Genomic DNA, 119243 nt, shown 5'->3' with positions numbered 1-119243 from the left:
ACGAACAAAAGTATCAACCACCACCCATTAATACGTTAAATCTCCGGCCACCAAGAGAATCCGAAATACATTGCTACCACTAAATCCACCAAATCCTTCCCCTTCAAAAACAATGACCCGGCTACAAATCAGCCCCACAGTGCCCACCATCATTGCTGTCAACACCAGTGGCTTGATCTTCTTTTCTTCTCCAATAACCGCTGCACCAAATACCATTACCAGCCCCAGCACAGCCCCTGACAGACCCAACATCAGCCACCACAACGCCCGTAGCCTCCTCCTCCTCCATAAAACACTGAAACCAAATAAATCAGTGGAAAACCACACTCATAGCCACCAGCCCGATCTTTTCTCAACAGAACTTTGATCTCCCCTCATCATAGACACAACTCACGATAACCTAGATTTTGCCCAGAACTAACTGCCACCACTGTCAACCTAGTCCACCAAATTCTCCAACAAAAACAATCTTCCCGTCAACAAGCACCCCCTTCCTCACGCTAGGATGAGAACCCAGCAACATTTGCCGGCAGTAGCCCACTGAAAAACCAGCCTAAGTTGTAGCAAATTTTCCCGTAAACAAAAGACCTAAACCCACCATTTTCCACACCAATAACCAAATCATAACAGTCTTGGTTTTAGGATAGAGATCACAGCCTCAGGCACATCATTTTTTTATGAGAAATTCACCAATAAATCACGATTAATTTTTGTCCGCTTCTAAGATTTGTGGGAGAAAGTTCTGCTGCTCTTTTTATCTGTGTTTGTGTTTGAGATTTTATATATGGCACGTGAGGACACGCTCCTTTCAAGCCATGATCTCCAAGGGTTGCCAACTGGCCGGTACCGCGTGTTTCCACAATTTTTTTTAACGTTCTTCAGCTAGCCGAAGGTCAATTTTGGTCCTGGTTGTTTTTACTTTTCTTTTATTGGCTTAATTGTTTTATTATAATCTTTGTAACAATGGACAATAAAAAAAAATATGAACGAGCATGTGGGGATTAAATTCACGCTTGATGCCAGGATCCCCCCAGGGATTTATAATCGCTGGGGAATTTTATGCGTCTAGAGTGACAAGGGAAATTCAATCCTCCTTGTTGGGATTGAAAATTAAAGGATTTCAATGTAATTTAGTTTTCTTAGATTTTATATGCATTTTGATTTGATTATTTGTATCTTGTTTTTTTAAATTTTATGATATTTTCCTTTTTTAATAAAAAATTGGTTTTTGGCTTTTTAAAAAAAAAATATGGGAGGAATTTTTGTGTTTTTTTCAAGATGCTTTGTTTCTTAAAAATAAACATAACAATAAAAATTAGTTTTCATAGGAAATATCTTCCTCCTTATTTTTCATATCTTATAGTGTATTAGTTACCGACAAAGTTATCCCATAAGTGACTATATTATTTTAAAATAAAAAATATATAAAACAAATTAATTTCCTTATTTTATTTATTTATCATCTATTACCTGACTTTAGGAATGAATTTTTATATGTAATATTAAAATTACTTATCTGTGATCTTTATTATTATTTTTATATTATATTATGAGTTGATTTGGGTACATATTAAGCTTTCAAACCATGCCCGATCCTCAAATTATTTTTTAAATAAAAAACCCATGTTAAATTTAAGCAAACAATTAGAAAGGCATGTTTTAAGGGATGAGTTTTTTTTTTAGTATAATTAGTTTTTTATCTAAGAATTTCTTTAAATGATAATTTATAATTTATAATAAACTGGTTAAATGGCTTAATTATAGACAAAAGAAATTGGCTTAATTAACCTGGACGACCTTGATCATAATTTATAATAAACTGGTTAAATGATACAGTGTTTATGTGCGGACTCAAGCAACTCCCATTTTCCCACCACGGGTTTGTCTTTTGAATACAAACAGGTAGGTTGAGAATCCAATTTCTAATTTCGTCAATTTTATTCATCCATGTTTCTTTTTCCTTTTTTTTTTAATATGAATATCCAGACATCTCAACTAATCCTCAAAAGACTCAAAACCCTCTTCCCGTGCGATATATTTTAACATGTGTAAAGGTGCAAGTTGCGTTCTGGGGGTTGAGGCAGCTAGAGGATAATCTCTCAAAGTCTGAAGCTTTCGTAAACGTGTTTCTCCCGGCAATTAATTACGAGGAGGGGGTGCTGTTTAGAATTGTGTTTTAAATGTTGTTTTTTAAAATATTATTTAAATTTTTTAGTATATTAATGTTAAAAATGAAAAAATATTTTAATATATTTTTAAATAAAAAATATTTTTAATAAAACTATTAACACCTTTCTAAACAAGATCATCTGAAAGGCTAGAATTGCAGATCTATCTAATGCGTGTTATCAAGAATCCATCAACAATCGAACCCTGTAATTTTTCATTAAATTTCAACCTCACATCACATTTTATTTAGTCGCTGCTTCGAGCAAGCACCAAGTCCAATTTCATATAGGTTGTTGATTTGATAGGTATAGCTTTAAAGGAAAATGTAGTGTTAAGAAGCAATCCCCATTTTTAGGGTATCTTTGCTTTTGGATTATAGTTAATCTTCGTTCCTATCAAGTAGTCTGGAAGGAACCTTTAAGTGAGTGCTTGATTTACGTAAAACTTGGTAGGAGAGATGCTAGTGACTACGCTCGATTTTGCACTGCTTATAACTTAAAACATTTTAATGTATGGTATAGTCACGAACGTGAAGCTGGGCTCTCTTTCTCCTCTTCATAGTCATTTTGAAGTCATTTTTTTTTTTTACTTCAGAAAACTAAATCTGCGTGCCACAAGATTTAATGAGCTATTATATATATTTCCTCGTGTGTGTGTGTGTGTGTGTTCAGCAACAATTATTATTAGTTAAGATTTTGCAAGCTAATCATAAACGAGAACAAAAACAAAAACTTAGCCTTTTTTCAACTGGTGTTATTTCTACTCCGCAGTCCGCACGACTAGTTTCCTAGCTACCTGCTCTTGCACTTTTTTATTATTATTATGAAAGTCAAACTTGTTTATATAGACATCATTCATCACATGATATATCCCATCACCCTATCGTTCTCGTGGTGGTTGTTTGTTATTGAGTTGATAAAATAAGTAATTAAATTAGGTTAAAAATAGACGTTTGATAATCCTTTTAAAATCATGATTATAAAAAGACTAGAATTTATTGTTTTTTAAAAGAAGAAGCCCTTTTTATTTTTATGTTTTAAAAATATTTCTAAAAAAATTTAATATTTTTTTATTTTTCTTTGCTTTAAATTAATATTTTTTTTTATTTTTTCAGATCATTTTAATGGGTTGATATCATAAATAATTTTTAAAAAATAAAAAAATATATTTTTTTGATATATTTTTGAATAAAAAATACTTTAAAAGATAGTAGTTCACATTTCTAAACACGTTATAATATACTAATTTTTTTAAAATCACGATTTTAGATACAAGCCATAGTCTTAAAAACACAATCTTGAACATTGCCTTAATTGAACGATATTTTAATATCGTTGTGATTCATGTGGACCTTTCCTGCATCTGTGTGTGTGATGTGTGGTTGTTATCACTCTATAAATTCGAATGATTAAAACAAGCAGAGTAATTCCCTGTGATATAGTATCTCCGTGCGATGTATTTAAGGCATTGTAAAGCATGGAAGTGTAATTAGATGAGACAAGTTCAGGGCCACAAGATGGGGAAAAAATATTCTAGAAATAATATGGAATCTAGATCTAATAAAAACTTAGGAAAATGCCTTTAATGTCCTTTCTAACCAACATATTAAACTTTATTGAAGAAGAATAGTATGAAATGTTTTTGAAAAATAAATCATGGAGTCCTTGAGTTTTTCTAGAAAAGAAAAGAAAAGGCTGATTTTACCAATAGAAACGGAATGCAATCAATGTATCAGTCAGGATATCACCCCCCCCCCCTCCCCAAAAAAAAAAAAAACTAAATATTTTAAAAAACAACTTATAAATATTGAATGGTAGATTTATGTTTTTGTAAATTATTCAATGAACTTATACAATACATGTAATGAGATGTATTTAGACAGGACTGTAAACTCATGTTGAACAAATTTTCAGATTTTATAAGTTTAAATTTTAAATTGTTATAACAAAGTTTAATAACAATACAAATAAAAATTATAATAAATGATATATTATAAACAAAATCTGGTTCATGTCGCAATGATAATTAGGATAATTACCAATCTTAAATGATGTAATTTAACTATTTAGCTTCTATATTTGTTATGTAGAAATTATCAATTTGAGTCTCACAAATCTCAAAACTACTAGAAATTTATAAAGTTATTAATTTCAGGGTTCGTAAAATTAATTAAGATACGTGTAAATTTATCCGGAAATATATATATGCTGTTTATCCCGGGAAAAGCTTACCGAATTCATTTAAAAAAAGGACTGCAAATGAGTCGATTTGGTCAGTCCCATGACCTCTAACCTGTATGTTGCGTGGTTGGAGAGATGCCATTTGTAGTGACGCCGAGTGCTCTATGACTACCACTAGTAGTTTCACGGGTGCCGTTCCTGTGGTAAAATCTTCAGGAGACCGAATCAACTTCGAGTGCACACGAGGACGTTTTGCTAGAAAGGACTGTGATGTGAAATGCCTTCGGGAACCACTTTCAACGAGAGACTAATAAATTGGATCGATACACGTCATCAAAAGGAAAAAACAGTATCCTGTTACTATATTTCGAATGACGAATGCCTGGTATCTTAAAAACAGCACTGAAAATCCTACCAATGTGATAATTAGACTAATACACTTCGAAAGGCAAAAACAGTGTCCTGTTACTATATTTCCAATGACGAATGACAAATTGCAAGATGCCTGTATCTTAAATACAGCACTAAATATCCTACCAATGTGACTAAGATACGATGGTTTTTAATATTAAAAATAATTTTTTAAAAATAAAAACTATTATTTTAATATATTTTTGAATGAAAAAAATTTTAAATTATAATCGCTACCACACCATCAAACACCCATAAATTAAACTAATACACTTCAAAAGGCAAAAACAGTGTCCTGTTGCTATATTTCCGATGACGAGTGACAAATTGCTAGATGCCTGTATCTTAAAAACAGCACTAAAAATCCTACCAATGTGACTAAGATCTAGTGATTCTTATTATAATGCCGTAGCTGTGGAGAGCCACTGCTTTCCCAGTAAAGTATCATCAAATGATTTTTGTTTATACCTTAAATAATGCAGGTAGCTAGCAAACCGATCAATAAACAGCCAGCTTGTTGAATGGTGGTAGACAAACATTACTCGAGTTCCTAAACTGGATTTTTCGGATCGCGTCCATCACATTCTGCAACAAATGACGGTGGAGTCTGCTGTGTCAATCAATTCCATCGATCTGGAAACATGAAACTGTTAGAGGGCAAAGATCACTGTTGACTGCTCGGTTAACGATGGATTATTTTCCCCACGCATACCCTATTCCTACCCAGAATTCATATTTTGTTATGCGTTGAAAGAGAATCTCCTTCTTGATTTGACCATTTGTTTTAAATTAGGCGAGGATAGACGTTGAATAACCAAGATTTGTAATTTTTAATATGTATTAAAAATAATGTTAATTTACTGAAAACTTGATAATCTAACTATAACCATGGACCCATCTATCATATGGCCGCTCTGAGCTGCCTGCGATGTTATTTGAGATAGCCTTGCCCGTAGTCATATCTGGGCCTTCGCCCCGTTACACTTGTACATCGCAGGTAAATCAACTCTTTATTCGTTTCTTTACTTCCTGTGGGTTAGCCTGCCGCCAGCTAAAATCCATGAAATCGCTATGAAGGGTTTGGAGCCCATGCCCTAGGCTGAAAATGGACATGCCCAATATAGCCAATTTTTTATGTCATAAAAAACAACTAATTAAGGAATGAATTGAAAAATATATGCATTAATAAATCATAAAAGGATTTATCAACGTTAATTAATTAAATAATAAAGTGAAAAGATAGTTTTTCTTATATTGAAGGTTAATTTTAGCTGTTAAATACATATAATTTTAATTCTTGTAAATATTTCATGCAAAGACAGCTTAATTGTCTATATTTTGATAAGAAAAAAAATCTAAAAAAATTACAATAATTTATTTGTGGTGCAGTGAAATTATATAAATAATTCAAGATATTATTTTCTATATAAAAACAGTTAAACTAGACAATTTTTAAAAGAGAGAGAAAGGTTGTTAATTTAAAATTAAAAAAACAAAATTAATTAAAATTAAAAAAAAAAGTCGAGCATTATTGAGCTGGCATTCCAGGGTAGCGAGTTGAAGCCTAAAAGAAAAGGGGATAGTCCTGTGTGCCTCACTTTTGTTTTTCTAACATAATGTACCATATATCTTTCTGCTTTTAAAAGTATGTTTGAGATTAGTGATTATTTTTTAAATAATTTTTTGTATTAAAATATATGTTAATAATATTTTTTGTATTTTTTAAAAATTATTTTTGATATTAATATATTAAAACAATTTAAAATATACAAATCATATTAAATTTTAATAAAAATAAAATAATTTTTTAAAAAAATATGATTTGCACTGTGTTTCCAAACAATTTTTAATAAGATGCGTTGAATACTAGAACATTTTTTATCACCTTTAATGATTGAAGAATAGGATCTGGCTTTTTTATATCAATGATTTCGTATGGGATGTTGAACTCAAAAATACCCTTAAATGACTACCAGGATAAAACATCAAAATGAATAAAAAAAACCTTTATTATACAAGATTTATACCTTTGTTATACAAGATTTATTTTTTTCAGCGCAGTGAAAGATCAGGAGTAACTCTATTGATTCATTTATTCAAGATGAATTAATGGACACCAACATTAGACTTTTGTGATTGGAATGTGGTCACTCATATTTTCCCTCTCTTCTATTTTTTACCATTTTTTTTTTTGCTAATTAGGGTCAAAACATGATGAAAATAAAAATTAGGGTCAAAACATGGAAACCTAAAAAACAAGGACCTTTTTTTTTTGGCCCTTTGTACAGTAAAAACAAATATGGCTTTTTAATTTGATGTCCGTATAATTTATGACACATTGGATGTGATTGAGTATGCAAATTGAAATAAATCCTCAACCATAAGAGAAAAATAAATAAAGTTCGATGTATTGTTTAATTTTTTCAAAGACAGGAAAAAAGAAAAAAGAGGTATTGTAACAATCCCATGCATGTATATTCTTATATAAAAAGAATCCATAGCATAGCAGTATAAATTGTAAAATTAGTCAAGATTGATGCCTCAGACCATCCATTTTTCTTCAACTTCCCCGTGCACGTCAAGCAAATATTTTCCAAGTCTATTCTCAGATAAAGCACCATGAAGAAACAAAATATTAAAACGCATCGTTCTTGTCTCCATTTGCCTCAAATGATGCCCGTTATTTTCGGTTTGATTTGATTTTTATTAAAAAAAATAATCAAACTAAATTTTTTTTTAAAAACCGAAACCGGATCAAACCGACCGGGTTTGGTTCGGTTTTTAGGGAAAAAACCGGTTCAAACCGGTTTGGCTTGGTTTTTCCAGTTGTGGCTCAGTTTTTTGCGGTTTCGGTTTGATTTGGTTTTTTCAATTTTTTGCTTATAAAACCGAACCGAACCAGCCAGTTTTTTCAAATTTTTAATCAGTTTTTTTTCGGTTATTTTTTTCTCAGTTTTCTCGGTTTAATCGGTTTTTCAGTTTTTTTCTCACCCTTACCATCAACATAACCATGTACCGGTTAAAAAAAATAAATAAATTAAGAAAATAAATAAAACCCAAACTAAGAAAAAAAATCAAATTAACTGATTATAAAACCCGAAAAAAATCTTATCCAGTTGAATTTTAATTTAAAAATTTAAAATTAATTCAATCAAAATTAAATCTACTAAAAAAAATATTAATATTAATATTTTTACGAACCCTAAATCAAACCCATGTTTCCACAGGCAGCCCCAAGAAAACTTTTATCCTTTATCTTTCGTCGATTTCTATTATAATCCTAAATCAAAGCCAAAAACATCCCGAAACTTTATCTTTCTTGTCTGTCTCTCAACTACTTGTATAGAAAAAGTTTGGCATGCTTATCCTGTTTTTAGCATGGATTATGCACAAACTCTGTCATCCTTCCCGTTTTGATGGGAAAAGTATGTGCATAACCTTAGTTGTTGTGGGTTTATAATACATGTAAAGACAGTGTCTTGAATTTTATTTTATTTTATTTTATTTTATTCTTTTGTTTCTTTGACATGGAGGATTGATCATAATTAGCAAGACAATGTCATGAGTTGTTCTTTTTTATCTTTTGTTTTTTTCCCAGGGATGCTATGAATCTGGAAGGCATGGAAAAAATTGTTCTAGTCTATTTCATGCTTCACCTTTCAGTTCCTATTTTTTTTTTAAATGGTTTTGTTATTTTTTCTTTAAGTGGAATCTGAGCAAAAAAATATTTCTTATTACTAAGAGTTTTTAGGGAAAACAATTTAGTTGTAAAACCGCAAGATATAAAAATCTAAGGTTGTTAGAGACCTCGCCCGAGAATTGACTTGAAAAAAAGAGCAAGAAGTGTTGCTTGGTCACCATGTTAATTATTTTTAATAAAAAATATTATTTTATTATTTGTTTTAAATTATTTGAAATTGATCTAGTGGTGTGTAGTCAAGCCATCGAAATTTCACAATATTAATGTCTCTTTCTTCAACTTAAAATCAACTTTTATAAATTTAATAGGTAAACTCTTTAAATTAGACCGAGTTAACAGGAAAAATCATGCTATTAATTAGAGGAACCACTAGATTAATTATTGACGCTACATTGTAAGTTTTCTTATATGAATTGCTTCAAAAGGTTTCTATGTAAAAACAAAAATTACTTCTTTATTCATGTATTTATTTTTTATATAAAAATATTTTTTTATTAATAGCGTGGTTTTTTTTTATAAATGCTTATCATGGCTTGAAAAACAAGTTCAAATAAAACAACAACAAAATTATGCTTTGATAATTTTATGCAAATGGATGAGAAAATAAATAATTAATTAATTTGAGAAACCATGAAGGGGAAGAAAAAACATTGTCTCCGCATCAATGCCACTCGATGCTCTTGAAAATTAAAAATCTGCATACAAAATCACAAATATTAATTCTTCCGTTATTGTGAATCTTGAATTTAACTTAAATTCTTCAAGGAAATCTACAATAACAATTAACTTCTTCAAGATATTTACCAAGGCGGCGAGCCTGGTTTAGAAAAATAAACTATCTTCAGCAAAGTTAGAAACCTTTTCCAGGTTATTCTCTTTAATACATCTCAAGATATAGATGGCAAGAAAAACAGTTAAAAAAACTTGTTATTACAGACGATGTGTCTGCGTAGCTAAAAGATACGTTTCTCTATGATACCTCCATTTTCTTAATACAATGACGTCCCACTTTTTCGTATAGTAATTCTAAATAAGTAAAAACTAGCCATTTAACCCGTATTACACTGATTTTCTTATACATATAAAAAAAAAAGGTACGTAGATTGTTTCAATGAATTTTTAACTTAAAAAAATTTAAGTATAAATTAAAAAGTCAATCTAAGCATCTAACTAAATAAATCAATAATCATTTATGTAAATAAATAAAAAAATAGTTGAAAATAACAAAAAAAATTAAAAAAATTATGAAATGAATGCAAATTAAGATATTCAATCACATAAAAGAGACATTCACTTAATTGTGTTTACTAAATTTGTTTACTTGAATCAATAAAAGATAAATATATATCTTAAAAAACACATAATCTAAAAGATAAATAAAATAAAAATGACGGAATAAACTCACGTCCTATAAAAATTGTGCGAGGTCGAACAAATCAAATCAGCAATGTTATTTAAAAATTAATATTTTTTATTTTGAAAAATAAACTTCATCTATATAAAAAAATAAATGAATTAGAATAATATTTGAAAAATAAAACACAAACAAAACAATTCTAAAAAAACCTTATGTTAAAAAATGGCATGCAAAGCTTGTGATATAGATCATAAAATCAGAATAAACTCTTAGAAAATAAATTGAAAATAATCACCAAACCAATATTTTTTAAAAAATAATAATTGCATAACGATAAGATCGTATGAAGCCGAATATTCCCCAATACATCAAATGTTCAAAAGATGAATTCATAAAAAAAAAACATCTAAAAAAACGAGGGAAAAAACAATGAGAGGGAAATAATAATTTTATTTGACTTGCGCTCCGCAACAGGTTATAATTTTTCTTTTAAAGAAAAACACCTGGGTACAAAAGCTATCTTGATATTTTTTTACATAAAAAAATTACAAGTGTAAATCAAAAGGTTTATCCAAACATCTAGTAATAATCTATGCAAATACATAAAAAAAATGTTATTAACAATAACTAAAAGAGAAAATGAAAAAATTAAAAGATGAATGTAGATCAAGATTATTCATTTATTTGTGTTAAGTGAACTTATTTATTAAAATCAATCAAAGATAATAGAAATAAAAACATATATAAAACCAAGTTAATAAAATAAAAGGAAAAAAATATGCATAGTCGAACATATTCAAAATATTATTTCAAAACAACCTTTTTCTTTGCAAAATGAAACCTATCTATGTATAATAAAATTAAAAGATAAATAAAAAAATCTACAAAAATTAATTACAAAACAACAAAAATTTTTTAAAAAAAAACATCATTCAAAAAAGACCTGTAAAACTCGTGGTTCGAGTAATCAAATCGAGACAAATTGATTAAATTAAAATTGAAGGTGACCACAAAATTATTTTTTTAAAAAAATAAATAATGTAAAATGATAAAATCATAATGTCAAAACTCAAGACTCGATAATTTAATATCGAATGATAAAATTAAAAAAAAAACCTTCAAAAAGACCGAGATTAAATCATACTAATTTTCAAGATCCGTGACTTGGGAGATAAGATTATAATTGCTTCATAAAAGGTAAACATGAAACAAAATTTCTAATTATCCATAATTAAAAAAATAACAATAACAATCAAAACAATAAAGACCAAATCTAATATAAAAATAAATGAAAAAAATATCAAGGGACTAAATTGAAAAATAAAATAAATAAAGAAAAGAATAAAAAATAACAATTAAAAAAATAAGAATCAAATTGGATACAAATATTTAAATGCGATCAAATACCAAAGGGTAAAGTTGAAAATAAATAAAAAATCAAAAAAAGAATTAAAAAAAACGGCAATCAAATTAACGAGAACCAAGTTGGATATTAAAATAAATGAGATAAAATATTGAAGGATGAAATTAAAAATAAAAATAAATCAATAAAATGATTAAAAAACAAAAAAATAGCAATCAGAAGAATAAGAACCAAAATCAATACAAATACAAACTAGTATGACACGTTTTGTTTTTTGAAGGGTTGATATGAAATTCGAGGTCAGGAGAGAGAGAGAGAAATCCACTGAAGCCCAACTGCTGCTCTACCGTGCACAAGTGCCTGATTAACGAGAAGAAGATGATGAGATGCTTCCAATGTTGTAGCGTAAGGCGACATTTGACCATTAAAAAGTATCGCACGTGCCACTTAAAAAGTGTGTATGCCTCCCACTCGCTGAAGTATGTGTAGCAAGCATCGCCAACTTTTATTCTTAACTATATCTATAATTGTTAATAGCCTAATTTTTCACTCGTTCATATAGTTGAAAACTAAAAAACCATACAAAAAAGCCATTGGATGTTAGTTTATTTATTTATTTTATTTTTAAGGATAATATAGTCATTTTACTGTACAATCAAAGAGTTGAGAGTCCAAAAAGCCCTTGAACCCCAATTTTATTTCGTTGTCTCATGGAGTATTTAAGTTATTTTACTGTGCATTTAAAATGTTTATATCTATATTTGTTAATAGCCTAAATTTTCACTTGTTTGTATAGTTGAAAACTAAAAAACCATACAAAAAAACCCTTGGACGTTAGTTTTTTTGTTTTACTTTTAGTGATAATATAGTCATTTCACTGTATAATCAAAGAGTTGAGAGTTTAAAAAGCCCTTGAACCCCAAATTTATTTATTTGCCTCTATAAGTATTTAAGTTATTTTATTGTACATTTAAAATGCAAGAAGAATATTTTTTTCCCGATCAATATGACAGTGACTTATGAATTATATAGAAAAATTTATCTTGCCCTCAATAGCAGATTAAATGATTTTGTTTGAAAATAATAAAACTGTCATATCATGATTCCGATCTATAGTAACATACTAGCCTTGGCTCCCGGGCTCCACCATGGTGCCGACTATTTTTTCGTGCAAAAAATGATGTTTAAGTATTAGAATGGGGTTAGAAAATGATATGAAAAACTGGCAATGATAAGTGTGTAATGACACTAATTAGAGTTAAGTCAATACAAAATAACAAATATTTAATTATTATTATTATTGTTATAATTACTGTTATTGTTATTACTATCAATGATATTATTGTTTTCATTATCACTGTTACTACAATCACTATTGCTATTTTCATAACTAGCATTGCTGCTATTATTATTTTTACTAATAGCATTTTTATTATTAATAATATTATTATCACTGTTACTATCATTACGATTATTATTACTATTACTGAAAAAATAAAAACCATGAACTTGATTTGAAGAACAAAATTGAAAACTATAAAAACCTTGACAACAAAACCAAGAAAAACAACAAGAAATCAAAATAAGAGAGACCAAACTACAACCACTATTATTATCATTGAAAAAAAAATATTATAGACTTGATTTGAAGGATAAGACTGAAAGCCATAAAAAATTCGTTAAAAGAGCAAAGCGGCAAAAATACAAAATTAAAAAAAAATGATCGAATCGAAAATTATTATATACAAATTAAAAATCATTAGTTAAATTGAAAACATATAAAACTTCAACAAAAGAGAAAGTGATGAAAATATAAAAATCAAAACTGAAATGACTGAATTTGAAATAGTAATAACACTAAGAACAATAATGTATTTATCGAGGTAGGAAAGAGAAATGAAGGGAAAAAAAGGAGTCACTGAAGATAGACCAAGAATATTTAGACCACACGCGTAGCCTATGATGAAAGAGGAGACGACAGAGAATCAGACTATATGATGAAATTTTATTTTTGACCACCGAAATGTTGCACACGCCGCTCAAAAAACGTGACATCTCCCACTTACTGGCACGTCACATGCCACTAACTTTTTATAATTAAAAATATTATTTCAATGGTAAATTGCGAAGCTACTCCAATGCAAACTAACAACTAACAAACAAAAAAAAAATTTGACCAAAAGATTCTAATACCCCCGACCCTAATGCATTAAATTTATTGGATTCAAGGATACATTTGTAACTCAAGTATATATAAAAAATAAAAAATACCTACATACCCCTACCTAGAACAATTGATTTTTTTTCACTCTCAAAAAATATTTTTGTTATTTTACTGTTTATAAAATACTATATAGATATAAATACCCACACACGAATCAATAATGATTAATGACCTTGTGAAAATATTAAAATACTCTTTAATCAAGGGTATTTTTTTTTATTTTCCAAGATCATAGACATCACTCAACTATTGTACTGAATAATGAAATGAGTACGTCTATGGTGATTCTCCAATGCATTTTAGTATATTTGTTAGGTCTAATATACAAAGAAATGCTGATCTCATTTAATTTTGTTTAATTTTTAATTTTCAATGCCATAAATAATTTTTTGTTAAAAAAATGCACCAATAAAAAAATATTTTTAAAATTTAAATTACAGTTTTTATATAAATATATTTTTCTTTTATAAAAGAAACCAAATAAAAATAGATTTCGAAAATTATTGAGGAAATAAATAATAATTATCTACGCACAAGGGCAGTCCCGCGAAACCACACTTTCGAGGTCTAAATTCTTTTTTTAATAAAGCTGCTTCTCCATGTGATCACTATTTTTCTCTGGTTCCTTCCCCTTTGAAAGAGAAAAGAAAAAGAACGAAAGCTGTCAAAAACTCCAAGGTCAGATCTCGCGATCAAACCCTAAACCCTAAAATTTTATTTTATAGACCTGCGATTTAATCAGGTACTCTTCGTTCTTAATGCTCATATAATCAGTGGTTATTAAACTTAATTATTTACCAGGATCAAATTGATGATTTTTCTCCAACTACTGGTTTAATTCTTGCATCCTTCATTAGAAGTGCTAGTTCTCAGATTATGCAAAAAAATTGATTGTCGGAGTATAAATTTTATTCTCTGTTTCTTACTAGCTTTGTTGATTTTTAGTTTATAATATTCTATTATTGACTAATTTAAGATCTGGCAAGTTGAAGCGCGTGAACTTGAGGTCATTACAAGTAATATGTGCAACAGTTCCTTTTTTTTTTCATTTTTGTTATGTGGTCAAGAATCTTTGGGTATAGTGTCTTCTAATGTTATCATATCCATGGAGTAGTTATTAATCGGGGATTCCTAAGTGCACATGACAATGCGCTTTAGACATGTGCAATGGACTCTGGAATTCACTTGAGCATGTCTATAAATTCATGTTTACATGTCTACCAATTCATGCATGGATGTGTAAGCTCTCATAGCACAATCATAGCACCTGCAAATGTGCTTAGTGTTTCTCTTATTAGTGTGCTGTCATGCTTATTTTCTCCAGCAATCTAAATTACATTGTTTGAACTTTGGAGCAAAGAGGCAGCATGCTTGACTTAGTGATTTTCATTCCCTTGGAAACAGATTTTTGAGCTCGCAAAAAAGAATGGTCTGGATTGACCATCTGTATCTTTTTAATGGAATTGTGAAGTTTTGATTGTTCCGGTAAGTATAGTGGGAAGCATGAACATTGTTAAGGGTGTGGCTGATCTCATTCGAAGGACATCCAGTGGTCAAACTGGGGAGTCCATCCAGGGGTCATCATCTGGGAGGTTTTCTCCTCCTTCTCCAAAGATCTGTTTCAGGTATGTGTGATTAGTCTGAATCTGCTTATCATGATTTGCATTTTTCTTTTCTTTGATAAGAGTTGAGGATTCTTATTAATGTGGAAAGAAAGCACTTCAAATTTACTGTTTGTGTGTTTGTTTTTAATTGTTAAAGCCTATAAATCAGTCATTGAAGGCACAGATGGAGTGCTGCAGATTTATGAGAAAGACTACCAGTCATCCTCATTTAATATACACATCATATAAACTAAATTCAGAACGAGCAATATGTAAAACTTAAGAATGCTTTGCTAGAGAAAACTCCCTACTTTCCCACAAGTATCCCGTAAATTGTTCAATGGTTTGAAAATGGATTCCTCCTCAAATATTTTTTTGTCTTGTCCTTTCCACAACACCAAAATATTGAGGTATGCAGTTCTGTGTCTTTGCAAAGCTTATGGTTGTTCTTGTATAAAGGCCTTTACCCTCAATTAAGCGTCAAGCTCTTGAACTGTTAAATCTGCCATGACCTTGTGGAAACGTGCAATCTGTACATCATCACCCATAAGCTTCTAATTTTTTATTATCTGCACATATATCATGTTATAATAATGACTTATTGTATCAAGTTGATGTGCTGAAGGAATGGTTTAAATCTATGATAAACTAGTTTCACAATAAGTTGAAGTTTTGGGAAAAAAAAGAAAGTAGAAGCATTGGAATGCCTGCTTCTTTGCCTGTAAAAATAGCAACAGAAGTTTGTTACAAAATACCGAATAAGGTATAGTAGGAGAAGAGAAGATTGCTTAACATGTGGCCATTGTTTGGAATTATTTATGTGATGGACTCTCCTCCTCCTGCCCCTTAATTTAACAGTGGATTAAAGTTATACTCCCCTATTCTGATCCTCATTTATTTGTCTGCCTCCTATTTCCTGGTAACAGACAACTTTTCAAATATACCAGTAGCTATTTTGATTAATGGCTTAAACTATTTTCAAGTGCAAGTGTCAACAATTTTTCTGTTATACTTAAGCTTTGTTACTCCATCTCTGGAGTGCAACGACATAGATTTTTTGTGCACCCTTTAGTTCTTACCCCTAGATTTTCCATTTCTCAAATAGCAACTGCTGGTTAATCTACTTGATATTCATACATTTTGGCCATCTTATCAGTGAAGTAGGTGACGAGGTGGTTTTACATACACTCTGGGAGAAATATGAGAATGCTGTTGACAAGGTATGACTGCTAGTATCATGGTCTTAAATTTTTTTCCAGTTAAACTGTTTGGTATCTTTCCAGCTTCTTATGCTGTATATTGTTTTGCTGAAAGTAACGTGTTATGCAAATTCATCTGTCATTTTTCTTCTGTCCTTGAAGCAAAAAGATTTTTTTAATCCATGCACAACTTGATTAATTTAGAGGAACTCTTTTATATCTATAGATGTGACTTAACATGGAATGAATCAATAATTTTGATATGCGTTTTGCAGAAACCATGTTTATTGTGTCTTTGGAGCTTTTCTATCCCCTAATTCTTCCATTGAAAAATGATGAAGGTTTTATATATTGATAGAGGCTGAGCTGGGACGTGTTGAAAGTAAACACTTGTGATGGTTCATACTAAAATTAATTTATTTATCAAAAGTAAAGCGTATATTCTAGCTTGTGTCTATATTGTATTCTTTATGGATGATCTATCACATAAAATAAGGCGATAATTTTATTGATAGGAGAGGTATAGAAATGCTTGGTCTGTGAATGAAATTTTATTTGCTCTAGCAGGGGAAGTCTGTGTTTTAACAAGTGAACTATTAAAAGGAAGTATGTTTCTTGAGCTGTTCTGTGTAGCAAGCTGCAGTCTATCACTCGTATACTTAATGTTTCAGTTTCAAAATAAAGATGACTTACACAATGTCATGAACAAATGTTTGCACTTTGTTGTATATGTCTTTTTTTGCCATCATTCTGTGAGTTGCCAGGTTTGTTGTAAATCCAAGAGTTAAGGGGGTTTAGGACTAGGTCATTTGGTGGAGAAGAATATGGCCCTTGTACAGAAATGGTTGTGGCCATTCCTTTAGAACCAAATTCTCGTGGTCCATAGTTGTTTGTGATTTTCATGGTGCCCATGCTAATGGCTGGGATGCCTAACTTGGATCATCTGTCTCAGATTTGAGCCCTTGGAAGCTCATTTCACAGGGAGGATTTTTGGTTAGGAGAAACTCCTCTTTCTATTGCTCTCTCACATCTTTGTCACCTCTCTGGTTTGCATAATGCTCCTATTTCTTATTTTTGTTCGATCGAGGGGGATAATGTAGATTGGAATTTTCATTTTTTTTTGGAATCTTAACTATAGAAAATCAGAGGATTTCATTAATTTACTTCCTATTCTTAGTTCTTTTCTCTTGACTAGGAAATCTGATAGAGTTTTGGCTTTGGAAGGGTCTGATGCATATCTTGCAAGTCTTTTCTTTTGCAAATTTCCCAGCACCCTTACCCTTTGTCTTTTTCTTTGCCTCATCGTATCTGGAAAGCCAAGGTACCCTCTAAAGTTGTGGCCTCTATCTAGATAATGGTGCCCAACATAATTAATAATTAATGATTTTTGCAAATAAGAAGGCTTCACAAGGCTTTATCTTCCAGTATCATTTGTCTAATGTGTCAAGAAAATGGCGAGTTTCATAGTCGCTTATCTTTACATTTCCTACTTGTGATGAATATGTGTTGTAGATTGTTTATTTGCGGTGGAGATTCTTGGGTATTAATACTAATGTGTCATGAAATAGCTTCTTCATTCTATGTTGTATCTTGTCATTGAGTAATGCTACAACTTTTAAGGACCAGTACACTTTGAGACAACTGTTGTGGGGCAGGGCTTCTTTGTGGTGTCATGGTTAGGTGCTTGCTTTCTTTTTCAGGGAGGATGACCTCGTCTCCATCAAGCTTCTGTAATTTCCTTTTGCCATCGACAAAATGTTCTCTTGTCTAAAAAAAAATGTTTTCTGATTCACTATTTTAGGCTGAAAAGAAGAAGCTATTTCATGTCTTCCTCAAGCAATTTTTAATGGTATTTGAGAAATGGGAACCCACTAATGCCAGCCAGTTGCCAGAGGCTGCATTGACAACTGTGCCTCCAGTGGAGTATCCATTGCGGGTTGATGATATAATTGTTGGCTGCTCTGCTGGACACCCTGCAGAAATCATTCTTGCATTGACTGAAGAGATCACACAGTTAACCTCTCTTGTTTCTGAATGTAAGATCCTGATTGCTGATGTTTTGTCTGTTTAGCTGTACAAGTTAGAAAATGAAATTCCAATTTGCTTGATGAAGATAATAATTTTTTTTTTTTATATTTGTCAATGATTGTAATGGACTTGATGTTTCTAGCAGTGGTGGTCTAAGATTGCTTCAGAACTAGTTTATGTTTGTCTCGCACTCAAGGGTGCTTCAGATCTTACAAACCAACAAGCTGAAGAAACTGGTCTAATATATAGTCATCGGAATTTGTTCTTTACTAATAGCTCCAATTTTTTTGATGACATGTCACTGTTATAATGACCCAAACCAACTCAATCCAGTTTGAAGAAATCAACTCACGACAAGATCTTGGTGGTCTTTTAGAACCTACAAGTTGCATCAATTGAAAATCATTCACTGTTCTCAGGATCATTTATTGCTTTCAGGAAAAAAAAAGAACGGCCTGTTCAGCACATCTCAGTACACCCTAGGAAGATATGACTATCCACTATCAAGCCTATAATACTATACAGCAGATGACAGCATGTTCTAAGCCTCACATGTAACATGTCATTGTATTAATTTATTAAGAACAACTGTTTAAATAAAACTGCTAACATAAGATTATACCATGATTTTCAAAATACAATTTATTGAGAAGAAATTCATGAAAAACTGTCATAAGATTGTCTTCAAAGACATTTCAATGAAAGTAATGCCAAATGGCAAAAACATTTTCTTTTCCTTTTCTTCTTCTTCTTCTTCTTCTTGAAGAATCTCAGAGCACAACATTACACAATATCTTGCTCTTTTACAGTTGTTTTAATTGCTAGAATTTATGCACAATGTGTAGTACACCAATTTTTTAATCATTATTGTTATTCTCACCTTAGTAAACTAGTTGATTTCCTCCTCTCATGGCATATTGTGGCAAAGCTTGCCTTTTCTCTTACTATTGTCATCATCATACAAGTTATTGGCAACGTGATACTTGTGCATCCTATTTTAAGTGTTTGCTGATATCTTAATTTTTAGGTTTAATAATGAACACCTTTGTGAAGGCAGTGCATGTTGCATGATTCTTACCTCCTTTCTTATTGACCTTTTCCATATTGATTAATTTTTTTCCATGTTAATAATTCTTTTTTCATTGTAAATCCAGTAAACACCAGGGTGGACTCACCAGGGAATTCGACAAGTTTGAGTATCACTTCTGAAGGGCTGCCCTTGTTGAATGCTTTAACAATAATCGTTCGTTCAATGCATAACTGCAGAGTTTTTGGATACTATGGCGGGATTCAAAAGCTAACTGCATTAATGAAAGGTACACATAATGTTTGCTTCTCTTGCTATTTTCTTTTATGTGGCGATGGATTCTTGGTTGTATTGACATCAGTTGTCAAAAACGCATTTTTGACATGGCACGGAAAATGCAAACTAAACTCGGATTGTAAAATCATAAGGAATTTTTTTTATATATATAGTTCAAACTTCAAACACCTTAAAATACATGGTTTAAATAAAAATTCATACATAGTTCAAGTATAGTTCAAGTATCTTAAAATACATTATTCAAATAAAAATTCATACCTAATTCAAGTATAAAATAAAAAAAATTAATTGCAGTCATAACAGAAAAATAGGGAAGAAAACACACGTTTTATTTTGGGCCACTTTTTTTTTTCCCTGGTTTAGATGCTTTGCGGTCAAATTCAGAATTTCAAATATGATCAGCAAGTTCAATATATGCCCTTGAAGATGTCAAGGAAGGAGTTCACTCTTTATGACAATTTGATCGAAGAGATAACCTGGAAACTACATAAAGAAACAACTAAAATGAAAAATAGCAATTGATAAGATCCATTTGTTATTTGTTTATTTATCAACCAGTTAAAAGAAATTAATAGGACGTGGAATATGAAAAGAAAAAAACAATAAACATGAAATTCTTGATTGCATTTTAATCACCTGCAGGTCAACCATAATCAATATAGAGGGAGAGACTACCTTTTTCCATTATAATATCCCAAATAGACAGGACAACAGTACGTAATTATTGACATGTCAGGATATACGAGTACAATTTTCAACATTGAACGGCTATATATTTTTGCAGATCTCGATATCAAAACAAAAGTGGCCTAAAATTTCTTCTTACGTTGAAATCATAAAATCGGTATTAAAATCGTGATTTTATCCGATTTTACCTGATTTCAACCCGATTTTATCTATTTTTGATTTTTTTCAAACGATTCAGCACGTAAAGCATGTTTTTTACGAGTCAAAACGCGATTTTAACAACCTTGATTGACATTTAATCACTGTAAGATACATTCTCACTTGGGTTCTTTCTTGGGTCCGAGGAGGGAGCTGCTGTCTCTAACTTGATGCCTATCATCAAAATTTCTTATCCACAACTTTGAATACTGTCCTTTTGTTTCTAGAGTAGTTACTGCCATAAAAGTCAGAATGTTGTGCCCATTTTTACTTTATTTTTGTTTTTAATTCTTTCTTTTCAGGGGCTGTTGTCCAACTAAAATCAATAACAAGTGAACTATCTGGCGACGAGAGTCTGTCTAGTATTTCTCTAGATAAGACCAGACTTTTGCAACAAATACTTTTATATGTGGTGTCCATAATATGTGGTTATATTGATTTAAATACAAATTTATATGAGAAAGCACAGTTGTTCAGTAGCCATGCAGAGTTTTTCACCCCCAGTTGGGGTGCATCTTCCAATGAATCTTCTAGTGGTGTGAAGGTTCCTACTGAAACGAGGCTATATTGGCATCAGAGGGCAGTTGTGTCAGTGATGGAAGCTGGTGTTCTTAACTGGTTAGTAGGTAAGGTAGGCACTTTTAAGATCTTTATACATATTGACTTGATAAAGCACAGTGAAAAGGATGCTTCTAAATTGGTTTAGTAATTATTGTCCCTCTACTGAAAAGAGGAAAAAAGCATAGATGTGTCATAAGGTTGCTCCTGTATGTATCTCTGAGGGCAATGATTTTATATATTCAAATACAATGAACACACCCACCCACTCACCCACCCTTGGTATTTCAATCCTCTCTTGTGTTGGGAAGGCTTTAGCTTCTAGTCATTTGCTGTGTTGGTCTTTCATGTGACTTCTTTTTATGAATGAATATTTCACACCTTTAGTTTTTCATGTGGCTTCTTTTCGTGAATGAATATTTCACTCCTTTAATTCTGAAATATTTAAACTCACATAATATGCTGCAGGGAAATTTCCACAACATTGAAATTTTTCTGGCCATATGCATGTAGAGAGAGTGTCATGGTTGATTATTTATAAGCTCTGGATTATGAATACATTTGGTCATTTTTTAGTTGGGCATTCTTGTGGGGCAGGGTATTGGATCTTTGAGCTTTGTGGTTGGGAAGGGAAAGGATTACAAGATTCTTTGGCAGTCCATGGATGGAGAATAGCTTGATAAATTTTGAGAACCAATTCCTGTCCAAGTAGTTATCATGGAATATAATAGTTCTCTTTAACCTTTTCATGTTTGTTCTACACCCGTGCTTCTAGCACATCATTGGCAGGATTAGGAAGCTCTTTTATAGATTTCCCCCATGGAGGATATCTTGTTGTATAGTTTTTTTTTTTTAGATTATCACCTATTCTTGCTTAATTAAATACTTTTCTTCTTATGAAAAAAAGAGCGAAAATCCTGATACTATCTTCTGGCATCCCCACTGAAGTCATCACTTAGTGTATGTGACTTGAGCTTAGAAGTTGCACCAATCAATCCTGATAGAAAATTCTTGTGTCATTTTTCTATGGTCCACAATTAAATTAGTACTCGCTGAAAATTTATTCTTATTTGCATTCAACATTCCATGTAGCCACTGCCCATGACTAGTTTGTGATTGAGGCTCAGTGTTGTTGTATTCAACATTCCACTCACTGAATTTGTTTGTGCTTCAGAGTTGCTGCGAGTCATCAGAAGGTTGAGCATGAAAGAACAAAGGACAGATTTGTCACTTCAATATTTGACTTTGTGGACTCTTCATCTAGCATTATCCAATAATCCACGTGGTCAAAATCATTTTAAAAGCATTGGAGGGCTTGAAGTTCTGCTGGATGGACAAGGACTTCCATCAATTAATGTGCTATTGTGGAGGAACGCCTCTCATGTTGGTGATGAAAGGTAATAATTTTCATGTTAGGATATCAAAATCTGATGGCAAACTTTGTTGAGAACTCTGATGATTGGCAAGCAACGTTTTTTTATCTAATGATTGCATTTGATTGTTATCGGAATCTCTTCGATGATGTCAGTTTTAAGATAAAATGAAATAGACACTCATGAGGAAATATGGTTCCAAGGTAAAATAGAAACTTTTCAACTTTTTTTTGGATAACTGGAATGTCCAAATGTAAAATACACTGTCCTTATCTTCCTAAAATCTAGTTAATGCTTTAATATCCTCATCCAGTTGATAATATTGGAAGCATGAGCAATGATGTATTGAATTGTCTTCCTTCCTTTTTTTAATACTAGAAAAAATAGAGAAAATGAAACGCAATGGAGAAGATAAGGCATCCTCAAGATTAGTACCAAGTTTTACTGAAAAAGGGTTTTCTGTATTTCCCATTTTTTTGGCAAATCATTTAAATTTGCTCTCCACTTCCCCTACACAATGCTGAAGCAGAACACCATGAAGAAGTTGAAGGCCATAAACTGATAAACTTAATCTTGCCTGAGTTAACTATTCTAGTGTGGTTAGGCTTGCTGAAATTTGCATCTGCCTGGAGAGAATGTTGGAGTGGAGATTATTGGAATTTCTATTGATCCTGTTATTGCTAGAGTGGATAAGATTTTTAGTTATTGCCTTGAGTCTCTGATTTTTCTGATCTCTAACTTCACTGCTCTTCTGCTCTTGCTGTGCTTGTGTGATCTGGTCTGCTGCATGAAAGTTCTGACATTAGTTAATTTCTCTTTTAAAGCATTTAATTTGCTGCTTGTGCTGGCATTATTTCACTTAGAAAATTATGGTTTCGAGACTGTTAGAAGTTTAGCAGTGTTGCTTTTGTTGTAATTTAGCAATGACAAGATATCAGATGCTGATTTAGTTCTTTTCTTTTCCATTTTGAAATATAATGTTATGTTTGTTTTGGTTTCTTTCATATGCTTTTGTTTCAAGTTGAACCTTTGTCTTAACTTTGTTGTGCTCTACATCTTGTCTTCTTAAAATATAAGGTTTGCATTCTATTGCAGAGGCGAGAATCCCTTGCTGAAAGTATTCCAGTTACATGTACTGTCTTTGACAGTTCTAAGAGAGGCTGTGTATCCTTCAAATCATGCATTTGCATAGATTTAATGTTCTACATTGCTCCATTTGATATCTTGCCTCGAAGTGAATCCAGATTATGTGTGTATAGTGCTTTCCAATTTTGTTTATGAAATGAAAAAGATAACTAGGCTTTAAGTTGATACTTCAATCATTAGGAAGTTTAGAATTCTGAATTGCATGGAGCGAAAGGTATCCTTTGATGAAGAAAAAAAAATCATGAAATCTTCTCTTTTTAAGGAAAATTGGACATTATATATCGTATCAGGGGCTAGGTTGGTAGGAGTTCTCTTAGTATCTGGCTCAGACTCCCCATTTATGTTTCTTGGTCCAAAAGGTGAAAAAGAAAGTTTTTTTTTTATTCCTCAATATTCTGCTGTTAATTATGTACCAACAATTATCAATGCCCTTAACAAATATTCAGCTTTGGTAATATGAACAACCTGCAGTTCCTATGTGAAAATGGAAGAATTCATAAATTTGCAAATAGCTTTTGTTCGCTTTCCTTCTTGCTTCAAGAGTGTGAGCGGAATACAAAGGATTTGTCTGTACAGGATGATTGCCAAATTCCTGTTTCTGACTTGGAAAATGAGAATCATGTAAAGATGGAACGATCTTTTCCCCTTCCAGCTGATGCTGCTTATTTTAAACTTTGGAATGAATATGTTGTCAAATTGAGTGGGGTGCTGTGTTCTTTCATTGTTGCTCCTGAAAATATTAAACCTCACCATGTCCAAACAAACACTGGTCGCATTGGAATGCCAATTTCTGCAGCATATGGTGAACTTTCAATTAAGTGGGTCATGGGGGTTCTTCTTACAGTCTTTCCATGCATCAAGGCTTGTTCAAATCAAAAGGAGTTGCCTAACCATTTAAGGTGATGACGCAGTGTGTTTTCTGTATTCTTTCCCTGTATTCTTGTTAGGAAATTCAGGGCACCAAATTTTGCTTACAGTGCATGTTTTTTTCCATGATTCCCTTGTTTTTCCTTTATTTGCTTGTTTATTTTGCAGGGTCTTTGCTAATGTCCTACAACACTCTGTACTTGATGCCTTTACGAAGGTTCTTGTTTCATCACCTGTATCACTTGAAATATTCAGGAAAGAGGGGATATGGGACCTTATCTTCTCTGAGAATTTTTTCCACTTCGGACCAGATTCAGAAGAAATGGCTGGAGAGTGTGGCAGTTACAATCAAGGGTTCCCAGGACAGCTTGACAGAAACTTGTCCTCTAGTAGCATTTCCAATCAAACAAAGATTAGTAGTTTTGAGATCCTTCAGATGGAAGTAATCTCCTTTGTGGAATTTGCTGCAACTTGCAATGGAACTGTGGATAACTTGGTAGGTTTTTGTTTCATTCACTTGATGATTCTCTTTTTGACTTAATGGTGAATAGTTCTTTAAGATTGATGTTTTGTTTCTTACATATTATCTGATAAGAAAGGAGATTGAATTTAGTCTGACTTGAATAAGCTGGTAAAACCTTATAAATTGTGTTTGCATGATGACATTTGTTTTTGAAGATATTGGGGAAATATCGAATCATTTGCAATCCCATGTCTTCTTTTAGATATGATCTATGCTTTTCTTAGTTTTTGGGATAAGCTGAGCAGCATCATCTTTAGTGGTTAAGCTTTGTGATCCATGTTGGAGGGGAAAAATAACATAACATGGCCATGTTCCTATCTTATTTTTTATGATGTCATTGTTTGGAGTGAAATAGCATTATCTCGAAAGGGTGAGGAAATCTTTTGACTTATCTGTGATTATAAATGTCACAAAATTGTTCTCATCTATTTCTTTTGGAGTTCATTGATGTTATCGATTTTAGCTTTTGTTGTTGTGACTTTTCTTTCATATAAGAGTCACATTGAAAGGATGCCCTCCATTTTTGGTCGTTCTCGGTATAAAGAAACTTGCTTACGAACTAAAAATATGAATGTTTGTTGAAGGGGAGAGATGCTATTTTGAGGCACTTTGTTATCTGGGTTTTGCAAAGGCCATAAATATCTCATTATTAGTTGATAAACTTGGTAGTGTTGCATTTGTCATGCTAGAATTTGTTTTTCTTTTTTGCAGCTTGAGGTTTCTGTTTTACTGGATGCCTTAGAACAATGTGCATGTCATCCTGACATCGCTGTTGTTCTTGCAAAGAGTCTACTGCATATATTGCAGCTTTTGCCAGAGAAAACGATTGCCTCCTTCAAGTCTCTAAGTGCAGTTTCTCGGGTCCTCAAAGTTGCATGTATTCAAGCCGAAGAGTGTAGAAGGTCTGGAAATATGAGCCCTTCTCTTGAGAGTAAAACACTACCACTTCATGGTGGTCAGAAACCTAATTCAGAAAAGATGGGCCAAAGTTGGTTTACATGCATGGATACATGCATGGAGCTCTTCACAAAATTTTTCTCAATTGCTGATGATGCAGGGAGTTTGGTTTTGTGTGACTGGACTTGCATTGATTGTTTGTTTGATTTATTTTGGGAAGAAGGCATGAGAAATCATGTGTTTGAGAGCATCCTTGACCTCATGAAGGTACTTCACTGTACTCAATGTTTGCTTGACAGTTGTTGTTGTTGTTGTTGTCACTGTCAAGGCAACTGAACTTAACCTTTTTCCATGTCATCAGTTAGTTCCATCATCTCTAGAAGATCAGAAGGCAAAGTTGCATTTATGTTCAAAGTATTTAGAGACTTTCACTCAAATAAAGGAAAGGGAGAAAAGTTTTGCAGAGCTGTCTATCAATCTATTGGTTGGAATGAGAGAGATGCTCATGACCGATCCTGCGGTATGTTGTCCTCAAAAGTCATATTGATTTCAGAGACCTTATTATGGCTGCTATTATTATTTTCCTATGAGTGGGGTTGTGGGGGTTATATATGATGAGAACCTTGCTCTTGGGTAGTTTTGATTTCTTAATAGTTATTTGTTCTTTCAGTACTACCAAGCCTTGTTTCGTGATGGCGAATGCTTTTTACATGTTGTCTCATTACTAAATGGTAATCTTGATGAGGTGTATGGAGAGAAGTTGGTTCTAAATGTCCTTCAAACTCTGACCTGCCTCCTAGAAAATAATGATGACTCAAAGGTAATCCCTTTTTCCTGCTTTTGTTTTGTGTGTTTTGTTTTCCTCTAATCTTCCTTCATGGTGCTCTTGTATATTCTCACCTTTGGATTCTATGAATAATTAACTTCAATTGAAAGGCTGATGTTTCTAATGGAGAATTATTTACAAAGTAACGATTTGACATATATGTTTCAACATATATGTTTCTTGTCCATTTGGTAATTACAAATATTAATGCTATTGGTACTTGCAATAATTGAGAATATGTGCATGCATGTGTGTCTGTGTATGGATGTCCTTCATAGTTAGGAATTAGTGGATGAATGGGCTTGGTGGTGAATTACATGCCTGTTTGTGGCTGGGAACTCCATCGTCAAGAGATGGTAGATGTGGGAGTCCAGTAATATGGTATGGGCATTGAAGAGCTACTGCAAAGGAGTAAGATGAACATATTAAGGGGAAAGAGAACTAACCTGGCTGTTGGTTTTTGACTATAGTTTAAAACGTTTTGCAGCTTGGTATGATCTCTCAGTATATATAGAGTAAAATTCTCTTGTCCATTAGTTATCAGATAAAACGAGGCTTAACATGAGTCTTTTCATTCTATTATTCGTGTATATGAAGTCCTATTGATAATCAAGTGATCACCTTACATGTCAAAACAAGCTTGGAAATTGGATCTCTCTTTCTCTCTCTGTTTTTTTTTTTTTTTGGGGTGGGGGGTGGTGGGGGGAGGGGGTGGGTGTGGGTGTGGTTGGGTTGGTGTTGACAATTTTGGTGTGGTTGCTTAATTCGTCTTCTTTTGCTCAGTTTGATTCAATGTAACTAAGTCAATTTCCAACATTATATACAAGCTTTTCTGTGAGCACTCTGTTTGTGCGATTCCTGTTGTCCTTCCTTTTGCATCTTCTGATTTTTTTGGGAACACGGGTTGTACCACGTTCCCAAACAGACTCTTAATTATTGCAATGCATGGAAAATTCTTTATTCATGTGGCTATGTAATAATGCCAATTATACTGAATCCATTAATTTTTGTAGGCTTCGTTTAGAGCCTTAGTTGGCAAGGGTTATCAGACAATGCAAAGTTTGCTATTGGATTTTTGTCAATGGCGTCCAAGTGAAGCACTTTTAAATGCACTTCTTGATATGCTTGTCGATGGAAAGTTTGATATAAAATCAAGCCCTCTCATAAAGGTGATATCCTTGCCTGAAAATTGGAACAATTCATTGCCAGTCACTGTTAGTTGATCATACATTTGTTAATTCTTATTTTACCTTTTCTATATACTTAAATGTTTTTATAATCTTAAGTTAGTGAAATAGACTTGCTTCTCATATATAGTTTTTTCCACTCTTGTTCTGCTTCAGAATGAGGATGTGATCATTCTTTATCTCGGTGTTCTACAGAAGGTTGGTAATTGTTTCCCACTGTAAATTTTCCATTTGTTTGTTTCCTTTTCCTCAGATTTGGAGTGGCCACTGCCTCATCTCTGAAGTTATCCCTTTTTTCCCTCTGTTTTTTGACAACAATATTCTGTATCATTACTTTCTATTTTATGACTGGGCAGAGCAGTGACTCTTTGCGGCACTATGGTCTCAACATGTTCCAGCAACTGCTCAGGGATTCCATTTCCAACCGAGCCTCATGTGTCAGAGCAGGAATGCTTAATTTTCTTCTTGATTGGTTTTCTCAAGAAGATAATGACAGCACCATTTTGAAAATTGCGCAATTGATTCAGGTCGTTGGTGGGCATAGCATATCTGGGAAGGATATCCGTAAAATCTTTGCTCTTCTCCGAAGTGAAAAAGTCGGGATGCGGCAGCAGTACTGCTCACTATTATTGACCACTGTTTTGTCAATGCTCAATGAGAAGGGCCCAACTGCTTTTTTTGATTTCAACGGGAATGATTCTGTAAGTCCCTATGGTTTCTTAGAAGTTATCTAAAGAAATAAACCTGTATCTTTATATCCAATTACATTGACATGCAGTGTTTTCCTTCCCTTCTTTATGGAGCTATACATGTATTTTGTAAGTGTATCTCCAGTTGGCTTTGATATTGATAGGAAGTTTTTCTATGCATTCATTATGTATATTTGGAAAATGATTTTGTTTTCCACATATCTTTTCTGTAAGTGCATCTCCAGCTGGCATTGATATTGACAGGAAACTTTTCTGTGTTCATAACGTTTATTTGGAAAATGATTTTGTTCTCATCATTTCATTGTCTTCTCTATCTTGTTACTTCTGTACAAATTTGTAATCAGATTTGGGGTTGGGGGGGGGGGCACTGTTATTGTGCAATCTTTGTCCAGTTAAATGAACTCGATTTCACTAGTTTTAAGGATCTTTCTGTTTTGAGGCTATTGTTTATGGGATAGATTTTTTTTGTCACTGCTTTGAGAGATGGAAGGTTCTTAGTTTTCAGCTGGATTGGAGAGCTATTGTGTTGATTTTTTAACTTTGAATTGGATGATGCTTTAAACTCCTCTTTATACTTGTGATTTGTTTTATCATGATAAAATACACTTCTTTTACTCTTAAACATGAGTTTTTCAGGATACTTGCACTCTCATTCTCAGAGAAATTAACAATAATATAAAAAAACTGATTATTTGCATTTTCTCTTAACTTACTGCAGGGGATTATAGTTAAAACACCTGTGCAGTGGCCTCTCAGCAAGGGTTTTTCTTTTTCGTGCTGGCTTAGAGTGGAAAGCTTCCCTAGAAATGGAACAATGGGTCTTTTCAGTTTTCTTTCTGAAAATGGAAAAGGGTGCTTGGCAGCTGTTGGAAATGAAAGGCTTATTTATGAGGTAAGTTATTGGCTGGGAAAAATCTTCTGGTGGTGGTGGAAATTCATATACGAAAAGCTCTGATCAATAATTTGGACTAAGAAGATTCTTGTTAGCATCTCATTTAATATTATCTCTTTATGTCTTTGGCAGTCAATTAATCTGAAGCGGCAGCGTATTCAATTTCACATTAATTTAGCCAGTAAGAAATGGCATTTTCTTTGCATAACTCATAGCATTGGGCGGGCATTTTCTGGGGGTAGCCTGTTGAGATGTTATGTGAATGGTGATCTCGTGGCATCTGAACGATGCAGGTTCTATCCCACTTCCTGTCTTTTATTTCATTCACATTTCAATTTGTGTAGAGGGATTTTCCTCCCTGATTTGCATCTTTTCATGATTCAGATATGCAAAAGTTAATGAATTATTGACAAGCAGTAGTATTGGCATGAAAATTAATTTGCCTCATAATGAAGAAGAAATTTTTCCGGACTCCATTCGAGATTTCTTCTCTTTTCATGGTCAGATTGGTCCTGTCTACTTGTTTAGTGATGCCATTTCCTCTGAGCAAGTCCAGGGCATCTATTCCTTGGGACCAAGCTATATGTACTCGTTCCTTGATAATGAAGCCACACCTTTTTATGATAGCTCATTGCCCAGTGGAATTCTTGATTCTAAAGATGGCCTGTCATCAAAAATTATCTTTGGACTCAATGCCCAGGTTTGCTGTCTTCTCATGAAAATTTTGGTTTTAAAAGCTTGCTTTGGATATTTGGGCAAATTCAAAGCAGTTAGTTTCTTTTTCAGGCAAGTGATGGCAAGAAGCTGTTTAATGTTTCACTGGTAACAGATCATGCATTAGATAAGAAGGCATTTGAAGCAACTGTTATGGCTGGTACACAGTTATGTTCACGACGCATGCTGCAACAGATAATTTACTGTGTCGGTGGCGTGTCTGTGTTTTTTCCTCTCATTTCCCAATCTGATAGGTATGACAATGAAGAAAGTGGATCCTTTGAACATGCATTGCTTACACCAATCACAAAAGAACGCCTAACAGCTGAGGTTATTGAGCTTATAGCTTCTGTCCTAGATGATAATTTAGCAAATCAGCAGCAAATGCATCTTCTTTCTGGATTTTCAATACTGGGATTTTTATTGCAATCAGTTCCACCAGAGCTACTCAATTTGGAGACCCTTTCAGCTTTGAAACATCTGTTTAACCTTGCTGCAAATTGTGGTGTGTATCATAAACTATCCACTAATTTTAATTCATGTGGAAAAGTACTCTGTTCATGTATTGATTATCCTCGATCATTTTAGTTGCATTTTGTGCATATTCTTTTTTTGTTTGAAAGTATTTATCTTCTTTGCTTTTTCTTCAGGGTTAGCTGAGCTGCTTGTTAAAGATGCCATATCTTGCATCTTTCTTAATCCTTTCATCTGGGTCTACACAGTATACAAGGTGCAGCGAGAGCTTTACATGTTTCTCATCCAGCAATTTGACAATGATCCAAGATTACTCAAGAGTCTCTGTCAACTACCTCGTGTTATTGATATAATTCGTCAATTTTATTGGGACAACTCAAAATCTCGGTTTGCTATTGGAAGCAAGCCTCTTCGGCATCCCATTACCAAAGTTATTATTGGAGAGAGACCTAATAGAGAAGAAACTCACAAAATTCGTCTTCTTTTATTGAGTCTCGGTGAGATGAGCCTCAGGTATCGTTTCCACTACTGCAGTTACTTTGAAACAAACTTATTTTCGTTTATTGGTTTCTCATCTGGTGTTTTATTTTACAAGTTCTTATATAAAATTTTGGGATATGCAGGCAATGCATTGGCACTGCAGACATAAAGGCAATAATAGCCTTCTTTGAAACAAGCCAGGATACGGCATGCATTGAGGATGTTCTGCATATGGTCATCCGTGCTCTCTCTCAAAAACAACTGCTTGTTGCTTTCCTTGAACAAGTTAATCTCATTGGTGGTTGCCACATTTTTGTTAATCTTCTTCAGAGGTATGTTATTCTATGAGGCTGTTGCGTGATCATATGATGATTTCCTTAGATGTAGCATCTAGAATGCCAAATTTCATAGACTTTGAGCTTTTGAAGGCATTGAAATGAAATTTGTTACCAGTTGCATGCTTTTTGCAAATTTGAATTGAAAAGGGGCTACAAAATTGTTTGAGTTCATGGTTGGTAGGTGAGTTATATTAAGCTGGTGTTTCATTTATATGTAGATATGCTAGACTTTAAACTAGGTATTATGAACTCCAGAATCTTCATCAAGTTAGTAAAAGCTGTTTAACAACTGCTAAAACAGGCCTGCTTTTAGTTAAACATTTTACATTTTAAGTGCCTCTGCTATATGTATATACTTCTTCTTCTCAGAAGAAAGAAAGAAAAAGTATCATTGGAAAGAAAGAGACTATAGACAATTTGGAGAGTAAGTCATCCTTCAAAAAGAAAAAGAAAGTAAAGAAAAGGTTTGAATGTAAATGTGATTTCCAAACTTGTTGAATGTCAGGAAAGAAAGGCAAGAACACTCCCCTAAAAGCCTGAATATGTGCATTGCAAATATACATTTATCCTACGTTTGGAGTTGATATATGGTTACACAATGCTGCTGTTCCTAAATGGCTTCAGTAGTGAATGTTAAAGAATCAGTTAACTTAAAAGCTTAAGCTCCTAGGTGTGAAAGCTCTTTGGACTTGAAACTTGCACGGCCCACCATTACCCTGTGCTTAATTCTATTAATTTGGCTCATGACCAGTTGGTTATCAAGACTCTGATACCATGTCAAAGAATTAGTTCAACCTAAGCTCCTAGATGAAGCCTCAAGAATGATTTTATATTACTCTCTAGCATTGAAATATTCAACCTTTTCTTTCAGAACTCATAGCACTTTAGAATAATATCTGTCGTTGATTTGCATATAGTTTATCTCTAGATGTGCTTCTATTTCTTTCATAGAATTCAGGATTTGAATCAATGGTTCTCATATTCTTAGAATTCAACTTCCTGTTTGTTTCCAATAGGGAATATGAGCCTATCAGACTTCTCAGCTTGCAGTTTCTGGGAAGACTTTTGGTTGGTTTACAATCTGAGAGGAAGCCACCAAGACTCTTCAATCTTTCTGTTGGGAGATCTAGATCTGTTTCAGAAAGCCAGAAGAAAGTCAGTTCAAAAATGCAGCCAGTCTTCTCAGCTATATCTGATAGGTTGTTCAGATTTCCACTAACAGATAATTTGTGTGCAGCCTTGTTTGATGTTCTTCTTGGTGGTGCTAGTCCCAAACAGGTGACTACCAATTTTTTGTGAATAGTTCAACTTTTCCTTTCATCCTGTCAATATAATAATTAAGCTCACCAGTCATTTGCTCAATAGCATACCATTTTGGTTTAAAGTATACCATGGGATTTATCTCTAAACTGCTTTAATGAAAACTGATATTATGCAGGTTTTGCAGAAATATAACCAGGTTGACAAGCAGAGAAGCAAAGGAAATAATTCTCATTTTCTTGTTCCTCAAATCTTGGTTATCATATTCGGATTCTTGTCTAGCTGTGAGGATGTATCCACTAGAATGAAAATAATAAGGGATCTGCTTGATCTGCTTGATTCAAATTCTTCAAACATTGAAGCTTTGATGGTATGATTACTCCAAATAGTTAGTCTACACTTTTTCTTAACCACGAATAATTAGTCTACTCTTTCTAAACTATTTTCTAATCATTTGAATGCTGCAAATAGGAATATGGATGGAATGCATGGTTAACAGCCACTTTAAAACTTAACGTGATCAAAGACTATATAGTTGAGTCTCAAGACCAAACTCATAGTGAGAGACTCGAGCAGAATTTGGTGAGGAGTTTATTTTGTGTTGTTCTTTGCCACTATATGCTTTCAGTGAAAGGTGGCTGGCAACAGTTGGAAGAGACAGTGAATTTTCTACTCCTGCATTGTGACCAAGTATGTTGAAATCCTGTCTGCATTATGAATATCTGTCACCGTTTTGTCTATGTTTACCTAAAATTTATCACCAGTTTCACCAGTTTAAGAATTGTTTTGCTTGAACATTTTATACCACAGGACAGCATCTCACGTAGAAAGTTGCTTCATGATATCTTTGAGGACCTGATTCAAAGGCTGGTAGACTTTTCTTTTGAGGAAAATATCTTTGCTGCACAACCTTGTCGGGACAATACATTATATCTTCTACAACTGATGGATGAGATGCTCGTTGCTGAAATTGATCATAAGATTTTGGTATGTGGCTCTTCGATTATCTTGCTGATGCCTTGGCATGACTATACTTTCCTGTGCAGTTATTGAAGTTAAGTTCATTGGGATGACCCCAAAGGACTTAGCAGGAAGATTTGAGTCCATTGTGATGCTTAATTAGTTGCTTGAACCCTGTTGGGTCAATTGCATTTAAAAGGAGTATTTCCTTCAAATTTTAATGATGGTAAATTACACAGTTGTTTTTCACATTGTTATTATATGGACTTGCATGAATTTGTTAACCATGCTCTGTTATAAAATCTAATATTATGCAAAGTCAAAGTTATTATCATTTCAATGTTTTATTAGTGCTGTGCAAATTTCAATGTTTTATTAGTGCTGTGCAAATTTGTCTGTTTTGTAAAAAACCAACGACAATATTCTACATTTTTGTTGTGTTTTTTTCAGAATTATTGGTGTTGTTTTCTCTTTACGCAGAAGATCTTAGAACTTTCATGTCATGGGCTTGCAAAAGCATTATCTCCTTGTTTTACAGTACTGAAACTGCTTTGAATACTGTTTCTATATTTTTCTGCTACAGAAGAGCAAAATAAATGCTCTCTCTTTCTTGTAGTTTCCAGAAAACAGCTCTGAAGTGTCGATTGATTCTTCAGAACTAGAAAGTCAGAAGAATTTTAGTTCTGCACTCTCTCAGGTTGTGCAAGGAGAATTTAATAATCAGACATCTAGGTATTGTCACTATGTTTTTCAGTTGTTACTCTTTCTTAAGACACTGTCTGTTGTCAGATTTATTATTATTTTTAATTGTGAATTAACTTCTCTAAAATGAAACCTGTTTTGGTTCTTTAATGCATGCATGGGTAATGATGAAACTTGCTTGATAAAGAATGTAGTCAGACAGACTTCCATTGCATCATTAATCTCTCTGGTAATTTCAGTTGACTCAATTTTAGCCTGACCCTAATATCTGTGCTGTTTACGGGTGTCCCCCCCGCCCCCCGACTTTATCCATTAACTATACCATTTCAAAAATACTATATATTGAAATGAGCATCATAATCACCTGAATACTCAGTTCTGTCCATGCACGAAGTTTCATTAATATACAACTTGCTTTTGTGTGTTAATCTATATGTAGAAAGAATATGTGAAACCAGTTACTTAGAAGGGGGTCTACACAAGAAAATATTTTAGAATATACAAAGCTGTGCTTGAAAATTGGTATTGTTTCTTATTAGACAACTTTTTCTGAGGTTCAGATTAACTTACTTTCAGTTCTGAGTGTTCTACAAGCATAAAATTTCCTTCCTCCTTTAAGAAGTTTTTGTAATAGATGTAGTTATTTTGATGCAAAGGAAGCAAACTATCCTGGAGATTATATGTGCTCTTTATTTCTTATGATCATTTGGCTATTCAACTTGGATATTTCCATGCGTCAATCTCTGATATTGGACAAAACTCAAATTGGATTATGGATGCTATACAATGAGGGTGATCTAAAGCTTTTAAGATCTAGATTTTCTTAGGTTACAGTCAATTCTGGGCTAAGAATAGTTTTATTCAGAACAAAAAAAGTATGGCTGGCTGAAAATAGGCAACAGCCAAAACTAAGATTATTTGACCAATGGTTAGAAGCTTAATTGGTGGGCTAAAGAGTATGTATGAACACATAGGCATATATTGGTGTATGATGCACTTGAAGGAATATGTGTTAGCTCAAGAGACAAGCAGTGAAAAATGGGTTCTTCACAGCCTTTTAACAGTGACTAGGGGGGGTTCTTATGAAAAATGGAGCTTTGGTGAGGGATTCTTGAACTTTAATCAAATTAAGATTTAGTGGAGTCTCACCGTCCAAGGGTGCGATAACATCCGAAGAGGTTATGTTCCCTAAAACTTTAAATCAATTCTACAAGTGTAAAAAAAGTTTCCTAATTCAGAAAAATGAAAAGACTTCCAATATCAAGATGTGACCTGAAGGAAAGCAAATTACTATTAAACTTGCCAAGACTCATCAACCTATGTCATCTTAAATAGAATAATTCAAATTTATGGTAGTTTTAAAGTACCTCTGACAATAAAATTACAAAATTACCACTGATTGTTGGATTTCCAATTTTTAGACATCAAACCTTAAAACCTAAACAGTAAATCAAGCCCCCAAAACTTACTCATTTCTTGTGTAACCCATGGAGGTAGCTTTCAATATAATTTTTATGATTTTCAAGTTCTTCAAATAGCCACATGTTTTCGTGTAGTCATATACTATGCTTAACAGTTTTTATGAAATTGTCGCATGTTTTAGAAATCCGTGGGGTGGCAAGCATTCAACCACACATGAAGGTGAAGTAATCAATGATAAGTGGTGGGATTTGTATGAAAATTTGTGGATTATTATCAGCGAGATCAATGGCAAAGGGCCAAGCAAGATGATGCTTAAATCATCAGCAGCAGGACCATCATTGGGTCAAAGAGCACGTGGCTTAGTAGAATCATTGAATATTCCTGCAGCAGAAATGGCTGCGGTTGTTGTGTCAGGGGGGATTGGCAATGCATTAGCTGGAAAACCAAATAAAACTGCTGACAAAGCTATGCTTTTAAGAGGGGAGAGGTGCCCAAGAATTGTTTTCCGACTTGCTATTCTGTATCTTTGCAGATCTTCCCTAGAAAGAGCATCTCGGTGTGCGCAACAGGTTATTGCACTTTTACCTTCTATTCTGGCTGCTGATGATGAGCAAAGTAAGAGCAGGTTGCAGCTTTTCATATGGTATTATTTCTTAACTCCTAACTACATTTTTTTGTCTTTAGATTTTCTGTCTTATGGCTGCACTGGTTTACATAAATCATGAAGGCTGACCTGTGATCTCTTTGCTACAGTGTTAACCTAGGGTTGTGACTTTGTCATTGTGGCCAGGTCTTTGCTTGCTGTAAGGTCTGAATATGGGGTGTTAGATGACGGTGCTCGTCTTCATGTTATATCTCACCTAATTCGAGAAACAATCAACTGTGGTAAATCGATGCTGGCTTCTAGCATTGTGGGTAGAGATGACTCTTCTGATACAGGGAGTAACTCAAAAGACACCAGCTCTATTCACAGTATAATTCAAAAGGATCGAGTGCTTGCAGCGGTATGTTTCATTAGTGTCTTTTTTCTTGTCATACATCTTTATGCATAGACTTCTACTTGGTTTTTTCTTGATGTTTATTCCTCTGTTTGCTTTCATTGCATGAAGTAGTTAAAGATCAATAAGCTGATAGCCTGGTGGTGCTTCTTCTCCTTAAAAAGGTGGAGGTAGTTGTCATGACTTTTACTTGTGGGATATGGAATCATTTATTAAATATTAGTGTCAGGGGGAGAGTAGGGAGATTCATGATTGTAATGCCAATTGGTACAGCATAACACACTGACTGATAGTATGATGACAGTAAAGAGGATGGCCAAAAGAGAACCCTGCAGCTTTTTTTCAATCAGAAGCTTCAAGTTTAAGTAAAAGAAGTATATGATAAGCTGATTCTATGATCTGGATTCAATATATTAATATAAAGTCGAATATAGTTCTTGCAACTAGAGGTATTAAGAGACTCCTGCTTGTCTTCCTCGAATCTACTCCTGTAGACTACATTCTGGCTAGTGATTTATATTTAGAAAAACTTTAGTTGAAGTTGTTGTCAGGTTCTTACACATGTAAGGCCATACCTCATATAGCTGGTACGAAGATGTGATGAAATCTTTTTTCTTATTGCATTTAGTACATAGTTCACTACAGGTAAATATGCATGTCAAGAAGTCTATTGAAGAAAACTAAGATGCGAACTAAAAAACTAATATAAAAACAAAATGAAATATTTTGTGCATGCAACAATAGGAAAAGGTCATCTATGAGAAATTATTTAAACTTCAACACATCCATACTCTTAGCTATAGATTATGCTCCACAATGAAGAAGCTTGTTTTAAGAAAAAGAGCACACGAACAAGTTATACAAAAATTTCATCCTGCTTCATGTGGAGCCCTTCATTTGTTTTTAAAGGATGGCCTCTTTTCAATGGATCATGGTAAGTTAGATGGTGAAGTCTGTTTATGTCTATTTCTCTCTTTTGATCAATTGTTATATTTTACTCTACAGGTTTCTGACGAGGCAAAATACATAAAATCATCAATATCTGACCGCACCAGGCAGTTGGAGGAGCTCCATGCTAGGATGGATGAGAATTCCACTGTGGAAACTACTAACAAGAAAGCATTTGAAGATGAGATACAAAATAGTTTGAACTCAATTGTTGCTTTGGATGACAGTAGAAGATCTGCACAGCAGCTTGTGCACGAGGAAGAGGAGCAAAATGTTGCAGTATGTTAGTTTTTGTATAATATATACCATCTTTTCTAACTGTTGTCTTATTGCCTCTGGAACGTTTCTGAATGTTTTGATTATGCTCATAAAACAATTGGTGTTGCCTTGATAGGAGAAGTGGATGCACATGTTCCGCACATTGATTGATGAGAGAGGTCCGTGGTCAGCTAATCTTTTTCCAAATGGTGTTATAAAGCACTGGAAACTTGACAAGACAGAGGATGCATGGAGACGCAGACCCAAGTTAAGACAGAACTATCACTTTGATGAGAAGCTATGTCTTCCTCCTTCCTCCTCTAGCAATGAGGATACTCTTCCTGTAAATGAAACCAAAAATAGTTTTGTGGGCCATATTCCTGAGCAAATGAAGCAGTTTCTATTGAAAGGAGTGCGCAGGATAACTGATGAGGTGATTTCAGAAGCTGGTGAAAATGATGCTGAAACCAGTGGGCAAACAACACCTATCCCTGATGATCCTTCAGAGAGTCAACGCTTGGATCTTGTTGGAGACAGTAGCAGTCAGAATGAAATTGTACAAGACAAAAGAGATTCTTCTTCCACTTCACAAGAAACAGAAACTAGTGAGGTATGTCTGAGTCAAGTTTGAGAATACATAGAGCTAGAATTGCTGCATTACTTATGCTGGTTTCCTGCTTCAGGTTCTCATGTCTGTTCAATGTGTACTTGTAACACCAAAAAGAAAACTGGCTGGAAATTTGGCAGTCAAGAAAAATTTCTTGCACTTTTTTGGTGAGTTTTTGGTTGAAGGTACTGGAGGATCATCTGTATTCAAAAACTTCCAAGCTTCTATCAAGTCAGATGCAAACAAGCTTGAACAGAAACATAAGTCTCTTAACTGGCCTATACATGTCAATTTTAGCCCTGAAAAGGTGATTTCTGTTGATAATACAGTCTCAGGAAATGAAAATGTGCAGCAAAGGCAGTTAAAACATGTGAGGCGACATAAAAGATGGAGTGTTGACAAGGTCGGTAAACTCTAGTAATTTTTTGTTTCTCTTCTTCACTTGTACAAAACCTGATTTGTTGATATTCCTTTTCTTGTTATAGATAAAGGCTGTCCATTGGAGTCGTTATCTGCTTAGATACAGTGCAATAGAGATTTTCTTCAGTGACTCTGTTGCTCCTGTCTTCTTGAATTTCGCATCACAGAAGGATGCAAAAGAAGTTGGAACATTAATAGTTGCTACTCGAAATGAATTCTTGTTTCCAAAAGGAAGTAGTAAGGACAAGAGTGGGACTATTTCATTTGTTGATAGGCATGTAGCCTTGCGGATGGCAGAAATTGCCAGGGAGAGTTGGAGGAGAAGGGATATAACGAACTTTGAATACCTGATGATCCTCAACACACTTGCAGGAAGATCTTACAATGACTTAACACAGTATCCTGTCTTCCCTTGGGTTTTGGCAGATTATTCCTCTGAGGATCTTGATTTTAACAAGGCTTTGACCTTTCGGGATCTTACTAAACCTGTTGGAGCTCTTGATGTAAAACGTTTTGAGGTTTGTTTTCTCGTCATCTGTGTATTAGAATGATGAACACAGTTTTTCTAACTAAGCTTTTTAAAAGTATTTTAATATTTGCTTCTCCTAATCAGGTGTTTGAAGACAGGTATCGCAGCTTCTCTGATCCTGATATACCCAGGTAATTCTCATCCATATTGTTAACACCTGTGATTGTTTTCTACATGTATTTGCTAGTTCCTGTTTTCCCTGATGGGTGACAGTTCTTCCATTCCTTAGCGCAGCTTCTACTATGGGTCTCATTATTCAAGCATGGGGATTGTGCTTTATTACCTTCTTAGGTTAGAGCCATTCACATCTCTTCACCGTAATTTGCAGGTACTGGTTTTAAATATTTCTTGTTAAATATCTGATACAGCATGTGGAAGCTTAATGTGATATGAGTAGATGGTGCATGTAGCCATTTATTGATTATTTATTTATTGTTTTGATTCAAGAAAAGGATTTCACAAAGAAAATATAATACAATGATTCGAGATCAGGCATAACTGAAGGGAACAACAAAAGTTAAAAGGCTAGCCAGCTCTATTGAATGTCAGCTAATAAAACTCCTCTGAAAGCATCAAATTAGAACACCATGAAGGAGCCCAAAATTCACTCTATTCCATAACGAGTGTTTGAATAAAGAGTGTACACAGGATTATGATGCTATGCATGCATATTTTTTGTTTCCCATTTGCTTTTATGAAATTCTATTCCTTTCTTCTTATTCTATCCCATCATAATAAGAAATTGAGAGTTCTCTCTCTCTCTCTCTCTCTCTCTCTCTCTCTCTGTTTGTGTTTTCTTTTCTTTTTTGGCTGTCTTTGAAACAAAATTAACAACTTCTTTTAGGATTTTCCTAGTAAAAGCATTTGTCATTATGGTCCGCTTCGTCTACTTAAAAGAGAGGCTAAGCACATTTGACTTCTTGTTTATAAGGAAAGTTGCCTGAATGTTTTCCATTAAATGTGAAACTTCAAATTCAAATTTCTTTCGTCTATTCTCTCTATTTTCCATTTTACCCATCCTTGGCCCTCAACTGCAATGATGTAGGTTCGAGCAGAACATGTTGAAGCATAGGATTGAATCCAATCTCTCCTTCTTAGGACACCACACTGGTGGAACCCTTTTTTGTAATTTACTTATCCTACTGTGATTAGAAATAGAATATGACAGTATGGGTGTTGGAAATCTTGAGAGGAGGAATAACATTCACTTATGCATCAAACTTTCAGTTGATAGCTAGCTTTTCTATGAAGTTTTATTATTTTGAAGTTTTTTTAGCAAGTTCTATTAGGTCGAGAAAAGGTGTATCTTACTATATTTAAAGATTTGTGGATGAAATAAGATGAAGATGAAAGTCAGTGGCTTAATTGATTTTCCATATAATTCATTTCAGCTGAGCCTTGTAGTATTCAAGGCAATAGCTCTTGTGTTTCACTTGTTATCTGGTTCAATATGGTTTTCTCAGTGTTAATATGTGTTTGAGTTCTTTTCTATCATTTGTTGGCATATACTTAACTGAGCCATTGTTTTCTATCAGGGTGGTAAGTTTGATCATGCAGATCGCCTTTTCCAAAGCATTGAAGGCACATATCGAAATTGTCTTTCTAATACTAGTGATGTGAAGGAGTTGATTCCTGAGTTCTTTTACATGCCGGAGTTTCTTGTTAATTCAAATTCTTATCATTTGGGAGTCAAACAGGACGGGGAACCACTAGGGGATGTTTGCCTCCCTCCCTGGGCCAAGGTACAAACTTTATAGTTCGGACAGCACTATAGTCATACTGGAAAGGAGAAAGTGCTTGTACAACCTTTCAGATTCCAAGTAAAACTGAAAGGGAGGATTTATGCATTTTAATTTTTGAATTTTATCACATTAAAATATCCAGGAACATATAATAGTTAGGTTTGGTAAATATTAAAAGAATGAACAAATGATAGAGGAAGAGAACCAGAAACCAAATGAGAGGTAGGGGAGATATCCAAGAATGATGATGAGGGGATTAATTGCAGCAGCCACAAGGTCCTCGAGCTTCAGATATACTCTAGAGCTCAGCCATTAGTCCTATGACAAGTGTTGCTATCCTAATCCAAAAGCAACTCATTTTTGTCATTTTGCAAATGTGATGTGCCACGGAAACTAATGTGGGCAGGTGTCTAATACAAGCTGGGATCAAGCTTAATTCAAATTACAAGCAGATGAAATAAACATTAAACTACATGATCTATACCAAATATCAATTTTGGTCTTAATAAATAATATGCTCCATGAAGTTAATGAGTTGAGATTGTGATAATTCTTTGATGCCCACTTCTATGAGTCATGGCCATCTTGGAGTTCGGCATCATCTTGAAACCAGTGAGCAGATGAGTTCCTCTTTTCTCATGCCAGGCCACTTAATATATTGGTTTTGTTGGCAGTTACCTATTCTTTCAAACCCCCTGCAACATCAAACCCTAAAGTTCAATTGGAGATGGAAGTTGTTTGATAAATGGTGGTCTGTTATGTTGCCTTTAGATTGTGTAATGGATTCTGTTGAGATGTATGTGTATACCATGTATTGTATTTCGCTTTTTTCTCTGGGAAGTCTATTATTATCTCTAACATGTGATCTGGAATAACTTTTATCTAAATCCTTTTTTGCAGGGTTCACCTGAATTATTTATAAATAAAAATCGAGATGCACTTGAAAGTGAATATGTTAGCTCAAATCTCCATCACTGGATTGATTTGGTGTTTGGTTACAAGCAGCGAGGAAAACCAGCAGTGGAGGTATTGTTGGTTTGTTCAATTTTATTTTTCACAAGTGATGCATGTTTTGCCTTGGTTGATATTTAGTGTTTCCATATTCACTAGTTTCTTCGGAAATGAAATGGGATTGCAGGCTGCAAATATTTTTTATTATTTAACTTACGAAGGTGCTGTTGATCTGGACACTATGGAAGATGAGTTGCAGAGATCAGCAATTGAAGACCAGATTGCGAACTTTGGCCAAACTCCAATTCAGATTTTCCGCAAGAAACACCCTAGAAGAGGGCCTCCAATTCCAATTGCCCGTCCTTTATACTTCGCACCTGATTCCATTAATTTATCATCCATTGTATCTAGTACAAGTCATCCACCTTCAGCTGTATTATATGTTGGTACTTTGGATTCGAATATTGTTCTCGTAAACCAAGGGCTAACTTTGTCAGTTAAGATGTGGTTGACAACTCAGCTTCAATCTGGTGGAAATTTCACTTTCTCTAGCTTCCAGGTTGAGTGTATTTTCTCATGTAGATTACTAATTGTTCCCCGTAATTTTTAAAATATATTACAATAAAATTTTCTTAGGATCCATTTGTATTAAATACAAGTTTTCAAACTTTTGCAGGAGCCGCTATTTGGAGTTGGTTATGATGTTCTTTCTGCTCGAAAAATTGGCAGTCCTTTGGCTGAAAATGTTGAACTAGGAGCACAATGCTTTGCAATATTGCAAACACCAACCGAGAATTTTTTAATCTCATGTGGTAATTGGGAAAATAGTTTCCAAGTCATTTCTTTAAGTGATGGAAGAATGGTGCAGAGCACTCGACAACATAAAGATGTGGTCAGCTGTGTGGCAGGTAATTCTTTGTATTGAAGCTGTTGTGTCCACCCATAAGTTCATATGTTTAAGAATCACATTAAAATGTGGATCTGCTGTAAGAGAATATAACACAAACCATTTTGGTGTCCCAAATAACAAAAACTTTTGGTTTGAGTGGTTCTTTGACCTGAAAAAGCCTCTATGACCATTCAGGAGTTTGATTATTGACACCCTATTATAATAGTTATATCAAATTAAATCAAAATTCAGCAAAGGGTTGTGATAGGCATGTGGTTTGCCAAGTTTCAGCCTAAAGGGCTTCTGCTTTAGGGTTTGTGAGAAAATAATAAAGACCATCCTATGTTAAGCATTTTGGTTGCATGATTCTTCAGAGTTGTCATGAGTTTGAGCCTTGGCACCCTAATTCTTATTATTAAATTAAATCAACATAAGGTAGCAGTGGGTTACCCTTTGTCTAATTTTCAAATCATTCAACTAGCAATTAAGCTTCGAAGTCAAATGGTTGTTTGATGGGATATTAAATCTATAGGACCAAGGGGTGGGGAGTTCTATCCTTGGCATCACCTATTCTTGTGCTAAAAATTAAATTACAAAGTCAAAGTAGGGATGGACCTGTGCTTGTCCCAGTTTCAACCCCAATTACTTTTGCTTTCTGGGATGTGCAAGAGAATATAATATAAACCATTCTTGAAACCATTCTTGAAATGGAGCATATGGATGACAGATACATGAATTATTTGAGGGGAAAGGATAATGTGCAAGTATCATTGTTTTGAATTTTGTTAAGGATAACATTTATTTGGATAGTGTTTTAAGCTTCTACAAGTAGAAAGGCCAGCCAAAGTGTCATAGCACGCTAGTGAGTTCTCATTCTATAATGTCAAGACTGCTCTGGAGTGGAATCTTCCATCATCATTTAATCTCATGATGTAGCATTGTTATTGTATCACATGATCTTCTATTCATCGTATATTGCCATATATTTTTCATAGTGCTTATTAAAATGTTTTATTCTTGATAGTTATTTGTTTATTTTGAATTATTCTTGGAGTGCACGTCATATCTCTTAAATCTATGAAAATTGCAGTGACAGATGATGGTTGTTTCCTTGCTACTGGAAGTTACGACACCACAGTCATGGTTTGGGAGGTTCTTCGTGCCCGAATAACTGAAAAGAGAGTTCGAAACACTCCGACTGAACTAGCCCGTAAAGATTATGTCATTGCTGAAACTCCCTTTCATATTCTCTGTGGTCACGATGACATAATTACATGTTTATGTGCTAGTGTGGAGCTTGATTTAGTTATTAGTGGGTCGAAGGATGGAACTTGTGTTTTCCATACCTTGAGGGAGGGAAAATATGTAAGATCTTTACGCCATCCATCTGGCAATGCATTGTCAAAACTCGTTGCATCTCGGCATGGGCGGGTAGTCCTTTATGCTGATGAGGATCTCAGTTTACATCTGTATTCTATTAACGGAAAGCACCTTGCCACCTCTGAATCTAATGGGCGCCTCAACTGTGTTGAACTTAGCAAATGTGGTGAGTTCTTGGTTTGTGCAGGTGACCAAGGACAGATAGTTGTGCGCTCTATGAACACATTTGATATTGTCAAAAGGTATAATGGAGTTGGAAAGATTATAACTTGTCTTACAGTAACTGTGGAGGAATGCTTCGTAGCTGGGACCAAGGATGGAAGCCTTCTTGTGTACTCCATAGAAAATCCTCAACTTCGTAAGACTAGCATTCCTCGTATGAAATCTAAATCTTCTGTATCAGGATAGATCTACAATCAGTGGTCAGAGATGCAGTTAAACAGCCTCTGCCGATTGCTGATATTAATTTAGGGTATGCTGCTACCATTGTGCCTTTTCTAATGAATGCTGACTGCACTTCATATGTGTCTATCATCACGCTTAATTTATGCTATGTTTTTACTTGATGCTTATCCTTGGCGTATTTGTTTTTGTCTTAACATCTTGAGGTAAAATGTTTCTGTTAAAGGGTGCTTTCTTTAGAGGAGTAAAAAAATGATCATGCACATCCTGTTGGAAACAGGAGAATTCTATGGGCACCTGACCAGACAGCATGATATGCTTTTTGGCCAGGTCCGTTTAATGAACTCTATGTCCAAATATGTTCTCATTCCATGAGATGATCCCAATAAAAGCTGTTTCTTGAAGTTTTTCTGTATCATTTTTATTCTTGTTTGAAATGCATATTGCATTTTTATATCATCTCCTCTCTAATTTTAGTATTTTGCCACTAAAAAGCATATCTTGCTTGTCCAAATATATTCTCATCCCATGTGATGATCTGAACAAACTTGTTTCTTGAAGTTTTTCTTTTTTCTTCTGTTTCTGTTTTTTTTTTTTAATTCTTAGATTATCACTTTTCTAATTTTCTCATCTCTTACAACTAAATAGCGTGATATTGTACTGGCATATCTTCCTTGTAATGTCTGGCCCATGGCTAGTGATGGTGCCTTAACTAAGAAATTTAGCAGTATGTGTTTGTGGTCCTTTATCAGATCGTTTCTGGTATTTGTCTACTCTGTTTTTTCTTGATCACTTGTAGTGTTACAAGTAATTTCTCCTGCAATGTTTGCTTGCGCACACACTTGCAAGTATGCGCATAATGCATTGTGAATTATTTGCTCAAGGAAACTCATACGAAGAGCAAAATCCCATAAAAACTTTGGTTATGTGAATCCTCTCTCAACTCTTAAACACAACTGCAGGTATATTAGGATACAGCCTTTTCTGTTAAAATTGCTTCCATAGATCGCCGGAATGTTTTCTGTTTGTGTATGATTTGTTTTCATCCCAAGAAGAAAATGTTTTCTGGCTCTAAGACTTTTTCCTTCCCTATGAAGTAGGATTTTATGGAAAAACTAGAATTACCTTTGCTTGACAAAGATAAAATAAATGTTGAGAGATTCTTTTTACTTTTGTTTCTATTTCCTTCCTGTTGTGATGTAAATTTTCTTTTGATAATGAACAGGAACACATGCTTAGGATACTGGATATTTGTTCACATCTGTAATGGATGTCAAGACTAATAGACACATTCCATCTGGGCAGGATCTCAATCACATTTCTTGTTCATGAAGACAGCAAGGATGTATGCAGTTAGCAGCTACCAGATAGGAAGTGGATTAATGTTTCAGTTTCCTGTCGCAATATATACACAGACCTTGAATAATTCAAATTGACATTGTTCAAATTCTGTCTGCCAGGAGTAGTCGTCTCATCTTATGTATTAGGAGGCGAGACAGAATCTGATTGCTTGCACATGTGCTCGTTATATTCTTATAGGGTTGAATAGAATTGTTGTTGAGTATTAGCAACAGTTGTATCTCAGCACGTTTTCTTTAGATCGGCGCGACCTCTGTACAGATAGTTTTTGTAGAGGTGAAATTTGTTGCTTGTATTTTATCAGACACTTGTAAAGTTCATTGGAGATGCAAATAGCAACGGGAAAGATCCAAATCAAGCCACTTATGATCTTGCTGGATCATTTCTAGTTGCTGTGACAGATTTTTCTCGTTCGCATGTCTCTGTGAGTGCACATCTGAAATATAATTTCTAATATGATAATATCTGCAGTGTTTGGAAATTTGGTAGTTGTTACTGTTTAAAGTGTTTTTTTTTTTTTTATTAATGTATTAAAATAATATTCTTTTTTATTTTTAAAAATTATTTTTGATATAGTATATTAAAATGATTTGAAAGCATAAAAAATTAAATTTTTTAAATTAAATTTTTAAAAACATTGTGTCAACCGTATTTTTAAACATATCCTTCGATTTGAACAGCATAACTTCCTGAATCGTATGCTTGCACAAGCGGTAGAGTCTCCGCCTGAATTTGTTTCATATCTGGCAGTTTCATGGTGGTGTGATTGTAGGGCATAATTACAGAAAAAAATGAAAGGTTTGTGTATCTTATTATGAACCTTATAATGTATCATATTTAATAAGGTATGATTTATCCTTTTAGAGACTTTATTATACTATGGTGTTCTAGAATGTAAACCCTAACATAAAACATCAAACCAAAAATTCATAAGTCCCCGTTCAGTAATAGAAACTCAGGACTAAGAGAAATGAATAAATGATAGGGAAAATAATAAATATCATGTGCAAAAGAGAAGATGATATTCATGGATAAATATAAAGGTGTTGGTGAAGTTATAATAAGGGTTATTAATTTCTGATTTAAAAAGCGGTAATGTTACTGTATAATGGTAACGAGTTTTAACAAAGAAAAGAATAATAGAATTTTGAAATAGATACATTATAAAATATGAAAATAGTTCCATAAAGTAAGTATGGTATATAAGAGTGGGTTTGGTGAAAAGATGGTATGAAAAAGTGTTGGTGTTAATCTCAGTTGAAAATCGATAATACATGGATTTAGATTAAAAAAAAGTTAACAATAATTTTCAAAATTAAACAAATATTTAGGGTGTATTTAGAAACGGTGCAAAATATGTTCCCTTAAATTTTTTTAAAAAAAAATTTATTTAAATTTTTAAATTATTTTGATGTACTGATGTTAAAAATATTTTTTAAAATATAAAAAAATATTTTAATATATTTATAAATAAAAAATACTTTGAACTATTATCATCGTTACTACTAATATTAAAATTCTAGCTATAATTAAATATAACGCAATTTGACTTCGACTTAAAGTTGCTTGATCTTGCAAACAAAAATAACCAATTGGTCGGTCTTGGTATGAAAAATGTGCAACGTAAATGTATAGTATTTTTATTTTTCCAATCCCCTTCCATAAATTATAAAAATAGATCGTTTTTCGAAGAAAGCTGAATTAGTAAATGAATAGCTTAATTACACACCTATATTTTGGGTTTTTATTTATGTCAATAAATAATAAATAATGGTTTTCAATTTTAATTTTTTTCATTAAAAATAAAAATTTGGTGTTTGTGCATAAACTAGCTTGCTTAATTTATATAAACACTTAATCAAGATACATGAAAATAAAATATTTTCATAAAAAAAAAAAAGTAGGGAACGATGTGTCTATGACATGAAAATGTTTTTTCTTCAAGAAACTGACAATAAATAATTATGTCAATCAAACCATTTTTTTTATGAATCTTTTCAAAATATTTCTCTAGCATAGTTTTTATAATAATTATTTTATAATGATTTGAAAAGTAAAATCAAATAAAAAGATAAAACTATTATGTTTTGATAATTTTTATGGTATTGTACATGAAAATAAAGGAATAATTAATTTGATAAAATTCTATAAAAACTTCACAATACAAAAATAGATAATTAATTCTCATCAAATACTCATGATTTTTTTTTATTTATGCTTTTTATTTTCATATGCAATCATTCATAAAGCAATTGCTAACATTGTTATTAAAAACACACTAATTTTATTTTAAAAATATAGCATCATCATATTATGTTTCTTTTACAAATATTACTATAATTATTTTATATTTAAAAGGATATTATTATATAAATTTTTTTAAAAAAAGTAAAAGGGGTAATAGAGTCAAGCCTAAGCATTTGGGCCTGCTTATATGGCCAGAATCGTGACCTAGTCTTAAAAAAAAAATAGATCCACGCACAATTGAGCTTAGAAGCTCAGACCCATGCACTTGTTTTTTTAAACTTAAGCGAATGACATGCCCCTCGAGTTTTTTTAAATAAGCAGACAACATGCTTTGACAAGAGATGTTTTCTCCACTACAATAAATTTTATTTACATTCTTTTTTTTAGTTTATCGTGGGTGTTTGGGCCAGCTTACGCGTACTTTGACTAATCCCACGGGCCCTGAAGTTAACGACCATGTAAGCCTCCAGTTGCCATCATATTAGCAACCACAGTACTTGAACCTAAAATCACAGATGGAGCAAACTTCTTAATCCCAAGCTCTTACCATTGGACCACCACCTAGATAATTTTTATTCTTTAGCAAGAAAATTAGAGTCTAGATAATTTAGATCCCAAAGCACAAATTTTAAAAATTTCAATGACATCTTTGGCAAAAAATTAAGGTCTAAGTAATTTAAATTCCAAAACACAAATTTTAACTTGATTTTTGTTTTTTTTAAAAAACAACATAGAAACCTCAATAATCCACTTTTCAATATAAAAAATGTTTTTTAATCCGTCTTATAACTCAAAATCAAATTAAATTTAAATAAACTTTGTGTATTTTAATCTACCTTTTTTTTTATCATGATTAAAAAGCCTAATCTACCAAAATTAACTCCTTTTATCATCATAATATTGCTGGTTAAAATCTTTTCATTTCCCATGTCTTTCTGACAAATTTTCTCTCTTCACTTGACACAATGTAAGGAAAAGGAGAAATTACCCTGACATCCTATGATTTACTTTAAATTATACTTTGCTTTCATTGTTTTGTAAATTATAGGAAATATGTTCATAACACTTTTAATGATATAAAAAATATTAATAATTTTTTAATTATTTACTAGCCGGTCATTATTTTTTAAACTTGTCAAACTTGTAAATCAAGTTAATTAGTCAAACATGTGAATGTCCATAAACTTTATAAAATTTGATAACATAACTTTTATCTGAAACTATTTTTTTAACTATATAAAAAAAAGATAAACAATAAAAAAGTCATGTTGAATTAAAAAAAAACTCATCAAACTCATAAATTATGGCAACTCGGGTTACCTTAGCAAACCCGTAAACTTATGTAAAGGTAAAATAAAAAGAAATAAATTATGAAGTTAAATTCTCAATCATCCTAATATTAAAAGATGAAATCAACAAAAAAATTAAAAAATAAATCATAACAAAAAATAAAAAAACATCACGAATTATTATTGTCATCCGTAGTGTAATGTGTGCAAGTCAATAATCCTCCTTATACCCTTTAGTTTTTATTACTTTAAAAATTTTAATAACATGACTTTTCTCCAAAACTATTTTTTAACTATATGATAAAAAAATAGACTATAAGAAAATCAAGTTTAACTAAAAAAAAGATAATCCACAAAACTCTTAAACCGGGAGAATCTAGATTACCTTGGGCAAACCCATAAACCACGCTAACCTCATGTAAAAAAATAAAAATAAAAAAGCAAATTACAAAGCTAAATTTTCAACAATCCCAGTTTTAAAAGATAAAATTGACAAAAACAGATTTGAAAAAAAAATCATAACAAAAATTTAAAAAAAAGCAAAACACTGTGGATTACAAATTATTGTAATCCATATTGTAATGAGTATTTGGTGAACAATGATTTTCCCACGTCCTTTATTTTTTGTTGTTTTATAACGTCTAATAAAATTGGGCAATTGGGGCAACTTGGATTACCTTGGCAAGCCCGTAAACAACGCTAACTTCATAGAAAGACAAAATAAAAAGAATAAAATTACAAAATTAAATTCTCAACTATCTTAATATTAAAAAAAAAAAATCATATGTTCAAGCAACACAAATAAAAAAAAAGAAACGAAAAGGCCAAAGAAACACTATATCAATCCATATTATTTTATAAAGAAAGCTACAATCCTTTCTCATGAATGTTTTAATTTTTGTTAACAATAAGCTTAGAGAGATAGAGAAAATGAGTTTGTGTTTGTTATTTATTGGGTTTTTGTGTGTGTGTGTGTTAGTTCACTCACTTGGCGTTATTTTTATTCTTGATGACGGATGTTATTTTCTTTGAAACAATAACAAAGTTTTAGAATCAAAACATCAACACTGAAAACTATAAAGATCAAAGAAATCAAATTCAGTAACTAAATTGAACTTTTCGTGACTCATGTACAATTAAAAAAACAACATGATGGTAGTGTAGCTATCAACGGTGAAATAGTGAGATAAGCTATAATTGTAATAGAAGAGCTACCTCTTTTAAGGTTTTTTTTTTTTTTTTTTTTTTTTAATTTTAATTATTTTTGTTAGCAAAAGAATATGATCCAAGTTCAAATCACAAACTCATAAAGGCATACGGTGGGTTTCTCACTATAGACTTCATTCAGTCCAATTTGGAATAGAAGGCCGCCGCCCAATTTTAGCCGTTTTTCACTTTTCCCTATATCGAGTTGCGCTTCACCTTTCCTTGCCTAACTCACCCCACCGTTCCGTCTGTCGTTGCCCTTTACTCTCCGGTCTCTCCCTCTCTCAACTCTTTCCGAACGCGCTAGGAGTTCCCTAAACAAAAACCCCAACTCTCTAGCTTGCTATTAAACACATTCTCTCTCCGGTAAAGATTGAATTCTTCTTCCTTTTCTTTCACTCAGTTCGCTCACTTGGGGTTAGGGTTTCGTAAATTGCCTGCCCAATCCTCTTCCCCTATCTGTAATGCTTCAAATTCCACCCGAGATTCGCCAATGTACACTCCCTCGCAGCCTATGAACGTTCACAATCAGATCGTCTCTCCTGGCGTTGACGAAGACGGTGCCCCAGCGGATCCTATCGACCACCACCATCACATTCACTACGAAGACGGCACTCCTGCAGTCGTGGTCGAAGACGTCTCTCCCGATTCCGTCTACGTTACCGCCGGTGTCGCTGCGTCGGAACTCGGGATTCAGCCTAGTGATGGTTCGAGTCAGCTCACCCTGACGTTTCGTGGACAAGTTTATGTTTTCGATTCCGTTACTCCTGACAAGGTACTGTTTCTGTCCCTGAATTATGCAATTTAGGGTTTTCTTTTATATATATATTTTGTTCAAGAAAAAGATTTGAGAGTTTTCATATTTGTGATTTTTTTTGTTCAAACGACTCCGAAATAGGCTTAATCTTGTGGTTTAGGGTGACGAGAACAACGTCATCCCTCTGTAATTGAAAAGAAAAGACAATTAGGGCTTGACTTATTTGCTTTTGGGAAATTTGTTAACATCACTGTATATTTTGTAATCTTTACAGGTTCAAGCTGTATTGTTATTACTGGGAGGATGTGAATTAACTCCTGGTCTGGAAATGACTCCTCAAAATCAAAGGGTATTTTCTCAATCATGATGATATTAGATGTTGATATAGTATAAATTGATCTGATTTTTCCGCATTTTATGTTTTAATATAGGGTGTGGCGGAGTACCCACCGCGGTGTACTCAACCTCAACGAGCAGCTTCATTAAGTAGGTTCCGGCAGAAGAGAAAAGAGCGATGCTTTGATAAGAAAGTTAGATATGGTGTCCGTCAGGAGGTTGCACTCAGGTTTGGCAATTTATGTATGTTCTGGATTTATGATTACATTACTGCATGAGTTGCTAGGAATACTGGTTCTAACTAAGTGTCAAATTGTTTTTGTTTTGTTGATTCTCATTTTGAATCAAATTCAAAAAAAATAAAAACTTGTTTCAAGGGCTGCAAGCGTTTTTATATTCTTGTACCACGCGTAAGTTTTCTCAGAGGAGTGACAGATGGAGAATTTTTTAAAAAACAAATAGAGCATACTATTGTTGCGTTACTTATGTTTCCTACTTTGGTAACCATCATTTTTATTCCATTGCATTAGCAATTCACATCAACTGGTTTTTAACATATAAATAACTTCGAACAGGGAAAGGTTCAGGTAATTCATAGTAGGTATAAAGATTAACTAATATTAGGCAATGATCCAAAAGGTGGACATATGCATTTATAGTCATTGGTCTGGTAGAAACATATTGTGGCAAGTTGTTGAAACTAGGGAGACTAATGAGCTCAGTGGTCTAAAACTTTCTGAGAAACTGTACTTCATATGATGTTCTCGGAGCATTCATACTTTAGTAAATAGGAGACTGAAAATGATTTGTTTCTGCAATTTCAGAATAAATAAAAAAAGGAGCTCTTAACCGTGCATCAAGGATTTCCTCCCCTTTTCCTTTATGGAGGCATATATGCACACACAAATCATGTTTTGGTTATTCATCATAAAAATTCATGTTCCTTGTACATGTTTACACTGTTGAAACTATGATTCCGTGCTAAATTACCACATCTGAGAAACTTATTTAAAGATGTATTCTAGAAGTGATGAAATCATACACTAGTGATCTTGGAAAAGTATTAAAAACTTAGCCAAGTAACCTTAGTTGTAATCTAGAAAAACAAATTGAAATGAAAATACTTTTTTATGTGCATGCAGTAGCCTTCCCAGTTCTTCTATTACTTGTTGAAAACCTATTGATGATAATTCGTAGCCGAGAAACATAGTATGAGATGAAAGTACCATCCGCATTCATTGCACTATCTGAACGAGAAAATCATGGAAGTTAGGTATACTGTTGCTTTTATGGGAGTGTAATTATTCAGGAAACCTGAATTGTCATCAGGAAACAAAAAACTTGAGAGGAAAAGTTGCAATAGCTGTTGCGGAACCACAACATTCTCATATTATATACATCTACTCTTAGAGGTTTACTTTTGTGATGTTTGATAGTAGTATGCGTTACTAGTTCACAAAAAGAAAATCTTTTTAATTGTATATGTATGACTACATCAGGATGCAGCGGAATAAGGGTCAATTCACCTCTGCCAAGAAGTCTGAGGGAGGATATGGCTGGGATGGTGGTCAGGATTCAGCACAAGATGATAGCCAACATGAAACCTCGTAAGTTGCTATATTTCTTAATCAATGAAATATATCCCAAAAGGAGTTTTATTGTTAACTTGTTTGAATATTTGTATCATTTGTGCCCTTGTCTAGGTGTACACATTGTGGCACTAATTCAAAATCCACTCCAATGATGCGGCGTGGTCCATCTGGTCCAAGGTCTCTTTGCAATGCCTGTGGGCTTTTTTGGGCAAACAGAGTGAGTATCTATTGAACTTCATAAAACACGGATACCTTGTTGCTTTTATCGCTTGTCCCTTTTTAAATTGTTACCACTGTTGTGAAAAGTGCATGTATACATTCTTGGTGCTGAGTTAAGGTCCAGGTCTTTTAAAAAAAATAATGACTATCCTGTATCTATTGTTATATATGCCATTTGTTAGGAAGTCAGTACGCTTGCTTTCAGTTCCATACGTACTGTTTGCACATTTGCATGTGATTGTTTGATGGGTATTGTATTTGCTTGTTTCTGCCCTACCTTTCAAATGTAGCCTGTTGCTGTTGATTATGGTTCGGAAATTTAGATATGCCATGCCACATTGTCATCGCTATAAGTCATCAAACTTTTATATTTGTGCATATATTTTTGGTTTCATATGATGCAGAATTCATGTTAAGGTGTTCAGTTGGATGAATGGTGAATTGATAACAAGGTCAAGATAATAATGGTTTTAACTTTGTACATTGGGTGAAGAGGATGACAGTAGCTCTGGTCTATCCTATTGGCAGCGGGTAGCCGAGTCCAAGTCTTCATTTTCACTTTTTTATGATGAGAGAGCTGACCTCGAAAAAGGAACAGACTTAGAGATGCTAATGGAATGAGTGGAGGAAGAATTTGAAAAAGAAAAAAATCACAAAATAATTTAATAACCTGTGAGGAAAAACTAGATGTTACAATTCACCAAGTAAAAGTAGATCATGTAGTAGGCAGTGCTACGGATGCAAAGGAGCCCAGTGGTTGCAAGCTTTGGCTGCCCAAGGCTCTGAGCATGGCACTGTTGAGCAAATAAAACTTTATGAGATCAAGCTCAATTGAGCTTCCAAATGCTAGCTTGGTGATGGTTTGGCGACTGCCTGGCAAGCTCATTAGTCCAAGATCCAGTGAACCAAAGAACCCCTCTGATATCAGGCTCTAAAATAAGCATGTGTTAAAGGCCATGCCATGCTTTAATGTATTTGCAAGGTGGAGGGTAGAACTAATAAAATTATTAGTAATATCAACTCTTGAGCATGGATTTTTTCTAGGCCTTCTGGGTCACCAGCTGGTTTCTGTTAATTCATGGTATTCGTCATTTTATGAATTGGTGATGTCCAGTAGCTGGTTTCTGTTAATTCATGGTAGTGGCCATTTTATGAATTGGTGAATGTTTTTCTTTTTTTAAGGGGGGGGGGGATTCATGATTTTGCTTGTGGAAAATAAATGGATTGCTGTTATCCTATGGTGATGCTGGATCATATCTTGGAACCTTGCATATTAGTTGAGATCTCTCCTTCTTCTATTTCCATTCCCTTTTTGGTGGGAAAGTTTTTGAAATTCATGAAGCTAGGTTAGTGAGACATCCATGTAAGACTAAGAGGGTCCAGGGCTAAGATTAATTCTGGAAATAATGTTTGCTGTATTTGTATTGGTATTTTGGAGTTTAGACACACATTTTGTTAGGATGGTGAGAATAGAGTGGACTATGGAAGTGGATCGCTGGATGAGATCATCAGTGATGCCATATAATGTTTCGAGGTGGCCCATCAGCATCCTTGTGTGGATATACGTTATTTTGGAACTGGACTCCTGATTTAATGATATTTTGCGTTTGTGCTGTATTGTCTTTTAACCATCTGATAACTGCTGCTTTTGGTGCAGAAAAAGGCTGTTCTTGTTTGCTTTGCTTTAAATTCTATCTGCACGCTACAATTTATTGGAAAGATGACTCGGTTGTAACGTTCTCTTCTAATAATGTTCACCTCTCCAAAGTCCAATTTTGTCTAAATTCATTTCATGCCATCCAAAATAAACAGAACATTATGCAACCCCCGCCTTATTTAAAAAATAGACATTGGATTCCGTATTTGACTAATAAAACTCTGCAGGGAACTTTGAGAGATCACTCCAAGAAAGCCCTGGAGCATTCTGTGGCTCCAATTGATCTGGTATATTCCTTATCTGCATAAAATTGTAGTTCTTTGGTACTGCTCGTCACATCAATTCTCTCTTTGTCCCCCCCCCCCCTATAAGCAACTTGCTAATCCGCCATGCAATGTAAATGCTGTGCGTGCTTTTTTATTTAGGGTGAAACAGAAGCCAACGAATCGGACTCTGTCCCTGCTATCGATACACATAACAATCCTGTTACGCAAATGGTGGTGATACAGCCTTAATAACAGATCATTGACCGAGTTTCTGAGTTGTATTTCAAGAATGGCTACTGTAATCGGAATCAATTCATGTTGAAGGTTTTATAGCAATTAATTCCTGCTTGTCCTGTGGAATGTACAGATATTATAGTGCCATCATCAATACATGAAGTTATCTTGTCCTTACCTTTAGCAGTGTATGAGATTTACCTCTGGAGGATTCTGCTTTGATGTATAACATACAAAGTTTCAATGATCTATGTTGGTAGTTTTATGTAGCTCCAAATGCTTTGATTAATATGCCAATAACTCCACTGAATCACATGCTAGCTGGGCTTCACCATTTTCTGAAATAAGGATAGAATAAGCGGGGATTTTGATTAATGAAGTTTAATCAGTCTCGCCAAAAAGTTTGCCCAGATTCCGGACGCTCCAAATTGTTTTCAAGCCTGAATTTTCTTCCCATGTCAACCTCGCATGCTTGTAACTTCCTAAACTTATCTATAGAGCCCGTGGAGAATTTTGGTCTGATATGAGCTAACGGTCGTTGCTTCCCCTTAGGACATCTTTTTTTTTCCCCTGCTCTTAACTTCGGGGAAAAGATTGGGTGGCAACATGTTGTCTGTGAACAGACACCTGCAAGGTCGTTGGTGTGAGAAGTTAGATTCCAATTTCCATTGAATACAAATGTTGATGTATTTACAGAAACTGCCACTCGGTGGAACTTGATTTCTCTAAGACACAAAAACTAACAGAGAAGATTTATGGAACAGTTTAGTTTCATATTCAACGAAACAAATCCCCAATTTTATCAAATATGATTCCTTCTTTGAACTCTGCCAGCTATACATCAACTACTCGGTTTGCTTGCTCATTCAAGATCTTAATAACTAATGAAACAAACATATACGAAAACTCACAATTCAGAAATCAATCAATAACAATCATCTTCATCATCATCATCATCAAAATCCACAAAATGTTACCGCACCTAATCCATCTTGAATTATTTTGAAAAAGCCATGTCAGACACTAATTATTTATATAGTCAGCATGTTCAAGAATGTTGGACGCATAAACTCAATTCCAAGCAATGCACATATTCCATGCCTAGAGCAAGAGTCTAACGCGGATGACAGATATATAGGCCACGCAAATGTGGAAGCCACAGCAAGAGCTGAGCAAAGGAAGGATGCAAGGGACATATGAAAGTCAAGGAGTAAACTGTCAGACATCTCATGTGCATAATATTATTGGTTAACACCCATAGCTAACAAAACACAGGCCTCACAAAACCTAAACGAAAAGAAAAAGAGTCCTACCCCTGTTCTCCCTGTTGCTTCTGGCAGCCCAAACCACAACGCAACAGAAGACAACACAGGCAATAAAATTTCAAAGAGACAAACAAAAAGAAGCACAGTCAAAAGAGACAGTAGCGTAAATGTACCAGAAGAAAAAAAAAGCCAGAGCAAGGGAAACAAACAAAGACCAAAAAAAAAAACAACAGAAAAACGCACAAGTATAATGATAGGGAGACGCACAAACTGACCTACAAACCCACAAAGCAGAGCAATGGCAACGTCCGCCAATGGCACACGAGAAAATATAGAGAGCTTATAAACCCCCACCTCAAGCACCTAAAAGACACAAATGAGAGCAAAAGAAGAGAAAAGGTAAGCCAGATGAAGGACACATCTTACCCAATAGAGAATTTACACATGCATGGTAAACTCAAGTCCCGAAATAATGGGACAAAAAGCAACAGTGGATCACCTTGGCAAAACAACATTAAAAAGGAGTTACCCAATCTAAAAAGAGCTGGAGCAGGACACCTTAACTTAGTTGGATGGCAACTGAACTACAACGGAACACAGAGAGGAGAGACGAGCCACTTAAGAAAACACTTGTCCAAATCCAAAAACAAACGTGAAATCATCAGCAACTTAAAAAACATTACGCGCCTATGTGCAGTACAGTACTTGGTCGTGTGTTTGTTTACGCTGTGTGACCGATGTTTTAAAAAATTTTGAGTTTTTTTTTTAAATTAATTTTTTTATATTTTACTATTATTTTTATATTATGATGATAAAAATAATTTTTTAAAATATTATTTAAAAATAAAAAATATTTTTTAAAAATCATGACTACACCAATTAAAAAATAAAAATAAAACTGTTGTAATTGAACTCCAAAAACAAAAAGAGATAAAGATAATTAACATTGTGTTTGAAATTGTAATAAAAGTTGTTTTTTAAAATAATTTTTAAAATATATATATAAAAGAAAAAAAAGTTAAATTTTTTTCAAAAAAACTTTTTGAGCCTACTCCACCCACCACCCTCCACTCCACTTCCCTCCACTCTCCCATGATCGAACGCACAACGTGTCCCGATATTGAAATCAATGGTAACGTAGAAGGAAGGCGCGTATACATGGGTAATGGTCGCTGAAATTCCAAGCAAGGGCGACGCCCCAGTCATGCTGGATTTCAATGCCAGCGCAGCACCAAGCACCAAGCACCAAGCACCAAGCCCCCCACTATAAATTCAGCGATGAGCAACGTGTAAAGGAGATCGAAAGAGAAGTTAAGGACATCCACGGCCGAACACATCTACAGTGAATATCAAAAACAAAAAAGCACCCAAATATTTGCAAGGCATAACCAGCTTAATGCAAGAGTCCCCTGTGGATGTAATAACAGTGGAATATGCGGACCATTCAGTTTCTTTTGTAACTGTAATGTAATTTGTAAGACGCTGCTTGTCCAAAATAAATGCAAGCTATGTACATTTATCACACTATCCCATATTAGTAATTTCCCAAGATACCCGGCCCACTTTGGAATCGCCAACACTATAGTTACTCATTCTCACCACCGCACGCCATCGTCTATTAGTACCAGCCGTTGGATCATCATCCGAAAACACATCAGCCCATCATTCGATCACCCATCATCCATCCATGCGAACCGTCTTCTCTATGGACCCCACCAGAAAACAAGCATCAAGGACCCAAAATTACCCCACATCCTAACATCATGCTCCCGCGCAATCCCAGAATACTCCTCGATTAAAATACAAATAGAAATCCTTCTCGACAAGTTGACAAAGTCTTCGCTTTCAATCCGAAAAATAAAAATAAAAAAAGGGGGAAATTGAAAGAAAGAAAACAAGAGAAAAAGGGGAAAATGAAAAGAAATTTCCAAATTGAGCCCCTGCAGACCCTGCAAATCTTAGCTATTTTTGAGGTCTCTCTATCTTCCATTTTCGAAGCTTCTTCTTCTTCTTCTCTTCTAACCTCAAGTTAAATTATAACTCGCAGCTCACCGATTCCAGTTATTTAGATAACTTATCATTATCATTATTTATTTAAGTTAAAAGAAAATATGTCCTCTTCGATGAAACAGGCGCGGTGGTAGTTGGTGAGTGATCTAACTTAGGGTTTCCAATTTCCACGACGGTCGGTGGTGACGGTTAGGGTTTCATATGGCGGCGGCGAATCCACAGCCCCTACAGGCGCGTCCGTACAAGGACCACAGAACGCGAGCTCCAATACAGATCGAGGACGATGACGACGGAGAGTACGGAGACGTTGATGGTATGGATGACATGGAAGAGGAAGCAGCAGTAGCGCAAGTGAATTCAGGCGTGAGTGTGGCAGAGCACAACCACGGAGCTGCTGGTGGTGGTGGTGGTGGTGTGGCTATAGCTTCGAGGACTAGTGAACTCACTCTCTCTTTTGAAGGAGAAGTTTACGTTTTCCCTGCTGTTACCCCTGAAAAGGTCTCTCATTTTTTCTGTTTTCCATAATTTTAACTCTAATATTTTGGAATTTTGTATGAATATGATGCTTATGCACGTATTTGTTAATTTATTGTACGGACTGGTACTATATATTCGTTTATTTTCTACTTTTGAATTTAGTGTGAAGGCTGTTTACTTTTGAATTCTGTATGAATGCGATGCTTATGTACGTATTTGTTAATTTATTGTACGGAATGTTACTATACATTCATTTATTTTTTACTTTTGAATTTTGTGTGAAGGCTGTTATTTTGGTGCTACAATTTTTTTTCTTCTTTTTTTACTTCATATATGTTGGAAAGTAGTAATCTTACTTTTGATGCTTTCTTAGTAATACCAAATTTGTGCGCATTAATACGTGAATGGAGATGCTTTCGGTTTTCAGGAAATCTTCTACATGAACTATGTATATTTGTTTCCGTAGTTTTTTGGGAACTGCAGAAGAAATCGATTGCATCTTCTTCAATCACATTGGATGCATATTTGCTTGCTATGCATGGATTAGCCTAATTACTTGGACACTTACAATTAATGCAATTATTTGTTTTGTTCTTTTCATCTTTCCATTAGTTTTCCAGAGATCTTCCTATAGTTCTCTATCTCGAGTTCGCTTACTTTAAATGAATGATATTATTGGTTTTGACTGTCAGGTGCAAGCAGTGCTCTTGCTTCTGGGAGGACGAGATATACCTACTGCGGTACCTACTATTGAAGTGCAATATGATCAAAATAATAGGGTAATGCTGTGTTTTTGGGTTATCAAGAGCAATGCAATTGCTTCCTGAGCTTACATTTTACGCATCCTTTGTTATATTCTCTAGGGAGTGGGTGACACCCCAAAGCGCTCAAATCTTTCACGAAGAATAGCCTCTCTTGTTAGGTTCCGTGAAAAAAGAAAGGAGAGATGTTTTGACAAGAAAATAAGATACACTGTGCGAAAAGAGGTTGCACAGAGGTACTTCTAATTAAACCTTTTAACTTTAAATTTGGCCTTTTTAAGAATGTTTCTTCTGCTATCTGATTATGTTAAGTGCGTATGTTAATGCAAAATAATAAACTAGATTGCCAGGACCAGCAAGTTCTCTTTGTAATGAGACAAGATGATTTTATTTGTTTATTTCCTTTTTACATATCTGGTTGGGTGAGAGCTACCGAGAGTGAAAACCTTCTTTAGTTTAGTGGATGGAGACAGCTGAATGTGCAGCAATTATTGCTGGAAATTTTCTTTAAATACTCTCCTATAAGTGCTCATCTATGATTTGGTGGTTATTGGAACAAGGAAGCAGATGGTGTTGGAGATGCTTATCACAGAAAGAAATGTACTTTAATGTGAGGGGTGGAAATAATGAGTCACAATGTGAATCAACATAATTAAACCTCTTTCCAGACATCCTTTAAGTTTGGTAATATCATTGCTAGTTTTTTGGTACTGGCAATGTCTCACTCTCTTCTTTGTTGTCCTGCTAGAATGCACCGCAAGAATGGGCAGTTTGCATCCATAAAAGAAAATCCAGGGGATTCAAGTTGGGACTCTGGTCAGAGTTGCCTTCAGGATGGCACCCCTCTTTCAGAAACTGTGTGAGTTAAAAACATAATCTGGGTTGGAGATCCTCCATTTAAAAATATTTACGACAATGATGTGTTCTTGCAATGCTTTTTAGTGTCCGGAGATGTAAGCACTGTGGTGTTAGTGAAAATAATACTCCAGCAATGCGTCGTGGGCCAGCTGGACCTAGGACTTTATGTAATGCTTGTGGACTAATGTGGGCAAATAAGGTTTGTTTGCGTTAAACTTCATTTTAACTGTAACTGTTGGAGTTATGGAGATGGCTTTGCATGCATATGGAACTATAGAGTTAAACAGTCAATTGCCAATCATATGGAGTTATATCTGTTTATAGGTGTTTCTAAATGGTGATATTTAACTCTTCGTTTCTGATGTCTTTAAGTTTGTCAAGAAAGGTAATGAGTTTGTGCTCTGCTCTTGCCCGTTGTTTAATGTGCTCAACCATGCAAATCTGTTCAGTGCACCGGTCAAAGTCCTATAGACAGTTAATATCATATCACTTGCCTGATATCAATTGTGTTCATTTAGTTGCCCTTTTTATATGAAAATACACAAAAAGAAGCTTTTATTTAGTCATTGGACGTGTTTGCAACAACTTCGATGTCCTTACTGACTGTTTGACTCACTGATACTCATGCTGCATTTGAGGAACAATCCACTTCTGATTTCTCATAATGGTCCAGGGATAACACTTGATGAGTAATCTTATTATCCAATCTTCTGTTGCACTCCTTGATTACATGGCTAATGAAAAATTAAAGGATTGAAATGTGATTTTTTTCTTGTTTCGTTAAAAGGCTGAACAAGCGCTCTGGACTACATAGTGAGGTCTTAATAATTTAGTCCTGACTTCCCATCCCTCCTAGGATTTAGACATTTGAAGTCTTAATTGTTGGGGCCCTTAGGGAAAATTGTGATAAATTTATGTGCACACATAAAATTAAGTTCTGCAAAACCAATAAACCATGTGAATGTTTGAAATTAACCATGTTTTTGGAACATAGGTAGTGAATGGTCCTATAGTTCTCTTTTCTTTTTCTTTTTCTTTTCTTCAATCCTGTGCGGTTGTGATTAAAATTGCACCTTTTTTTTATATTAGAAATCATTGGTTACGTGATAATTTCCAGACATGCTTCAGGTCAAGCTTCTCTGTGGTTTCTAACGTTATTAATCCTTTTGGTTCTGTGTTTCCCCTGTTGAGTATGCAGGGAACATTGAGGGATCTCAGTAAAGGAGGAAGGAATCTTCCAGTGGACCAAATAGAACCTGTATGTTCCATGAGTAACAGCTGCTTTTCTTTTCAGAATGTGTAGTTCAGTCGTTGAAGCTGATTCTGTTTTTTTATGAATTGTTGCTTTAAAAACTTGTTGCTCTCTTACAACCTTGGTTTTGAGCTTGCCAATGAGGATTACCTATTTTAGCCTGTCACTGCTTTATCTTAATTTCATGTACATGATAGTTCCATGCAATGGCTTTGTTTTTTTGTTCTTATTCTGAATCCAGCAGTGAAATTTACATTTTAGTCTCAATTCTAATTTGAATATTTATAGTAGAGGTAATGGCACTGATACATTTGCTATCTTGTTTTGACTGGTTTAACCTCTCATGTTAATGGGATTTGCAGGAAACACTGATCGAAGTCAAGCCTTCCATCGTTGAAGGGGAATTCTCTGGTAACCAGGATGAGCATGTACAATTTCACCTTACCATTGCAATTATGTTGCTGATAAATGGACTGGCATGTTTCATCTTACTAAGTTGATCTTTGGGGCATGCAGGGAACTGCTAAAGATCTTTCTAAGGCAGTTAGCGAAGGATTCAACAACCATTCTATCAATCCAGATGAGGTATGCTTCCAATCCCAGCCTTATCATATGCAAGTGAATGAACTTATTGGTTGTTCAAAACCATTTATTGCTGATTTTGGATTAAAACTGTGCAGTTCCTGCCTTTTCTGGCTTCAGCAATTTTACAATGGATGGAAGCAGTTTTTTTTTTTCCCCATCTGTGGCTAAGCAATGACATGATTTGTTTTTACTCTGTTCTTTTTTCTGTGTACATATGTTTCTGGAAATTTATCAAACACCCAAATCAGTATGTCTGCCAACACTTGGTTGTGTCCTCTGAATTATTTTTCCTACCCAAACAGGTCATGTGTCTATCGTTTGGTGCAGGTTTTCCAAGAAGCTACTGAAGATATTACAAATACTTTGCCAATGGGAGTTATCCATTCTTCCGGAGATGATGATGAGCAGGTATAGTATATATATGAACATCAATTGATGAGAACACTACATGATTGCTAAGTGCTGATGGCATGTTTGCTCATGTCCTATATGTTATGCTCCTTGATTTCCTTGTTGGTGAGCTAAAAGTGCATTTTCTATTGATTAGTCTTCATTGGGCATGTCACTTATGTTTGAGAAAGAGATCCTGTCATAACGTGAGGGGTAATTTGGAAGGGCAAGATACAGGAACCCAGGGATGGCTATAGCATTAATGTGCAACTGCGCATAGTTAAGAATGGTTTCTTGAGCAGAAACACAAAACAAAGAACTCCGAGCACACCAATATGGTTATGTGCTATTAAACAACAAAGAGTTGTCCAAAAAATATTGAATTTAATAGAGGTTTATTTTTTATTTTCATTTTTATACTAAAATATGTCCAATTGTTTTACGTTGTTTATGATAAGTTATCATTCACTCAACCAATGATTTTGGATGACATGTTGGGAAATATGAGGCTTTCCAGTGACACCGCATTATTTCATGAAGTTTTGGGATTTGCAGGAACCACTGGTTGAGCTTGCCAATCCTTCAGATACAGAACTTGACATTCCTGCTAATTTTGATTAGAAGGTGACAGTTTGCTTCTCTCGATTAATGCATGAGAGATTTGGATTGGAGATGGGTGGTGCCATTTCAATCCTTCTTACCATGATGCTACATGGAGGGAAAGTTACTGATCTCTCATGAAGGGTGTAAATTGTGAATTGTAACTAGAGTTGTAACCATAAACAGGCATTTCGCAACTGTAGATTTGATTTCTTGACAGGAGATGTGATGCTACTTCCAGCCGACACCAAGATACGGGGCAACGCTTCTTGTGGATATTAATGCTAGATCATGTGTGTGTGTGTTTGTGTGTGTATGATTCGTTAGGACACACCTCAGTGCGTTTACCAGTATTTATGTGATTAGGTTGTTAGGCTGTTATAAGATTGATATGTACTCGTTAAATCATTTTTAACATGGCCGGCCCAAAAGACTAAATTAAATATGCTTCTGGTATTCTGATGTGTTTTGTTTGATGGCAAATTATAACAGGCCCCGGACACATGCGACAAGACAAAGTTGGTAGAAATACTAATGCGAGTGTTATACTGGACCGTGTAATTTTTCTTTTGGAATCAGACCGTGTTGTGTTGTGTTGTGGAATTGCTTTCTTGAAGCAAAATCGATCTGAAATATGCAGATTGACATCGATCAAATAATCAATCCATACGACCTGTGATAAGAGCACCTTGACCGTACCATTTCAATCCCCCTTACCAGAGCTTGATAAACCTAGTGTGCGCGTGTGTGTGATCTTGTGAAGATTAATACTGAGTTTATGAATCAATATAAAAAGCAGAACAAGTACACATCAAATAAGATGATTTAAAAAAGAAAAGGAACAGAAAGGTGTACACAGGAATTTTATACTGGCTCTCTACAAACTCACAAGTGATCCGGTCCTCAGGGACAACACTGAGAGCTTCACCGTTTTTAATCTTACAAATTAGAGGTAGCAAGAAAATAAATAAAAAATTGATTAAACTGAAAAAAAAAAAAAAAAACACCAAACCAAGAAAAAAGTTTTTTGTTGTCAACATTGGCCTTCCAGCTAGGATGTAGACTTTGCAAGATCCTCTATTGGGTAAGCATGTTTTCTTTTATTTTTATCCCTCATATATCCTATTTTGACTTGAAAATTGTCCTGCTAAGACCCGACTCAAAGGATTACACTGGATGCGTTCACAAACCATACTTGAGTTATTGGGGATGATGGACCGATTCCACAGTATTTGTGTAGGTGCAAGCGTAGTAACATGCAGAGGGAGCTATTTGATGGGAGCAACAACAACATTAATGGAACTCAAGTTTCTCGTTTTATTTTGGTCTATCTTCTTCAACTCTAGCTGTTGGTCAACATTAATTGTAATTGGCAGGGGGATCAAGTTTTAAAAGAAGAATTTACTTTTAAAATAATTATTTATGTTGCTTAATGGCCTCATTTGTTTATGGAGGTAGCGGAAAAACCCATTAAATATTTGTGGAGTTTTTTTTTTCTTTTCTAGATTTAAGAAACTTGAGACAACACTAATAGAGATGGTTCACCAGAATCATTGATAACGATCATATTCAAAATTGATTCAAACAATCATTATTGCTTTTGAATACATGATAAAAAAAAACTAAAAAAAAAGATACACGTTCTGATTTACATGCAAAACACTTAAATGAGTTTTTGTTGCAGGGAAAGCTTTGATGTCTATTAATAAATCTTTCTACAATGTTGTTAATGCACTTCTTTACTGGGATGATCTGTACATTAAAGATTTATATTTTTGGTATGGTGTGTTTATAATAATATCGGCTCCTCTGTTGTTTGTCTTTAAGCTCTGTAAAGACATTAACTTTTTTTTTTTATTTGTTAAGTCTATCATGCTTTGTAAATTTAAATTTTATTAATTTATTGGTGTGTGTTCGTGAAATTTCTCTTGCAATTGGAGATTTGAGAAAAAAGAAATCTAGTAAAGGAAAATTGAATGATTAGAATAGGCTATTTAAAACAATTACAAGGCTTTGAAAAGCCCATTAAATTTCATTAAAAACCCAAAATAAATTACAAAAAAGCTCAAAAATAGCCTAAAAAAATTAAATGATTTTTTCTCAATTTTTTACTTTAATTAACCGAATCATACCGAACTAAAATTAATTGATTTGAATCAGTTTTGATTTTTAATTTAAAAATAAAAAAATTCAATTCAATTATTTCTTTTAGATAAAAACTAAACCGAGCAATGGTGCAACATCAATTTTTTCTGTACTTATATAACTTAATTCTTTCTAGAAAGATTTACTATTCAACAACCTTCTTCTTTTTTTTTTTCGTTTCTGTCAATTTAGTGTGCTTTCCGTTAGCTGTTCATTATGATTCTTGACTAGGTAACCCCAGATTTGCCAAGCAACTTACCAATTCAATCCTTCTTGAGAACATGATCTCTGGACAGGTTGCTAGCTCTTCTCATCTCCAGTGTTAATCTGAGACCTAACTTTCTTGTTTTGAGTTGGTTTTGATCTTATAGCTGTTGTATATAATCTTCTCCTGCTATGAGCATGTAATATTTTCTTTCCATTTATGAGATTGATCATACTACTTCTTTTCTTTTTCTCCTTTGATGACCGGTACAGATCCAAAGACGTTGAACATGTTAGCACGCCCTCAATGGGCTTGAGTAGAATGGTTTTTTTTCTTCTTTTCTTGGCAGGACAGCCAATGTTTTGCTTATGGATTTAAACTTGATCACGAGTCTTTCTTGGGATATGCAAGAGTTCAAACACTAAAGACCTAATCATCTTTCATCAAGAAGCTGCACATCTTGTAGACTTAATTTCATCAAAATCACAAGGACTCCCGTATCACTTATTGCATAATCATTTCATCGAACTCCGATACAATAAAAAATGTCTTCATTTAACGTTCCCTTTTGTTTTATTGACTTTCTAGAATTGAGCGTGCATGCCGAGTCATTATAATTTTCATCTTACCTTTTATTTTTCATGCTTCACCTCCAAATTAAAATCATCACTTTTTCGGGGTCGGGAGCAACACCTTGGTGCTGACGGGAAAAAAGAAATCTAGATCTAAACTAGGAAGTAGCTCTATTTAACGCCTCATGTAATGCTTGTGTCATAGAGCGAGCAAGCATGCAGGGCCGGCCTAGCCTTGAACTTGTAAAAACAAGAAGGCAGGCATGGGGGCTGATGCTCTTAAGCCTTGAACTTGTAAAAACTAGATAGACCAAGTTTTCCGATAGACTCCATCGGCATGAAAAAATATATATATATTTGGATTTCCATTCCCATGAACCCCAACTTTACAAGACAAAAGGTCATGGCCTCCTTTAAGCTTAACTACTTTTCTTATTTTCAGTCCAGTAGATTTTGGAACGGAAACAACAGCAAGGAGTCCACTTCTTAATGGTAACAATAGTTTCTATCTAATGGCGATTGGTTTTGTCCCAGAAGCCCAAAGATACTGCAGAGTCTCGGCCTAAAACCCAACGAATGGGTTAAAGACCTGGCAGACTAACCATGTCCTCGATGACAACACTCTTCTTATAATGCTTTGGGAGTTTGTATACTCTACTTAGTAGCTGCAAAAAACTGTACACATACAACCTTTTGAATCAATCCAAGAGGGCAGTAAGGGCTCTTGGTGCGGGCTTGGAAGGATCGGCACAGGTCGACCGTCCGTCAACAACTATTGGAAAGTGCTCGTGTTTGTAGCCTGTCACCATTGAGCATGGCTCCATTCTTGCATGCTGTTGGTCCCTTGAACTGCCTCACCAGGTAACTTGGAAAATCCTTTTTGCCGCGAAGAAAGAAAGCCTCCCTAATCTCTTTTGCTGATTGAAAACTAATTACTCATGAAAATCCTCGTATGGTGAAGAATCGCTATATGAATCACTTTCAAATGGAGTGGATTCCCTTGGAGATGATGGAAGTGATTCTCTTTGTTGCGATGATGATGCTGCATGGAAGTGAGTCTAAAGTTATAATGGTGAAAATCAGGGGATTATAAAAATCTCAACACAAGAAAAGAGTGTATCCATGTGCAGAAATTGAATATAGTAGCAAATACCACAGATAAGTGGACGATCATAACAACAGCACAAAACCATGAAATTTCTTTTGGAATACCATGATACGTTTCTTATTTTTCTTTTCTTTTTACGGGACAGGGTGGGGTTGCTAATGACGTCCAAAATCCTTTCTAAGTGAACAATTAATGTCTCCACATTCAAAACAAAATCCATGGAGAAAAAATCTGGCAAACCTTTCTGTCCTCTCGAGCGGAATTTCTTCGTGTGCCGCTTAATAAGCCTCTTAGCTTTTGTTATGGTAAGTTGCCGAGCAAAGGGAGAGAACTCAGCATCACTTTCACTCCACTCTCCATGAAAGTCATTCTCTGCTTCACCTCTCATTGTTCGCAGTACAAATGCTTTGGCCTTGCGACGCTGAGTATTGAAAAGACCCCTTATGGAAGTCACAAACCCATCACCTGCTCCATCAGTTGGACGCTTGAGCCAGTTTGGATATTGATCAGATTGCACTGCCAGACCATCATCATTGTCACTAAAATTAAGGTCACTATCAGGAACGCTGGCTACATTAGGATCCCGTTGACCGTGTGCTTTGTCTTTGAACTTTTTACCCTAAGAAAGTAAGGGAAATCAATACAGGATTTAAATGAAAACACAGGAGATTTTATCATACTTACAATACCAGATTAGTTAAATTCTGAAATAAAGACGCTAACAGTTCATCACTATGAACGGCTCAATTTTCATCTGATATATACAAGGCTAAATTCATAAATTGTATTATCTTTTAGCTAAAATATTCATAATTTGATCTACAGACTTTATCAACAAACAGTTCTCTCTCTCTCTCTCTCATGATATAATGTTTAGGTGTTAGGTGAGTTAAGTGAAAGGAAACTACCTTTGAGATCTGAAAATGAAAAGGATACAAAATTTGAAATTTGCGCTCCACAATTGGAAGGAAAAGGTGAAACAAGAAAAGAGTGAAAGAGGACTTGATTTATGGAACCTTTTTAAACTGCTAAGCTGCTCCCTCAGGCACATGTATAAATAATACACATGCAAAAAGGGATGAGTAGTCAATCAAGCACTGTCACAGTGTAGTGACTATCTGAGTTTATATCATTTTCATTACAGAGACAAAGTTTCTCCATGTATCTCTCATTTTCCATAAGAAGTAACACAAACTTCATGCTAGATAGGATTGGATAGAATCAAACTGCATCCTTGGAAAGGAAAAAACTTATTGATTAATGGAATTAGAAGCGGCAAATGTATCTCAGCACAGATTCATTACCTGCATTCCTGTAACAGACTTCAAGGTTCCCCAGACAACATGCTTCTTAACTCTGGAGAACAGTCTTCTCCAAGTCCCAGTAAACTCGACACGGTGAAATGTATCCATCAGCAGCTTAAGTTCATGCAGATTAAATCTTGAGCTTTCATAAGTAAGCTGCAGCTCAACCTACAACAGAGTATTACAAAACATCTTACTGCACAACAAATCAATGCAATACAGTATAATAAATGATTGTTTCACACCATGAACCAACCTGGCTTATCTTAATGTTGTTAAATTCCATTACTTTTCGAGGTCGAGATCTTTTCTCTTCATTTGTTTTTCCAACCTTTTTCTCCTCATGAGATGACCGACCAGACTTCATGGGCTTGGACTCTTTTGACTTGCTTCTAGATGATTCATCTGGTTGCTCAATAGAATCAAATGGCTCACTTTTTGAGGAAGATATGCCAGATGAGTGGGCCTGCAAGACAAGTTCAGTAGCAACAGACTCTGCAACCGTCTCCTCCCATGTTCTATCAAAAGAAGATGTTCTCCTTAACTCAGGGGCTGAACTGCCAATCACTTTGGATGGGACATCAGACTCTTTTGTTGTATGACTGCATGAAGAAGAAGCTTCGTGGCTTGATGGGCCTTTCTTAACACGTCTTGCACCAGCAGTTGTTGAAACCTTCCAAACTTCCTGCAGCTCAGGAAGTGCAACATCAACCTTAACATCTTCAACAAATTATCTTTTTTGCCTTGTGAGAATTGACAATTCACACTAACCTGCCGCCGTTGTGAATCTTGTTCTTCTTCAGGGAAGAAATATTCCCACATCATTTTGTACATTGTCTCTGTCAAATAAATCTTAAGGGGAAAAATCTTTACCTGCAGTAGAAAAAAATAAGGTTCTATTAAAATAAAGCAACGATCAAATATAGGAACTTTTCAAAGGTGGAAATAACCTCTAGGGATCTCATAAAAACAATTTTATTAAGCACACATGAGCCTTCACACACAAAATGCTTGTGATATAATGTTTTTTGAGTGGTTATCGTAATGTAAGCATTTGGAGACCATCAGAACCAAAAGAATGAAGAAACCTTCTAGTCCTTCCTTTCATTACATGCATTAAATACAGCGATGGAAGTTGTAATAAGAGGTACACAGGTATCATGACTGCTAACAGATGTTTTCTTGATTTGTAACATTATTTGCTAATCGATGTGCACAGTGCAGTGTTATCCTCCTCTCCAGGGATGTCATTGGGGCTAAAGGTCAACATCATTTTGTTTAAACCAAATTATTTAACCAAATGGATGCATTTAGGTTAATGAGGTTGCTTTTCAAAAGAGAGATCAGTTCTCAGTTTTGTTTGGTTTGGAAAATGAAAGAAAAAAAATTCATTTGTAAATATTTGATTACATATAAGAAGCAGAATATTCTGGTTTTATCTAGCCAATGTTTTTAGAGTTCCACCTACCCTTTTACCCAGCTCATCTCATAGACATATCTAACCCAAGTCTCCATATTCCAAAGGATGAGTGCACTGCCCTCACAGAACTCCATTCTCTTTCCTTGACCAAAGCACCTTGTATATTCTTTCATTTCATCTAAAACCCCTAGATTTCTAGTGGGAGCGAGACTGGAGACAGAACTGACAGACGTATATATTTATGAGGCTTAGAAAGGGATGGAGATTAAATATAAAATGTGAAGAAAGGTTGAGAGGATGTATAGAGTGCTTGTTACCATATGCTCTATATAATCAATGTCAAAGGATAAATGGCTGTTAGCATATGTGTAGGAGTGGCTAGGTCTTCCATTTACAGCAACTTTTCTTGTAATGAGTTCAAAGGAAGAAAGATGGTGATGAGACAAATGGTGCTTGGGTGCGGTGTTTTGCTACACAGATTGCCGCCATTATTCTTACAAGTGGTTGATTAGCCACCTCAAAAGCTTTTAATTTCCATTATTATTTTTTTCCTGTAATGTTTCTTTTGGGTAAAATGTGATCAGGAATTTGTTAGAATGCATGGAAGTCAGAGAGATCAGAGTGAGAAGGTGAAAAATAAATGGGATTTAGTTTTCCTCCAAGAAACAAAATTAGAGGTGATTGCTGTAGGCTGGTGAGAAGTTAATGGAGAAGCAAAACCGCCAAAGGATCTTTTCCAGCAGAATCGGTGTATGGATTCTTTGATGAACAGGTTTTTTTTTTTTCCTGACTGGGGTTTCATTGGCCACTTTTAAGATTCTTACAAATTTTGAAGATTGAGAGCTTTATGTGGTTGTCTACCCTGAGAGGGTTGTACAGGCCTTCGAATGGAGTTGGGTGGGTTTACAAAAACAACCAATAAAAAAGATATTATGAAGACAACTGACTTATCCGATGTTCTCATTTCATCAGTGTTTCGAGCTGTGCTATTCTGCTTCTTGGCATTTAAACGATCAGACACACCCAGCAATAAGAGCACTTTGCATGCACACACAAACACATGCACTTACATGTATTTAATACATTCAGCAATAAAGAGGACATACATGTGCATGGCATATGTGTATTTATGTTAATATATAATGCCTATTCTTCATTGTCCTCTTTTAAATTCCTTTCTTCCTATTTAATCAGTATCCAGTAAGCTCTTGGATGAATGATCAAACAGGTGGGGAGAGGTTTAAACTTTCAAGGTTTCAACAGATTAGAATTTTCACATATGTAGTGTGCACCCTACATCTATTTTTGCTTGATGCTCATCATGAAGAGTTAATAATGGGGAAATAAAGGAGCACTGAATTGCCTGGAAAAGTTCAATACGAGAATTTCCATCCCTTGGAGCCCCTTGCTTTGCATCTACACGTAGCATGACTTCTCTGCAGCCAAAAATAATTGCATTTTGCTGAATAATAAATACAATATTTAGGAGGGTACTTAAAGCTAAAACAATTGAATGGGCATTAGAAAGGAACCCAGATTAAACTTCTCAGTATCAGAATAGCAGTCTCTGCTCCATTTCAACAACCTATTGGATGACTACTAGCAATGCATTAATAAAGCAATTTTCAAATCATTCCTGAACCTAGATATCATTGTACTATGATCTACTGGAAGTATCTGGTTATTTATTCAACAAATGAGAAACATGCATGGTAAACACAAGCCTCACAGCTTCTCACGGTGATATATATGATATATCAATAAAAAAAGAATACGGCACATGTATTATGGTCACACAATTAAAACCAAGCCCTTTTTTGTCCTCAAAAAAGTTTTAACGTCCAAAGATTATTTATATGATACATGAGTTATATGATAAACAAGAAGAAGACATGCCTTGTAAATCAACAAATAAAAACTATGGAACACATTCACCACAGTGATATATATAACAACTATAAACAACAAAGTGGTAAATGAAACCACAACTCTCTGTAAATGATTAACCAATAACAAATAACAATGGAAGTAACCTAAAGTACCATTAAATGCACACAGATATGAAAGGTACCTACTTTCCCCAATCTGTTGGAGCATTCCATGGTGACAACACCATATCACACTTGGCATTAGACAAGCAGTTTCTCACGACAAAATACTTCGTTGTAAACAAAGCAACCCCAACATCCTTGTAATCCCGGTCAAAATCAAATATCTGTTAATAAAAAAAAACCCATAAAAATAAACATCCTTGAAAGAATCAGATTTTTAAGGAAATAAGTAAATAAAGAATCAAAGCCCACCAAAATCTATTTGGAACCATATCAAACACAAATGTCTTATACCCTAGACTTGGACATCAAGCTCTAGTAACTATATGGCAAGTTCTTTTTCTTTTTAATAAACAAGAGAAGAGAGAACTTCTCATGAAGGACAGTTTTAAATACTACGTAGATGCAGTTACTTTGTTAGTAATTGAATGATAAGAGACCAAGAAATTGAGAGGAAAAGAAGGAAAGCTTTTGGTGCCCACCATGTCGTTTATCTCAGCCTCTGCAAAAGTTTTACCATCTACAAGCATGCTCCAAACAACTTTTTTAATTTTCAAAGATATACGCATGGCATACGATGGACTTTTGTTTTTCTCCTTCTCCATCAGTCGTAACTGAGCAGCTTTCTGCAGAGCCATCCTTAGAGATACAGATGCCTCCTTCCTAGACTTCTTTGCACTTACAAGCTCTCTCTTTAGTCCTTGCACCTGGGAGCATGAAGCTTGAATAGATTACAATCTATAGCATCCTGAAGAATTTATCAATAATACTAGAAGAAGATACACAAACAGAAACAAACTTTCGCACAGGACAGAAATATTCAATGCTGAAACTTTAGATTACATTCAAACGGCAAGCAACAGAAGATTCAGAAGAAAATGAGACCCACAGAAACAAACCGTCTCACCTACTTACATATATCAATTACTATTGTCAAATAGCAGTGTATTCAAAACTAAACTTCAGATTTGAAATCTCAGCATTATTAATTGGAACGTATAAAAGTCATATTTTGGCTGCTATTTTTTTTCCAGTTGAATAAAATAAGCACTAAATTTCCTCTCCACAACCTCTTGTACATTCATTAGGACAGCATCGAGAAAATTCATGGCTAAGGCATAGAAAAGAACGTGCAGAAGTCCATTCACCACAAATCTACACAGATTGCTATTTTCACTGAAAGGTTGCATCAATTAGCACATCTATGAAAGTTAAACAAAGCAAGTGTGTGGCCATGCATGCCTAAAGTTACAGGAAGCACTTGACTAAGCTAAGCCTCAGTTCCAAACTCATTGGTTTATATGGATCCTTCTCCTCAATGTAATTCTGCAATGAGACAAGCTTTAAGCAAGCTGCCGCGGTGCTCTATCAGGTTTAACTTGTGTATTCAATAAGTGCTTATGAGGTTTACTTGAGTGACTATGTAATGAGCACATTATATATACATATAGTCCCTCAAACCTAAAAATAACACGAAGTGACCTGTTATCCTTTCAGGTGAAGGTGAAAGTTCAATGGAATTGCTCTAAACATTATGGTAGGTCGTGCTAGCAAAGGGATCCCTACCCTAGAACCACAACCACAACCAAAACAAAAACAGTTTCAAGAGATGTCCAAATTCAAATATCATGTGAGATAGTGTCTCTCCCACAGTTTGAAGAGAGCATCAAAGTCCAATCTGGAAACAAACAGTATTTAAATAAAAGACAATTTTTTTTTTTTTATAATTAACTTGATGATAATTCATGGAACTTCTAATTTTAACATTGTTCACCATTTTTTCCTCACCAGAGAGTATCTTCCACCAGTGACCATCCACAAGTCAGCTTCCTTTCTTGAAAGCGGGTCTCCAGAAGTATCGCTAGATAGAGACAATTTCCTGATGTCATTAAGAATCAACTTATGCTCCCGCTCTTTCTGTTCAAGGTTGATTTTTGCAAGTTCTACCTCTTCAACACCATCAGGAACCACCTCATCTGCCTCCTCTTCAACATCTCCATCATCTTCAGCAGGATATGACAGGCTGCTTTTTCTAGGCCTAAATAACAGACATTGCTCTAACCAATCAGGAGCAGAAATGCATTGATTTCAGGAGATTAGTTGAATGCAGTTAAGTACTTCATAGATCAAAAGGTTGTTGCTTTAGGTGGATAGAATCTACAAGCCTAAAACTAGATTTTATTTGATGATATCTTCATTAACTTAAGTCTTTACAAATTAAAACTGACAAAGAGCCTACACATATTACTAAAAGCGATCTGAAACAGAATTTAACTGACAAGTCCAAGCATATGCCACAAAGTTCATTTCTAATCTACAGTGTACACGAAACAAACATAAAAATTAATGTTTTGAGTTATCAGAGTCAACTACACGCAGATGGGAAAGGTGAAAAAGATGCACAAAAAGAAATGGAAAAAAAGCCCTTTGATGAACGAAACTCCAATGGCAATTCTACATGCATAAGATATGCCAAAAACATGACATAAAAGAACAAACTGGTTAAACTGAATGCAACTCAAAATTTTGAATATCAAAGAGTGTCGAGACATGATTCCTAAAATACATCTAAGAAAGGAGAAAAGATTCCTCACTTGGGGAGCCGTGCAAAGAGAAGATTAGTCAACACATCCAGCATAACCTGAAACTGCCGGGATGTCATTGTTGCCATTATATTATGAGAATTGAATGTAAGCTCTTTTAGAGGCTTGACCTACAATAAATGAAATCAAAGGTGAGCATATTGTTCAAAACAAAGAATTCAACTTGATAAAACAACCAGCATTTAAAATATTAACTTCAGATGATTGCAAGGGGACATAAGTAAAATAAGTGATCAAACACAACCAAGCTCTTTGTATTTGATATGCAAGACAATCTAGAAAAACTATCCTATAGCATAACATTGCTGTTTTACCTTCAAGTCTGGAGTACCGCCTTTGTGTCTTGTGTACCGAAAGTACATATCACAAGGCATAAACACTCTTTCAAGTAGAGCACCAGTACGCTTTACTTTTGGAGAGCTTCTAAGAATTTTTGGAAGCCATTGCAATCCAGCCCCTGGATCAACATCAGTTGGTGCAACATGAGCCTGTACATGCTCCAACATTACAGAGAACTCCATGCGCTTCCATGTCATTTCAGGTACATGTTCAGGAATTTGTTGTACATTTCCATTGACCATTCCTTGTTCAATAATCTCATATCCAACATGAAGAATAGAATTAAATGATCGAGCTAAAACACGACCAGAAACGGCAGCAAGCAAGAATCTACCCTGGTGGAAAAAAAAATAGACCCCAAAGCAAAAGCATTGTTTGTTAGAGGTTTCATTAGATAAACTTAAACATACACATTTTATCGAGCAACTATGTTACATTTCCAGCACAACTACACTGCACAAGAATGAACCAGAATTACTGCAGAAACCTACATTACAAGAGAAATTGATATTCTATAGGAATTACTCGATTTCAAAAAACAGAGATTAGATGTAATAAAACCAAACTGATTTCCAACATAGTAATTTATATTTTGTTTCTTTTCCTTTCTTAAGCACAAAAATCCCTCACCCATAGGCTTCTGGTGTGCTTAGGATATCAATGGCATAAAATAATCAACTGAATATTAATGAAAATAAAACACTAAAAAAGAAAAAAGTAATGAGACAGAAGATAAAGCCACAAAATAGGACATTTAAAACAATCATGAAATTATTTGGTCCTCTTCTAATGTCTGAAGAATTTCTTACCTCCTTAGTCCTTGCTATAACTCAAATTCCTTTCTCACTAATAAAATCTTCTACGCATAAATTTTTGAAAAAAGATATGGACATGTAAATCATAACCACAGGAAAAGAGAAGAAGTTAATGACCACGTGAGCAAATATTTAAGAAAGTCACGGTTCAAAAGTTACATTGGCTTCTTCTGAATGAAGATTGAATTGTGGCTCCATAACATTCACCATGAAATGACGAGTCCCTTCTTCCTCAGAATCATCAATACTTCCATTTGTCACTGATGACAAAGCAAAAAACAGTAATGTTATGCTATATGGTAGCTTGTAGATCTCAATTAAGAAAAAGTTTGTAGAAAATTGAGATTACAATCATCAAGTATATTTGAAAGAGTTATAAACACACTGAATAGCATTGCATCCCACCAAAAAACAGTGAGAGTTCTGAAATGTTGCTTCTTCAATAAAACATGTGTATTCCCAAGTGAGATCCTTTAAACTGAAATCACAAGGTGTGCTGCCAACATACCAATTGAAGGAAATGACGAATTCTTTACTTTAGCTGAATGTGATGGAGATGAAAGAGTTCCTGAGGTCTCCACATGATGAGAAGGGGTATCTACTTTATGACTGATAGAAGGAAGATTGGAGATATCATCTTGAAGCACCTCAGATTTGGGATCTAACTGGTTCTCTTCATGCAATTTCCTCGCATTCTGTCGAGAAGGAGAAGGCTTAGGGGGTTCAAATGCTTTGGATATTCCGCCAACCCAGGACCAAACAGCATCCCTATTCTCAATAGTCCATAAAAGCTTGAGGCCATAAACAAAAACTTGCTGGCAGTTGTCAGCTATTACTACATTGTATCCATCATCATCACTTGGATCAGATCTTGTGTGATCATCACTCTCACTCCCATTTTCAAACTCAGACCTCACGTATGTCATCTCAAGGTTTCTTCTCCCAGCCTCTTGCCATGCTGATAACCTGTCAGCATCAGCCTTTCGCGACTGCCTTCTGATTGTAAAATAATCACACGACAAAAGAAATCCATCATCACGGTGCTTCTCAGTGCAGCCACCCATATTATTGCGTTTCTCACTGGCAATTCTATTAACAGCTGAGGATTGAGAATTATTCCTGGTCATTTGAACTGCTTTTGGCACACTGTTAGAGTCCACTTTATCTAAGATAGCCTTGGGCATGTAAAGGTCGAGACCTTGGTAAACAAGATCAAGAGGATCACGCTTGCATTCAAAAGTGAACATCTGCTTACCCCGGCTATAACAGAGTTCATATTTCATCTTCGTCATGTTAAATGTAAGTCCTTTTGCCGGATCATCAACATCTAAAGGCATGTGTTTTATACAAGTAGGTGTAGCATCAATGCGGAGAAAAAATTCTGTCATCACCTTGTCTAATGATAAATTGCCTGATCTGATAGCTCTTGCAATTCCAAAGCGAGGCCATCGGGAGAAGGAACGTAATTTGTGTGGAGGGAGATAATTCATGTTCCAGAACTTAATCAGCCACGCTAAATCATGTGCACCAATATTCAAAGTTGGGGAAACTGTTGAAACATTTTCTGGCTTGTAAGGTAGATCATAGACAGTTCCATTTACAACTTTGCTATCTACTGAAGAGGAAGAAGGCAATTGACTCTCACACGAGGGAGGGGAGGGCCTAAAAGAGAAGTTCCATCGGAGGGACAGAGATGTAGACCTGAATGGATCAAAAACTTTTTCTCGAGGCTTCCCTTCAATTGGAAGTGCGTACAAGTAATGATTCAGTGGAGTTCCAGAATCACATTCCCAATCCATTGTGACTTCAAGAGTAAAGACCGGGGCTTCAAGTAAGGCACCAGATGCACCAGAAGGGAGTTTTAAGCCACAGCCGCTTGCCAGTTTCTCCAAACTGCTAATTAAAATCTTAAAATCCTGTGCAGACACATAAACACGACCATCTGATTGCTGGATCTTCATCAAACCAGATACAAACTGAAGTTGGTCAAGCTTTTCATAAGGATCAGTTGTTGCAAGAACGTGCCATCTAGTTTCAGAGAAGAATAAAGTGACATTTCCGTGAATATAGTTTCTCATATCATCCCACCATGGTAAGCTACGCTCCTTTTTTGGTGGTTGAACTTGTGGAGAATCAGAATTCCTAACACTTAGATTAGCTCTACGAAGAGCCACCATAAAAGCATAGCTCACATCAGCAAAAGATGGTTCATAACCCACTCCAAAAGACACTTCCCCTTTTTGAAAATGTAAAGGTAAATCAAAGTACGATTTAACAGGAGGAGTCGTGCCACTAGCAGAACGAAGCATGCGCACCTTTCTCCATCTCCCAATAAAGACATCTTGGTAAATTTGGGGCTGAAAACTTGTTGCCTGATTCAAAGGAGAAAAGTCATAATCACTGAGGGGGGAGGGGAGTCAAGACATAACATCACAGATGAATAGAGATGCAAATAAAGAAGAACAGATACTAGTTCTTGTGTTTCATACATTATTCTTAACAGGAAGTTTAGCCAGCCATCATATTGCACCTCACACTGGCAGTGGGAAAACAATATTACCGCAATTCTACTATTTAGACACACCACAAGCATTTGAGAAAAATCATGTCACTGACTTACTAGTCCCTTCCATTATCAAATACTGTAGCCAATAAAACAAATGCCTGTGCCATAATATTTTTACGCTTTGCTAGAATGTTTCAAGCAAATACTATGAAGAGCACTGGAATGTGTTTAATTTCAGGAGAAAGGGGGCTGTAGTTAGTTATCCACATGATTGAACAAAAAGTGGTCCATGGCCATAAAATAAATGCTCTGGTCAAATCTCTAATCTGTCTGACCTCGCAAATAAATTAATTGGTGCAGACATATTGGAAATGTTGTTTAAAGGATACCCTTAAATTTGTTAACCACAAAACCTTTGGTTTCCAAACTTTATTCTCTACCATTTTTGGGTAGATTGTCAGATAATGACCTCAAACCAGTTACTACTAATTCCAGGGTATTTTAGTTAAAGGGATGGCCTCTCTCCAAAGTAGACCATCTCTCCATCCACATACATTCAAATATTTGGACCTCTTTTAGTAGTAGTTATTTGTCAACATACATAATAATTTTTTGGTTTGGTCTACTCCAGCAGGCCAGCTAATTTATCTAATCATAACTATGGAAATCAACTAAACTACTACGAAAAATAAGTTGAGATGGGAAGGCCAGCTATCAGCTCAGTATTGTGATAAATTTCATTAGTAGAATTCAAACCCAAGGCATGATAGAAGTGAGTAATTGCTAGTAGATTTCATTTCCATTGTTCTTTCAATATGATAATGGAGAGGCCAGACAAGGTAAATGAGCATAAACTAGAGAAGAAAACTTGAAGCATCGTGGAGTAGGGAAGGAGGGGAGGGTGCAAAGCAACTTTGAGTGTTACCTGCTGAGCTAGCACAACACAACCTTCACATTTACCAGAAGTAGCAGCAAAAAGAGGAAATGTGTAGTTTCTTAACTGAACAGCCAGATTCCCTGTACGCAAGAAAATATTACTCCCATAAAGTCGAGAAAATGGTATGTCATTCTCGCAACAAACAGGATCAAGTTTCTTCAGAACCTCTATCATCCCAGCATCTCCACCGTCAATTCTTGTTAAACTTACTTCTAACTCTGTAGCAGAAATAGAAAGAAGAGATATTCTAGCAGTGCTGGGCTTGAAACCAGTCTGAAATCCTTCCACACAGGCACCCGAACCTTCTGATGTTACTAGCTTTTGACAGGCATTGTAATATGATCTAAATGACTGTTTATATATACCTTCTCGCAATTCCTGAATATTTGATGGGTTTTGCAGATCAATCTCAACTCCATTATACAGAACCTTTCTTTCTTGACTAGAATCAACTGTTTCAGCAGCTTTAGGACAATGGCTCGCTTTGGAAATAAATTCATCAAAGAATTTCAACCTGACAGCAAGCTCAGAAGCTTCGTTCTTCATCAGCTGATAGTGTTCATCAAGCCAACCCTGCATTGGTTCTTCCTCAATATCAGCTGTTAGCTTGCGTATAAAAAATTTTACACTTCCAAATTTTGCTGAACTGGACCTTTTGGGCTTTGAGGTTTCTTTCTTCATGGGAAATATCAGTGCAGTTTTAGCAGCAGTTATAAGCTTCAAACCCCGCCACATATCCTCAATGGAATCATCAATGGCGCGCAACTGCAACCTGTATGGCAGGCAGATATGAACATCAAGCCCTTGAATCACCCAATCCCATGTCACGGAGGCTGGTATTTTTGCATCAGACAAGCTACTGGGAGTGCTAGGGATACGGGAAATTTGCATTCTGCTGCTTTTCAACACTCTAGACCCATTGAAACTGAGAAGAAGCCCTTCAAGAAGCAATCCTATACAGGCATTCTCAGAGAAAATTGACTGAACCTGAACCACTGCTTCAACCCCATCTCCAACCTCACCAGATATGGTGAGCATTTCCACATCAACAGCAAAAATGGATTCCCTTTTCTTATGCTTATCTAAATGTTCTGGTGCTGAAGGGGCTTCTTTTTTCTGATCAGTGTCTTTCATGTTAGAGGCACCTTCCTTGGATTCATTACCATAAACCTGGAGCTTCTGATGGTGTACAAGCAACCTCAATTGCAGAACTAGTTCAATTAATGACAGATGTACATCAGGCTCCCACCTGACTTTAATATCAGTAGCACTGAAGAGAGAGCAGATGGCAATTCCTTTAAGACCACCAGAACGCTGTACAAATTTTGCATTCTGCATGTCAAACACTGTAACCTTTGTATCAAGACTGCGTTCCTCCAAATATTCCTGATACATAGACCTTGCTCTTTCAAGTTCCATCTCTGTGGACTGTTTCTCCTTATTCATGCACAGAGTAAAATGGAAAATATCAAGAGAAACAGAATACTTCAACTTCTTGCACTCATCAGAAACACTGGACATTATACTTGCAGTACGAGGAGTGCCATCATCCAAAACACTGATTATTACCTGACCACCCTGTGATCCATAATTGACACGCTTGGGATCTAGAACAACTGTGTTTTCCAAGCTTGTGTCACCACAAAAGTTTACAGAACAGCGTTCCAGATTGAATTTCAAGAATCGAGTCCCTTTCCCTGATGGTTTAGATGACCGACCACCTCGGCTCTGTGCTGTTCTTTTACCAGAAGCTGAAAGACTTTTCAAGAGAGCTTGAAAGGAAATGCCAGTTGTTATAAGTGATTCTACACGCTTAAAATTCAAATAAATACCCATTCCAGTGACATCAACATTAAGGACCAATTTACATCTAGAACCATCTTCTTCTGATGATTCAATGTCTTTCTTGCCCCAATCCAAACTAACCTTTGCTATGTGCATTAAGGCACCTGAATTTGATTCCATACCAAATGGGCTTTCCTTCAAGCATTCTTGATATTCATCTGCCATGTGCAAGTTTAATTCACCAAGTTCCATATGCACTGCAGTTCCCATGCTTGATATGTTATTTGCAAACACATGTGATGATTGGGAGCAGCCCTACACAAGGAAATTAAAAGTTAAGATGCTATATGATTGATACTTGGAGGTTTCAAACTCAGAGTAAGCTAGCTTTCTGATATTAATGAATATTTCACAAAGATGGTGAATTATGAATTGGGCAGGGAGATATGGATGGCTGACTACTTAATTACACATCTTACCAGCAGTGTCTGTTGGGTGTAAGAGATACTAAGAGGACCAATTCCCAGATGTCCTAAACAGATGGTAGAAATGAATCCTTGAAAAGGAGAAAGGAGCAATTGAGATGAAAAAATCATTCACTCAGCCTAAAGCATAAAATTAAACTTTGATTGTATTTGTTTGGATGGCCCAACTAACCCTAGGTTTGCTATGCCACTAGATAAAACCCAATAGAGAGTTCAACTTCTCATCCTTCTGTTAGGTTCATAATTGAGAAGCTTGAAAGAGAAAAACAAAAGAATGTGGGAAATATCAATTTACTTGGAGATGCAAAAAAGACTCAAGATTTAGACTCTTTCTCCTTCTCATTTTTGCACTACAGTCTCTATACAATAACAAAACTTTTTAAAGTATGACCCTGAAATTCCTAAAAAAGGTGAAACAACCTGTTCACAATAAATGTCTCAAGTCAACTGTGAAGCAAGAGTGCAAATGACCTACTAACATTCTGACAACTAGATTGACAAGTTTGAGCAATTTTTTCACCATCATGAAATTTAGATGCATTAACTCAAATGGTTCCCTTACAACATTGGCTAAAAAGGCTGGATAAATATTGTAAGATTTCCACTTTTAAGATGCAAGGTCCAGTTACTGGAAGTGACTAAAGATAAATTATCATGTTGAGAGTTAAAATGAGGACATAAATTTTAAATACATGTTTTCCATGCTCTGGTCTGTGAGAAAGCGATGAAGTCATGGCTTAAATGATAGACAAACCTCTCCTCCAAAGAGAAGGTTGCAAGTTCAAACCCCCCCCCCCCCCTCTCCCCTAAACTATATAATAATAATAATAACAATAAAAAGGTTTCGGACTGAGGAAGATTACTAGAAAGTTAACAAACACAAAAAAAATCCTGCAGATATGGGGCACCAGCAAAATGCGAGAGCTAAGGTAAGAGCTCAGCTGTTTTCACAAAATTCAATACCATTTAATAATTTACTATGCACATAACTTACTTGATACAGAGGCAAACCATTGATACTATAAAGCACAATAGTCATCTCAGGAGCAGAGACAGTACATGTCCACATGATGACTTTGGATTCAGTGGTCGGAGACCTAACTCGAGTAGATGTTTCCTCTCGAAGCACCATTTTTTTCTTCTTTGAGTGGTGGAGGCGCAGCCACGGCTTTAATCTGCTCATTATGATGTTGCACTGTGTACCTCCGAGCTTAACATCAACTTCTGCTCTAACTGGTGAGATTGGCTGAAAGTCGGAGCATCCAACGAATAAGCAAAGCAATAGGCATAGAATCATTAATCTGGAAACTGTTAAGTTCCCCAGCCTTAAAACAGATATAAATCACCCTGCTATTTTTGTTACAAAAGTGCTCAATTTATTATTCTCTAACAAAAAGAAAGAGTGCATCCCTGGATCGAACAACCTTATTTATCTGATAGCAATTTTTTTTAAAATAGTTTTTTCTCAATTTATACATAAAGCCTTATTTTCTTTTTCTCAATAGGAAAAAATCACCATAAAGAACTCTAAGGACTTGTGACCTATAAGAGCAAGAAAATCCATGCATTCCTTCAATTGATCAGCTGTTATGACCCAACAAATCCACAATAGTGAGGATATGACTCCCACAATGTTTGGCAACTAGAAAAGGGATCTGTTGACAAAGAGTATTCCCTTTTGTGGAGATGTCAAAATAGTCTTATAATACTTCCAACAGAAAATAACAGCAACTAAGGTAACTTTGACCTTTTGATTCATTGAAAATATGATATAGATTTTTCTCAATAGAAAGCTCTTATAAAATATTGATGAGGTTCTTCTTCTGATAAGTAAGTGCCTTTTGATTAGGTTAAGAAGGCATTAAATACTAGATGCATATAAAACATAATGTAGGTTTATTTCGGTCAGTTCTTGAAGAGTTCAGAAGAAAGGGTAGGGTCTCCATAAAACTATATGGGTGTAACACCAAGTTATAATCTGCCACCTGATCTGTGTTACAACAGGAAAATTAAAGAAAAATACTCCCACTGACAAGATGGAAATAAAATCTATCCTCACCACCATTCAAAGAAAACTAAATGATATGATAATCATCACACTTGACTCCATCAAGAACTAGGAATGTAAAAGCAAAAAAAAAAAAAAGAATTATTCGGTAAAAGTCAATCTAAAATCAAGCCTGCTTTTCCAGAAATTAAAGCCGCCTGCATCAATTGCTTCCAAAACCAACAACTTGCACCATCAAAAGGCCAAATATGCAGCGAGAATGGGTTAAACCCCGACAACTCTTTTGAGGGTACTAAAACATCTAACTAGTGCCAAAAAACACAAACCAACAAGGATTATTTTTCCTCCTAGTTTAAGAAACCTTGAAAAGTATCAAATGCAGCAATCTATGTGAGCATCTCTTTAATTGGTTATGGAAAAGGTACCATGAAACATGATAAGCGATTTTTTATATTCCAACAATGCTATCCAAGCATCAGCCAGTAAAAAACAATATATGTTCAGCTAACAGCATAAGGAAAAAGTAAGCATCAAAGTCAGTTATCTGATTCAGCACAGTGATACAATTGCCCCTCACCATTATACATCTATAGGAAATCTGCTGAACAAAGATGCTAAACAGCAGTAATTGAAATGATAGGAATTACCTGTATAGGAATGTAGACAGATGAGACCACGTCGACTTTCAATATCTCCAAGACAGAAGTGCCAGCTTCTCTAAGAAGCTGAAATATAATGCAAAAAGCATGGTCATCAAGAGGCCAAACAGCATGAGAAATATGAAAATTACACCACCAAAAGAGCTCTGACAATTGTTATGCTCATACATGAATCTCACTGAAATCCATTTGAACTTCAATTAGTGTACTCTCTCCCACATCTTCAGCGGATCGTGATTTGATGCTCCTTAATTGAATGCCCATTATATTATTCTCAACAACAAGATCATGTTCTTGATGCACAAACCTAACATCCAGTTTCGGTAAAGTGAAGAAAACCTGTCAGATTAAAATAAGATTATCAGTTGATTCCATTGGCATTCAGATTATTAGGCAAAAATCAGGCTTATGTAGCACGTGTCTTATCTTGACACAGATGGCTTTTGTAATTTATATATAGATCAAGAATAACTCATAAAAGCTAAAATATGTTCTCTGACAAAAAAAAAAAAGGAAGCTCAACGAACAATTAAAATTTTCAAATTTGAAGAGGCCTGCCATGTAAGCTTAGGATAAGATAGAAAATTGAGAGATAAATACTACGAGACTTTTTGAGCATGAGCAAACTCTAGGAACAACTAAATGTGAAATACAGAGGGTATTCGTGAGAGAGGATGTAGCAAATCAACTACCGAGAATTACAACAAATCAGCAAGAATTACAAAAGCACCATACTTATAGAATTAGAGGATCTAGATCAGCAACTACCAGCTTTTCATGTTGCATATATAGCCTTATTCTAGCATGAGATATGAAGTTGCATAGACAAAAAGAAGCAATTGAAATAGAAAACAGAAGCATGAAGACAGAGAGGGCATGTGGTAATCAGCAATCCCATCTAAATGACATAAATAGAAAGCCCACCAACCTTTTCTGGAAACATGGAAGCATACTTTGTAATTGCTACAAGTTTTGATTGTTTGTTGTGTTGATTTTTAGAAACTGAAGAATCAGCAACCAACTCTTTATCCGTATGAGCAAAGGCATCGGATGAACTCTTTTTTCTTGAAAGCAGTTCCTCATTGAGATTAACAGTGACCTCTCCACTGTTAATGTCCACATTCTGGATTATTACACCTACTTCTCTACATCCAAAACAGACATACATAAGAACCTTTAATTGACAGACCAGGCATGTCTATAACTAGAGCTGAAATAAGAGGCAAAGACATTCTATAGAACTTTTAACAGGAAGAGAGTGGGAAAGAAATGCATCCAAACTGTCAGAACTGAATTAAAGAACATCCTAAAACTCTGAATATCAGCAGTGGTAATCTTGCCATTAATCAATCACTGATTGATAGAGCAGTTATGATCAGATTTCTGACAACTACAATTAAAGGAAAAGAACATATCAAGAGAAAAATACCTATCATGATTAAATTCACAAGAGAGAGAGAGCTCTTCGCAGAAAAAAGCAGCAGAAGACCTGTCCATATTACCAAATGCCACCTCTCCTGAAGAAATACATCCTCCATTGTTGAAGTTAGGCATTTGGTCAGAAATGATGTGTGGTTCACCCATGTGGATAAGAACAGGTGATATGTTAAGCTTGACATACAGATTTGGCTTGGATCCCCCATCTTTGGATATATCTAATCTCAGTTCCTTGACATCAATTGTAGCTTTGGGTGTCTGCCATTTTCCAGAAACAATTTTTGATATAAAACAGAAGAAAAGGGGGGGAATGATAAGTGAGTAAAATATAAGTTAATATCACAAATTCAGAAAGAAAGGTGCTTTAAGAACCTCCAGGTGTACTTTCAGCACCACCTTTTCTAGCATTGCATGAGCAGTAGCTGTCTTAGCACATTGTTATGCCCAATCCTTTTAAAGAATCATGTTCAAGTCTCATTGTCAAAAAAAGAAAAAAAAATTCAGACTCCAACTACTAAAGGCCAAGCAAACCAGTAGGTCGAGAGGCAGGTCAAGATCAAGTTAGGTAGAACCAAGTTTACATTGACCAGGGTTTAGTCCACAAAAATTGGAACAAATAAACTTGTTTCAGCTGTTCAGATTGATACTAAACACAAAACCAAAACATTTACTAATTTGACTAAGATCAGATCAGTTGATGTGTTAAACATTTACTAATTTGACTCAATCAATACATGAAATTAGCTTTCAGTTGTGGACCCCGCAAAAACTGCAGCTATACTCCTTGATAACTTATAAAGAGCTAATGCAATCAGCTCATATGTATTATTTTTAAACTTATTCCAATTTACTTATCTTGTGGAAAGGATACATATATAACTAACCTCAATTACATCAAAAGGAAGAGGATTACTAGAAGCTAAGCAGATTTTTTTATATAAAAAAAAATGCTCATTTAACAAGTTGTTAAGAAAATGTGTCTTTCTAAATTTTCTGGTGCTTAATTTTGTAAATTCATTTTTATTCACCTTTAGTAAAAAAATATTCTTTTATTAAACAAAGAGGAGGAAAAAAAAAGAAATAGATGGAAGCCAAATAATTAAAAACCAATACAAAATTGAAAATAAAAAACAACAGAAATTGACAAAATGATCAACTACAAGTTGTATGCTATATTTTACCCATGAAATGAATGGTGAAAAACATATGCTATTCCCTTACAGTAGTGACTATTAAAAATACTCACCTTCACAGCCAAATCTGTCACAGAAACTGACAAAAATCTTGCGACGTTAGCTAAGACCATCCATTTTCCCCTGCCTGAAGTGCGCGGTCGGGGTCTCTGAGTTTTTGTTTTCTGTGTGCCTCTACTAGAAGGCCTCATTACAATCTCCAGGTCACATATTAATACTTGTAGCTTGGGATCCCTGGAAATGAAACCCACCCCGAGTTTGACCAAAGACTGACGTATGCTAAGTCTAACCTCACCAACTGATATAGACTCAACAGGACCCTGTAAGTTATCAAGTTCATAACAAAATTAATTGCATGGTCCGATGCTTCATACACTAAACCAGTATATTCTTTGAGGAGAATACACTAGGTTCTTCATCTCAAACTCACAACAACATTTCAATTCTAGTAAAATTGGCTCATTGTATATTTGAAGTCAAAATCTACTTTTGAGTGACAGACAGTTTGTAGATTCCAGTTAAGAAAAATTCTTCCAGCCCATGGAATCATTCAACCAATATAAGCCAATGTGAATTATGACCAGCGGATAACCCTACTTTTACAAGCCATTCATTTATTCAATTTTATTTTTATTTTTATTTTTAAACGGAAAAAGGATTTAGTACAATGTCAAAAGAGGTGATCCTCTCTAATTCACTCTTAAAAGAACAACTAAAATGGAATCAATTTTTAAAAAAGGGACTGACCTTTCTAAACTTCACCACAACATCCCTCAAACATTTCCATCCCCCAACTCGAAATCCAACAGATGCCCCCAAGATCCGGCTCAAAATCCAAGCCATCAACCTAGAAGCAAAACTGCAAAGAGATGCACAATAAAAATTAATCTAATCTCAGCACGTAAAACTGCCTGTAACTTTGAACGAAGCTTATCTACCATCAACGCTAAGGTAACTGAACAGTATGTCTTAAACCACAAAACATCAAACAAATTGTTAAATCCAAGTCATCTATCAAAACATAATCATATACTTCTCCTTGTCTCCTTCTAGTAACATTAACATGACTCCTTCATTCAATTATCCATCTCCATGGCTTTAATCATGAACCATAGTCAACTACATTCTATCAACAACACGCAAAAGAAAAGGTTATTTACATTCATTCACGCGCCTAAATTACCAGCCATTTCAATCCATTTATGCTAGCGATCATCAATCCAAATTTCGACGCAGTAAAAAAAGTTGATCTTAATTGAATGACTTACATGAAGAGCAACCACAAAGTGACGGAAAGGGACAAGAAACCGAAGAGAAACTTGACAGGCGAGGCTGCCATTTTCGTAGTTTCTCGACTTCTTCCACTGCTAATTATCCAAATAATAAGCCACAAAATAATATTCAAATACAGAAAACTCTCTGTGCCATAATTTCAGGTCGCAACCCACAAATGCATCAAAATAGAATAATCGAAACCCTAAAAAAGCTAAATTTCTTCACAGTTCTTTTTTCCATCTTGCGAGTCAATTGAGAGAAAGCCGCGTTGATCGCGTTCGTTTTTCTTTTTTCTTTTTTATTTATAAAAGCGTAGATCCGATCCGTGAGACGCTCGTTGATCACACACAGAGAGACATGGAAGAGAGAGAAAGACCGTATTTATTTTCCTTATTCTTTTTACCCTTTTTGAGGGGTTTTATCAGGTGTAATGAGGGTGCAGGGATTATAGTGTGGAGGGATGTTTCTAGGGAAACGTGCTTCAGATGTCGTTGTTGGAGGGAACGTGTCCTTCGTAACTGGGTTGATTTGGAGGCATTTTGTCAGCGGAGACCGGAGAGTAAAGAGTAAAGACAGCGTTACGGGCACGCAAATAAACTACACGTGACGGTTCAAAATCATTGGTCCACGGTGGAAATTCCACCGTTAAAATGGGCGTCGTTGAACAGAAGCCCGTTATTGGAAGCGGACCAATAAGAACAGAAGCCCAAATCAGCAATTCTACAAAGATCCTACCAGTTGGCCCAAATTAGCAATACTATATTTACTGGCAATAAAGAACAAACTCAGCGTCCAGAGAGAGCGGAAGGGGAACCCTAAAACCCTAGTTCCTCTGTTATTGTCGACCGCTAACAGAAAAATGGAGGACGCTACTAAAGAAGAACAAAGTCAAATCGTAGGAAAGTTAGCTTTCGATATTTTCAATTCTCAATATGATAATTGAATTAGGGTTTGATGTTTCTGTTTTTATGGATTTAACTTTTAACTCCTTTTTTCTCTTTTTTTTTTTTTTATTAGTGGAGCTCCACACTTAACTATATTTTTTTCTGCTTTTTCTAAAACACCAGCGTTGTCTTAAAATATTTTTTCATGGTAGGAAAACTTTAACTTAGTCTGTAACATTAAAAAGACTATCCATGGATATTTTTGACGAGAGCGATCTTGAAGAATATTCATTTGCGTGGAGACTGTTCATGGAGGTTTTTATCGAGATCAATCATAGAGATTCATGAAGATCATTTATATCCGGAGCCTTTTCATCACTACTGGTTATGGAAATATGTTTACATGCATGGTGGGCAATCTCCTTCTTAATTCCATCGTAAGTTTTGCCATATTTGGATATGATGGTGGTGTTGGTCTCATGGCATAAAAGGTTAATCTTTCCCAGACTGATGTTATGAGTGTACTTCAGTATTTTTCTCTGTGAGGATGTTTCCATTTGTCACGTGAGTTGTAATATATTCAGGGATATTGATAATGAAGCATTATTGGTTCGGAAGTTAGCATCCTTCTCGTGTCCCACCTTTCTAGAATATCTACCAAGGAAATAGCTAAAAGACAATTAAAGAAGGTAGAGGAAAAGGAAAAGGAAAATAAAAAATAAAAAAACACAATAAAGCAAGAATGGCCACACACTCAGAATTGGGTAGAAAAACAAAAACATGGCGGATATTAAGAGTTTAGAAAGAAATAGAGCTAGAGGCAACACAAAAATATCATCTAAGAAATAAAAATATATATATATATATATAGGCAGGGAAAACAACACCAGAAAAAATGAATGAGCTAAATACACAAACAATTTGTGCTTAAATAAATACCGGTTATCGTAGAGAACGCTAGATTTTTTTATTGATACCAGTTATCGAAGAGAACGCTAGTTTTTTTTTCCTTTTTATTTCCAATGTACCAGAGAAAGAAACCTAATTAAAGCATACATAACAACAACTTATAAAGAAAAAAAGAGAGCAAAACCTCACCTGAGAAACAAAAATTATGAATATAGGCAGGGGAACCAGCAATGGCAACAATAAATGGTTTGAATCTCCAAACAGCTAAAAGAATAGAGAAAAAACACAAACATTTAAAAAACGTTTTGTTTTTACATAATTTTAAATGCACTTTTAAAAAAATTTAAAATTTTTTTATTTTTTTGTTTCAAATTAATAGTTTTTTTATGTTTTCAAATCATTTTTAAGTGCTGATATCAAAATAATTTTAAAAAAATAAAATATATATTATTATGATATTTCTGAGTAAAAAATATTTTAAAAAATAACCGTAATTATACTCTCAAACAAGCAGAGAAAGCCAACAAAAAAATGACAATTGTTTATAAAATAATATGTCCTCAAATATGGCAAGCCAAACATCATGATTTTATGGTGATCTGATCCTAGACTTTGATACTAATAAAGTTTTATGTAAGTCTACAACAACAGGATATCATCTTAATTTTCAATTCCTAGTTCTCTAACTCTACTTAGCGTTTGTAGAATAATATACTTCCAAATTATCACCCCCCACCCCTTTTTAAAAAAAAAACACTAAATAAACATGTAATTTGAAAAAATTGGATTTTGTTTTATTGAGTTCATCACATCTGCCTCTTTGATTTGTTATGAAATTATAAAAACTATTAAAAAATTAAGATTATGATAAACTCCTCTCTACAGTCTACATTTAAAAAAATATTAAAAAAACTATACTTTATGTCCAAGAATTCTTAATTACTATTTAAATTAACAAAAAACAATCATCAAAATATGAATGGATATGATAATTATTTAATTTAGTGGATGAGCAATATAAAATTCATTGTTTAGTTTTGTTCAATATTTTAGGTTTTTTTTTAACTTTCTTTCTTGAATTATTAATGTATTTTAAATTTAAATATTAAAAAAAATTCATATAATTTCATATTGTTTCAAGCAGGTAAGAATTTTTATGGTACTTAAAGAGTAACTAGTAACATCCTATTAATTATTTTATTGATGTTTTTTTTTTAAAAAAATAGATAAAATTAGAAAAGAAAAATGTTAAATGAAAATATTCTTATTATTTTTAGTGACTCATAGATTTAATTTATTTTTTTTGTGTTTTTTTTAAATGAACCCAATAAATAACTATAGGATAACATCCTATTAATTATTTTATTAATAGATAAAATAAAAATGTTATGGTACTTAAAGAGTAACTAGTACCATCCTATTAATTATTTTATTGATATTTTTTTTAAAAAAATAGATAAAATTAGAAAAGAAAAATGTTAAATAAAAATATTCTTATTATTTTTAGTGACCCATAGATTTAATTTTTTTTGTGTATTTTTTTTTAAATGAACCCAATAAATAACTATAGGATAACACTATTTTCCTGGCCGCCTTCAAATTTTCATAGGGGATTATTATAATTTTACCTTATTTAAAAAAACAAAAACAGAAAAGGAAAGGAAGTATAACCCTCTCATCCACGGCCCACTAATTAAAAGAGTAATAATTAACGGTCATATAAATTTGAATTTTGAAAACCTAAGATCTCCCTTCCTCATCAGCACGAGCGGAAAAAGAAAGCGCATAACATAACAAATTAAACACGCTCCAAGCTCTCTTTCCTTTTTCTCTTCTTCCAAACAAACAGACTATACAGAATTCTCTCTCAGATCCCAGAAATTCTAACCCTAAAAGACACCACTCGTGACCAAAATCCCGCAAACAAGAAGATAGGCACTTTCCCAATTGACGGCCAAGATTTCATGGATTCCATGCTGTGCGTTTCGGGTTCGAGATCGATCCAGTCAGGGTTAACAAACACCAATAATTTCAAAGGTTTTATTTTACTTTTTTCAATGAATACTAAACATTCCTTTTGCCTTCTCAACTGCTACAAGTATTATTAACAATAAACTTCAAGATTAAATGTATAAGCATGAGTTTTTGTGTTTCTTGAAACAGAGAGGCCAGTTATATTTGTAAACGCGGGAGGCGGGGCTATAAAGAAAGAGGGGGATATCAATCTTGATATTGAGAAAGATTGTTGTTTTGAAGGTGGAGATGTTATAAGAACAGATGAGAGCATAATCAATGGTGGTGATATACCTTCTGTTTATCAATCAGCAAGGTTTGGTACCAACTTGAGTTACAAGTTCAATGACATGCCGGCTGGAGAGTATTTGGTTGATCTTCATTTTGCAGAGATAGTTTACACTAATGGTCCTAAAGGAATGAGAGTTTTTGATGTCTTTATTCAAGAAGAGAAGGCAAGTGCACTCAGTCCTCTCTCTCTCTCTCTCTCTCTCTTTTCTCTATTTTTTTAATGAATTTATTTGTTTTAAAACGAGAAAGTTTTTTTTTTAAAAAAAAAATGGCAGGTTATATCAGAGCTTGATGTGTACTCTATTGTTGGTGCCAACAAACCGTTGCAAGTGGTGGATGTTAGGGTTTCAGTCGGGGAAGATGGGGTGATTTTTATGAGGTTTGATGGGGTTGTAGGGAGCCCAATTGTTAGCGGGATCTATATAAAGCAGGCGACAGAATTGCCAAGTAAAGCTATCGTTTCCGTTTTATATTTGCCATATCGGTCCGTCCTTTTAGGTTCGTTTACGAGACTCAGGTGTTTCCTATCTTATAAATTGAATGCAGAATCTTCGGTTAAACAGGAGCTTTTACTGTGTAACAATTGCGCCGCTGAAGTAAAAGTTTCATCTGATCAGGTGAGATGCAATTTGTATTGACGGGTAGTTTTTTGAAATTTGAAGTGAAGACTTGAGTTTTTGCTTAAACTTAGCCTTAAATTGATGTGGACTGCAGAATAGAGTTATGAGGACGAACTCTTTAGCGAGGTATGAAAAGAAGATAGAGGAATTGAAGGCTCAATGCCAACTCAAGACAGATGAATGCCACGAGGCCTGGATGTCACTGACTGCGGCGAACGAGGAACTCGAGAAGATTAGGATGGAACTTGACAACAGGTTCTTCAGAAATATGCAATTAGGTAAGATAGACCCAATTGGATTTGAGGCTTGTTACTAGAAACTGAAGCGACATTGACCAGGTTTTGATGTTTGTTTAGATCAAGCCATGCAAAAGCAAAAAGCAGAATTGAGAGATGTTTCTAGACGATATGAGTGTGATAAGAAACTGTGGGCTGCAGCCATTGATGATTTTGAAAAGAAAATAAAGGTAAATTACTTTTTGAATGACAAATGTTATGTGGAAATGTTTGGGAATCAATTTGTATATCTGTGATAATACCATCTGTTGATCCATTTGTAGATGATGAAGATAGAGCACTCTCAACTCTTCCATGAAGCTCATGCGTGTGCCAATACAATTCCTGAATTAAACAAGATGATAATTGCAGTTCGAGACATAGGTAATCTTGCATCAACTGTAAAATTAAATTGATAGACAAAAAATTGTAAGATTTTTCTGAATTGCAGTTGCGCAACATGAAGACCTCAAACTGAAGTTAAATGAAGAGCAGGCAAAGAGTAAGAAGCTTTATAACCAAGCGCTGGAGGCAAAGGGTATACTTAATGTTCTAAACTCGGGTTCATTTTTTCTCTTTCTTGATTGAACCATTCTAAGTTGTTTTCTTTTCTTCTGCTTCTGCTTCTGCTTCTTTTTTTATTATTATTTAATATCTCAGGGAACATAAGAGTGTTCTGTAGGTGCCGCCCGTTGACTAAGGAGGAGATGTCAATTGGCTGTCAAACAGTGGTAGATTTTAGTGCTGCTAAGGATGGTGATCTTACAGTAATTACAAATGGCTCCACTAAGAAAATTTTCAAATTTGATCGAGTCTACTCTCCCAAGGACGATCAAGGCATGCACCTCTGAAATGCCTTTTCTTTTCTTTCTTTTTTTCAACTGTCAACTTACTGAACAGTACTTGGGTTTTGTGACATGTAATCCACTGCTACTGGTTTGGTTGATGTTTATAGTAAAAGATTTCTTGTTTCTCTGAAAAACTCCCTTTTGAACTTCAACAATACACACAGTGAATGCTTCTTTTATTATACATAATCTATTTTTGAAGGCATTTATATTTTCCAGGTGCAAACTAGTTATACTAGTCTTTCTGATGATCACTTCAATAGTTTATCTCTTCAATAAGTTCTATAGTAAGCATGAGAACCCTATTTTTCTGATGGAGAGAAGAGTGATGACCAGCCTTTTATTGAATTTGAACAGAGCACCTTCGGAGAAATGTCCTTCAAAACTATGTAACTTGTAGTTTGGTTAGTTTTGGACGACAAAATAGTGAACAAATTGGTTATTTATTCAATTTATTTTTCTTAGGGTGAAACGAAAAGGTTCACATGTTGACTATTGTTTTTTAAACTAAAATAGTTGATGTCTTCGCGGATGCTTCTGCTCTGGTGACCTCCGTGTTAGATGGTTACAATGTTTGCATATTTGCGTACGGGCAAACTGGAACCGGAAAGACTTTCACTATGGAAGGTACCAAGCAAAACCGAGGAGTCAACTACCGAACTTTACATCAATTATTTAAAATTGCTGAGGAAAGGAAAGAAACTGTCACATATGACATTTCTGTTAGCGTACTTGAAGTTTACAATGAGCAAATCAGAGACTTGCTAGCCACCTCAACAACAACAACAAAGAGGTATTATCATTGTCCTACAAATTTCGTTTGATTACTCGAAACTTTCAACTTTTTTATAAAAAAAACGGTTGAGAAGGAATTTGGCCTTGTAATTTGATCATACTAATATTTTATGGCTGTTTTCTCCATGCAATTGTCAAATTAACAAGATCTCGTCTGAGAATATATTTGTGTTTTAGGTTGGATATAAAACAAGTATCTGATGGGGTCCAGCATGTTCCGGGGATAGTTGAAGCGAAGGTCGAGAATATTAAGCAGGCCTGGGATGTTTTGCAGGCTGGAAGCAATGCAAGGGCCGTGGGGTCAAACAATGTGAATGAACGTAGTAGCCGATCTCATTGGTCAGTGCCTATCTGAACTTGGTTTCGCCATGCTTAAGTTTTAAGTGTTCATTGATGGAACTCTCTCTATATTTATTTTTACTGCAATTCATTTCTTTACTATGAAGCTTTATGTTAACAGAATAAAATGTTAAATTTACGTATATATTGACATTACCATGTTCTTATGTGTTTAGCATGCTATGCACAATGGTCAGAGCAAAGAACTTGGTAAATGATGAGTGCACTATGAGCAAGCTATGGCTTGTGGACTTGGCAGGCAGTGAGAGGCTGGCAAAAACAGAGGTTCAAGGGGAACGACTCAAGGAAGCTCAAAATATAAACAGATCACTTTCAGCTCTTGGGGATGTTATTTCTTGTTTGGCAAATAAGAGTAGTCATATTCCATACAGGTTCCCTTTCAATCTTGATGTGTAATATTCAAATATGGCTTGCAAATTAAATTATTCTGACTTCCTCTTCTGGTTTTTGACAGAAACTCGAAGCTCACACATTTACTCCAGGATTCGTTGGGTAAGTAGCTACAAGAAATACAAGTTCGTATCCAGTACCAGAACCTCTAATATATCAGCTATTAGCATCGCAAATATTCTTTTACTCATGACAACATATCAAAGTAATAATTTTTGTTTTTAAAATGAGTTATTCCAAGCAAAAGGAGCGATTATAGCAAATGATGCATCACAGACAATGATACAAGGGGGGTATATAATGCTTAGAACATAGAATACAATAGATGCATTAAGTTTGTATGTTTCCATCGTTGACAAGTAAAAGAGCATTGAAATACTGTAAAATATATGGTGTATACACTATACGGTGGTTTCTTGTCAGAACTCCACTTAAAATTATTCAAATGCTTAAGACTTTTATATTATAATAAGATTAATAATCATCCTAAACCTTCGTTTTTTCCAGGAGGTGATTCGAAAACCCTTATGTTAGTGCAAATCAGCCCTTCTGAGCATGACATAGGAGAGACTCTGAGTTCTCTAAACTTCGCAACCCGGGTTCGAGGGGTTGAGTTGGGTCCTGCAAAGAAGCAGATTGATATGGGTGAGCTTCAAAAGTTCAAAACAATGGTAAGTTTATGGATAGTAACAGACATTTTATTATATTGATGAAAGGAAAGGATGATCAACTAGGTTTTATTCTTTTTGTGAATGCTTTGAAGCTTGACAAAGCAAAGCAAGAATTGAGATCTAAAGATGATGCCATGCGCAAGCTAGAAGAGGGTTTTCAAAATGTAGAAGGTAAGGCCAAAGTCAAGGATCAGCTTTTCAAAAACCAACAGGAAAAGGTCAATGAACTAGAGAGTCAACTTGCATCAAAGACAGAGTTATGCAGACAGCTAGAGAAGCAGCTGTTACAACTTTCAGAAGGAAAGAAGGAAAAGGAAGAAATTTGCTCAGATTTCCAGCAGAAGGTTTCTTGTTAGATAAACGGTTTTACTTCATATTGTTTCTTTGAGTAATAAATCTGGCAATTGACTCCGATGCCTTTCATAGGTCAACGAGCTTGAGAAGAAGCTGAAAGAGCAGGAAGAAGCAGCGTCTATGAATCTTCATTGCAAGGTTTTTACAATCTTAACTTACAATATAAAATTTTGAAGTCGTGTAACTGCATGAGTAAATATTTTAGGACAAGAGAGGTACATCGAAGTGGTTGAATGCAGTCCCCGCTATCTTGGGTTAGAGACACCAATTTCCCACCAATCCCCCACTGGCAGACACTGAGCACTAATACCTGAAAAATGGAGGTCTTAGATTTAGTGGATCTTCAAATAATGTTGTTCCTCTAATCATAATGGTTCATATTAATCTACATTTACTGGATTTCAACGTGATGACAGGGATTGATCGGCAGCACTTTTGTGTACTAAATATTTACTTGAACAATGCCACTCATTATGTTTGTGATTCCTTTAGTCAATTATACGTTGATTTTTTATGTTGTGAATAAAAAAGGAAACACTCTTCATTTTGTTGTCAGACTGATAGGGAGTTTTAGGTGCTGGAAGTTGGAATAGTTATTTTTCTGTGCTATACAGGTCAAGGAGCTTGAAAACAGAATGAAAGAGAGAACACAGGAGTTCGAGCTTCATACAAAGAGTCTCCAACAAAAGGTGCTGCTTACACTGTTGTCTGCTGTTATAAAAATCCACCAATCTAGCACACGGTTAACACCATTTTTGTTGTGTTGTAGTTGAAAGAAGCTGAAAACAAACTATGGGAGAAAGAAAATTCCGAATCTCAGTCACTTCAACACAAGGTTTTTTCTTTCTTCTTCTTTTTTTCTTAATTTTGTAAGAAGTTCTGGCCTTACGATGTAACAATTATATTTTTGCTATGATTTACGTAGATCAACGTTCTTGGAGAAGAGCTAAGACAACATGAACAAGGAGATTGTTTGCCAAGGCCACCCTCTGCTGAAAAATCAGAAGCCACTCCAGTTTTGTCAAGAATGGAAAACATATATGACGTTGATCCACTTGGTCAAAAAAGCTTAAACTGCACGAACCGAACAATAAACCAAGAGCCTAGCTTACTCCAGGGAAATACATCCCTCCGTGAATTGAGGAGGAAAGGAGACATTAAGAGCAGAGGGACGGAGAATAATTTCTTGATATCAGCTTCTTCGCTCGAGAAGAAGAGATTGCCAACTGAATCAAGCAAGGCAAAGCATCTTGACTCTTCTAGAGCATCAGCAAAGATTTCAAGTTCAAAATCAATTCGTGGAGCTCAGAAGACAACCTCCAATACTGCAAACAGAATCAACAGAGATCAAGGTGCAGGAGCAAGGGATAACAAATTCAAAGTTTGGTTGAGGTGATAACATTAGCCTTTCCAGCTAATGTGATTTGTAAAACTGCCAGTGATGATTCTTTTCAAGCTCTTTCTTATATGTTAGCAGAACATAGATTAGGTGAAGGTCGTTCGAATGTACTTGCAATTTCTCATTTAGAGAAATGAAAGTGATTTAATGAAAGCATATGTCAAAATATATGTGAAAAGAAGCGTGTGGATTTTTTTTTACTATTCTTTTTCGGTGGTGTTTTTAACGTATTAAATTAGATCTTTCAAATCCATCTCTTCATTTGTAACAGTTCAAAGAACACGGGTATTTACAAAATAATAAATAAAAAAATGAAATACAATCCAATTTTTTTTTATTCTATTAATATGGATGTTCGGATTAGCTCTTTACTAATCCTACGAGCATATCTTCATTAAAATAATAATAATATTATTAAATAAAACAGTGTTTTTTGCATTCTTTTTTATTATTATTTATTTACGTGGGGAGTTCGGGCCAGCTTACGCGCACCACGACTATTCTCCACGGCCAGCTGGACATCCTGCAAGCCCAGGAGCATGTAAGGCACTGCGGGGATAACAAGCGTACACATAGAAGGTCGAACCCGGGACAGGAACGGAACAAGTCACACGAATTGACCACGGCAGCTAAACCCTCAAGTGTACCCGCGGGTACACGCGAGTACTCGAACCCAGGATGCACAGGCAGGGCAAAGCCTGCCGAGACCACCGAGCTGCAAGCCTCGTGTAGTGCCTTTTGCATTCTTAATATGGTTATATGTGAATCGCTCTACAACAATTTTGAGATTATTTTAATTCTTTGCTAGATTTCGAAAATGAACAACGGAAGATCATAGATTGAAAGTTTCCCGAGAAACCCAAATAAAATTACAAATCGAAATTCAAAATAAATTTATGAACTCTGTGAATTGAGCCTAATAGACACAGTGTATTGATACTATAGGGACACGAAAAATATAAGATGAGACACTGACGATGAGATTATATGTTTGATTTTGATGATATATATATTATTCCTTTTTACTTGGTTTGCGGTTATTAATATATATAGTTTGGTAATAAGAGATGGAATAGTAGAAATGTGAAGGTAAACTATATTCTTATTTTGTATTCGTTTGGTTGAAAGTAATGAAATGAAAATGACAATCGAACTTTGTTTTATTTTCACGGAATAGTTTAGAATAAAAACATGAAATAAGAATGATTTTTTTAAAAGAATGATGTATTATTTCATTATATACCAATTATTTTTATTATTATTATCACCGTAACTATTACCCTCATAATTATAATGGACTAAAGATATTATAATATATTTTTTGTTAAAATATTATTATTATTGTTGCTGCAGCACCATCAACCACTCTTTCATAAGCTCCATCATTTTTCATCTACCTCCACCACATTCTTTCACTGTCACTTCCTCCATGATGGTGGCATTAATTTTTTTTAAAAAAAATATATTGATTTTATTACTATATTATTATTACAACCATTATCTACTCCCTGTTCTCCTCCTCCACCTTAATTATATAATCAATTTTATTATTTTTATTATCTTTATCACTAATAAAATAATAATTTTTTATTTTAAAAATGAGATTAATTTTTTTAATTTTATATGAATTATTATTTAATATTTCCTTTTTATCTTAAAAAAGAGACTAAAAATCTTAAATATTGCAAGGATTTTTTTATTACTATTCCTCACATAATATTAAAATTAAAACACTATTCTGTTTTTATAATTTTTATTTTGACTATTTTATTTTTATTTTGGACCAAATGACATAAAAAAAAGTTTCTTGTAAAAGTAAGTTTGGCATGTGGTTTAAAAATTCTTATTTTATTTCTATTTAATAGGAAAAAGATTTATGATCCGAGAAGAAGGGTTAGGTAAGTCCTCACCGATAAAGCATACTTTGTTTTATGATATTTACTTGTCTCATATGCATATTCTTTTTTAATGTCATTTTTTGATAAAAAAATCATTTTTCTAATATCATTTTTTCTTGTCTTAAAAGCATAATTTCTCATAATATTATCTTTTTATCCTAAAAACATAATTTCTGATAATAATGTTTTCCCCGCCTCGAAGGCGTGATCTTTTATGATATTAATTTCTCACTCTAAAAATATAATTTCTCATGATAAATAGTTTGTACACAATACATATAAGTTTTTCTTTGCATTCTATCATTACAAAAATAATTAAATAATTCAAGAGGCAATGAGGTAACCCTCATCTAGAGCTCTTGTCATATATGCTCTTGACAAGTCGGGTTTCACTTCAGTTGTTCCTCCTGTAATTCCCCAACGATAACCTATTAACATTTTTATGTGGCCAAAATCAAGCATTCCTTCATTCAATGGCCATTCTAACTCAAGCATAAAGGTATGCAAGTTACTACCATATAAATAATATAGTCATGCTTCATCAATAACATAAGCACATTGTACTAGGTTACACTCCCATATGAAATTTATTTTCCGCCAAGTATCCAATTTCATCCAAACTACAATATACATTTAACAAAAGCTTTTACATTATCCACAATACCTCAAAAACACACTTTCATACTAAAACTTATATATGAACTCAAACTTCCGAAACTTCTATAATATCGAGAATACAGCAAACTTGATCCAGTCCATATCAGCCCACTTTAACGTTGACATGTACATCAACATTTCATCACTTTTAGAATTTCCCGCAAGTTTTTGATGGTAGATTCCTGGCCATGATAGCTTTAGTTTGATGATAGTATTGGTTTGTTTCTTTATTATGATTTTCACTCTTCGTTCTATATTTCCTTGTCTTTTGATCGGTGCTAAGGTTAATAACTGATGACCATGACTTGTAAATTTGGAAAAGAAAATTACGAGGAAATTTTTAGAATAAAGTTTCATTGATCCATGTCCTACTGCCGTGTTAATGACGAAGGAAATTGAGCTTGCTCACAAGGAGATTGAGTTTCACCTCCCTTCAATTATTAAACCCTACCATGTTTATTTCCGAAAATTTATTATGATGTGAATCGAACGTCATGACCCCACCGGCCCACCCACCACAAAATCCTGTAAAAGTAAATTGAATTTTTAATATATTAAGTTCAATGCAATTACTTTGCAGCCCCGGTGCCTGGAGAGCATGAGTTGCGACATAAAATGGAAGCTGGTGTCCTCCCCCAACACTCAGGAATTGGCTGCGATTATCGCGTTCGACTCGTTGAGAAAACCTGCAATGGCCATAATCACTGAACAAGCCCCAAAACAAATTTTAGGTAAGAATGAAAACCACAAGCAAATAGCACAGGTTGGCAAATTGAAAAACTGCCAAAGGATTTCCCATAGCCAATTATAGGACGGCTGTACAGTATATTAACATGTTTCAACTCAACATCTCAATGCCACCGAATTCTTTTCTAATCATGGCCTGTGACACACATTATCTACAATAACTTCTGCAATGGCCCCATAGCTTAACCGAATCCAAACCCTTCACTGGCTTCATGAATGGCAAGTAGCAACCTCTCTTCCAAGTGTTGTTTTGAAGGATACTCCGGTAAGTCCAATTGATTGAAACTGCAAGAATCAATTGGTTAGGTTAGAATCTCATGTATATTTTCCCCATCAACAAAAATTTAAATTGGGGGAGTGAAGTGAAGGAATGCAGCCAGAGACATCATTACTGCATATAATCTTAACAAAAAAAAAAAAAAAGCCACTGTAATACAAGATTACCAAGTATGAGCTGAGGGCAAGTGATCAGGGCTCCCATAAGCCTTGTGTATCTGGAACTTTTGTGAACCTGAGATTCCTTGGAGAGCACTAAAGCCTTCCAAAGGCACCTGGAAGAAGTAGAAAGAACCATTCTTAGACCTCTTAAGAGTTCCCTCATTTTTATCCAGGAAAATGGTCTAAAGCATCAAAAGAATGCAACAACAATCCCCCAAGATTATGAATTTGTTTCCAAGCAGACTTTTTAGCAAGCATATTACAATCTCATCGAGATGTCAATGATAAAGAAAATCTGTTGTCAGAAACAAGTTGAGAACCTTAAGGAATGAATCTGACAAAATAACATGCTAGTGTCAAGTAAAATACCTTGGATGTGCCCGTCACAAACTGCAGAAGCCGAGCCTTATCCTCCTTGCTGAATCCTTGAACAACCTCCCAGAACCACTGTATGACAGGAGATGCTGGGCTGTATCCAGAGTACTCAGTATTGGTCCTCATGTCATCCACTGGAAGACATCAACAAGGAACAATCTTTTAGAGCCTTGTTTCATATATCACAAGAATTTTTGGATAGAAGGTAGGGAATGAAAAAATATCATCATAAATGCAAGCAAGGACAACAGATTGGGGAAAACTCACAATCAATATCTGGAAGTCCACTTATCAATAATTCCAACTCCTTGTCATTAAAAATTGAAATTAATTCCCTGGAAATTAATTCAGTGAATCCTTCCAAGAAGGCGTTTATTTGAGGACGAATAGCGGTTGTCAAACGATGCTCAGCAACTAAATCAACATACTGGTGCTTATTCTCCTCTGTGACTTTAATGTTACGCCCACCAGGAATGAGTTCATAGTCCGTCACCTACGTTGTGTTCATCAAACTTGATCATTAAAAATACATCATCCATGACGTCTTGGTTACAAAGTCAGTGCAAAGTCATTACCTCATTTTTTTCATACAGTATAAGCTTCTCCTCATCAGCATCAATGCTGAAAGTGAGATCCAGAACATCACTTATATCATTCTGCAAGCATGAAGGAGTAGGCTAGTAAGTTTCAAAGAGTGCGTGTACACATAGTTGGTTAGGGGGGTGGTTAATGGCCATTGAGCATACCTCAAGCATCCACTTCAGGTTTTTAAAGTAATCAGGATCAATAGCTTCAATGTCATGATATGTAACTTTAACTCCTAAAATATGCTTGTAAAAGGATCGAGTGAAATGGACATCCAAAAGTTGACCATCAAAAAGTGCTTTCCCAACCTGCCAGACATAGATGAGAGTCATTTAGAAAATACACAATCAACATTGCAATCAAACAAGAACATCTAGAAATGGTACTCACAACTCTTCCAACAAATTTGAAGTATGATAGATGTTCTGTTTGGTAAACAGAGTTTGGGTTAGGCTGAAACGTTGATTCATTGCCAACTGTTGTAAACAGCAGTGCTCCCTTGTCAAAAATAACTCTGGATAACAGCTGGTACCATTCCCTCGTCAGTCCACCTGCATCAATTCCTTCCTCTCCTTGAAAGTGAACAGTCAGCCTCCCTTTCAAATCTATGGTTGATCGCATGCGAAGTTGATTGTATGAATCTTCAAGAATGTAAGCTCTTCTCACAGAAATTCTTAAAGGACTGTGATGATGATCATGCTGGTGTTTTATTTTTGATCTGAAGTGGGCTCGCTTGTTGTCAAAATCAACAAAACGTGGAACCCTCAGCATGAGTGAGAAAGACTTCTCAAGCAACCCAGGATTTTGACGGATGAAAGCATTAAGCAGCTTCCTGTGTTTCTCTGAGAACTTGACAAAAGCAGCATGTTTCTCATCGACTTTCAAACCAGGGACTGAGGTTTTCTGCTGGGCAGCAGATGAGCTCGCATCTTCAACCTCAGAAACTGTAATACTATAGTCATGGCTGGAACCTGGCTGTGCAGGATGCAACTTCTCACACATCACAAAGAAGGACTCTATGTATGGTAAGATGTTCTGTGATCCTGCTGGAAGTGGAGGCATCACACCAGATGTCTTAGATGTAGAAGTTCTCGGTAGCAAATCAGGAGCGGAATCTGAATAGCTCTCTATTTTGCTTATGCAGGTGCTCAGCTCCAACCACAAAGGCTCTAAAGCTGCATTGATGTCACATACCAGAGAGAGAGCAGCAGTATGCTTTTTTTCTGGAGGAAGATGCTGATCCTTCTCTTTCTCAACTAGTGAAGTAACAAGGGAGCTTAAAGCCTGCAAAACCCTCAAAATTGCAGCTCCATCAGAGGATGTTGTACTGAGAAGTGCTTTCACTGCTTCACCGAACATGCGTAACTCAACCATGGCAGATTTTGTCAAAGTTTGAACAGCATTGGCTAGCTCTGTAATAAATAGATGACAGTGGGTTGGAGCAATGGCAACCAGCTTCTTCATTACCTCCGCCACAAGAGTATAAGCATTATCTGACAAACTGAGAAACATAGCATGTCAAGACAAAGGCACCGAGCATATGTGAAAATAGATCCTAAACCTCTAAAATAATGATGATACTAATCACAGACAATAGAAAAACAGCCATTAAATTTGTTGAGCCAACAAATTGTCAGCTGAGCCATACTGAGGAAATAAAAATAAGACTTGTAGTCCATGAAATCTAGTCCATGCATGACACCAGCAGATGATGCTAGAAAATTTGCCAGAAAGATAATAAACAATTATTTGTTGACATCAATGAGCACAAGAACCACATAAGGCATGGAAAAGCATATTAAAGTTACATCATACCCTTCCCGTGCTAGCAACGAGCATAGAAGTCGAAGTTCTGCTTGTGGCAGGTTAAGCAGTATGATTTGAGCATCTGATTCACTATTTGCACCAGAAGTGGGTTTGGCGGAAGATGAACCAGCAACGCCTAAAGTGGTAGCACCAACTTCAGTATTCATGTCAGCATCTGAACTGGAATTTTGGGGGCCAGATGGTTGTTCAGTGGCAGCCTCGGTTTTATCTGATAAACTTGTTTTGTTTTCAGCATTGTCAATGATAACCTCCAATAAGTTAAGCAGCTGCAAAATGAATTCATGTCAATCAATATCCACTTTGCAGTCCAATGAGCAATCTAAAAACCAACATAATACTATGTGAAGCATCACCTGTTCAAGATGTGCTATGCTCCTCAAATAAAGAGGTTGGTTCAAGAGGCTCAAGAGTAAGGCAATAGATATGTATCCTTCCTCGTGCTGCTTTCTATCATCTTCCCTTACAATCATCACAGCTTTGCCACGTGCCTGCTCAGTATTCTCTGTCTCCCTTAGTGCAGGGAGAGGCAGTCTAAACTGAAGTAAAATTTTTGCCACATAGGGATGGTTTCGAGCCAAGTAAGTCAGCATCTCAAGGATACGCCGAGACAGCAAGGGTGGAACTCCTATAAATAAACAACAAATTATATGTATATACTAACTACTCTATGCGCCAGTAACAAGATAAAAATCAGAAACTCCTCGAATACACCATCAAGAATTAGAGCTCTAAAGCTTCAAGCATGTAACAGATGAATCATAATTGTCTTGAGATGATTTTCACAGCAAACAGCGGGGAGGGGGGGGGGATTGTTCATGGTGTCAGTTACAATGGACAAACACAATGCATGGTAATGGCCCAGACAAAACAAACCACATGATAGGGAGCCGACCACCTTCCAGAGTGCAAGAACATAAAGTACAAAATCATGAACCATTTTTTTTTAACATGGCATCTTTCTAATAATAATAAATAGCAACTATTTTTTAAAAAAAAATGTTAAGATGCAGAAATTAAATTACAGATCTTACCATCGAAAGACTGTGGACGCGAATACATCACATTGCTCTGGCAAGCATAGAGTCGATACAATGGCTCAGCAACATTTGAATAATTGGCGGGCCTTCTTTTATCAACCATCAGCATATCCATCAGGATTTTTACCAGAGTAGCTCTGGTTTCACCATGAGCACATAAATTCAAGAGAAGCCTTTGCAGTGGTCCTTTATACAGCGGCTACAAAGTCACGCAATTGATACAATTATCAGAATCTAGATGGTCCACACTATCAAGAAAAAAAGAAAAAAAAAGAAAAGAGTACTGCACAAAGGCAAATATATTCTTGCTGAGTACCTGAACTATGCGAAGCACCCGAATCATTGCTTGAAGAGATTCTGTCTCAACTAAAGGAGCTCCATCAGCTTCAACAAGCTTAGCAGTCATAGACCTACGGGAGGCAATCCCAGCTCTTTCCAGACTGTATCCAATACCTTCACCCCGTCGAGAAGACTCACCTCTACGACTTCTAGGGTACATACCAAAGAGATTGCGATTGCTATAACGATGAGCAAATCTTTCTCGCAACATGTTAGCCTCCGCAACAAGGGCGGGTGTGAGATTGGCAAGAATAGCATCAGATGATGTTAGGAGAACCTGAGGATGGAAACATAGTTATATGTTTATATCACATACCAAACAAATTTTATGACCAGAGCACAAGAAGAAATGTACCTCTTCACGCAAATCTGAAGGGAATGTTGCAATGATTGAGACTGTGTCCATCTCAACAGGTTGACCTTCCAGTTCATGAGATTGATGAAGTCTTTGTGCTTGTTGTTGTGCTAAAACCTCTGCCCGGATGTCTGGGGGAAGGGCTGCAAGGAACTCTGGATCAATATCTCCCATGTTTTGTGGTTCTGCATTTGAAGGCTGTGACACTTGACCCTGTTGAGCAGAGAGGACTTCAGCACGCAATTCCTCAGGAAGGGCATCCAAGAATGCAGGGTCAATTGATCCAGATCCAGTATCACCACCAATCTGCTGTTCCACAGCTGGACCATCTTGATCTGCTTCCCTGCTAGAATTTTCAGATACCTCAGTCACACTATGAAGAGATGCATCTCTCCCAGTTGCAAGAGTAGAATTTCCAAAAGACATGCTTGTTCTCCTTATCCGAGTTGACTGTGGATCCAAAGGCATTCTATCTGCCGAACCTTGCCTTTCTCCACCATCATCATGACCATCAGCACTTCCAATTTCAACATCAAGACTCCGAAGGCTTTCCCCTAAAGTTGCCCCACTTTCACTGCTTTCTTGGCTCACTGCCTCAACATCACGGGCAGCAGCATCATTCTGTTCTAACTGCATTTCAACAGATTGCGTGTGAGATTCACTTGCTGCCAGTCCGATCTCAACATTGCCAGGTCCATCAATTGTTATGGAAGTGGTAGTTGGTGCATTGCTGCCCTCATGGTTTGCATTGTTTTCAACTTGGATATCAGGGTGCGTGTCTGCTTCTGGTTCCTGTAACTGAACGTTCTCACCATTGCTTTTAGGCTCCCCTGTCAATGTGTTTGGATCAGAGAGTTTTTCAGTGTTTGGCTGTCTCAAATGAGAGACAAGCAACTCCTCAAGGCCTGTGGGAACAGATACATTAGATCCACCACTTTGCTGATTGTCATCCATCCACAGGTTCAAACGGTTTCCATGACGCCCATTACGCAACGAGCGGAAAATAGTATCCAGCTGTAATGAGGTGCTCTCCAAGTTCCTATCTGTAAATACCATATCGCGGGCATTTTCTGGAAAATGCAAAAATCATGTGTGAGTTAAATTTCAAAACTATAAAGATGTGGAAATTAAGATCAACTCACAATGACTTCACACACACTTACAGGCAATTACTTGCAAGAAATAAATGAAAACAAGAACTAATATTACAGCAGATGAAAATCCAACTACTGAAACACACCTGCTTGTCTGGGAAGGCCCAAATTTGATGATGAAGGTCCAACTAAAAGGGGATGTCGTGAGGGGGCAGCACTGTCGCCACCTCTACCAAGAAGATTGTAAATTGATGTAGTACGCCCTTGACGTCTAGAACCAAAAACTTCAACAGGCATAACATGGAGAGTATCATTGGCAAAGGCATGGTCTCTACCAAAAACCTCGATGTGGTCAAAAACATTTATCCCATTGATGCCCTCCTCCAGCCGGAGGATAACTCCATCATCTTCCTCCTCATCTTCATCGTCTTCCTCCAGCACTTCCTCATCAAACTCATCATCATCAATATCATGATCGTCTTGATCTGTGTCGGGATGTGGCAAGTGATGGACTTCATCTTCTTCCAAACCATTATGCTCCTCGTCATCTTCATCATCGTCATCATCTACTTCATCCCCCTCATCTCCAGACATCTCCTCGTCCTCGTCCTCGTCTTCGTCCGGAGTTTCTTGCCCACGAGGCTGGATGTCAAATCTTATCCCAACAGTATCCATGCCATTTTCAAGACTCCTCATATCCTCAGAAGTTTCTTGCATAAAGTCATCCTCAGTAGCAGGAGCGAAACCTCCATCAAGATCCTGATCATGATCCATGTCATCTGTAACAGCCTCAGATCGACCAAGGTTTTGGATGGCATTAAATGATTCGGCATGGTCAGCTGACATAGCATCATGGTTGGATTGTGAGCCCATTTCAGTTGACTGGGATATCTCAACAATATTCTCTGTTCTGACAGATTGACTCTCTGTAGGAGGTTTTGTTGAACTCTCACCTTTCCCAGTATTAGAATCAGCAGAATTGACATGTTCTTTGGTTACCAACTCCAGAGCTTTAATAAGCCCAGTTACAACTTTAGGTGAGTCAGTATGATCCAGATCCAACACTTCAAGAGTTCGAGTCAAAGACCTAACCAAACCAACATCTATAAAAGTGGCAGAAGCTTCTGGGGAGATGTATGAGCCAGTAGGTGTACGGGCAGCAAGTAAATCATTTAGCAGATCAATATATGTCTGCATGTCATTGGTTGGTGGCCTAAAGCCATCACAAGAATCGACAAACTCACAGAAAATGTCACTGATCTCAGCAAAGACCCTCCTCCTTGCTTCAGCAGAACGAACACTGGATGCTACCAAAAACTGGTTTGCCCGAGTAGCTAGTTTATTCTTCCAGTCACCATCTATTTTCCTTTCCTTCTTCATATTTCGAGAACTCGGAATGAACTTGTGAAGAATATGGTGAAATATACCTCCAGTACACAAACCAGCGGAACCCTTCTGAAGATTAGGGCCCCGGGAACTACTAACTTCAGAATCCCTTCTAAGAAGCACATGAACAGATGAAGGATACATTAGCACAATCTCAGTCAAAAGCTTTAGGATAAAAACAACCTTTGCAAGCACTGCATATGCTTCTTGGCAACTGGTCCCATTCTCTTCAGAAACAGTGGCTACTGCTTTTCCTTTACCCTTAGTTGCAGCAGCATCAATATCCATATCCACGGATAATGGCACATCAGTCACAACATCATCTTTCAAGGGAGGTACAAAACTGCTGATAGAATCCAAAAGAAGCTCAATAACATGTACAAAGCTCTGGGGAGATTTTCGGTGAGCTTTGGAACTCTTTGAATTCATATCATGAAGTTTCCCATGCACATACCCAGGTGATGATGTATTCATACTGCCCAAAGTAACCTTTGCATCACCAGCATGTGGTTTCTCTCTTTCCAAAGCTTTCTCCTTCTCCTTTTCTTTCTCTTTGGATTTATCTTTCTCACGATCTTTCAGCAACACAATGTAAGGCCTGTCACCTACCATCTCAACTTGACAAACCGATTGTGCAGCCTGCATAAAAATTGTTGGATCCCGGGAGATGACAGAACTTAAATTCAGAAGAAAATTGCGTGGAGTGACCCTTCCATTAGAATGTCGGTTAGCAGCAGTAACAAGTTTATGCCTTATCTCAGCTTCCATTGCTTGCTGGAGGGTTTGAGGATCTTCAAGGACATGACGGATAATAGTAGCAGCAATATTATCAAATCCAGAAAAGAGGCTACTTGTTGGCAAAGAAAGAAGCAAACTCACACCCTCAGCTTCAAGAAAACAAACAGCTACAGAATGAGTTCTCGTGAGTGTGGAACATAGCTGCAGCACAGCATGCATTGTTTCAGATGGAAGCTGGTTCCTGATACAACTGCAAGAAATCTTAATAAGTCTCTTCTGCTCATCTACATCTATGTGCTTTGTAGGTGACCCCAGTGGAGATTGCAATCTGTTTTGCTTATCCTCATCAATACTGATTGAGATTTGTTGGTTGCTGACATCATCCCTCTTCAACTGCTCCACAATTTCAGATGTCAATTTCTGATCCACCTGCAGTAGCCGATCCATCGCAAGAAAAGCTGTCGTTACCCACTTTGGAACCTGTTTTTTCTCTTTGTCAATTGAACCAGAATCCCACTGTGAAAGTGAATCTGATGCAATTTTAACCAGACCATCCTTTAACGCAATTTCACGTGACACCGCATCTTCATGAAGTATCAAGGCAAGAACATGAAAAAGAGCAGATATCATGGTATTATTTCTGCTATCAGAGACCAGGCTGCTTTCCTTCACTTGATCAAGAATAAAAGAGATGACATTAGACCTGTATTGACCATCATTCTGTGAGCATATCAACAGAAGGAGGTCCCGAACTGGAAAAGCTAGAGGCTCCTTCACTTGCAGAAGCTTTGTGCATGTTGACAACAACTCCTCGACTGGAGGAAGTTGGACCATCTCTTCTTCAAGCTGTTCGCTATTGACAGTTGCAGCATCTTCCTTTGCATCTGATTCTGAGTTCCCCAAAGACATGGCAAGTGCGCGAGCAAGTTCATCATCTTCTGGAGCTTCCTCGGGATGGGAGAATAACCAGTCCATTGCCAGTTCCACACTATTTGATCCAACTTGCCTCAGAGCTTCTTCTGCCCTAGACCTGGAAAAACCCATCTCAACAATGGTTGAAATAGTTGTTTCATTCAGGGGAGGACCAGTGATACGAGCACTCGTGCTGCTGTTTGCATTTTTCACTTCAACCCCAGAATAAACATGCCTGATGATGGAAATAACTGCACTGATGAAATCGTTACCACAATCAGCAAACTGTGGGTGAGTCCAAACAGGTAGCACTGCCTTGAGCACCATAGACTGGAGCACTTTAACAAAAGTTTCAGCATCCCGTGGAAAAGGAATAACTCCATTTACCAGAGGATGCACAAGCAAGTTCTTCGTAAACGGAGACAAAATCAATGATGATGTCACCAGGTGGTCCATAAGTTTACCATAGCTAGCTAAGGGACCATAAATCCAGGAATGATCAGCATCTTCTTTATTGTCATGTTTTATATTCCCATCATCAGTCTCCATAGGGGATGCAGGGGTCCTGTTAACAGTGAAGAGCAATTGACTAGTGGCTTCAAATGTGGTCAAAACAGATTGAACAACTCCATGTCCATATAAACAATTTAACAGTATTGGATTACTGGAATCTGGTCTGTCCAATAATATGCCATCAATGAAATCAACAACCTTGCCAAAGTAGCGACACTTGGTTGATACAGATGCCTCAGATCCAGAACTTACATGACCACCAAAACTCATGTGATCCAATGAAATGGAAGCCAAAGTAGAAGCCACTACCTTGGAAGATGGGGAAACATTCACAGTATCTTCCCGCCTACGAGAAGGAAGCAGCATTGCCTTTCCCAATTCTTGAAACAGATGAGTTATGTGAAAAGAAAGCGACCTCACCATGTCACAGCAAGAACTATAATAAGATCTCTGTTTGTCATATTCTTTCCTACTGATAGCACCAGCAGTGTCTGAAGATTCAGTATGACGTGGCTGTTGAGTAGATCCAAACCGGTTTATAGAACTATCAGTACCTAGCCTTTGTTGAAATCCAGTTGTAGCACGACCAAGATCACGGTACAGATTTATAAGATCAAAAAACTGGGATTCGAAACTCCACCCAGATGTCCTTCTCAATAATGGATCAAGAAACTGCCTGAAGGAGTTAATTCGTTGCTCTTCAGTTTCATTTGTGCCCAGTTCAGACTCTTGTGACTCAGCAGCGGAACTAGTGCCATCATCCTCCACCTCAGGCTTAGCATCTTCAAGCAAAGCAATCTGCCAAAGAACTTCTCGCTGCACTCGTCCAATATCCTCCAGAACATCTTTGCTACCATTTCCAAATTCTGTTAGCAGTGCAGTTACCCAGCGGTTCTCTTTTGAGTCAGCAAGAAATAGAAGGAACTCGACAAGGAAAAGTGATGAAAAGATTCCATCATCTGGCATTGTCCTGGGATCGAGCAAAAAGGACCCAGAATCCATGCCAAATCCAGTCAAAGCTTTCTTTAAATGATCCCTAAGGGAGCCACAGAATGCATGTGCCAGAGGTGCAGAGTGGTGCTGGGTAAAACCCTTGAAAACCATAGTGCTATGCAAAGCTATAGACATTCCTTCTGATGATTGGACAATGTTATGCTGTAATAGAAGCCTCAGCAAAAATTCTATCCCTGACTTCTCCACAAATAACCGACATGTTTCAGCATTTTCCATTGTTCTGTGAAGCAGAACCATCATATGAAAAATACCTAGCTGGATGAACTGATCATTACTGATTCCTTCTGCACCTGAATCAACACCACCAACCAAACAGCAATGCCCTTCACTTTCCTTGTTCTCGGCATCCATTTCCATTGCAGTGCTGCCAACAACTTTCCCTGATGATGAGCAGTTACTGTCCGCGAAGGAAGCAATTTTATCAATAATCTCAATAATTAAATCAACACCAGTGCTTCTCAATGAAGATACATGACGCAAAAGCTCTTCCACTGCATTTGCCAAAGGAACAATGGCTTCATTCATCGCTAAAACATATTTTTTGCTGGTGAAGATATCAACAAGGAACCGTAAAGCAGAAGTTTCTTTCACTGCCTCTAAACCTTTTGCATTAAGACAGATGGCACCAAGACCATTAGGAACACATGTAAGAGCCTTTGAGGCAGGAAGAACTCCAGCTAACACTGAGGATAAAAATGCATCTGGAAGCCCCATTTCATGCAAAACAGGAAAACAAGTTGGGTCTTTGTGAATAATCTCACTCATAACAGTCACAGCTGAGTAATAAATGTCACCTCCAAATTTATCTGCATTCTTGTATATCAGTGACAAAGTAGAAGGTAAGGAGCTATCATGGGAATTCAAGGATCTGGCATTGCCAGCAGGTGCATATGTGGCAGACCCAAGTGCCTTCAAAAGCACCTTGATGAGCCTCTTCTGCGAGTAGATATGATCATCACTGAATCTTGAACATTCACCAATGGTCACTGAATTATCAATTTCCCCGGCCAAGCCAATAATTCTATGTACTTCTATCTGTAACCTCTGTGCCAAAAGTTCTACTCCCCCCAATTCTCGAAGCAGTGACACAGCTGAACTGCTGTAATCCATGAGCTTCTGTAAGGCTTTCACGGCCAAATAGACAAGGTGCATATGACTGGGATCTGAGTCCTCCAAAAGTGGTAAAAAAGTGGGAACCATTCCAGACCCCCTAACATTGCTCCCTGAAGCTGAGGATGACACAATATGGAGCAAATAGAACTGAAGAAGTGCTTCAACAAAGGCAAGAGAGGATGGATCGTTGGAGTTCTTCAGCGACAAAACAGCTTTCTGAAGCACATTCAGGAGAATCATGCGGTTCCCTGCAGCAAAACTGATGCTAGATCCACTTAAAATCCGTGCCCGCTCATGTGATGCTGTATAAGCAGCTAACTGAGCACCTAATGCCAGCATTGCAAGAGTTCTGATGGTTCCAGGAACAGTTTCTTCTGATCGCACAATCCTTATCAACTCATTTGTATACTCAGGTTCATTAGCAAAAAAGGAAGTCAGTTCATCATTCGCATCACCAGACTGAACAAGCACAATGAATGCGAGGAGGCAGATCCTGCTGTACAGCCTGCACACTCTAGGAGAACGAAAAGCCCGAGCATATCTGATTCTGGTCAGTAATGAGAATCGAAGGTCAGGAGGTACATTATACTGCTCAATGTACTGTTTCATCAACTGTAGGTCATCTTCTTTTTGTAAATGCAGGTCTGCTGTGTGTATAACTCTCAAACTAGAAGTTGTATTACTACTGTTTTCCATAGTATTTTGGGCAGTCAGACCATGCAATTCAAAATAAAGGGTTGAGCCAATTCGGTGTTGAGACTTGTCCAGTTCATTTTCTTCATCAGATGGGAACAAACAAAGCCCTTCTTCCTGTGTTCTTTCATTTGCCATAACACACGAATATAAGCCCAAGCCTTCCTCTTTACTTCCCCAGCCCTGTGCTAGAGACAGGAGATAGCTGTTTACTGAGCCACATCCAATCAACTTCCCACTTCCATGCAGCTTAGAAGGATTGATTTTAACAAGTGCTGAAAGAGTCTCCAATGTAGCTATAAGAACCTCTGGATCTGTGGATGCTAAAAGGAGCTTGAAATGCTGATGGAAGTCACCAATATAAGCTTATTAGAGAACAAACATTACAGAAGCTTTTGAAAGAGTAAAAAGGCATACAAACAAACTTTCAACATCCATAAATTTTCAGGTGGCTTAAAAAAAGTGAACATCGAACACCTATGAGCAGAATGCAAGACTCAAATCAGATACATACCTCTAAGCCATCAAATGAACTCTTGTCATGGCAATTCTCTAAAATTATTTGCATCACTCGTAAAATTTGAAGAACCGCATGTTTTGGAAATGGACTATCATCTTCTGAAATATTATCTGATAATGAAAGGCCATTCCTACTAGACAAGTATGTCTTGAAGTATGTATCGAAATGCAGAAACAGAGGCCTCCAATGATGAAAATTCCCCTGAAGTTAATGCAACAAATAAGATATATAATAGAAAAGGGGAGAACAAGTAATCTTTGTACTGCAGCAAAAAAATGTCTTTACCTTACTGTACTCCCACCGAAAACCAGAAAGGGGTATGGCTATATCTTGCAATGGACTCTGGATCACCTTGTCAACGAATGCTTTAATTTTAGGAGGCTGCAAACAAAAACAATGGTCAGACTTTTTGAAAAACAAATCAGTGCAAACTACGCAACACCACATATATTATCCTCCAAGATTCTAGAGGGGCAAATCTCCCTCCTCGTGTCTGATGCATGGCAAGCAACTTATCTCAGAAAACTCAAAACTGAGTAATAGCACTAAACAAGATCATTCACAAATAAACTGAGGTAAAAAAAAAGCAAAGAAGAGTGGTTTTTCATATTCAAACAAGATAGTTAGGAATGCGACACTAGCAGTAAGACACCAGTCGTAAATACAAAATGAATAATGGATTAATTATAATTCTGATAGTAGCATAAAAAAAAACAAATAGTTCTCACTAAATGAGAGTATCCAGATAGTTCCAAAACAACTTATTCTCCTATTGACAAATACAGGTAAAGAAGAAAAGAAATTCTTGTGACAGAAAATGGTATCTCAAAGAAGTATATAACCTTTAGTTGAAAAATGAATAATAAAATGTAATATAAGATTTCATTGAGATTAAACTAGAAATTAAAAAAATAAGAATTTATGAACTTTGAAAATTCACCAAAATGAGTTAAGGGATTCGCATTGATCTTCATAAATTTTGGTTAGCAACATATCAAAATTTACATATAAGCAGGATTTAAAGATCACGATATTATTTTGTTACTTTACAATGACAAAAGGAATACACTGCTATATGAAGTTACACACTTCAAGAAACAAAGAAAAACAAACAATGAACATAAAATATCTAAATAAAGTTTAACTTCACCAAAAAGGAACGAAGTAACATGTACAATAGGTTTTCAGGAAAAAAAATAGTTAGCCACCTATCCAAAATTTACAAATAAATATGATTCAGATGCCATAATAATGCTTCATGACATCATGAGGATGCAAGGAATACACTGCTATTTAGCATCAATAGCATTTTAAGCAACATTGTGAAAAATAGGCAACAAAATAATGAAACAAGAAATAATGAAATCTATCAATAACTAATGTAACAGTGCAATAGCATTCAGATGTGGGCAAAAGTTAATGAAAATGAAAGTTAATAGGTTCAAAAAAATTCAAAAGAATATCCAGAATCAATCATTTTAAATTATCTAAAGGCATTGGAGATAAGGAAAGGGTTTAAGATTTGGTATAAAACCAAATCCGAGCTGGAGTATACAGGTTCTCAATACAGAAAAATGGTCCAGTAGCTGCAACCTAAGCAGACATAGTAGATTGATTCAACAGCTGATATTCAGTGGTATTTGTAAGCCATATCGTCTTGATTGTGATGTTATTTTCTTCATAGGATGCTCTGTGCTTGTTATTTTGATCATATTCAATTCTTTCTAATAGTATATTCTTTTTTTATCCAGATAAGAAAAGAAAAAATTGGATTACTTAGCATTGCAGATCCTTAACTAACAATATTGTGCACATGTCAGAGCAGTTAATACATACAACCAACTGGTCTGCAGAGAATATACAGACAACAATCTGGGCAATGTAAAACTTAAAATGCACAATTTCTTTCGAGAATTAAGGACAGTCACTTTAAGAAGTATTGGGGATTTTTCTATAGTGCCAAACCACCTACTATTCATTATTCAAAATGGCATGCTATCTGTGCTTTTAATATGCACTCTGGAAGAAGATACAACTGCTTAGAGGTACAGGAATAAAATTGAAACTAAGCACCCTTCTATGTGACAGTTACTTCTAGATACGCTATAAGGTATCACATTCAATGTCCAAACCTCAGCAGAACTAAAATATCCTTCTATCGGATAGCTACTTGCACATCCTATACAACACCATTACCAGGGATGCTTGACTGCAGAGACTCAATGTACTTTTCATGAGTTGACGTGAACAAACTTCCTCGGAGAAAAATTCTTGTGAAGAAACTCGGGCAAAAGCAGAGCATTTGTTATCTTTCTGTTTCTGGAATTCGACCAAACTTTAGACCCCACTAGAACTTTTTATTCAAATCCACTCAGGTACAATTAGACACACAGATCCAAAGTTTAATCCTTGGGTTTCAAGCAAAGGTGCTATAGTAACATGCTCAATCTCATGTCCCCTACTAGAAACTATCACTCTAACTCTAGAAAAACTTAAACCAACCCCACATCAGCCTGTTAAACCCATAAAGCTATTCAAACTCATTAAGCTACATTCAAATTCAAATAATAATTAAATTTAAATGACCAGCCAGAGACTATGCCAAAGATATATTTTATTATATGCAACCTCCTCTCCTACTAATAAACCAAGAAAAAAAAACTGCCACTAACAGCAATTATGACTTTAATCACAAAGTCAATATGCAGTCACTGTAGTTAAAACTGATTAAACAGCCATAGAGCAACACCCTTTATTAAAATCCCACTATAATCATCAAACAGAACGAAAAAACCAACACAAAACCCTAATAGGTTCTTAAGATTTCAAAACCGATAGAAAAACCAGTTAAAAAAAATTTAAACTTCAAAACAAACAAAAATAAGTAAATAAAAAGCTTACAGTTTCAGAGTCTAATTTAATAGATGGACCGATGATGCTATCACCGGACAAAAGCTGCCGTAGTCTCGATGGCAAACTCGATCGTATCGTTGCCATTAGGCTTCCACTTTATTACAATCTACCCTTTCAACTACTGCTACTACAACTGCAATATTAAGAAAATTAGAAAAAATCAAAATCAAAACCACAAAATAAAGCCAGAAATTGGGGGAGAAAAGGAATCGGAGAAGAATCTGAAAGAAATCCCTTAGATTGATTGTAAATAAAGAGACAGAACTGAAAAGAAAAAATAGATCAGGAGAGGAGGGAGTGACCTGAGAAGGATGCATACACATGAGGAGAGAGTGGAGTTAAGAGAAAAAGGCGAGAGATTGTTCTTCTTCTTCTTGTTTTTTTAATTTTCTAAGAGAGAGAGAGAGGCGAAACCCCAGAGCAAAGAGGAGAGGTGTGGTGTGGGGTTGAGTTTGTTTTGTGTGTTTGGAGTTGGGGGAGGGTTGTCTTGGTTTTATAATACTCTCAGAATTGCGTAATTAGGATGCGTCTCTGGATTTGGACACCTAAATTATAACATAGTCACTGTTCGTGAGTATTTGTTTATTTTAGTCCCTTTACTTTATAAAGATCTAAATTTATTCTATATATTTTTAATGTATGTTTCTAACTTAGTCCTTTATTTAGTTTTTTCTTTATTTATTATACATTTAAAGGTGAATTGTATATTAACCGATAAAAACTAACTCTATTAATGAGTAGAGATTCTTCATAATTAAAGCTAGTCAAGGGATTAATTATGATATTCGAAGCTATAGGGACCGATTCAATATTTTCTGGAACTGTATGGACTTAATTGTAATTTACACGGTTACGAGGGATGGGTGTGTGCTTGGGCAAGGGGAGCTGACACATACTCAAGCTAATCTTTCAAACGCCGGTTAAGAAATCTTTTGGTAGTTTTGTAATTGTTATATTTTAAAGTATTTTTTATTTAAAAATATATTCAAATAATTTTTCTAAACTTATTTTTATATTATTAATATAAAAAAATTAAAATATTTTTCAAAAAATATTTTTAAAAGTAAAAATATTCAGACACTTTTCACATATTTTATTGGTTTTATGTATTTTTAGTTGGTTATTTAAAAAAATATATTTTTTTAATAAAAAAAAGTCCCTTTCTTAAGTGTTCAC

At 35.3% G+C, this 119243-nt stretch overlaps 6 protein-coding genes and 1 long non-coding RNA gene across 24 annotated transcripts; 4 read left to right on the top strand and 3 right to left on the bottom strand.

Moving 5' to 3' along the window:
* Nucleotides 1-13946: 13946 nt before the first annotated feature.
* Nucleotides 13947-46737, top strand: LOC133690692 (BEACH domain-containing protein B). Of its 10 annotated transcripts, none has more exons than XM_062110943.1 (42): nt 13995-14146; nt 14809-15029; nt 16165-16228; nt 18009-18243; nt 19390-19551; nt 20747-21070; nt 22177-22399; nt 23453-23539; nt 23968-24420; nt 24557-24884; nt 25623-26075; nt 26170-26328; nt 26479-26628; nt 27648-27803; nt 27978-28019; nt 28178-28522; nt 29250-29423; nt 29556-29716; nt 29808-30123; nt 30210-30642; nt 30788-31124; nt 31235-31423; nt 32446-32707; nt 32868-33059; nt 33161-33379; nt 33500-33676; nt 34266-34381; nt 35955-36416; nt 36564-36777; nt 37777-37998; nt 38114-38587; nt 38661-38987; nt 39070-39522; nt 39618-39664; nt 39768-39861; nt 41069-41275; nt 42176-42301; nt 42414-42785; nt 42903-43134; nt 44206-44967; nt 45124-45227; nt 46203-46737. In XM_062110943.1, the coding sequence occupies exons 2-40, from the start codon at nt 14908-14910 to the stop codon at nt 44901-44903; spliced, it is 9807 nt and encodes a 3268-aa protein (XP_061966927.1). In that variant the 5' UTR covers nt 13995-14146; nt 14809-14907; the 3' UTR covers nt 44904-44967; nt 45124-45227; nt 46203-46737. The 10 variants fall into 10 exon arrangements, with proteins under 10 accessions (XP_061966924.1, XP_061966931.1, XP_061966927.1 ...); XM_062110941.1 differs by having other exon boundaries at nt 46123-46737; XM_062110940.1 differs by lacking the exon at nt 45124-45227 and having other exon boundaries at nt 13947-14082; nt 46123-46737.
* A 4354-nt stretch (nt 46738-51091) lies between these two features.
* On the top strand, nt 51092-56328 carry LOC133692366 (GATA transcription factor 25-like). 2 transcript variants are annotated; one of them, XR_009841879.1, is made up of 7 exons: nt 51092-51773; nt 52030-52104; nt 52187-52320; nt 53591-53698; nt 53795-53900; nt 55560-55846; nt 55985-56165. XR_009841879.1 is itself a non-coding variant. In XM_062113252.1 (7 exons), the coding sequence occupies exons 1-7, from the start codon at nt 51492-51494 to the stop codon at nt 56072-56074; spliced, it is 855 nt and encodes a 284-aa protein (XP_061969236.1). In that variant the 5' UTR covers nt 51094-51491; the 3' UTR covers nt 56075-56328. The 2 variants fall into 2 exon arrangements, 1 of the variants encoding a protein (XP_061969236.1); XM_062113252.1 differs by having other exon boundaries at nt 51094-51773; nt 55787-55846; nt 55985-56328.
* LOC133692367 (uncharacterized) lies at nt 56125-57948 on the bottom strand. Its single transcript, XR_009841880.1, has 3 exons — nt 57824-57948; nt 57600-57687; nt 56125-56686 (listed from the first exon to the last, which is right to left on the bottom strand). It is a non-coding gene; the product is annotated as an uncharacterized LOC133692367 (long non-coding RNA).
* A 1190-nt stretch (nt 57949-59138) lies between these two features.
* On the top strand, nt 59139-64713 carry LOC133692350 (GATA transcription factor 24-like). Of its 5 annotated transcripts, XM_062113219.1 has the most exons (12): nt 59139-59297; nt 59457-59832; nt 60504-60590; nt 60675-60808; nt 61321-61431; nt 61515-61629; nt 62629-62688; nt 63045-63110; nt 63199-63267; nt 63363-63514; nt 63595-63675; nt 64198-64713. In XM_062113219.1, exons 2-12 carry the CDS (start codon nt 59536-59538, stop codon nt 64283-64285), a joined length of 1260 nt encoding a protein of 419 aa, XP_061969203.1. In that variant the 5' UTR covers nt 59139-59297; nt 59457-59535; the 3' UTR covers nt 64286-64713. The 5 variants fall into 5 exon arrangements, with proteins under 5 accessions (XP_061969203.1, XP_061969202.1, XP_061969204.1 ...); XM_062113218.1 differs by having other exon boundaries at nt 59160-59832; XM_062113220.1 differs by having other exon boundaries at nt 59162-59832; nt 64213-64713.
* A 2800-nt stretch (nt 64714-67513) lies between these two features.
* LOC133691670 (protein SABRE) lies at nt 67514-89503 on the bottom strand. Of its 4 annotated transcripts, XM_062112269.1 has the most exons (22): nt 89098-89486; nt 88577-88688; nt 87883-88149; nt 86629-86894; nt 86128-86344; nt 85368-85538; nt 85188-85265; nt 83527-83778; nt 80251-82362; nt 77328-79191; nt 76979-77079; nt 75980-76339; nt 75657-75775; nt 74851-75100; nt 73545-73769; nt 73087-73226; nt 72375-72447; nt 70363-70464; nt 69848-70276; nt 69592-69759; nt 68528-68906; nt 67514-68221 (listed from the first exon to the last, which is right to left on the bottom strand). In XM_062112269.1, exons 1-22 carry the CDS (start codon nt 89166-89168, stop codon nt 68112-68114), a joined length of 7866 nt encoding a protein of 2621 aa, XP_061968253.1. In that variant the 5' UTR covers nt 89169-89486; the 3' UTR covers nt 67514-68111. The 4 variants fall into 4 exon arrangements, 3 of the variants coding, with proteins under 3 accessions (XP_061968253.1, XP_061968254.1, XP_061968256.1); XM_062112270.1 differs by lacking the exons at nt 87883-88149; nt 88577-88688; nt 89098-89486 and having other exon boundaries at nt 86128-86339; nt 86629-86760; XR_009841721.1 differs by lacking the exons at nt 67514-68221; nt 68528-68906; nt 69592-69759; nt 69848-70276 and having other exon boundaries at nt 70397-70464; nt 73083-73226; nt 89098-89501.
* Nucleotides 89504-92648: 3145 nt separating this feature from the next.
* Nucleotides 92649-99113, top strand: LOC133690475 (kinesin-like protein KIN-14R). Its single transcript, XM_062110694.1, has 19 exons — nt 92649-92934; nt 93061-93365; nt 93477-93648; nt 93748-93818; nt 93916-94099; nt 94178-94287; nt 94381-94480; nt 94548-94634; nt 94757-94933; nt 95461-95737; nt 95917-96078; nt 96255-96470; nt 96554-96591; nt 96997-97160; nt 97253-97504; nt 97587-97652; nt 98129-98203; nt 98284-98349; nt 98440-99113. The coding sequence occupies exons 1-19, from the start codon at nt 92862-92864 to the stop codon at nt 98908-98910; spliced, it is 3066 nt and encodes a 1021-aa protein (XP_061966678.1). The 5' UTR covers nt 92649-92861; the 3' UTR covers nt 98911-99113.
* A 3127-nt stretch (nt 99114-102240) lies between these two features.
* On the bottom strand, nt 102241-118519 carry LOC133691053 (E3 ubiquitin-protein ligase UPL1-like). The gene is made up of 17 exons (XM_062111371.1): nt 118370-118519; nt 118056-118200; nt 115440-115535; nt 115149-115355; nt 108412-114976; nt 107172-108241; nt 106794-107093; nt 106472-106676; nt 105794-106065; nt 105429-105706; nt 104004-105114; nt 103775-103921; nt 103604-103684; nt 103296-103521; nt 103023-103162; nt 102660-102766; nt 102241-102500 (listed from the first exon to the last, which is right to left on the bottom strand). The coding sequence occupies exons 2-17, from the start codon at nt 118149-118151 to the stop codon at nt 102398-102400; spliced, it is 11004 nt and encodes a 3667-aa protein (XP_061967355.1). The 5' UTR covers nt 118152-118200; nt 118370-118519; the 3' UTR covers nt 102241-102397.
* Between the last annotated feature and the right edge of the window lie 724 nt (nt 118520-119243).

This window comes from Populus nigra, chromosome 4 (genome assembly GCF_951802175.1).
Source record: "Populus nigra chromosome 4, ddPopNigr1.1, whole genome shotgun sequence".
In the NCBI taxonomy this organism is placed as follows: Eukaryota; Viridiplantae; Streptophyta; class Magnoliopsida; order Malpighiales; family Salicaceae; genus Populus; species Populus nigra.
The sequence above is the reverse complement of the archived record's forward strand: the minus strand, read 5'-3'. Positions and strand labels throughout refer to the sequence as shown.

What these genes read in the sequence shown, in the direction of transcription:
- LOC133690692 (XM_062110940.1), top strand. Translation starts at nt 14,908, where the DNA reads ATGAACATTGTTAAGGGTGTGGCTGATCTCATTCGAAGGACATCCAGT. An exon ending in ATTTCAACGGGAATGATTCT is followed by an intron (nt 28,523 to 29,249) that starts GTAAGTCCCTAT and finishes AACTTACTGCAG; the next exon opens with GGGATTATAGTTAAAACACC. An exon ending in AAAGATGGAGTGTTGACAAG is followed by an intron (nt 38,988 to 39,069) that starts GTCGGTAAACTC and finishes TTCTTGTTATAG; the next exon opens with ATAAAGGCTGTCCATTGGAG.
- LOC133692366 (XM_062113252.1), top strand. Translation starts at nt 51,492, where the DNA reads ATGTACACTCCCTCGCAGCCTATGAACGTTCACAATCAGATCGTCTCT. An exon ending in ATTCCGTTACTCCTGACAAG is followed by an intron (nt 51,774 to 52,029) that starts GTACTGTTTCTG and finishes TAATCTTTACAG; the next exon opens with GTTCAAGCTGTATTGTTATT. An exon ending in CTGTGGCTCCAATTGATCTG is followed by an intron (nt 55,847 to 55,984) that starts GTATATTCCTTA and finishes TTTTTTATTTAG; the next exon opens with GGTGAAACAGAAGCCAACGA.
- LOC133692350 (XM_062113219.1), top strand. Translation starts at nt 59,536, where the DNA reads ATGGCGGCGGCGAATCCACAGCCCCTACAGGCGCGTCCGTACAAGGAC. An exon ending in CGAAAAGAGGTTGCACAGAG is followed by an intron (nt 60,809 to 61,320) that starts GTACTTCTAATT and finishes TTGTCCTGCTAG; the next exon opens with AATGCACCGCAAGAATGGGC. An exon ending in GACTAATGTGGGCAAATAAG is followed by an intron (nt 61,630 to 62,628) that starts GTTTGTTTGCGT and finishes TTGAGTATGCAG; the next exon opens with GGAACATTGAGGGATCTCAG.
- LOC133691670 (XM_062112269.1), bottom strand. Translation starts at nt 89,168, where the DNA reads ATGGCAGCCTCGCCTGTCAAGTTTCTCTTCGGTTTCTTGTCCCTTTCC. An exon ending in TTGTGGTGAAGTTTAGAAAG is followed by an intron (nt 88,150 to 88,576) that starts GTCAGTCCCTTT and finishes GATAACTTACAG; the next exon opens with GGTCCTGTTGAGTCTATATC. An exon ending in CTCGTATTGAACTTTTCCAG is followed by an intron (nt 70,465 to 72,374) that starts GCAATTCAGTGC and finishes TTTCTACTGCAG; the next exon opens with GTAAAGATTTTTCCCCTTAA.
- LOC133690475 (XM_062110694.1), top strand. Translation starts at nt 92,862, where the DNA reads ATGGATTCCATGCTGTGCGTTTCGGGTTCGAGATCGATCCAGTCAGGG. An exon ending in TAAAAGTTTCATCTGATCAG is followed by an intron (nt 93,819 to 93,915) that starts GTGAGATGCAAT and finishes TGTGGACTGCAG; the next exon opens with AATAGAGTTATGAGGACGAA. An exon ending in CGTAGTAGCCGATCTCATTG is followed by an intron (nt 96,079 to 96,254) that starts GTCAGTGCCTAT and finishes TTATGTGTTTAG; the next exon opens with CATGCTATGCACAATGGTCA.
- LOC133691053 (XM_062111371.1), bottom strand. Translation starts at nt 118,151, where the DNA reads ATGGCAACGATACGATCGAGTTTGCCATCGAGACTACGGCAGCTTTTG. An exon ending in TTCGGTGGGAGTACAGTAAG is followed by an intron (nt 115,356 to 115,439) that starts GTAAAGACATTT and finishes CATTAACTTCAG; the next exon opens with GGGAATTTTCATCATTGGAG. An exon ending in TGGACTTCCAGATATTGATT is followed by an intron (nt 103,163 to 103,295) that starts GTGAGTTTTCCC and finishes GATGTCTTCCAG; the next exon opens with TGGATGACATGAGGACCAAT.